General features: G+C 45.7%; 1 protein-coding gene across 1 annotated transcript; it reads right to left on the bottom strand.

Moving 5' to 3' along the window:
• Positions 1 to 33559: 33559 nt before the first annotated feature.
• Positions 33560 to 138048, bottom strand: CALY (calcyon neuron specific vesicular protein). Its single transcript, XM_085607955.1, has 5 exons — positions 137907 to 138048; positions 99413 to 99553; positions 85606 to 85725; positions 69785 to 69898; positions 33560 to 37895 (listed from the first exon to the last, which is right to left on the bottom strand). Exons 2-5 carry the CDS (start codon positions 99536 to 99538, stop codon positions 37692 to 37694), a joined length of 564 nt encoding a protein of 187 aa, XP_085464081.1. The 5' UTR covers positions 99539 to 99553; positions 137907 to 138048; the 3' UTR covers positions 33560 to 37691.
• Positions 138049 to 144179: the final 6131 nt, after the last annotated feature.

Genomic DNA, 144179 nt, shown 5'->3' with positions numbered 1-144179 from the left:
TTTTGTAGAGACAATTGTTATTCGAATTGGGCTCAAGTGGTAAAAGAACTTTCTGAGGATCAGTTTAATTCCACTATAGCCTAGGCCTTGTCCATTCCTATGGATTATTAAGAGTTTTTTTTACGTCTTTCAGAGGCCTACTTCTGTGTCACTCCCTTCACTAAGGGATTTGGATTGTGCCATCCCAACAGTACCCAGGTCCATAATTCCCTATTGCTATTGCCTATTGCAGAATGTACTCTCTTTCTCAGCACGAGAAGCAGGTCTGAGGAAGTATTTGGATGAAAACCTTCGGGTTGCCTAATAGTCAGGTCAACATCTGTCCCTGGAGCGCCTCAGTTCTTGATCCCAAAGAGGTTCAAAGAACTAAGATCTTGTATCAATTATTGCAAATAAGGTCACAATTAAGGACTACTACCCGCTTCTACTCAACAAAGTCATAAAGTTAGACCTCTGTTGAGCTTACCATCTGCTCCAGACAAAGATAGACAATGAGTAGAAGATGACTTTTCGGACACCGTTTGGCCACTATGAAAATTGGGTGATGCCCTTTGGCCTTATCAATGCTCCATCAAATTCACATAGATTCATTAATAGCAACTTCTCTGAACCAGTTTCTTGTGGTGTACCTGGACGACATCCTGATCTTTTCTGCTTCCTTTTTATTCCCTGTTTGTTCCGTTCTTCTATGTGTCAGGAAAACACATCTATCCTGTAAAGCAGAGAAGTTTGAGTTTGAAAGAACAGAAGTAGAGTATTTGGGGTTTCTCCTCTCTTAGAGTGTATTACCTATGGATCTTTGTCATCTTGGGCTGGCTGACTCCTAAGTCCATCAAGGAGACCTAGAGATTCTTAGGACTACCTAACTTTTATAGACCGTTCGTAAAGAACTTTGCTGGCATGAGTAGCAACTTTGAATAAGGGTAACTTAATTAAAGGTTTTTCTTAAACTCTTAAAGCCCAGATAGTTTATTGTGATTACTGATATTTCAAATGGTGCTCTATCAGCCATGCTACTTCAGCTCCATGGGAAGGACATACTGGAACATACAATTGTTTTCCTCTCCCATGGCAGAATTCATGTGAGAAATGGTATTCAATACTGGAATGCAAGTTTTGGTCCTCAAGCATGCTTGTATGGAGTGTGAGCATCTGTTAATGGGTGCAGTAGAACCTTTGAGGTTTGCACAGACCATTGAAACATCCAGTTTTTGCAGAAACAGCAGACAAACTTGCTAGGCCTATTTATTTTCTCAAAATTGTTTCTATATTACTCACATGCCTTGCATAAGGAACGTTCCTGCCAATGCATTGGTTACCCTGGACATTTTTGTTGAGGATTCTGAGACTCCTGTCTTTTTGCTTCCTGACAAAGTTGTCTGTCTGGCAAGGTCCATTTACAGCGTGAGAGGTGCTCATGCTGAGATCTCGCCGGAAGACCTTGATGCTCTGCAGAGTCAAGTACCCTTTGTCTACTGCCAAAACCTATATTTTATTGCAGCAGGCCTTGTTCATCTGTACTAAGGTTCTTCAAGCAAGGTTCTGGAAGTTTATCACAACACTGCAGTAGCAGGTCTTCATGGGGTTAAGTCAACCATAAAACGGGTCCTATGTTCCTTCTGGTGGCCTATAGTCCTAATGGTGTGCAATTCAAGGCAGTCCATGATAAGCCTTTTGGCTTTCTCCAATGTTTGCCTGTCCCACCTCATCAAAGGCACACGATTTCCATCAACGTTATTGTGGGCTTACCCCATTCAGCAGGAAATTGAATGCTCATGGTCACAGTAGACCTCCTTTCTAAAACAGCTCATTTGTGTTTGTTCTGGAGTTTTCCATCAGCCAGTATAATAAAGGACGTTTATGATTGTTATAATCCGACTGCAAGGGATCCCCGATACTATAATTTCAGAAATGGGCTTTCAGTACATTTCTAAGTTCTGTTGCTCAATTTGCTCTACCTTGGATATCCATCAAGCTCTGTCCTCAGGTTACCATCCAGAATCTAATGGACAGATTAAGAGTGTCAACCAGCGTCTTGAATAGTATCTGAGCTGTTTCTGCAATGTTACTCTAAACAACTGGGCAGAATTCTTACCCTTGGCAGTTCACTCTGCAGTTCACTCTGCTACCAAAGTTTCTCCATTCTATTGTATAGAGAGTTTCCATCATTGTTCCTTTCCATCTTCTCCATTGTCCACTTCTCTTGTAACTGTTCCTGCAGATTTCCTAGAGAGTTGACTCTGAAAGAAAAGTGATTTTCTGGAATTGTGTAAAATTGTAATGAAGGCTAGAACTGATGGATTAAGAAGACCAGTCTCAAACTTTAAGGTGGGAGAAAAGGATTGGCAGTCTTCCAAGTTCGTACCCACTCAAAAATTGCCAGTGTGGTTTCATGCTCAATTTTTTGGTCCCTCTGTAATAGCCATACAAATTAATCTCATTGCCTTTAGGCTTTGCCTTCCTAACTCTTAGAAGTGTCACCCCTCTTTTCATGCCTTCCAGATGAAGACTTTTTATGCCTGATCCTTTTCGTCTGAGTTCTTCTCCCCATCCTGTTATGGTAGATGGGGAACCAGAGTACACATATTTAGCGAGATCTGTGATTCTTGGCTTTTCAGGGGCCGCTAACAGTTCTTCATTCACTTGAAGGGCTATCCTGCTAGTGACTGTTCTTGGGTTCCTGCCTCTTCTGTCCAAACCCCTAGCTTGGTTCGTCAGTTTTTTCTGTCCGTCCTGACAACCCTTTGTCCTCAGGAGGGAGGTATACTGCTGTAACCGCAGTGCCTCTGCCACCGGTGCATCTGACAACTACAGTACCTTGCTTGGTTCCTTGGTTCCCCACTTCTACTCTCCTGGGGATGCCATCCCTCTTGCTCCTAGGCTTCTAGCTGCTACTCCTCCAGCTCCAAAATGGCAATCAACTGTCTGTGGGTTTGCAGATACTCTGATTCAGGTTTTTGTCCCTTTCTCGTTCCCTTTAACATCATGGCTTTTTCTTACTTGAGTCATTTCTGGTTTTCCATGTCCTTTGTATTTCCTGTAGTGTGATATTTTATGGCATTTCTTTTTCCTGTTCTTTTGCTATATAAAGGCTTCAGTCTGTTTGAAGAATGCATCACAGGGTTCCTTTGCTTGAGTACTCCACATGCTGATCCTGACTCCTTGCTCCTGAAGAATTCTACTATCGGATTACGGTCTCCTGTTTTTTTTCAACCCTCTTAGGTCTTCGTAGCACAAAGTTGTTTTTTTTACGCCTTTTGCTTTTTCCTCCTGAGAAGGTGGGAGCTTCTTAAGGGCACTTCCTACCACCTATTCGAGTGTATGATGACTTTGTGTTTTCCAGAAAGAGTTCCCATACATTGTAAGACCAGAACTAGATCACAGGTAAGCATCCAGACCTGAACAAGGCACTGCTATCATGCAGACCAATGGCCCTGTACCATCATGACATCCAAATGGCCATGCCAAACCAGCGAAGATTCATCCTTGTCCACTTTAAGCTGAACCTGTGGAGGCCCTAAAGGATGACCCACCAGAGGTATGGAGGGGCCCATCCAACAGTGCACGGGATACAAGTTTTCAAAAGTCTCCACTAATCTGAATACCCAAATCCAATGTGAAAGAAGCATAGGATATGAACATTGGGAATGAACATTACAAACAAGTACTTTGGGTTGAGGGCATATCCCAATACGTAAGTAGTAGAGAGAAAACTTCTGGGATAAAGGATATAAGAGAAAGGATAAGGCAACACACAACGGAAGTCTTTGCTTTGTCCGGAAATGAGGACGAGAAGCAGGAAGAAGATCATCTCACGAGAAGCAGACAGCAGGTCTCTTGAAGAGGAAGAATGCCTGATGAGAAGGACACATGAGGTTCTGTGATTGGATGAGGCAAAGTGTATGACGAGGATGAGGAGCAGGCTGGAGGTTCTGCATCTGGAAGAGGAAGATCATCTGACGAATACAAGAAGCAGACAGCAACTGTAATGGGAAGACCCCTTGACAAGGATGAAAATCAGATGTCAGGAGCCTGAGACACTCACCAAGAGCGAGAAACAGGCAAGTAGACAGACATTACAAAAGCAGGATATTGGAGGTGGTGGAGGGAGCGTGAGGCACAGTGAAAAATGTAGGGGCAGATTTCAGGCAGGAGAATAAAGTGATACTTAGCGGCACTCGGGTGTGTGGTGCTATGGTTTGTAATGCTACAGTCCTATGTCTGGCCATTGATTGATTGAGCAAAAATAATGGGGTGACCCGGTGTCCCTCAGAATCTGGGTGGGCGTATTATATAAATACAATGGTTCTGGCGGGAATTTCTAATTTCTTTTAGAAAGTTCAAAAAATATTCATTACATGTAACAGATATCAGATAAATGAGGAAAAAAAGGCACACACCAATGAAGTTTGCAATTTGGTAATTTAAGGGAATAAAGTATTATGGGCTGTCGTAATACATAAGTTCAAAAGAGCAAAATATTGGTGACTTGTGGTGATAAAGTGACATGTGATGATAAATAGTATATACAATATATTTCAAATGCGGTAAAAGTGAATAAGTAGAATAGAAAGGTACATTATTTCTTGATATGTCTTTATGGTTTTCCACATATGCTACAAGATCCTATGTGAATTAATCTGTGATCAGAAGCATTGTGTAGATATATAAGGGTGTGTCGACGTTTCGACCCCGTGTAATGCGCAAAATATAATAAGCGTCACGGTGGGTCTTCCTCTGGACAGTGCAGATGGGTATACAGCCCAAGCGCAGATTTTGGTTAATATCTGCGGGCGAGAAGGTATTCTCAGTCAAAGTTGTAGTCCTGGTGAATCAGGAGGAGGCCCTGAAGATTTTTGAGGTAAAAGGATGATGTCTTCAATAAACTTGGGGTTTTACTTTTAAGCCAGTCCCATCATTTACGGGATCTGTAGTTCAGCACGTCTTGTCAGCTCTCAGTCTGGTGGATAAAGTGGTGAGGGCATTGTTCTGCTGATTATAAGGGTTGAGAAAAAAGTGATTTTCACCATTGTATGGACTGAGCACTTCCTTAATAAACAGTAACATTACCTGAAAATATTCATTTTTAATGCACGTTAGGCCGTGGTATATTTAGTTTGATTTGCACTTATCCCCAACTGAGCACAGGTTTCTATAAAATGAGCACATATTAGGATAGTAATACTAGTCCTCATTGTGCTTTGAGGGAACGCCATGAAGACTCTGGAGGATAGCAGCACTCACAGCTTAATTCTGTTGTTGAGTATAAAGTCCATTCCAGCCTGATTGAAGGAGAAGACATGCTATTGATTTCTAAACTTGAGAAAAGAAACTATGAAATAATAGTAAACATGTTTCATTTGGGATTACCTACTAAGAAAGAGTAATACAAATACTAAACCCTCTCATACCAGATGCCTTGACTTTGGACCCTGTTACAATCTACACCAGAGCTGTGAGGTTAATGCTGGAACCACTGTGACCACAGGAACATCTGAAGATACCTCATCTGCCACCTGGCAGGTGACACCAACAGGATGCATTTGGCCATGAGGCTAAGCAAGCGTAAAATATTCAGTACTAAAATCCAAGCCCAAGTTTAGGAATCACTACTCATCTCCTGAATGCCCATGATCCTCTGAGGAGGAGGAAATGTCTTCATGTGGGTTGTGTCCAGTACTACCCCTAGATAGGTCATTCTCTACATAGGAGAGATGTTTGGATGCTGATGGTAAGTGTAGAGAGTTATTGCTCATTGAAAATCTTTACAGACTAACACCGCAAAATCTACTTTCACTGGCCAGTCGCCCTAATGCAGAAATACTTGAACTCCAGACACTGCATTAACGCCACCACAGATGTTAGCACTTTCATAAAAACATGTGGAGTGGTACTTAGTCCGTATAGCAGAACCATTAACTGACAGTACTAGGAACCCACATAAACCTCAGGTAACGTCTGTGGGCAGAAAGAATGGAAAGATGAAAATAGGCTTCCTGGAGATCCAGGCACACCAATCAATTTCTCACATTAAGAGCCAGTAAGGCTTGGCTTAGGGACAGTATCTCAAAGTATCCTGCAATTATTTGTCCAAGAGAAAGAAGAGCCCTAGACGTTTCGAAATACAGAGTTAGTGAAGAGTGTGGTGATGATGACACAAAGATCCACCCTTTGCCCAAAAGGAGTGGTACATGTGCTGGAATTTCTGAAATGACTGAGAAGGTTGCCTTCATCTGAACTAATGAACTCTAGGAAAGACTGGAATTATTGTTTTGCGGATGAAACTGCCTCGCCGGTGAGGCCAGCACCAGTTGTAGCTCTGTTGTTCTTTAACAGTTACAATCTTCTGAACAAAAAACATCTCACCATCAAGGGCATGTCTTTCAGAGGTGTCTGGACATCACCCAAAAAACAAAGAGGAACACACTCATGAATGGTGGCATAGTGTCACAGCTGTAACCATGTAGTGAACCACAATGTCTGCCAAATTCAGACCTCACTTTCTGATCTGCTTTGAAGCATGCATGCCATCACAGACCAAATCAGAAAAGGGGTTCTTGTGTTCCAGAAGGCTAACGACTGCTAGCCTTGCCAGTTTCCACATAGCATCGACATGGAGGTCCAGCAGAAACTTGGCATCTGAAAACCTGCCAGCTCATGCCATCCAGCTATGTAGAGTTTCTGGGCCTGTTTTACAAAGGTAACTTACATTTTTAAGTAAGCTTATACTTTTGAGTAAGTTTACTACTTATTGGTATTCACAAACTCCGAATGTATGTTTCCGCAAATTAAAACAGTGGTAGATCCAGCACTATACATAGCCAACCACTGTAACACTCTCCCATAGAACATAATGGCGATATGGTATTAAAATAAAACCCCACATGAAATCATTTTAACCTAAATTAAATCATATCATTTAAAATAGTGGAAAATCTAAATTAAATTTAAAAACAAAAATATAAAAATAGTACATATTCATTAGTTAATTATAAAGCAGTTAATTATAAAATAATTTAATAACCTGTTCTGAATTTTTAAAAAAATCAAACAATAAATGTTATTAAAAAACTAATTAAATGAATTTTAACTAATTATATACATCCCTTTTAACAATTATTAGTGAATATTAAAAAAATACTTTTTTTCTGTAGAGGGGATTTTTTTTAAATTTCATTTATTAAATTGAATTGAATTTAGCATTATTTCCTATGGGGTCTTATGCGGTTTTATTTTAGGTCCCTGCCTGCATTAGTTTCTATGGGAGGGTGTTACAGTACCAGTGTTTGGCTATTTGTAGTGTTGAACTTACTACTTTTTTTTAAGTAGTAGTAATTTATACTCAAAGTCCGATTCACAAACGTAAAGTTAGACCAAAAGTCTAACTTTACAACTTTCAGTATTCACAAAGCGACTTAGAGTAGTATCTTTACGGATGCAGTTTCCACACTTGAGTGGAATCTCTGCACTCAGGGCGGAGTAAGTGTATTTTCATACACCTGCAGACACTTAATACCATATGCAACCCCTGCACTAAAAACCACATAAAAGCAGCACACATTCTAGGCTCTGGTTTTTCCACACCTACACTTCACCAGCCTTCTCTGCATCTTGCCTTGCCATCAGCATGCAACATTTGAGGAGGAAGAAGAACTACACTAAGGTGGAGACTAATATGATTGTAACATTTGTACTGAGGGACTACAAAAACAAGCATTTTCAATGCAGTAGGTCTTGCATTTCTTAGAGTTAGACGTGTTGATGTTGTAAATGGTAACGTTTTATACGTATGTGTTTTTTTGTGTGTAGTGTCTGAGTTGTGTAGTGGAAACATGTTTATTTTTGTATTTGTTAGTAGTGTATTTGTGTGTGGTGTGTACTGTATGTGTGTAATGTAATTATGTGGTAGGTTGTTTATTGGTAAAGGATTATGGTAATAAGAGATAGTGGTAGTTAAAGAAAGTATGAGTGGCTAAAGTAAAGTGAGAGTGGGCTTAAGGAGTATGTAGCTAGATCTATCAATTTTGTGAAAGAGTGGTGTTGCGTCGAGTGGCGTGCAGCAGTGTGGAGTGCAGCGGCGTTGCGTGGAGCAAAGTGGTGCGGTGTAGAGTGGTGTTGTGTGGAGCAGAGTGTTGCTTCTTGGAGTGCCGGTGCATGGAGTGCTGTTGCATGGAGTGGTGTTGCGTGGAGTGTCCGTGCTTGGAGTGGGGTTGCGTTGACTGGCACTGTGTAGAGAGGTGTTGCATGTAGTTGGGTGCAGTGTGCAGTTGTGGGGAGTGCAATGGCGTGGAGTGGCATTGCGTGGAGCAGAGTTGCATTTTGTGGATTGGTACTGCATAGAGTTGCATTGCTGCAAGTGCCACTGCTTGGAGTGGCATTGCATGCGGTGGTGCTGTGTAGAGTGGCGTTGTATGGAGTGGTATGTGGTGTGCAAGTGTGGAGTGCAGCGGTGCTGCGTTGCGTGGAGGGGGGATGCATGGAGTAGCATTGCATAGAGTACACTGGTTTGGCATTTTGTGCAGCAGTGTGGAGCTGCGTAGAGTGACATTACATTGAGTAGAGGGGCATTGTGAGGAGTGGGGTTGTGTGGAGTGGAGTGGCATTGCATAGAGTGGCTCTACCTCGAGTGTCACTGCTTGGAGTGGAGCTGCATAGAGTAGAGTGGACTGGGTAGAGTGAAGTTGACTTGTATGGAGTACAGTTACGTAAAGTGAATTAGGTTTGCGTGGCGTGGACCTGCGTAAAATGGAGTGACGTTGGGTAGAGCAGGGTGGTGTGGCGTTGTCTGGAGTGATATTGTACTGAGTGCCGTTGCTTGGAGTGTCACTGCTTGGAGTGTTGCTGCGTAAAGTGGCACTGCGTAGAGTGGCGCTGTGTAGAATGCCAATGCTTGAAGTGGTGTTGCATGGAGTGGCGCTGTGTAGAGTGGCAATTGCTTGGAGTGGTGTGTGGTGTGCAGTTGTGTGGAGTGCCGCAGAGTGGAGTGGCGTTGAGTGGAGTGGCATTGCATGGAGTGGCGTTGCGTGGAGTGGCGTTGTGAAGCAGCATTGGGTGAATCGACGTGCGTAGAGTGGTGTTGCCCTGAGTGTCACTGCTTGGAGTGGCATTGCTTAGAGTGGAGTGGGTTGGTGTTAGATTTGGGGGTCTCTAGTTGGCACAGGTAGGTACTTGTGACAAATAGGGACCCTTGCCTCTAGTCAGGGTAAGGGGGTACACTCCTAAAATAACCCCTGCTCACCCCCTTGGTAGCTTGGCACAAGCAGACAGGCTTATCTCAGAGGCAGTGTGTAAAGCATTTGTGACCACATACAGTAATCCAGTGACAACACTACAAAAGGACAACACACGGGTTTTATATAAAAAATAAGTATACTTTATATAGATTTACCACAAGACCATAAACGACAAAAATACACAATACTATTACTTTAAGATGGTCATTTTTAGCTTAGTTCAGTTCAGTTCTTAAGATGCGACACTTTGCGTCAATGTACCTCACGATGCGTTGCGCTTCCACGACACGCAATATTGCAGCGATGGAAATGTGGCAAAGTTCTGGTGCAAAGAAATAAAGATATGAAGATCTTTCAGATGCAGCACGCTTCTCCGGGGATGAGAGAAGTTCTCGGTTCGATGCGTGGACTGCAGCGGCGACACCCTTGTTCAGAAGTGCGACGGCAACAGCTTCAGCTGCGACACTCTTCTCCCAGTTTGCGTGAAGCTTCCACACAATGCGACAACTACAGCGGCGACATCCTTGTTCAGAAATGTGACGGCAGCAGCTCCGACGGCGGCGCGCTTCTCTTGGAATGCGAGGTGCTTTCCTCGATGCGGTGCAATGCGACAGTTCCAGCGGCGACACCCTTGTTCAGAAGTGCGACGGCAGCAACAGCGACGGCGACACGCTTCTTCCTTGTTGCGAGACCCTTCTCTCGATGCGGTGCAGTGCGACAACTCCAGCGGCGACACCCTTGTTCAGAAGTGCGACGGCAGGCAGCAGCGACACCGACACGCTTCCTCTTCATTGCGAGACGCTTCTCTCAGTGCGACAACTCCAGCGGCGACACCCTTGTTCAGAAGTGCGACGGCAGCAGCAGCGACGGCGACACGCTTCGGAAGGCTCAAAACAGCAGCAGTCACTTCCAAAGAACTCTGTGGAGCTGGGGGTTGAAGTCTGTGGTCCCTGAGACTTCAGCAGGAGGCAAGCTCTGTTCCAAGCCCTTGGAGATCCTTACAAGTTGAAATAAGCACACAAAGTCTCTTCTCCTTCCTTTGGCAGTCAGGCAAACCACTGCAGGCCAATCACCCAAGCAGCACTTCAGCTTAGGGATAGTCTCTCCTCAGTTTCTTCAGGTTCCGCTCCTCAGTAAAGGTTTCTTCTTGTTCCAAAAGTGATCTAAATTCTTGGGATCAGGGTCCCACTACTTATACCCCAAAATCCTTTGTTCTCTAAGGGAAGAGGGGCCTTTGCCTGGTCCAAACCAGTTCCTGAGCACTCTGTTTACCAGACTTCTCCTTTCCTGTCAGAGTGTAGGGCAGAAACATCAGACGCCCCACAGGAGGTGGAGCCAGCATTGTGGAAGGCAAGTACAGCCCTGGAGCACTTTTTGACAGGATTCCTTCTCTTCATTCACTGTGCAGGGCAGAGACATCAGCCGCTCCCCAGGAGGTGGAGCCAGCATTGTGGAAAGCAGGCACAGCCCTATTCAAGTTTCAGGTGTAACCCCTCCCTCCCATCTAGATGCAGATCTCTCTATTCACCACTGGACTGAATCATCCTGTCTCTTGGAATCCCCCAGCCCTGTCACTCACAGAAACCAGACAAAGGAATACACAACCTAGCAGAGGCAGGCTTGAAAGGTTAGGCAAGAAAATATCTACTTTCTAAAAGTGGTATTTTCAAACACAGAATGTTAAAACCACCTTCACTAAAAGATGTATTTTATCATTCTGAGTTCAGGCATACTAAACTCGAATTTCTACCAGGTTCTCTGAGTCAGTTAAGATTATAAACATGTAATAATCTAACAACCCATTCTGGCCTATGGAGAACAGGTAGCCTTGCAATAGTGAAAAACGAAAATGGCTGTAATTCACTATTAGGAAATGCCACACACATCAGGGCATGTCCTACCTTATACTTACAATGCACCCTGCCCTTGGGCCTACCATAGGGTTGTCTGATATGAAGAAAAGGGAAGGTTTAGGGACTGGCAAGTGGGTGCTCTTGCCCAGTCAGCATGACAGTACCAGACTGCACGCAGGCTCTGCAATGGCAGACCTTCGACACATTTTACAAGGCTGCTTCTGTGGGTGGCACAACCAGTGCTGCAAGCCCACCAGCAGCATTTGGATTTACAAGCCCTGGGCACACTCAGTGCACTATACTAGGATCTGACAAGTGAACCAAATCAGTCAATTATGGAATCACCAATTCATACATCAATTTACAGTAGGGAGCACTTGCACTGTGGCACTGGACAGCAGTGGCACAGTGCCCAAAGCATCTAACACCAGAAAAAACATATGAGGCAACAGCAAAATATGGAAGGTTGACCCACGCCAATGGTGCCAGGTCTAACACATGTCCACTCCAGCTGAAATGTGGGGATAACTACCCTACCTCCTGGGAGTTCTCATCACTAAGGCGGAAACATCTGGACAGACCATCAGCGTTGTTGTGTTCTGTACCAGGGCGGTGTTCCACTGTAAAGTTCATACCCTGTAGGGATATGGACCTTCTCCACAGCTTTGGATTCTCACCCCTCATCTGCATTAACCATCTGAGGGGCCTGTGGTCTGTCTGAACCCGGAAGTGAGTCCCAAACAGGTAGGGTCTCAGCTTCTTCAGTGCCCAGACCACAGCAAATGCCTCACGCTGAATAGCACTCCACCTCTGTTCCCATGGAAGTAGCCTCCTACTGATGAAGGCTACAGGTTGATCTAGGCCCTCCTCATTCATCTGTGACAAAACAGCCCCCACACCATGCTCTGAAGCGTCTGTCTGAACGATAAACTCTTTGGAGAAGTTGGGTGCCAGGAGCAAGGGCGCCGTGCACATGGCAGCTTTCAGGGCCTCAAAAGCTTTCTGCCAGGTGTCAGTCCAAATCACTTTCTTGGGCTGCTTCCTGGAAGTCAGCTCTGTCAAGGGTGCAACAATGTTGCCATACCCCTTGACAAACCTCCTGTAGTACCCTGTGAGTCCTAAAAAGGCTCTCACCTCTGTCTGGGTTTTTGGGGGGTTCCCAAGCCAGGATGGTTTCAATCTTGGGCTGTAGGGGTGCCACCTGGCCGCTCCCAACTTGGTGTCCCAAGCACACCACGGAACCCTGCCCGATCTGGCACTTACTCGCCTTGATCGTGAGGCCTGCCTTCCGCAGCACCAACAACACTTCCCAGAGGTGGTGCAGATGTTCTTCCCAACTGGCACTGAACACTGCGATGTCATCCAGGTAGGTGGCATTGAACTCATCCAGTCCAACCAACACCTGGTTGACCAACCTCTGAAAGGTGGCAGGGGCATTCTTCATCCCAAAGGGCATAACCCGGAACTGAAAATGCCCATCTGGTGTGGAGAATGCTGACCTCTCCTTTGCCCCATCAGTCAAGGCGATCTGCCAGTACCCAATCGTTAAATCAAACATGCTGAGGTACCGGACAGCCCCTAGCCGATCAATGAGCTCATCAGCTCTGGGGACGGGGTGCGCGTCAGTCTTTGTGGCTGAATTGAGCCCTTGGTAGTCCACACAGAACCGGAGTTTGGGTGTGGCACCCAGCGCTGCAGCCTTTGGGACCAAGACCACTGGGCTGGCCCAAGGACTGCTAGAGGACTCAATCACCCCTAGCGCAAACATCTTTGAGACCTCCTCTTTGATGCAAGCCCTCACCCTGTCAGTTACCCTGTAAGTTTTGTGCTTCACAGGTAAGCTGTCTCCTATATCCACATCATGGACACACCAATGTGTGATACCAGGAACCAGGGAGAACAGGTCAGAAAACTGTCCTAGCAACTGGCGGCAGTCATTCTATTGCTCAGGGGTCAGGGTGAAAGAGAGGTTAACACCATCCACTGACCCATCTTGCTCTGTTGCAGACAGGAGGTCAGGAAGAGGCTCAGTCTCCTCCTCCATTCCAGCATCAGTTGCCAAGAGCATGCCCACTTCGGACCTCTCCAAATGGGGCTTAAGGCGGTTGACATGCAGGACCCTCAAGGGGTTCCTGGGAGACCGCAAGTCCACCAAGTAGGTAACTGGACTCTTGCGCTCCACAACCTCAAACGGTCCGGTCCACTTATCTTGGAGCATGCAGGGCTCCACTGGGGCCATGACCCACACTTTCTGACCAGGCTGAAGCTCTACCAGAGTGGCATTCTGGTCATACCATCACTTCATCTCCTCATGGCTGGCTTCCAGATTCATCGAGTTGCCTGAAACGCCCAGTCTGGTTCCTGAAGGCCAGCATGTAGCTATATACATCCTGGGGAGGTTTCCTGGGAGATTGCTCCCAGCCTTCCTTGACCAGACTCAGAGGTCCTCTGACTGGTTGTCCATAGAGAAGGTCAAAGGGACTGAACCCTAGAGATTTCTGTGGCACCTCACGGTAGGCAAAGAGTAGGCATGATAAGAGGACGTCCCACTTACGCCTCATGGGTTCTTCAAGACCCATTATCATGCCTTTCAGGGTTCGGTTAAACCTTTCAACCAACCCGTTTCCTTGGGGGTGGTAAGGAGTGGTGAACTTGTAAGTTACCCCCCACTCCTGCCACAGGGACTTCATATACTTAGAGATGAAGTTGGTTCCCCGGTCAGACACTACCTCACGAGGGAATCCCACTCGGGAGAAAATTCCCATCAGTGCTCGTCCCACAACGGGGGCCGTCACTGTCCTCAGAGGTATGGCTTCCAGGTACCGGGTGGCATGGTCTACCAAGACCAGGATGAACCTGTTGCCCATGGCTGTCTTGGGGTCCAGTTGCCCCACAATGTCAATCCCCACCCATTCAAAGGGGGTACTGACCACAGGGAATGGCTGGAGAGGAGCCTTCTGCTTACTCCCACTCTATCCACTTGCCTGGCAAGTCTGACAGGTCCAGCAATGGGTGTCTGAATGCTTGCGCATTTGGGGCCAATGAAAGTGGATGACAAGCCTTGCAAAGGTCTTGTCCTGCCCCAAATGTCCTGCTAACGGCACATCATGAGCCAGCCCCAGTAGGAAGGCTCTGAAACTCTGGGGTACCACCAGCACACGGGCTGACCCAGGTTCAGCAACCTTAGGCTCACTATACAGGAGACCATTCTCCCAGTAACTCCAATGTGATCCTGACTGATCACCTGCTGCCTGGCTTGCAGCCTGTCGCCGCAAGCCCTCAAGAGAAGGGCATTCTCTCTGATCCCTGCAGAATTCTTCCCTGGAGGGGCCTCCTTCTTGCTGCCAATGGGTCAGCTCAGGCAGGTCCCCCAGTTCAGCTACTTGCTCCCCGGTAGGCTCCAGGGCATCCCCCTCAGGGTCTACCTCCTCCTGGGCCATTGGAACTTTGGGGGCCGGTTTCCCGCGCCCCCGGCCTCTTCTCTCTAAGGCAGGTTCCTGGGCCTTCCTCTCAGGCTCCAGGTCCTCTTGAGCGCCCCTACTGGCTGCCATTGACCGGGTGGTCACACACGCCCAGTCAGGCAGACCCAACATCTCCAGGTGAGTACTCTTCCCCACCTTTCCCCAAGGTGAGCTCTCCAAATCGTTCCCCAACAAACAGTCAACAGGCATGGCGGGCCTCACAGCTACCTGAAGAGTACCAGAGACCCCCCCACTCAAACGGAACCTGAGCCATTGGCCAATGGCTCTCTGTGTTGTCGGTGGCAACAACTCGGCAAAATGCATGAGGGACAATCTGCTCTTGAGACACCAAGTGACACTTGACAGCTGTCACACTGGCTCCTGTATCTCTAAGAGCCTACACCTTGTGGCCATTGATGGTCACCCACTGCCCATATTTCTTAGTGTTCCTGGGCAGTTGGGTCCCTGGGACCACCTCACAGTCTCCTCAAGAGACAAGGAACATCTCTGCGGGACCCCACCCACCTTGGACATCAATCTCCTCCCCAAAGGCTACACTAGCCATCTGCCGGGGTGGAGCATCAGTGGGTGCTGTCTTTACAAATAGGCGGCACCTGGGATCATTCGCCTTATGACCCAGGTCCCCACATTTGTAACATTTCAGGGGCCCCTGTGGAACAGGACTACCTGTCGGGACACCCTACTTTCTCTCAGGGGGAGGCTGGAAACTTTTCCCTAGGTTCCTTTGGGGACTACTTTGGGGCCCTTTACGGAACTCCTTCTGTTTACCCTTGTCCCCCCCACTCTTCTGCTGGGGACCCTGCCCACCTTTGGCTGAGTCTCCCATGTGGCCCTTATGGACCCTGGTGCTAACCCAGTGGTCCGCCTCCTCAGCAAGCTTCCTAGGGTTAGTCAGCTTGCTATCTATCAGATTCTGGCGCAGCTCTGGAAAACAATTTTCAGACAAGTGCTCCCAAGCAATCAAATCAAAGAGACCTTGAAAATCATTAACCTTGCTGCCCTTCACCCAACCATCCAATGCTCTGCAAAAGAAAGTGACATATTCTACCCAGGTACTGTTTTCTTGCATTTCCTGAGTTCAGGGGTCAAACCATACCTAGACATTAATGCATCCTTCATGTGGCTGTATGAATTGTGGACTTCCGAAGGCAAGTCTAACAGTGTGTCCCGCCCCTCACTAAGGAACCTTCCCCACAACCCCGCTCCCCAATCTCTCTCAGGGACCCGGTGGAAAGACATGGCTACCACATAGGCTCTGAACCACTGCCCAATATCATCATTTTTATAAAATTCTTTCACCACATCTTTGGGAATGTATACTCTAGCTTCCACAGGCACTGACGGCACGCTGCCACCAGAGGGAGTAACCTCTAAATTCTTGGCTTTAAACTCCAACTCCCTCAAAACCTTTTCATGCTCAAACTGTAACATTTTTCCCTTTATGTCTAATCTCCTATTTTCTAACTCCAGTTGCCTGTTCACCTTGAACTTGGTCATCTCCATTTCGTGCCTCCTAGATCTCTCTCTGTCCTCCAGCTCCTCTGGAGAAAGACTCTTGCCAGAGGCACTGCTACCTGCGGGGGAAGGTACTTTCCTTCCTCCTTGGCCCACTGGCCCTTCCAGCTGTACATCTGCATGGTCATCCCCCTCCTCAATTTCAGGGGTTTTCCTTGCTTCTACCCAGGCCCTCAGCGCCTTGTAGAACTCTTCCTTCTTGGTGTACCCAACAGTGGGAACCTTGAAATTCTTGCAGAAGTACTTCAGCTGTCTTACTTTGCAGCTTTCTAGCTTCTCTTCTTCCCAATCACAATCAATAGAGGCTATGGATTCTGTATCTCCCATGACAACTGAATCTGGCATCTTTCAAAAATAGAAAATCCAAAAAGGAATCTACCCAAAAGTATGTGGTTGCGTTATGGTCTGTACTCACTAAGTAGTGTTCACCAATCACTGTACATAAGTCACAAATGCAAGTCCAGAATCCTCACCGCTAACCACCAATTTTAGATTTGGGGGTCTCTAGTTGGCACAGGTAGGTACATGTGACAAATAGGGACCCTTGCCTCTAGTCAGGGTAAGGGGGTACACTCCTAAAATAACCCCTCCTCACCCCCTTGGTAGCTTGGCATGAGCAGACAGGCTTATCTCAGAGGCAGTGTGTAAAGCATTTGTGACCACATACAGTAATCCAGTGACAACACTACAAATGGACACCACACAGGTTTTATATAAAAAATAAGTATACTTTATATACATTTACCACAAGACCATAAACGACAAAAATACACAATACTATTACTTTCAGATGGTAGTTTCTAGCTTAGTTCACTTCAGTTCTTAAGATGCGACACTTTGCGTCAATGTACCTTACGATGCGTTGCGCTTCCACGACAAGCAATGTCGCAGCGATGGAAATGCAGCAAAGTTCTGGTGCAAAGAAATAAAGATGTGAAGATCTTCCAGATGCAGCACGCTTCTCCGGGTAATGCGAGAAGTTTTCGGTTCGATGCATGGACTGCAGCGGCAACATCCTTGTTCAGAAGTGCGACAGCAACAGCTTCAGCTGCGACACTCTTCTCCCAGTTTGCGTGAAGCTTCAGCACAATGCGACAACTACAGCTGCGACATCCATGTTCAGAAATGCGACGGCAGCAGCTCCGACGGCGCGCTTCCCTTGGGATGCTAGGTGCATTCCTCGATGCGGTGCAATGCGACAGTTCCAGCGGCGACACCCTTGTTCAGAAGTGCGACGGCAGCAACAGCGATGGCGACATGCTTCTTCCTCATTGCGAGACCCTTCTTTCAATGTGGAGCAGTGCGACAACTCCAGCAGCGACACCCTTGTTCAGAAGTGCGACGCAGGCAGCAGCGACGGCAACACGCTTCCTCTTCGTTGTGAGAAGCTTCTCTCGATGCAGTGCAGTGCGACAACTCCAGCGGTGACACCCTTGTTCAGAAGTGCGACGGCAGCAGCAGCGACGGCGACAAGCTTCGGCTCCGTTGAGTTTCGCTTCCAGCTCCTTGCGACACGCAGTCCCTCAGAAGGCCCAAAACAGCAGCAGGCACTTCCAAAGAACTCTGGGGAGCTGGGGGTTGAAGTCTGTTGTCCCTGAGACTTCAGCAGGAGGCAAGCTCTGTTCCAAGCCCTTGGAGATCCTTACAAGTTGAAATAAGCACACAAAGTCTCTTCTCCTTCCTTTGGCAGTCAGGCAAACCACTGCAGGCCAATCCCCCAAGCAGCACTTCAGCTTAGGGATAGTCTCTCCTCAGTTTCTTCAGGTTCCGCTCCTCAGTAAAGGTTTCATCTTGTTCCAAAAGTGATCTAAATTCTTGGGATCAGGGTCCCACTAATAATACCCCCAAATCCTTTGTTCTCGGAGGGGAGAGGGGCCTTTGCCTGGTCCAAACCAGGTCCTGAGCACTCTGTTTACCAGACTTCTCCTTTCCTTTCACAGTGTAGGGCAGAAACATCAGACGCCCCACAGGAGGTGGAGCCAGCATTGTGGAAGGCAAGTACAGCCCTGGAGCACTTTGTTGACAGGATTCCTTCTCTTCATTCACTGTGCAGGGCAGAGACATCAGCCGCTCCCCAGGAGGTGGAGCCAGCAATGTGGAAGGCAGGCACAGTCCTATTCAAGGTTCAGGTGTAAACCCTCCCTCCCAGCTAGATACAGATCTCTCTATTCACCACTGGATTGACTCATCCTGTCTCTTGGAATCCCCCAGCCCTGTCACTCACAGAACCCAGACAAAAGAATACACAACCTAGCAGAGGCAGGCTTGAAAGGTTAGGCAAGAAAAGATCTACTTTCTAAAAGTGGTATTTTCAAACACAGAATGTTAAAACCACCTTCACTAAAAGATGTATTTTATCATTCTGAGTTCAGGCATACTAAACTCGAATTTCTACCAGGTTCTCTGAGTCATTTAAGATTATAAACATTTAATAATCTAACAGCCCATTCTGGCCTATGGAGAACAGGTAGCCTTGCAATAGTGAAAAACGAAAATGGCTGTAATTCACCATTAGGAAATGCCACACACATCAGGGCATGTCCTACCTTATACTTACAATGCACCCTGCCCTTGGGCCTACCATAGGGGTGTCTGATATGAAGAAAAGGGAGGTTTAGGGTCTGGCAAGTGGATGCCCAGTCAGCATGACAGTACCAGACTGCATGCAGGCTCTGCAATGGCAGACCTTAGACACATTTTACAAGGCTGCTTCTGTGGGTGGCACAACCAGTGATGCAAGCCCACCAGCAGCATTTGGATTTACAAGCCCTGGGCACACTCAGTGCACTATACTAGGGTCTGACAAGTAAACTAAATCAGTCAATTTTGGAATCACCAATTCATACATCAATTTACAGTAGGGAGCACTTGCACTCTGGCACTGGACAGCAGTGGCACAGTGCCCAAAGCATCTAACACCAGCAAAAACACATGAGGCAACAGCAAAAAATGGAAGGGAGACCAACGCCAATGGTGCCATGTCTAACAGTTGGGTAAGGTGAAGTCCAGTTGTATGAAGTACAGTTGCATAGAGTGAATTTGCGTTGCATGAAGTTACAAAAAATGGAGTGGCGTTGCGTAGAGCGGGTTGGCGTGGCGGTGTATGGAGTGGCGTTGCCTTGAGTGTTATTGCTTGGAGTGGTGCTGCGTGGAGTGGGAGTGGGAGTGGCATAGCCTGGAACGGAGTGGTTCTGTGTAGAGTGGTGTCACGTAGAGTGGGGTGCGGCGTGCAGTTGTGTGGAGTGCAGCGGTGTGGAGTGGTGTTATGTGGAGTGGTGCTGCGTGGAGTGGCGTTAAGTGGAGTAACGTTACATGGAGTGGAGTGGTGTGTGGAGTGGTGCTGTGTAGTGGTGTTGCCTTGAGTGGCGCTGTGTAGAGTGGCATTGCCTTGAGTGCCATTGCTTGAAGTGGCATTGCATAGAGCAGAGTGGTAGTGCACGGAGTGGAGCTGTGTGAAGCTGTGTGGTGTTACATGGGTGGCTTTGCATGGAGTGACGCTGTGTAGAGTGACGTTGCCTTGAATGGTGCTGTTTAGAGTGGTGCTGTTTAGAGCAGAGCTGTGCTGAGCAGCATTGCCTTGAGTGTCATTGTTTGGAGTGGCGTTGCATAGAGCGGAGTGGTACTACATGGAGTGGAGTTGCGTGGAGCGCAGTGGCACTTCGTGGAGTGGCGATGCGTGGATCAGACTGACGCTGCCTAGAATGACATTGACTTGAGTGTCACTGCTTGGAGAGGCGTTGCATAGGGTGGAGTGTGAGAACCGTCTGGCTTGATTGGGAGGGGAAAGAGGCTAGATCGAGGAGAGAGAGTGAGTGAAGAGACATCTATTGCAAACATTGGCCAGGGCATGCACCGAGGCTTCACAGAGTTGAACACAAGGACAAGGGAAACAGGAAAGAAAAGGTTAACTGCCTGTACATGCCGCAGCCACTGCTGAAGTAAACAGAGGCAGTCAGGGGGGAGTGCTGGTCCTGCAGGGGGATTCGAAGTGCGAGGTCTGTCTGCTATAAGAAACCCAAAGCTGTGTGTGTGCTTGGAGGGTGGGGGAGGGCTCCGTAAGCATGGAAGGAGGGGAAAAGCCACAAACAGGCAGACAGAATGGATTATGAATGCCTTCATGAAGCCGAGCGAAGGGAAAGGAAAAGAGAGTGCGCAGTAACAAATCTATATGTAAACCAGAGTACTGCCACAGTAACAGGGACAATCGCCTGGGAGGATCCAAAACGGCAAAAGGTAGGACTAATTTATCGTATCCACCACACAAAAGGAGGCATTGCAGAAGGGAAGTTGCAGAAGCCAATACAAAAGATGGGAGGTTCTTTACCCACACATACCAGATACACCATGCCTCGCAGAGAATTGCATGCGCGCTGCGCTAGGCCCGACCTAAAAACACATGGGCTACCTGCATACTTCCGCAGTGCAACACAGAAGGCAGCCCTGTGGCAGTAGTAGGCAACTGCAGTCAGTGCATTGGGGCAGGATGTCCAGACCGTCACTGACGTCAAAAAGAAGTGGCAGGATGAGAAGAGGTGGGTGAAGGAGATATTCACTAGGATAGAGGTGACCACAGCTTTCCATGGTGGACAAACTGGTGGGCTTCCGCTCCAACCATGCACCCCCATCTGCTTCATGGGCTGGCTGTGGATGATGGCCTTAGTGTGGTGTGGTAATATACGATGATTTAGAGAATGACTTAAAATGCTAAATGTGTACAATACACTGCTAATGTGACTATGGAAGTCACTTCATGTTTGTGTAAATATTTGTGGTGAGTTTGACTCACATGTGTCTATTGCACTGCAAGTCCCAGAATATTTTGTGATGGAAACTGTAACTTCCAATTTCTCATTCACAAACATTAGTAACCATCACAGTTGTCTTGTAAATACAATTAAATAAATATGTAAAAAGTTGTACATAATCATCAATTGTTGGTATTGTCTGTTGATTTCTCCTTTTTATTGCCACATACAGCCAAAGTAGATTCACCTACTGGAGAAGATGTTACTGCACTTGCAGGGAGGCAACGTAATCGGGCACATCAACCCATACCACCAGCACAGACTGGTACATAAATATGCTCAGAAGTGGGTCCCATTTACTACATTGTGATCAGACAACCCATATATGTTTTACGTAGAGTCCAACAATAGTCTAAAACATATGAACTCAACTAGGATACGTTGTTCATTACATGTGTCAACTAGAATGTAAACTAAATACACTCATATCATATTAGACCCTGTGCCGTTGTCCAGAGAAACACAGACTACAGTGATCCCTGCTCCATGTACGAGTGTGACATATGGTGAGGCTCCAAGCACTGGGCGGATGGTAGGCCCTGGTAAGTACACTTAATTATTACTTAATAAAGGGCTTATAGTCTTAAATATTGGATGATATGTCAGCTGTGTGTGGTGTGTGTCTAATATCCCTGTTGTCACTTATCTCCATATGCTCCGATATGGCTCATACAAGCATACTACTTCATAACATGTTGGCTAATCAAAGGATGACTCTACATTTATGTGAAATGAATACAGTTTGTACCAAATTGCCTATATTGTCACATCTAAAGAGAAGAAGCCACAACTAGGTTCAAAGTCTATACCTATTACATATACATAAAAAGTGATTCCTGTCATCCTTTGTATTGAAATATGGTTATGTATGGCACCTTATAGCTGCTATCAGGACTTACTCGGTGATCCAATATACACTACCCAGGGATTTGGGAGATATTCTGGCTGCAGCAGTCAGACCCACAACAATCCGTCCGCCAGGTAAGTGTGCCGTATAGTGTTGCAAACTATTGATCCCCAAATAGCGCACAGTAACCAAAGCCTTGTGAAAGGATATAAGCAGATATTGCAAATTTTTGGAGCATCTGAAGTTGGTGTGTGAAATGTTCCCAAACAAATCAGTGATGTCTGTGTTAATTTTGAATGTTCATATAAAATTCATGCTGAACATTAATTACGGTTTCATTTCCTTCTGAAGCTGTTGGATCGAGGACCACATCTTCCGCCACACACGCAAGGAGGCAGGTTCAGCAGCTGACATCACGGGGAGATCTCATTACCACACAGAGCTATGGCTGGAACTGGTGAGTTTAAATTTGCATTGCAAATCTGCATTGAACACCTCAGTGCTATAGTGTGAGCTGTCATGTGTAGGTTTACACAAATCAGGTCACATGTGGTACATCAGATAGTTTCAAAGATTATTTGACCCTACCCTTGTATTGTAGCACATGATATACTATGGCAAATACGTATCCTATTGCAACCTCTGTATTTCAGGTGCTGAGTACAATGAGTCACTTGAGGAATTTAAACCATCAACCAGTGGAGGGTGGTGGGCAATCCGAGCAGAGAACCCAATCCTCCTCCAAGCAGCAATGTCAGCTGCCAGCAGCACTCAAAAAGAGGAGGATGAGGAGGAAGAAGATGAGGATGAAGAAAATGACCAGGTTCTGGTTGTGGGAGTGGTCCTGGATTTCAAGAGTGCATCATTGGCCCACTGGGCAAAACACTGAAGCCTACATCAGCTCCGGCCAGCATTGTGCCACCCACTTTATCTCTGAGGTTTGCCCATTCCTTGCTCACTTTGCCACTGGATTCAAGCTAGCCTGGCTGTTGAAGGGTGTTACCCAGAAACTGGTCCCAGGATGCTTGTTTCCAGTTCAGGGATTACCTGGCTTTGTAGTTCGGGCTGGACTGTTCCCATGAGGCACAGGGTCAAGACTGATTTGCATATAGCTGGGTCTGAACTGAGGTGGCGAAGTGAGCTAAAGAATGATGATGGATTCAACCCAGATCTGTGACTGGGGGTGAGTGTCTGAAAAGTTTCAGCGCTCCGTCCATCATCTCCTTGTGTTTGCTCCATTCCCAGCAGTCAGCCAACCAGCCACAACATTCACCAACCCCAACACAACCATCAACTCCTCACAGTCCTCACGTCCATTGTAGCTGTATTGCTTTGCCTATACACTCTTCCTATGACAGTGCATCCCAGGTTTTCTCTCAAGCATCTGAGGGACCTAACACCCCTGGTGAGGAGCAGGTATCCCCTAGGCACCAATTTTCTCCCACAGCCTCTCACGTGGCGCCCCTCCCCGTGCTGGTGGACCCATCTTAATAGAGGCCAGCCCATGTGGAGGAGGCTGGCAGATTGTCATGATGGCTAGTGGGAGGATGAATTTGTGCAACAGTAGAGGCAGGGCATTTGTGCCGTAGGGACAACTCTGTCTGACATTTCAGACTCAATATAGGGAATACAGGAATCCCTCGGATCATTGGCAGACAGACTTGTGTCTTGGACAGGATTGAAAAATATTTCCAAGACATGGCAAGGAGGCAAAATTACATCATAGCAATCTATAGGGAAGAGGGTGTAAGACACCATGCTTTGGCCATCAAGATGACGGAGGGCATGTTGAAACTGTTTCAAAGTATTCCTTCACAGTTAACACATGAAGGGGACCCAACACACCTACCTGCTCCACACCCCACCCAGCCACCTGAAAAATCCCTCAGCTCCTATGAGAAAGAGAGATTAGAGAGGGGGGGGGCATTCCTCAGAAGAAGATCCTGAAGAGTGTGAGAATAATGCCCTAGTCCAAAATAATAATGATGGGGAAAAAGGGGAAGACCTTAACTCTCCACTCTTTCCCAGACCCCCTTCCCCAGTGGAAAGTGACAGGAGTCACTCTAGTAGAATCCCCAATTGTAAGGTGGTAGGAACCCTTGAAGACAAGCTTGACCTACTCTCCCTGGAGGAGAAAAGCTTGAACTTGAGGAGAGGACACTAGCCCTTGAGGAAAGAAGGGTTAAGATGAACTTCAAGCCCAAAGATGGTGGCAGCAATACTTGCAATACAGGGAGAAGGAGGAATCCTTTGAGCCTAAAATCCCCAAAGGGACCATCCCCAAGTTTAGCGATAGTGATGACATTACTAATTGGTTTGCAGCCTTTGAGAGGGCATGCAAAATGAGAGGGGTAGGTTGCCAAAACTGAGGCTGTCTATGTTGGGAGTTATCAGTAAAGGGCAGAGATAGACTGTTGACCCTTAATGAGGAGGTAGCTGGGTCCTATCAGTATATGAAGGAAACCTTGATGGAATGATTTGGACTCTCTACTGAGGAATACAGATTAAAGTTTAGGAACACCCATATAGGTCAAAACAAGGCATGGGTGTACTTTGTGGACTCTTTAATCAAAGCACTAGAAGGCTGGATAAAAGGCAATGAGGTGGACACTTATGATGGGCTGTATCATTTATTTATGAAGGTGCACATTTTAACTAACTGTGCCACAGAGAAATTGCATCACCATTTGGTGGATTCCAATTTGTCTTGTGCCAGAGAGCTGGGGAGAGTAGCAGTCAAATGGGTTAGAACAAGGGTGTCCAGGAACACCCATGATGGGAGTGACCACAAGAAGGGTTGTCAGACTTCACAGCAAAGGCCCCCAAAGTTCTTCTCAAGTGGTTAGGTCCAAGACGTCTCTCGGACTAAAAGCAAAGGGTATCAGGGTAAACACTTGGATCCGGGCAAAGGCTTCTGGGTTGTGTCATGACTGTCATCAGGAAGGTCATAGGAAAGGAGAGGCAGCATGCTCTAAAAAGTCCCCCAGTGGTGGACAATCCAAGGGATTGGCTAGCATAGGAGTAGGGATGGAAGTATACTCTAGAGATGCCAGAGGATACACTGAGGCTACTTTAGTTTCCCTAGATGGGGTGGCTATTGAAGCACTGGCAGTCTTATCTCCAAGCCTGGAGAAGTATAGACAAAGGCCTAAAATCAATGAGACTGAGGTAGAGCCTCTGAGTGATACAGATGCCAGTGACCCCATGTTAGCAGCTAGACTAGTTTCCCAAGACCAAATGATACCTGGTATTAGTCACCAAGTGACCAATGCTGACAATGAGACTAAGCTTCATCCAATGGTCTTAGTAAGCTTAGAATGGGGAGGAGTTACTGGCCCAAAGAAGGTGGTCGTGTGCCCTGCCATCCCAGTGGAGTGTCTGTTGGAAAATGATTTGGAAACTTCTGCATGGGCGGAAGTGGAAAGGAAGGCTTGTGCAGAAATGCTGTGTCTCCCTTAGTGGGTGTGTGTTACCACAAGAACACAAGCAGCATATCAGGGAAGACAGGGAAGCTTGGATTCTGAAATAGTGGATCAAGCTCCTTAAGAGTAGAGAAAGGGCAAAAAGTCTGCTAAGGCAGCTTCTAAGAGGTCACAGGACTAGGGTGAGAGTTCTCCTAGTGGAGATGCCCTGGTGCTTGAGGAAGGAACTGCAGCTGATGGAGTCTGGCCTGACCTGGAAAAACTCTTAAGTGCAGTGGGACCCTCCAGAGAGGACCTATGCCAAGGGCAAAAGCAATGCCCTACTCTTGAAGGTCTTAGGCAATAAGCTTCAAGTCAAGAGGACGGTGATGTCAATGGTACTCACAGGGTCGACTGAGAAAATGGTCTTCTATACTCTGAGACCAGGGATGCCAAACCAGGGGCAGCAAGTAGAGTGGTGGTCCCCCAAATGTACAGAGAGTTCATTCTGACCTTGGCCGCTGGCATCCCCTTAGCTGGACATCTGGCACAAACAAACACCTGAGACAGGTTGGATGCCCATTTTTATTGGCCCCAGATGTCTGAAAAAGTGAAGGGGGTTTGTCGCTCCTGTGTCACCTGTCCAGCTAGTGGCAAGACAGGCTCACCACCAAAGGCTCTCTTAATTCCACTTCCAGTGGTTGGGACTCCCTTTGAGAGGGTTTTGCGATTTATATTTACAGAACTGCATCTGGGAACAGGATTGTTCCAGTGGTAGTGGACCATCATACTACTAGATACTCTGAGGCATGTCCCTTTAGGACTGTCACTGCTCCTGCAGTTGCAAAGGCTCTCCTTGGCATCTTCACAAGGGTTGGGTTTCCTAAAGAGATGGTCTCTGATAGAGAGGCACATTTCATGTCTGCATATCTTAAGGCTATGTGGGATGAATGTGGAGTGAGCTACAAGTTCACCATCCCTATAAACCTCAGACAAATGGTTTGGTTGAAAGGTTCAACAACCCCATGAAAGGCATGATAATGGGCCTCCCTGAAAAACTCAGAAGGAGATGGGATGCCCTGTTATCTTGCCTGCTGTTTGCCTACAGAGAGGTGCCATAAAAGGGGTGGGATTCAGCCCTTTTGAAGTTTTGTTTGGCCATCTGTAAGGGATCCTCTGAGTCTATTGAGTGAAGGATGGGAGAAACCTCTCAAAGAGCCCAAACAGGACATAGTGGACTATGCACTGGGCTTGCGTTCACATATGGCTGAGTATATGAAGAAAGCAAATAAGAAACTACAGGCCAGCGAGGAGCTTCTCAAGCACTGGTATGACCGGATGTCAGCACTGGTTGAGCTCCAACCAAGTCATCTGGTGTGGGTGTTGAAGCCTGTGGTTCCTAGGGCCCTCCAGGACAAGTAGACTGGGCCCTATCCAATCTTGGAAAAGAAAGGGGAAGTCATCTACTTGGTAGACTTAGGCACCCCTAGGAGTCCTCATAGAGTTCTCCATGTCAATCGCCTAAAACCCCCCAGGACAGTGCTGACATGACCATGCTGATGGTCACTGATGGATGCCAGGAGGAGGAAAGTGAACTCCTCCCTGACTTACTGTCAAATAACCCATAGGATGAGTCAGTTGAGGGTGTTGTTATGTCTGACACTTTCACTGCCCAACAGCAATCTGACTGCAGGCAAGCCCTAGGACAGTTTGATGAGTTCTTCTTTTTGACCCCTGGTCAGACAACATTGTATACCCATGATGTGGACACTGGTGTCAGCCTCCCTGTCAAAAGCAAGATATACAGATTGTAGACCAGGTCAAAACTTGCATAAAGACTCAGGTCAGCAAGATACTAGAGCTAGGGGTGATTGAACCCTCTGACAGTCCCTGGGCTAGCCCAGTGGTACTGGTCCCCAAGCCTCTCATAAGGTGGAAAACCTGAAAGGAGGTTCTGTGTGGATTACAGGGGTTTAAATGTAGTCACTAAAACTGATGCGCACCCCATTCCAAGAGCAGATGAATTGATTGGCAAGCTGGGTGCAGCCAAATTCTTAAGTACTTTTGATTTAACATCAGGGTACTGGCAGATTGAAATCACCCAGGGAGCAAAGGAGAGGTCTGCATTTCCAACTGCAAAAGTCCTCTTCCAATTTAAAGTAATGCCCTTTGGATTTAAAAATGTACCTGCCACCTTCCAAAGGTTGGTGAATCGAGTTCTCTCAGGCCTGGATACAGTGCAGCATATCTAGATGCTATAGCTGTCCTTAGTGCCACCTGATAGGATCACCTGGTCCGCCTGAAAGAGGTTTTACAGGCCCTGCATCAGGCAGGCCTAACTATCAAGGCGAGTAAGTGCCAGAAAGGGCAGAGTTCTGTTGTGTTCTTGGGCCACCTTGTAGGTGGAGGCCAAGTCCAACCTCTCTAAGATCCAGACTATTCTGGAGTGGGAGGCTCTTAAACCCCAGACTCAAGTAAAGGCCTTCTTTGGCTTGACTGGGTACTACAGGAGGTTTGTGAATGGTTATGGAACCATTGTGACCCACTCACTGAACTTACCTCAAAAAAGCAGCCTAGGAAGGTCATCTGGACCAGAGGATGCCAACAGACCTCTGACACCCTGAAAGAGGGTATGTGCTTAACACCAGTCCTGAAGGCACTGACTATGGAAAGGAGTTCATTGTCCAAACAGACACTTCTGAACATGGGATTAGGGCAGTGTTGTCAAAAACAAATGATGAGGGTCGGGATCAACCAGTTGCCTATATCAGCAGGTGACTTTACAGTGGATCAAAGACTAGGGACTAACCATGCCAATTCATATGGCCTTTCGAGCTTAGATAATGAGAACTATCAAAGGATAGGTTCGTTGCTCATCACCTTTCATCTGGGGCAGGGAGGAGCATGTAGGAAAGTGTCCTTTTTGTATTGTCACCCGCCCCCCCTCCAATGTTGATGGTCATGACCCTGATAGTGCACTGATGTCTGCTGCCAATACCCCACTGTCAGTCCTCTCTCCCTAAAACTGAATAAGCTTGCAATCCCAATTGACAAGGGCTTTACCCCTTTAAAGTCCCTTTTTGTACCCAGGGCATGGTGGTAAGGGCATCTGCAGGGCTTGCAACACTATTTGTGTTACCCTGAGTGACCCAAACAAACTACTGACAGCAGGCCTGCCATTGCAGACTGCAGGAGCAGTGCAAACTGCTTGAACTCGACTTTACCCTCACCATGTGAGGTAAAGTCAATACACTCTCTTTGATATATGCCAGTCAACCCTAAGGATGGTCTCCTAAAGCCCAGGAGGCAGGGTGCATTACATCAAAGGTGTGGACATGTAAGTGAAAACCTATATGAACCTTATAGTGCCCTTTCCTATTAAAGGACACTATTAGTGCTAGAGGGTCCATAGGGTCCATAGGATAACATGGGCTGGCACCCGGGCAAACCCAAGATTGGCAGCTCCATTATGGTACCCCCTAAACCTGTTTGGTTTGGTATCAAACAATGTGCCTTTTTACCCCTAACATGAATCTTGTGCCGAGGGTGGCTATCTTAAGGGTTGCCCACCTAGTTGCCCCAGTTTTTCTCCGGCTGGCAACTCCACGCTTCTCGTACTTGCAGCCACCATGACAGGATTTTGACCTCCAACCAGCCAGTCTATTCACTCCCAAGAGTCAGGAACAAAGCCCTGGGCAAGAAGGAGGTCACACCTACTGTCTCCCAGGAACGCTAGAGAAGTAGCACATCAAGGTGATGAGCTTCAAAGGCTACACTGCCTCTGATATGCATCAGGGCTGGCTCCCAGACAAGGAAACTGCCGTCCCCTTTCCCCAGGCACATTTGTACCCGGGCTGGTGGGAAATTAGTTAGTCAAGAAGGTGCACACCCCCAGAAGGCTAGCCACACCTCTAGGGGTGGGCAGCCCGGTCTGTACACTGGAAGAAGGGTTCTGCCATTTTTAGAAGTGATAGAATATTGGATTCTGGGTAGAAAAGGTGACCTACACCCCCAGATGTGGTCATCTCAGGTGAGAGCCAGCTATAGGGCCTAGCAGCCCCTTGGCTACTTACTCCCACACCCCTAACTCCCCTAAATATGGGATTTAAAGGACTCCCCTGACACCAGAACCTAATTTCTGAACAACCTGCATCAAGGAGAATAGAAAAAGTAACCTGTGTCTGCAACAATAGGACTTGCACAAAACAAAGGAGGGATACCCTGCGGCAACGCTACTGTGACTGCCTGATCGAGACTCGTCCTAGACTATATCTTGGTTCCCCCAGACAGAGAGACCGCTGTGGAAGCCTGAAGCACTCTCAGACTTCCTTGAACTAGTGGGTCTAGTCCCCTGCAAACTGCAGATAAAACAATGCTCCAGAGCTGAAGAATCACTGGCTATCGGGCCCTCCGAGGGATCACCCAAATCCAGATGGCCTAGTGTTTTGCTGGTATTGTAGTCCTGCCTTCCAGGAAGTTATAGGCAGCTACCACCATACGTTGAAGTAACTTCTGCTCTATGTACCGCAGCCAAGACTTGTTGGTCGCCAGTTTGACAACCAACCACTTCACTCGATGCTGCACCTAGAGGAAACCCCATCCTACCTTCGACCGCTGTCTGTAACCACCCTGTTGTTGTGTTTTTTCATCTTTTTCCCGGCAGCACTGTTTAAGCAGTAAAAGTAGCTCTCCTGAGGCTCCCGTTCAGCACCAGGGACAGCCAGGACAAATCTGCATCCAGGCTCCACAGCCAAGGTAAAATTGAGCTGACTGTTGTGGCTTGGTCCTGGGACCTGCGTCACCTTTGCCCTGCAAGGGTACCGCCCAACTCTCCCAAGTGACCGATTGCCACTTGTGCTTCTTCCCACTGACTGTAATAATAAACATTCACTGAATTATTCTGCACTGATTTTATATTGCTTCTAAGGCTCCGGTTATGTGTATGCTATTCCGTTTATTTTGGTGTCTAAATTAAGATAAAAATACACTCTATTTTTATAAATTGGTGTCGTATTTTTCTCGTTTCGTGTCAGTTACTTATTGTCCATGTTGGTACTCTGAAATGCTTAACACTTGTTTTTCTAGTAAAGCCTGACTGCTCTTTGCAACACTACCAGGGCTCAGCAAAGGATTATTAGTGTGAATCCATGGACCATCTCTGGGGTATGTGACAGTATTGCACGGTGAAGCCTAACCAGCATCACCACATAATACTCCACCTTCCTACATCTGGTACAACTGTCTGGTCCGTAGTAAAGCCAAGTATCTTGGGAATGAAGGGGCATATCTTCAAGGCCAGGCAATAATTATCGCTCAGCGCTCTAAGCACGAGGATAATTATCGCCGGCCAACGCTAAATTTTATCGCGGAGATAGTGTGCTATCAGCAACGCTTATCTCCAAAGCGATAAAATTCAACAAGCAAGCTGCCAACTGTGCGATTATCGCTGGAAATCCAGCGATAATCGCACAACGTTTGGTGATAGCTTGCTGATAGGGCAAGGCAGACTTAGCCATGATATCCACCTTCCATAGGATATCATGGCTAAGTCAGTTGAAAAGCAGGAGTAAGGAAAGTAGCGATAACCATGGTTAGCGCTACTTTTCTTATCGCTATGTTTGTTAGCGATTCCCTTGATAATTGGAGAAATGTCGGTAAGCGACATTTCTCCAGTTATTTCAGGAAGGAACGCCCACTTTGCATCTCATTAGAGATGCAAAGCTGGAGGTTCAGAAAACAGGCGCTAAGGCAAGGATTCACGCGATAGCGTGACCTTGCTGATATAGCGATAAAATTATCGCCGCTTTTCGGCCGAAAACGGCCGCAAAAGCGGCGAACATTTTTTATCGCCGCCTTGTAGATATGCCCCCAAGTTTCTAAGAACATTTGACTGACCATGTCTAGAGCATATTATGTAAATCTAGGTGCTTCATGTCCAGCCTTTGGTCATCAAGGAGGAATGAGTATGGCCACTCCAAAATTATGTTTTATTGGCCGAGGCAAACTACTGCTGAGGAAATTATCTTCAGGTTCTGTCTTTTCAGCTGGATGTCTTGCAGGCAAAGACAGCTGTCTTTCCTGTTGCGCTAGGAATATACAGCATTTAGCCCAGTTAATGGGTGGATTGTACCGCTTTGTGTTTAATGTTACTATATTAACTTATTTGCATGGCTGATAATACTACTATCAAGACAATTCATGTTTAGGCTTCACTTAGCTGGAGAAATTCAACGCTGTTCCCACTGGCACAAAGATCAATTCTGCAGCACATATAGAAAGAGGCCTCAGATGATTGTGTTTGTGCTGGAAGGTGGCCCTTCCTGCAAAACACAACCCTGTCTGCAAAGCAGGCACCCTTGCATCATGGTGCAAGGGTGCATGTGTTGGCGTAAGGTAGCACCTTGTGCGCCACTGCAAGGAAAGGACAGGAATGCGCCGTATAATGTTAAATAGGGCACCTTCCTGCACTTTCTCTTTCACACAGTGCAGCACAGCTAGGTGGCACGCTGCACTGCTTGATAGTTTGATAAATATGCCCCAGAGCCCTTACTTTTGTGAAACATCATAGGGGCATATTATCAAGCACGGCGTTAAAATTATCGCCGCTTTAGCGGCAGAAAACTGCCGCTAAAGCGGCAATAATGGGCTTGATAATAAGCCCGTGAGAATTCCAATAGAAGCCCATGTTGACACCAGAACATGGGCTTCTATTGGAATTCTCAAGAGCATATTATCAAGCCCATTATCGCCGCTTTAGCAGCAGTTTTCTGCCGCTAAAGCGGCGATAGTTTTAACGTCATTTCTTGATAATATGCCCCTTAGTTGTTTAAGGAGATTGCCCATGTTGACTACGGACATTTGTATAGAAGCAGTTCCTAACATATGGCAACACCTACTAGGGGGCTGCAACTGTTCCGAAAATTTAATTAAATAATATTAGCAGATTAGTATAAAAATAAAGAAGCAAAATGTAAAATTGGACATTTTAAAATGCTCTGTAGATGTACAGGAGTTTGAAATTTGGTTGGTATCCTTAGCTTGATTCGTTGGAGCAGTGCAAGAAGAGCTAACAGAATATATTAAGGATGATGGATGATGGATGGCCTCAATTGAAATATGGACAAAAAGGAGCAGTATTAGTGACAAAAAAGAGAAAGTTATATGCTAGACTTTAGCATATTGCTTTGTCATTTAGAATTAAAAAACTAATTCAGAAAAGCTCCAACCTTCCAGTTAAAATTAAAATTTCAATTTTTCTATATTTGTTTGTGAATTATATAAAATATTTCATTGGTTATGTTTGTGTTTGATGGATACTTGTTTCTGTATTTTTGTCGGCTGTTTTGAAGTTTGAATCTTTGAAACTGCCAAGTCCAGGGTCCCCGGTTTCTAGCAATGGCTCAGTGGTGGACCCAGATTCCTGTAATCATTAGGTGGAGGATACACGCAAGTCAAAAAGTTAGGAACTGCTTTTGTAGAAGGTTTTTACATTTTTTTCAAGTTCTTTTTAGATCCATATCACCATTTAGCAGTTATAACAGTTTGGTTGTGCAAGTAACTTCTGCCAAACTAGGGTTTTCAAATTTCACAGAAGTCATGAGAAAGCCCCTTTAGGTGACACCTGCACTATCTGAAAGGTCTAATAATTACTCATGACTACTTTTATAGGGATTGGGCGTAGGGCAGCGCAGCAAGGTGACTTGCTGCGCTGCCCTACCCCAAACTGAAAGGGCAGGAATGCACCGTATTTATTTAATATGATGCACTGTTGTCCTTTACCCCAGCACTGATGCTGTTTCGGCAGCCTTGCACCAATGCAGGAACCCTTACACCATGGTGCAAGGGTGTCTATGTTGTTAGCAGGATTGTTTTTGTGTAGGAAGGGGCATCTTCCTGCACAAAATCAATCCTGAGAAGCATTTTCCTCTTTCTATGTGCGCTACAGAATGCGGGGGTATGGTGGTAGTTGACAGTCACGACTTGCTCACCTCCACCGCCCCCAAAAACAGTGTGGCCCGGGGCGGATCACCTCCCCCCTCCAGCTATGCCAATGACGCAGCGATTTGCGGTGCCTTACCTTACTCCATATCTAAGAGTCCATTCAAAGCCACGCAAAGTGGCTTTGCGTGTCCTCATAGATATGATTTTGTTGTTTGCGCCGTCGGAGGATCACAAAAAGTGACGCTCCGGTGGTGCAAGGGGATCATAAATATGCCCTTACGTTTTTTCACCTTTGTCTACTGTGCACGCACACGGGCTTATCCTGTAACATACACAAGCATTCATACCTTCGGGCCCCTGAGGGGTGGCCTATATCCTTTCTGTTGACAGCCTCCAACTCAGGTTATACTTGGAGTCAGATACCTGGCAGGGGTCCCTGAGAAAGGCCACAAGAGAATAAACAGAGACGGAGAAGCAGGGCCTACATTTATATGTTTTACTAACAGAAAAAATTCTCATCAGAACAATCATTTGGCACTTGAGACACATGGGTGTGCAGCTCTGTGAATGCGACAGATCACAAGTTCTATAAAAAAAAACATACAAAGTGTTGTTAGAGCAGCAACGCTTTCCAGGACAGATAGAACCCAGGCAGCGAAGGAGCTCAGAGCTGACTGCGTAAGGTCTGGGGAAGGAGAGAGTATTCGAAGCAGAGGAGAGAAGTGGGCAAAAGGGAATGACAGAGGGAAACATGGAGGTAATATATGGAGAGGGGGTCAGGCCACCCAAGTGTGAAGTAGCCAGGAAGGTAAGGGGAATGGGAAAGGAAGGGGAAGAGGAAGGAGAAGTCAGAGGAATTGTAGAGTGGGGCTGGGGTAGGAGGATGAACAAATGAGAAGTCAAAATAGGAAATTTTGAGGGGAGACAGCAAATAGGAAAAGTAATGGACAAGGAGAACAAGGGAGTGAAGAGGAATGAGAAAGAAAAGGAGAGGAAAGGAGAAGATCTAGAAATCAAAAAAAGTAGAGGGAGGTTTGAGTGGCAGGATAGAGCGTGAGAAGAGGAAAGGTGAAACAAGTGGAAGAGCAGAAGCGGTTTTGGGGTGAGACAGATAAGAGGAGTGCAGGGTATGTGGAAATGGGAGGCAGTGATTGACGTGAGGAGCAGGGGAGCAGAAGAGGCAATCCTACTCCAATGCATATAGGACTTAAGGTTCGCTGGGCAGGTAATGAGGAATCTTAACAGAAGCAATGGAGGAACATGTTCATCCAAGTCATGAATAGCGTTCAATTGGCAACAAAGATGCCACAGAGCAGCCAGTCCGAAGGGGATGACCAGGAACGAGGACATGGAGGATTTCAGAACCAGAATCCATCAATGATGATGGCTGGATTCCTGGAAGAGGTGGCAGTTCTCAGCTCCATCTTAGAATTCATAAATATTAGAGAGGAAGTCAAGAGGGCTGTTGTGGTGTCAGAAGTTGAGATCCAAGAAATGCATGACATGGGACTTATCGTTCCCAAGTGCTTCCAGCAAATGTATGAGCTGTGTTTAGTTTGGGTTTGGTTTGCCTATGCCCAACCTGCACCTTTATTATGAGCCAAATATTTATTTTGGTACATTTAATGACTCTAACATAATGCACCTTCATGCACTCCTTCATTTTTTCCTAACCTTGTTGGCAAACTATGGGGCATATTATCAAGAAACGGCGTTAAAATTATCGCCGCTTTAGCGGCAGGAAACTGCTGCTAAAGAGGCGATAATGGGCTTGATAATATGCCCTTGAGAATTCCCATAGAAGCCCATGTTCTGGTGTCAACATGGGCTTCTATTGGAATTCTCTGTGACATATTATCAAGCCCATTATCGCCGCTTTAGCGGCAGTTTTCTGCCGCTAAAGCGGCGATAATTTTAACGCCGTGCTTGATAATATGCCCCTATATATTTTTTTGCAGAACTGTTTGGGAAGGACAGCAGCACTTCTGATTCTGCAGCCCCAGCAAAGGGTGTGGTTATATAGATTCAAAATAGGACCCCAGGCATCTGCCATGCCCCGAAGCAGAGAGAAATGTCCTCCTATTGGCTGCTTTGAACCTTCTGGGTGGGGGCACACTTTCACAAGAATGAGTGGGTCTCCAAAGTGAGACCTGAGCACTGGCTAATATGTGGTGGTCCCCTCTAATTCAGGTCTCACCCTCTTCGGAGGGCTGCATTCCCACGACTAGTGAGCCCAAACAAGTTTACTGTGTCTTTGCCTTGTTGTTCACCTCTGCCCATCCTGAGCCCTTGTATGGCTTTCAGGAGTGGTGATCCTCTCTTTGCAGTTTGGGTCTGTGCCTGCTGACACCCTCAACACCTCAACGAATAAGAGGCCAGCTCAGACAGCTTCAAATCACCAGTCATGAATGTCAGCTTTGATATCGATCTATTTCACTTGTTCAAAGAAATCCATTTTTTGCTCCTGAAATATTTAATCGGAGGGAATTATAATTGCAATAAGTTACTTTCCCAAGTAGGGTTAGGTCTGATGTTTGAAAGAGTGGTCCCAATAACATCAGTGGTAGTGTAGAGTAGGTTGATCAGATGATGAAGATGATGTCAGAGATGGTGGCACCATGCAGATGAGCCTGAGGTTAGGTATGCTCACAGATAAGTCTGCTGATCAGGGCTACTGAGGTAAGATTAGTCCACAGTCAGTAGCCTGTAAATAAATGAAACTTTAACACACACAGAGCGGTAGTGACTACATTCGTGCTCGGTTATTTATTAGCTAAGGATTTCTGTACTGTCCTGGCTTGTTTGTAATGGGCTGCCACATTTGTCTGTGTACTGTAATGCGTTACTACGCTGCCACCGGGAACGGTGGATGGCAACATGCTGGCAGTAGGTGAAGCTGGCAGTGTGAGAGTGTGGTGCCCGTGGAGGCAGGGGGTGGCGCAGGCTTCCCTTAAAACAGTGGGGGGGTGGCACTAATGAATTTATTTCTATATTTTTACATATTAAGCACTGATATGGCACATTACTGACCCTTACATAGCCCTACTGGCCTTTAAGTGATGTCAGACATGTCACCTTTGGATGCAGTGGCGTAGGAAGGGGGGTGCGGTGGGTGTGGGCCGCCTCGGATGTCATCACTGAGGGGGTGACAAAATGGCAAAAATATGTGTTTTTAAAATAAATAAAAAATGGGGGGCTCACAACACTTTAAAAATATATATATATTATTTAAAACGAGTTTAATAACTGACAATTAATGAACCTCAACAAGTCAACATAATACGTATTGAAACTTTTTAGTTCAGTCAACAAATGCAACTAAACGCGGCTGAACCTGACACTGTATAGTGGAGAGCGTATTGATAAGGAAGGGGAGGGGGTGTTTCTTTCCACTGAAGTCTGTCTCTGCAGTTTGTACTTGAGCGAGATGTAAACAACCGGTGACTCATCATCACTCAACCCGCAACCAATCCTATCCGCTGCCGTGCTGGTCAGTCACCCCACGTCATTCTGTTGAGTTAGTTGTGCATTATTACTGAAGCTTATAAGTGCCGTGCTGAATTTATTTTTGTTACATTTTTTAGTTCATTGATTCATTGTGATCATCCTCTTCACTATGATATTGAGTTTGGTAAGTAACGTAAACTTTATGATGCATGCTATTTGTTTGTATTTGTACGTTAAGCCGGGGTGACAAGAAATTTTCTGCACCGGGTACCACCTGACCTTGCTAAGCCACTGTTTGGATGTGAGGACCTCCTTTGTTTAGCAGGTAGGTTGGACTGCTAATGTAGATGTGGAGGCTGTAAGCAACGGTGAGTGACAAGAAAAATAAATTAGAGAAAAATGAAATAATAGAAAGGTCAGGTTAGGAAGAAAAGCTCAGCGACTAGACATATGAAAGAGAATGTAGGGTGGAATGTCAGCTTTGAGTTACATTTCCTTTCTTGGTTTCACTGACTGTACTTAAGTGCTATGCAAAGAAACAGCCCGAACATCAAATAATACATAATTTGAAAATACTAACTCTTGTTTGCAAACATATAAAGCGGTAAAACCAAAAAGCACAAAAAACTCTGTCATTCGAGGGAGAAGCATTCCTCTGCCACAAAATGGTTTGAATCCAGGCAGAAGTTCTAAAGTCCCCCAGTCTTGGTCCTGGGGTGTCAATGTGGGAGTGGGAACACCGTGATAAACTGTGGTAGCCAAGGGGCTGTGATTTGGGGGCGAGAGATGAGGAGAGTTATAGGAACCACAGGAGGCAGCGTAGAGTGCAGGAGCAGCGGTCTGCTCTTCTACAAAACAAATACTGGAGTTTCAAAATATTACAGGTATCTCCTGGGAATGATCAATATGTAGTATTGGTGACACCTCCACCTACCCTTTGCTGCCCCTCTGATGCTCAAGGAGAGCACCTCTGTGGTCCGTGGCCTGCTTCTGGTTTAGAATTTACTTTCAAAAGCAAGTGCTGTGTGTATAATGCTTTTATACTGTCCCCCAAAGTATCTGCAGTACTCCAGTCGCACAATCCAGCCGCGCCTCTCAGGGTGGACATGCCACCTGCTGCTGAGAGGGACCAATCAAGGGCCTCGTCTCATCCGCCACCCCACCGACCTACTGCGGTGAGGCTGCTGGCTTCTCTTGCGCCTTGCCAGCCACCTTCTGGGTGCTGGGCACCGGAACCCAAGAGGATGTGAGCACAGGGGCACTCTTCTTGGCCTGGCTGAGGTGGCTGAGGGCTGTGTAGAGGCTTCCTCCAGGCCCACCATGTTCCTCGGCGTAGTACATCTCCATGGCCGCTGGGGTGCAGTGTTTATGCTAAGCAAGACAAGAGGTACACAAAAGTCTGTGTGAAGTTCAAGTTTGGGTTGATCGCTAATAAATATGCCATTTAAAAAATTTAATTTTAATTAGCAAACAAAGTACATTGAAATGACACAGTGTAGAAGGGATAAAATACTGAACAGATCTAATTAAAATGTAACAAATTAACATTTATATTGAAACATATAACTATGCACATATTTATATTTATTTTTATTAAAAAAGGGCGGAGGGGTACAAATATTCTAAATTTAAAAGGGAAAAACAGAAACCAAACATTTGAAAGGTAGAGCAGAAGGTCATTATTGGCCATGTGCCACTCCTTTGTCTTCAATGGAGCTCTTTACATTCCAATGTTTTAAGACAGATAAGAGCAACACAGTCATAACAGCAAATTATATTATTCCCAATAGTGTTACCGTTTTACAGCCCCCCATAATGATGATAAAAACCTTTTTTTCCATATTAGCCAATCTTGTGAAGTCCTTCAGCCACATTTCCTCTTGCGGCTTATGACTTGTTCATGTGTCAGATATGCACTGCCACCTTTTGTTCAGACCATACCAGAACAATGCTTTCTCAGGCCAGAAAACGGCCTTGGCTCCTAAGTGTCATGTGTCCTAGCTGAGAAAAACAACAAATGCCCCTTTGGAGCTTTTGTCTCTTCTGATCAATTCAAATTCTCACAAAGTTGGACTCCCAGATCAACCATAGACCATGCAGCACAGAAGAAGAGCAAACGCCTAGCCTTACGGTCATCACTTAAAACAAAAGAGAGAATGAAACCTCCCTAAAGAGCCCCATTTTGTGCATTCCTTCTGCCCCCTGCTTATATGGACTCTGGATGATCTCCTGCTTTTCCCTTGTGATTTTCACTACTGCTTCACACCCATGCCTATCCCAAATCGCTTTGGATTACTTTTTTTTGGTGTTGCTTTCTGCATGAAAGAGGAATTGTAATGTTACTCCAATGAGGCCGCCTGTTTTCATATTGAGGACTCTTCTGCTCAAGCTTCCTCAATTCGAAATACTACTTTGATCCTTTCTGTGACAGCCTCCTACCGTCATGGCTTACACTTGGTAATTGGTATCATTTTCCATAATACTGTCAACAGCAAATCTTACAACAATTTACCCCCAAAATAATTGTATTGTTCTTTTTTTCTTTGTCAATTTTTGTTCAAAATCAAGGGAACACAATTACTGCTTACATTTTAATATAAGCATTTCTAATGATGTGTGAGAGGACACACCTATAACTCTTTAAAAGGGCTGGCTTTCTAGGCACATTTAGACATCCTACACATTCATATATTGCATTTTCATTGTCTGAATTCTGTGGGACCAGATATGCAACCCAATAATAGATGATTGAATCTCCACTTCCAAGCTGAAATCAATACCTAGTGGCCTTCAGCCTCCCACCACAGTCTCATTTCATGACCTGTTGTTCCTACGTCCCACCACAGTGCAATATCATGATCATCCTCGGCTGGTCTTATGGTTCCTCTCTCAGGGTCCATATCACATAAAGCAAGCCATGCAAGTGCTAAATGAAGACACTCTCATTGCCTCTCTTTGGGGCTGACCCCTGTTTTAAGTAGAGGAAAATCTAGAGCAACGCTATTTTATCACTTAAGGCAATGGTAAATAGTTGTTTATCACAGGTACTTTAAAGGCATGTGCTGCTTTTGGCTGTATATGTAGAGGCATCTGTTCACATATCTAAAGTAAACAAAAGAATATAACACAATAACATACAAAAGATCCCACAACAACAATGTAAAGTAACAAAACAGTCAAAACAGGAACGCAACACACAATCCTAGAAACACAATATCACATTGCAGTAATGCTGCACAAAAATGCTGCAGCACACAAAACAAAAGAAACTATCACCACCACAACAAAATTACACACAACCAATGCACACAAACATTCTTGTCACACATTGCCACCTCCAGAGTCCTGTTTCCATAATACTGTGATAAAATGTGTTTAGAGCAAGCTCTGCCTTAGCTTACCACCAAAGACATGAAATGGAATCAGCCAGAAATGTTGTGTGATGCAGCCCCTTATCTCAAAGTTTAACCCCTTAATCCTAAACCCTCTAAAGATCCCTTTCAAACCTCATCTCACAACGTCTCCTCTCCAGGCTGATACTGTGAACTTGTGTCCAAAATGCAACTTCTTAGTTATCTCGTATATGATGTGTGATCAACATTGAAACCTATATTGATGATTGTAAGTAAAGTTCCTTGATAATGGAGAGTGGGAAGCGACTCTGAAGAGGGTCTGTGGCGACTACCTTGATCCAGCGGTTTTCATAGGGTTTGTGGAGTGGAGAGGCAATGATGCAAACTTTGCACAGTACATAATGGCATAATCAATGCTATATTGCTACTATGACAAAACCTCCATGCATTAGGATATCATGGCAAATCATAAAATGTGTAATTCTGTCCACTTGAAGGAGTAAAGTGGTGGATGCTCTTACTTGGATACCTCAGGAACTTCGAGAAACTGCTTTTGATTTTTTCTATACTTGAAATGAAAATATGGCATTTTTTTTAGCTCCCTCACAAAGGATCCTTCCTGATGATCAAGCATACTGTGCATGCTCCTCTGCCTCTGTCCAAGGCATTCTTGGAAGAAAAAAGGTTTCTAATACTAGAGGCCGCTATAAACAGAACTGAAATCAGGGGGGTATTTGATAAATGTGGAAGAGAAATAATCTAGATGCACACAATGGGATCAGTGCCTATTCTGAGCTGGTGGTTGCTGGATGCTGGTGTGTCGCACCGGCAGTCATTTTTTGGGACCTACACTTATTTTTTCCATGTCAGATAATACCCCGCGAGCAAGAGAGAGAAAAATCACACAAGCAGGTAAGAAGAAGGATGAGAAAGACAGAAAACTGTCACAAATGGGGATATCAGGGACTGCCAAGAGTGGGTTAAACGTGGTACCTGTTAGTGGATCAAAGAGGCCTGAGGTGAATTCAACACTAAGCAGTACTGGTATTTGGCACGCCATTTGTTAATAGTATTGCTGGAGCAGAACTTTGGGCACCGGCACTCATTCTTTTATAAATTAAGCACTGAATACAATCTGCTCAAAGTTAGACACCATTGTAATAACCTTAGCTCTGTAACAATCTTGCCTCTGAATAGCTGGGTGCCCACTACCAAATACTGAGAGTCTGATTTCCTATGGGCCTAATTAAAAATTGGTATTGGAAAATTCTCTGATTTCTGGAGGATCAGAGGAGACATCACCTGGCGTATTTTTGATACCATATGTTTAATATGGAGTTCCACCAGTGGACTCCGTAATATGTATCTATAGAGTGCTCTAATACCAAGGACGTGGGCTTCTAGGCTTTTGCTGTTGAATTAGCACTTTTTGCAGAAGTAAGTGTAATTTCCATTGCCATCCAGCTCTGAATAAGGCCCTCAGTTGATGATTAGAGGGATTCAAGACCATTTTGCCTGAAAGATAATCCTGAAGGAAGGAAACCCCAGGCACATGGAGGCTGCACTCTGGTCATTTTTTCCATTTGTTAGATTCTGTTGTAGTTCACTAAACATAATAGAAGACTATAATTCCTTTAGCTGAATCAGGTGTCAGTTAATAATGACACTATATTGTGCTAAGTGGAAAACTTTTTAGTGATTGAAAAGCATGTATCCTCTTATGAGATTAGGAGACACTTGAAGGAGGAGAGTGTAAAAGACCTGAAGGAAAACTCCATGGCAAATAGCTTTAGGCTCCAGAGATAATCAGTTTAAGGGACCTGGAGAGGAAAATGGAAGAGCTACATCTTACAATGAACACATCTGCTTTACAACAAATGCCAGTGTCACAGAGAGGGATTTGTGTATATGGACAGAAGGTGGAGCACAACATCAGCTAGATTGAGCAAGAGGGATGAAGCTGCGAAGATGGTTGCATATACACTGGGGATGCGGTGCATGTCTCCAGTGGGCAGAAGGTACATAATTCTTTTACTTACTAAGACAGACAGCTGTATGGATCCAGGACAAATAAATAGGACTGTCTCCAGGACATCCATTTGAAATCTCTTTCAACAGATGATTGCAGAAGACTAGAAAAGGCTATTACAACCCCAAAGAATAAGGCAGTTGTAGAGAGAACTCAATACAGGAATAGTCTAAAGTCTCATACAATATATCTTAACACTGTCAATGTTACAAAAATGAAGTTGTCTTTCTGACCCCCGATGTGAGGCATTCAACAGTGACCATGATAAGCAAAAGGATGGATCTTTAGATAGAGGTTTCTCTTACCAGCCCATTTCGCTACTCAGTGTAAACTGAAATACATTGGTCAAGATACCAACCAGTACAGGTTTTGGGTGGTGAAGTGGTTGGAGCACCCAGATTAATGTGCCTTTACACTAAACACATTGACAAAGCAAAACCTGTACAGGTTGCTGTAACACCACTTAAAGATAACAAAAAAACGTTCACCACCCCCCTTAAGTTGCCCTACATTTTCTCGCTTCTAGCACCAATAAACTTGGGGAATAAAGTGTATTGCCTGTACCAGACTCTTGTATAGTTTAACCTAGAGTACAGACCACAGTAAAAGGGCAATTGTAGGAAAAGCAGTGCAGCCTTACTATATTATCTCTTGAAAATAACAAAACATTTGACCTCTCTAAGTTGTCCTATGTTTTCTGTGTTCTAGTACAGATAAACTCTAGGAAAATGTTGCTTGCCTGTGTCAGTCTCTCGTTTAGTATAACCTAGGGTACAGGTCAGAATAAATGGACTATTATAGGAAAAAGTTGTGCTGGAAAGAAGTACCAGGCAGGAATCATCCTGGCCACCTTTGCTCTCTTTCCTGGCTTTGGAATCTTTCTTAGACAAGATCAAACATAATCACATATTAATCAATTTCAGGGCCCCCGAAAGGTTGGGAGAAGTAAGTCAGCAGACTAGGGTTTGCTCTTTGCTTATGGGATAGCTTTTTTCTTGGGATATCCTAGGGTTTCAAGACCAAGGCTGATGAGCGTGATCACATAATTTGGAAGACAGTGTGAAATGGAAATTATCTTGCAGATGTCAATCCTTTTGATTGCAAAGGTGTAAATGTCACATAAATTTAGTCTGCATTCTGAAAGAAGAATGAAGATCTTTCAAACACCTAGGGATACATAATACAAGGCTTCAGGACAAGTTCCTAATGTTTAATTTCAAAGCCTTCAAAGTGTGAAATGATGAGGGAAATTTCCACAGTACTATCTAAAGTAAAAACTACCAAAATGTGTGTATGCCTTACAAAATGTGACTTTTGAATGCTATTTCCGCCTCTAAGAAGGAAGATAGAGAGAGACGAGAAAACTACATTGGGGCCAGGTCAACCTTGATTCACACAGATGGTGCTGCACAGTTAGGTCTATGTGGAAGGATATGGTTTAAAAACACATCTTGAAGTTCAGTAAGTACTTTGAATTGCCAATTGCCAATCTGTGGATGTGGGTGCCCTGGCATAGGTAAGACATTGCTACTCCAAGAAAGAGGCAGATAGTGGAAGATTACTTTCAAACTCTGACATTTGGTTCACAAATGTTTGTCTCCACTAATTTCCCTTACACCGCAATAGCAATAGAAGATCACAAGGATGAATGAATGGGTGGTAGTGCAACTGCACAATTCTAAGTTCTGTTTCTAAACTGAACTAATTGAAGGGGTCTGTCAGATGGAATGATGAACTATGCGGGCATCCTATAGCTAAAATCTCTGATAGGAAATCTGAATTAACAGAAAGGAATTTTAAAAGCATCAGCAGTTCCACAATGCATTAAAAACATACACATGGTTTATAGTCCGCATTAGAGTTTTACTTCCTGGGATAAACATATGAACCTAAAACTATTGCATATTATTTGGTGCACTGCTGACTCTAATGTCAGATACACTACATAAATTAAAATAATTTAGGTCAGATGGAGAAGTGGCGATGGTGGGAAGTTCTTCTGGGGCACAGAGAAGTGAAATTCTAAACAAGATTGTGGTTGGGGCGGTTAAAATGTATCCAAAGAATTAGCAACTGCAGATCTTGACCAACTCAGATACACTGAACCCCTGTTTATATTGGCCTTTGTGCTTTAATTGACATAGGACCTGATTACAAGTTTGGCAGATGGGATACTCCATCACAGACGTGACGGATATCCCGTCCGCCGTATTCCAAGTTCCATAGGATAAAATGGAATTGTAATTTTGTGGGTGGGATATCCTTCACGTTTGTGACAGGGAAACCCTGTCCACAAAAGTCGTAATCAGGTCCATAGATATTAAATTGAGGAATAGACGTATCCAGCATGGAAAGTTTAATTAATAGCATTGATATAATTGTAAACTTTGAAAAAATGACCTACTTGAACATTAATCCCCTACAAATAGGAGAAAACCTCTGGCTCACATATGTCCTGTTACCACTCTTAAGTTGGAAAGAATCGAGCTCCTCTGAGGATTGGAATTTGAATCAGAGATCCGCACTGAGGCTCAGTGCGCATAAGAGTGAAAGAAGGTACAAGCCTGCAGTGTATTTTTGGCTGTATCTTCCTGAATAGAAGAGTTTAAACGAATTATTATCAGCCTAGACATCTGGCAGAAAGAGAATGTTCTGAGTTTTTTTGTGAAGTTTCTTTAAAAAAAGTATTTTTATTCCTCTCTTTCACGCAACACATTGGATTGGATGGTATACCTAGATATGTTTTGCTGAGGTGTCTGGAGTATGGCTATTGTAAGCATTTACAGGTTTTCTTGGTGCTCCTGTAGTTGTTCCTCAGAGAATGGTCTTGCCCAATTAAACAAAATCAAATATGTTGTTCTGTTGCACATCCTAAGTTGTTGCAAATCTCCCTCCAGCTGATTGGTGGCCAAAGGATAGCACATAAAATTACCTTTTCAATTTGACTCAAGAATTTCCCTAAATGATGCCATGCCATTTCTCTTCTGCCTGCCTTAGAAAAGAAGGCATTAGGAGTCACACTTACATTCTATGGTATACAAAAGGTGATGGATTGAATGCCTGAATTAATCTCACCCAATGGTAATTACTTGGAGATGCATCCCAGTCCACTGTTATCCCCCACGCTGTCTCCCCCAAGCTCCCTCCCCCGTGGTGGCTCACCACTTTAATGCCACAGCAGCTGCCACTGCAAAAGGTGGTATGGAGACGACTTGTATGGTTTATGTTTCTGCTTGGAATTCTCATTGGTCTCATGAGGGTGTTTAGGATATATCAAATAAATGATCGTGTTTTTAACTGTTATAACTAGCCTAACATTCTTTTTTTTCTTGTGGAAAATTAGGTTGTCTTGTGTTATGCTCAAAAATATAAGACATTAGATAACACAATACTTTCTCCCTTATAAGAGAAGAGGTAGTTTTTGTCTGGGAGCTGAATTTGCAACTCCCTGAAATATAGCTGAGTGGCATATGCTCTTGGCTTTCACTGCCAGACTATCAGTACAGAGCAATGGGTTTTTCCCCAGGAGGCTGGAAGGGTGGGGACGGTTTTGTTGCTAGGTGCCAATTTTGCAGCAGTGTTGCAAAATTGGCCCCAGTAAAAAAAAAATCAGCAGGTCACACTCACTGAGGAATAGGCCACGTTACAACACATGCGAATACATCGCATGCCATTACATTGCATGCCATTACAACGACCGCGCTGTTACATTGCATACCATTACAATGCAAGTCGTTACAACAACTTGCTGTAGCGGGCATGCTGGATTTCTGAATAGTATAATTTACTATTCCAACTCTAGTCTGTGCAACATTAGGGAAGGTGTTAGATTTTAAATCCAAAACCTTCTGCCCCCTACAGCAAGTTGTTGTACCGACTTGCGTTGTAATTGTTTGCAATATAACAACACGGTCATTGTAATGACCGCGTTGTAATGGTATGTGATGTATCGCATGCGTTGTAAGCGATGTTTCTCTCACGGAGTCACTTTCCAGCTCAGTTGCCTGTTTTTGTTTCCACGAAGACTAATGTCATGAAAATAAAAGATGGACAGTGCTGCACACAGCCACAGATGGTTATGTATGGCGGCAGAGAAAGGAATCACTGCACAGGCAGGCCTAGTCCAGACCCCGAGCAAGGAGGCCAGTAAGCAGCCAAGATAAGTGAATGCAGAGCTGCCAACAACTGAAAGTGTAGACATTGTACTCTTATGTGAACTGACAACTTGCCATTGCCAAGTTGTCAACTTACATAAGAATGACATATCTATACCCTGTGTTCCAATGCGTCACATTTCATGTCTTGTACATCTTGCCTGCAGCAGAGTGTTCATGATGGATATATGCAATCCATGTGAACTTTCCCATTCTCAGTCATTTAACAGGTATAAGGGCCAGTTATGCCCTGGCTCTCATTACAATGGTTGTGAGGTGGAATTGCTTCAAAGCCACAATAGAGAGGCAGCTAATGTACCTCTTCCGCAGTATCTGAGTTACCGACAGGTCACAATAGCCAGCCTTAAATGATCCTTGGTGGTCCATGTTGTCCATAATAAGGGTTCCCTTCTTGCGCACATGATCCCGTTTGTGATGGCTTCTACCTCATGCTAATATCCCTGAAACACCCATATTCTCCACCCTATCAATCCTACTTTTCAGGATGGCTACCTTTTAGCTTCTGCATTTAACAACTTTAATAGTAGTATGTTTTTTTGCCTTCTGAATGAATGCTCAGCACTATTGCTTGTACATCGTTTCACCACCACTACATGATAGACACAAATCTGCAACCAGATAAAAAATACTATTTAAAATGGGGTCTTCTCCTTTACAAGCACAAATATTTATTCAATTTATCTTTTCTTAAAAAACCTCAAACTCTAAAGAGATCCCTAATTTAAAAAGAGTCGCCCCAGTACAGTGCTTTTCATTGTTCATGTATAACAGAGGACAAGAGGTTTTATCAAGGAGACCTGTCTGTTCAGTTTTGTGCAGTACCTAGACTGCAGCTAAATACAGTTCCAAATGGTTTAAAAATAGGAAGCATTAACAAATAGGCTCTAATATATTAAATAAAGCAGAGTTTAGTGGGTATCCTGGTGCACTTTAAGGGCACCGTTTACTATGCTGTAAAAGTTAATGTATATGAATATACAATGAACACTGTGTGTTACACACCATTTGTTTCCAAACTTTTCTTGGGGGAGAACCCACCAACCCCCCTTGCAGTGGTCTGGATCTGACACTGTGCTCTGTATGGGGACAGGTCTGTCTTTTTTTGGGTTCTCTATAAGAATGTCTGTGGGCATGACTGGGTATCTTCGTGCATTGTAACATTATCATTTAATATGCTTTAAAAGTTAATACATTTAAAAATATAATGAAAAATGTGTTGTAGAATGCACAATTTTTGCACCTTTTTTTGAGGGGCGAACTCTCCCCTTCAAACATTCCTTGAACTGGTCAGGCTCGCTCGCTGCACTTGCTCTCTACGCACCATATGGGGGCTGGTCTGACCAATTTGTCAGGGCTGCTTTGGGTTCAATCTAGATGTAGGGATACCAATTATGGATGGGCATACACGCGTAGTCTGGTCTCTAACTGCATTCCTTTGCCTGTTCTATTGTCTATTGTTTTGGAAAACTACCCCAGGCAATAAGATAATATACTTTCAAATTCTGCCCACTCTAAGGTTTTTATTGATGGGAGATGAACTTCACTGTCCATGGTCGAGGAGCCAGTTGGTTTTGGGAGTTTTGCTTCTCTGTCTTTTTGCAAGCAATTTTTAAAAAGATGGCATTTCACATCTAAGGCTGTACCACAGAGACCCATCAGTAGGGAAGGTGGACTAGATATGTATTTCTGATGCTAACCGTATTACATGGCCTGTAAGGATTTTTGTCCAGTTATTTCCACTTTTTTTTTAGCAATCCTTTTGAAGCAAGTTTTGTCAAACGCAATTGCTTGGCACTCACATTAGGAAAGGAAGACCTATTGACATATCTAATTCTTGACTTTTATTTAAAAGGCATAGCTCTTTTTAGACAAAATGTTTATTTTTATTTTGTAATTTTGTATTACCTGCATCTGAGTTTCTAAATCTACCTCACTCTTCTACGGTAAACCTTGACTGTTTAATATTGTTTCTCTTGGAAGTAAAAGCCTAAAAAGGTGGCACTTTGGCCTTCACTGATCTTGCAGTAGTACCCAGTTCATGGGGATCCAAAAGCAACAGTTGTTTTACATATCCCACTGTTGTTCCTAAATTGACAAGGCCCTGAGAATTGGCTTGGCAGCAACCCTTTGTTAAGCTGCTTTCTGTCCAAAAAACTAGATTAAACCCAAGCTACCAAGTGTCCAAGGCTAGAGCCTAGAATCCGTCTGTAATGCCTGTAGAAAGTGATCGATACACTGCACATAGTATGGGTCATCTGAGGTGCCTGATTTGAGCCCCTGCAGGCAATCTTCCTCCTCACTGCTTACTGGAATTCAAGAAGGCTACCTGAAACCTTCAGCTCAAAGGGTGTGCAACAAGAGGAAGTACTTAGCTCACTTATAGCCTTGGCCATTGCAACCGACTCTAGGAAGAGGGCCTATGAGGAAGGGAAGGACTCAAGAATGAGAAAGAGGATATTTGTCGGAAGGAAGTGGAGACACCGGAAAAGAAATGTTTAATTTGCTCATGCACTCTCCAGAAGTCACAACAAAACTAGAAAAGCCTTACTGCCAGAGAGCTGGTCATTGCAAAATGAGAAGCAGAGTTCCAAGTCTATGAAAGAAAAACATGCTGGCCCCAACTTCCCATGAAAGTTGTCACCAGTTATGCCACTGTCGACAATGTAAATATATGCTTTTCACTGATCAAACCAAAGGTTACAGGGTCGTTAAAGTTATGCTGCTTTTTACCCATAAAAAGCTATAGAAATTGAGCAGTTATAGTTATACTTATAGTTATACTTATGTTAAGAAACAATGACTCGTTGCCTTAAGTTACTTAATGGCACAAGTTATTGTTTCTTCAGATAAGTATAACTATAACTATAACTGCTGAATTTCTATGGTTTTGTATGGGCAAAAAGGCAGCGTAACTATAATGATCCTGTAACCTTTGGTTTTATCAGCAAATTTCAATGTTTTTTTTCTGCTGGGGCCAAAGTTCACAGAGGATTTGCGGATAGAAAAATGCAGCGATAATCCCCCCACAATTTTAGAGTGGGAAGGGTCCCTCAGGGACCCCTCTAGGTGTCCTTTGGGGTCATGATACCTGTATCCTGCCCCTTCTATCTGTTTTACAGTGTATTTTCACCGCACTGAGCCAATGTGTGGAAACATAATGTCAGCTGCAACTTTTCTTTCAACCTACGGCCAGCCAATCAGGGTCTTCCTTTCACCTCCAGATTTGTGGATAATTTGTAGGTAGATCTGAGAATTATCACGTCTCCAGACATACAAATTTGTTTTCCACTTAATATCTTCCAAACTACTGGACAGATTTACACCAAATCACAAAATACACGGTCGTCATACAAAGACCTAGCTTCCTGCCAAATTTGTTGTAATTCTGTCCAGCGGTTCGGGCTGTAGGCTTGTTCAAAGGTCCTATGTGAATTAACAAGGGAAAAACGTGTTTGGGACCCCCCCCCCACACTTTTTTCCCATTCCGAAACTTTACAGACTCCATCTGAAGTAGGCAGCTGAAAATGAGCTCTTCCCATGGAAACTAGGTTGCAATTAAAACTACCTACCAGCAACTGCCAGTAGGGAATATATATTTATTCACTGAAAAAAACAAAGATTACAGGAACGTTATATTTAGGTTCACCTTTTAGTGACACAAAACCATAGAAATTCAGCAGTTATAGTTATACTTCTTATGGTAAGAAACTATAACTCGTGGCCTAAAGTTACTTAACAGCACAAGTTATGGTTTCCTCAAATTAGTATAAGTATAACTATAACTGCTGGATTTATATGGTTTTTTGTGTGTAAAACGTGAACCTAACTATAACTTTCCTGTAACCTTTGTATTTTTCAGTGAATTTCTATGGTTAATATATATTTACAGTACGTTAATTCAACCACTGCCATGCATGCCTAGATATATACATTTGTTTTCCTTTAATAACTCCGTAACTACTGAACAGATTTACACCAAATTACAAATAGGGCTCTTTGTAGACCAACAACTACCTTTCTGCCAAATTTGGAATAATTCAGTTCAGCAGTTTGGGCTGTAGCCGTGCTTAAAGATTGCAAAATACCCATAGACATTGCATGGGCAAAAATTGTTTTGGGACCCCCCCCCTTTTTCTGTGCCCCCACTTCATGAATCACCCCAAAACTTTCTAGACAGCAGCTGAACAAACCTGTGTGCTAGTTTAGAAAATTTCATGAAGATTCATTAAATGGCACCAAAGTTATTAGCGAAACAAAAAATGCTTCATCTATGGGAAAAGTTTGTCCTAACTATAACTACCTTCTCCCATGCAATGTAAAATTCCCACATGCTCTCACTTCATTCTGTCAGTGCTGGGAAGCTCACATATGGGCAGGTGTGTGCTCTATAAATATTTATTATTAATGATAATAATAATAATAATAATACCTACTGGCTATTGCCAATAGATGATATATATATATATTTTTAATTATTTACATTTTTATAAAGCGCATCACTCATCCCATTGGGATATTACAGCACTAGCATAGCTCCCTAGCATTTCTTGAGGCATACAGTAGTGGTGGCACCAACATCATTATGTCCTTAAAAAATATGTTTTAAACTTTTTTCTGAACCCAGATGATCTTTGATGAGACGTAAGTCTATAGGTAGTTTGTTCCACTGTACAGCTGCCTGATATAAAAATGAGCAGCCTCCTTCTCTGACTTTCTTTAGTCATCTTGTGTTTGCTAATGTAAGATTATGGGATCTCAGCTCACGTGAAGGCTAATAGAATTATTCTCTGTCTTGCAGAATAATAGGGCCATTTTTAAGCTAACTTTGCTCTTTGACACATCAGCAGCCAATGTAAAGTCTCCACACAGGCAGATGTCGAACTGAATCTCACCTTACTGCAGACCAATAGGCCGCTGCATTCTGAGTAACTTACAATCGTGAAAACAGATAGTCTGCCATGCCTACATATAAGGTGTTCCCATAGCCCAGTCTACTTGTTATGAAAGCCTGAAATATGGTTTTTCTCCAGTTGTCAGGAATCCGCTTAAAAAGTCTCCTTTGCAATTTTAAAATGGCAAAACATTTGCTAAAAGGGGCCTTTACTTGTTCTAGTATAGATAATGAATTATGTGCAAGGACTCCTAGACTTTTCGCTACCTTCTTGGACTCTGGTGTGATTCCCAGTGGGGTAGGCCACCATGAGGAGTCCCAGAACAGATTGGCCCACCCAAAAAGTAGACTCTCTGACTTCTCAGCGTTCAGTTTTAGACAACGCTTGGTCATCTAGTTTGTGGTCTCTAATTAACAATTAACCAGTTTGTCCTCATATCTTTCTTTATTTCTATAGCTATCATCAACTGTGAATTATCCCCTTAAGCTCAGATGTCGAATCTCAATTTTTTTCACAATCCTAGCCAGGGGGGCAAACATATACATTAAAAAGTGTTGGACTCCACATTTGACTGTTTTTGGACATGATGTAAAAGGGCCTTGCTGTACTGTCTGAGTTCTGTTTCGTAGGAAAGAGCTAAATCATTGCAGAGTTTTAGAGTGAAGTCCACTTTTCATCAGAAGTCCATGTGATACAGTATCAAATGCCACTGACAAGTCTGTTAGGATCAGGGAAGCAGCTTTGTCCAGATCCACTAATTATTTGATGTTGTCACTCACAGCTAAGAGTGTGGCCTCAGTACTGTTTTTAGCTCTGAAGCCTGTTTGAGAGGGGGCGTAAGAGATTGTTACTCTCCAGATAAGTGATCAGTTGTCTGTTGACCAATTTCTCCAAAATGTTAGACATATAAGGAAGCTGAGAGATTGGCCATTAATTAGAAAGAATGGAAACATCCATGCCAGCTTTTTTTGTCAGGAGGAATACCAATGCTTGTTTCCAGAACTCCTGATACACTTCTTCGTCTAATGATAGATTGAATATCTTTGCTAGGTATGGGCATAGTATAGTTGTTAAACGAGAATAAATAAAATGTACACATGGGTCCCGAGGAGATCCAGAGTTTTTCTCTCTTATTAATTTCTAAACTTGTTCTTCCGTAATAGTTTCAAATAATTATAAATGCGAGGTTACATTCGGATGAGTTCCCAGAGATTCCCAATTTAACTCCTATCATGCTGGTTGTGTTTTAAATGTTGAAAAGATTTTAGAAATGTTATAGTTAAATACGTCACTGACTTCTGCACAGTGGACTCCAGAGGAGGTTAGCACTTTGGAAAGAACGGTCAGATTGGCAAGTTCTTTCACTATTTAAAAAGTTCCTTAGAAGAACTACTATTTTCTTCAATCCATTTCACATGGTATTCTTTGTTCGTTTGTTTGAGCGCTTTGTGATATTTATTTAGTTTAGTATTTATTGATCTGTCTAATGCATTTTTGGAACGTCTCCACCTATAGTCCAGAGATTTACACTTTCTCTTCATTGTTCTGAGTTCAGGCGAGTACCATATTTCTGAAGGTGGGTCTCTGGTTGGCTTTTTGGGTTTTCCGTGGAGCACAATGGTCTAACCCGTTTATAATTGCTATGTTTAAATTATCTACACGATTGGCAAGTGACCACTCTTGAGCATAAACTGGTTGCAAGAACTGACTTGCAAATGAGTCTGAATTTATAAGGCTCCAAGGTCTTTTCATACATCTATCACAGGCATTTCTGTTTAAAGACTTGTTGTGGGGGAAGATAACGAATACAGTTGGCTATAATTTGAGCAGCATACAAACATGTGACGAGGTGATTAATAATACAAGAAATATTACAATTTTGCCACAAAAATGTCAAAAAGCATAGGGAAGAAGAAGCAACAAGAAGCAACTTCAAATTTGTTTGACGAATCAGATAAACCTGAGGTAAACTGTAACCCTAGAGGCACAACCAGCACACAAGTGAATCTTACCCAAAACCCTAAAAGGCTAGAAAAGTTAAGCAAGTTTAAAATGACCAAATAGTGGAAAAGTATTATTTTGCTTAGGAAGGAATCACCCATGGATTCTGAATAGTGTTAATCCCGAAATGCTAAGGGGATGGGAACACAACAATGCGACAACCTCTATTGGAAATGCTAAATATTTTGGAGTAATACAGATAGAGAAAAAGTATTGAAACAAATAACTGTTTTGAATAATGAATTATCACAAGAAAAGGGCAGTGTTCTAGTGGAGTATTTTAAAAACGAGATGGAATCTAGACCAGCAAAAATTGAAGATAATAGAAAGAAAAAAATGATATTTTTAAATGTATTCATAAATAGAAATTGAACCAACACTACAACCAGAATGAGATAAAAACAGATAGGTTACTTCTACCAACAGGATCAATCTTGATGAAAATTTACAAATTAGAGACTTGGATTTGATGCAAGTACTTGACAGTTTAGAAAGAGACGATACCAATGAACAGAGGACACCAGTAGACACGTGGGCTACAGGGCTGGATATATGTGGCTGTGATCAAACTAATTTTAAACCCAAGTTGAAATAGATACCTCGAATTTCACTGGACTCTATAGATATTTTTTATGAACTCATATTAAATGACTTACAAGTATACCATCAGAATCTGATAAACATAACAATCACCACAAACAATATATTGATATAGTAAATAAGCTCAAATGAATGTGAAACCTACAGATAAGTGTGAGAACTGTGTGCTATTTGCCAATGACCTTTATTAAGGGAGGCAGAAAGACAATAGAGTGATCAAACATTTTATCAGAAAATAGATCATGACAAGTATCTACAGCAGAAATTAAAAGTGGGCTGAAATCTGCAAGACTGGCATGACCAAGGTTTAATCATGTATAAAAAGTGTAATCACTTGAAAAATGATTACCCCATGGTTCCTGTGTTATATTTGTTTCCTTGAAGTACTCAAAATAGGGCTCTTTCCCAAGGGAGACCTACAATTTCACCCAAAAGTAGCATCTTGGAGAACGTTTCAAAATATACTGATGACATTTTAGGAACCTTTGTTTAACTTTATCATCCTATTTGAAAGATACTACTGACTTCATCAAATGTATATATAACATCCAATGGGAGCAAACGTCACTTCTGATCACTATTGTATAAGAGTATATATCTTGATGACGGATTACGTGGAACTGAGCATTTTCTGAAATCAAGACCTATGATTCTGTAAAGGCACAATCCTATGCTATTGAAAATGATGCATCTATGTTTAACAGAGTGTTTTGTTATTTGATAATCAGTAGTACAGGCAACTACAATGTACTGCTCGGGGCACTTGTTTCACGCCAGCTATTCAAATTTTCACATAGGCTGGTAGGAAGAACAGGTGCTCCATAATGAGTATCAGAAGATCATGAAGGAAAAGATATTATGGGTTTGATTCATAGATGGAATGGCACGGAACCTAAGACCAAATTGTTTATTGAAAAAAATAAACAATATGAATTTGAATTTCACAGCCACTGTAAGCAGGATGGAAGTTGTCTTTCTAGAATATTAAGCCGGAAACTGGGTGGGATGGAATTGAAACACCAGGGCACACAAAGGAAATACCAGAAAAAAAAACATTCTACATGCTGATCGCATCCGTTCCCATTAATTGAAACAGCATATAAGTTACTGCAAACAGCTTAGGGCTAAACACATGTTTAATAATCCTGTAGCCTTTATGATGGATTAAAATAATGTCTACAACAAACTAGTTAATAGAGGCTATAAGGAAAACACAATACAAAGCGCAACATACATAGCGCATTCAGTAAACAGAGAGACACTAATATTTTGCCGGAAGAGAAGGATACAATGATCAGGGACCATTAATAGTAATTACCCACAACACAAACCAAAATATGGTAAAAGTAAATGGAAAATGATCACAAGCGATCTGGGTATAGGAAGCTTAGTACCTAACTGACTGTTCATTGGCCCCAGAAAGTGGAGATCTATGAGAGGTCAGCTAAGACAGCACGGAGGCCCCAAATAAAGAATGGTTCCCCTGTAAAAGGGGATGATTTAAGGGGTGCAATAAATGCCGTGCCTGTTAATACAGCCAGGATTATGTGGAATTGTTCATCTCCAATCAGAAGCAACCAAGAAAGATCATGCGAAATCTGGCCTGCCAAACAAAATATGTGGTGTGCATGTTGGTATGTCCATGTCCAAAAAAAGAATATTGGCAGCACAATTTACAAGCACACAAACACATTCTCCAACATGTTAGTGCCATCACACATGCTGATAAAAACACAATCCCATAGACACTTCCAGAAACACCACCATGAAGGGAATGGTGAACTTCTGTGATATTCAGTAATTGATTGTGTGCCTAGAATAAGCAAGGGGGATGCAAAGAACCCCACCTGAGAAGACTGAGTGGACTAATGCATCCACTGTAGGGGCCTGGGTTTGACCTCATTGACAGAGGTTCAAATCCTGGTGGATGCACTCAGCCTTTCATCCTTCTGAGTCCATAAAATAAGTACCTTTGAGTTGGGTAACAATAAACATCTGTAATTCAGCACCAAGATACCCTTCAGGGTGAACGTGTGCTTTACAAATACACCTGTTATGTTAAGACCGGAATCTAGGTGCATAGTCTTAATGAACAGTACAGAGCCCAACAGCTTAAAGATTGACTAAGCATCATCTTCGAGAAGGTTTTTATAGCCTACTCTAAAAGCAATATTAATAGTTTATTCCATTTTTCTTTTTTCTGACTTTTTTTTTTGATAACGGTGTAACTCTAAAAAAACTAAAAATATTGCAAGCCATGTCCCGTTGAATTAGTAGCTAGTAAGGACCTTTCTTATTTCTAGTTATGCATATGAACTACCTACTTACAACTTTGGAGCCCCCATGGGGACAATCTTGTTAAAATGGAAGAAAAGGAATTATATGAGTTACTTTAAGCTGTGTGATCAAATGTTTTAACACAAATTGCCCTACTTGGGCATACCAGAAAAAGAAAATCTGGTTAATATATTATGTGCATTAGGGTACAATGAAAATTAAGAGAGTGCGCACGGTTGGTACACTTATCACAACAATGTGTTTATATTTGAACAATGTTGTTTAAAGTATTCAATACCACCTGAAGGAGTTAATATGCCCTTATTCACAGAATATGAATTACGAATTTGAATCGTAAGGATGTTGATCTTGTTGATGTACGGCTTCTAGCATTGAGCACGATACACAAAGATGTTTATGATCGAGGTAATCAATTGCACTGTGTAAAATGCTATGTGCAATTAATCTAATTGGGAATCTGACAAGATCATAATATACGTATGTATATAAATTACGATATTGATGGAAAATGTATTTTAAAGTTTGAAAAAGAATGATTTAATATGTTGATGATCTATTTAATGTCAGTTTCATCGGACACTGTGCCTGCCCCACTCTCACCCAACAGGGGTGTGTTGCACAGTTTGAAATGTATTGCTTTAAATGGTCCAGAATGCAAGCAGGCAAGAGAATGTTGTTGCTGTGATGGAGTGAAAATTCAAAGGTCTAAGCAGGGAGGAGATCAGGTGTTCTCACTGTTCTTCGAACAGAAGCATTTGGGACTCATACCAGACTTACTGATCACACACCTTGAAAAGAATTATCTAGTACAGAACACAGGTCTAGAACTTCTACAACTTTTTAGAAGGGATCATCTTGCACCAATAAAGCAGAGATGACGTGGGGTCTAATATGGCCGTTGCAGATATTACGGCGATCCTGGAGAGGGGTAATGGAGTCTATTTGAAGGGGTTTGTCTACAGCAAAGCCCACCACAATCAATCTGGTGCAAGTGTCTTATGGGGAAATTCCAGACAGAGATAAAGTAGGAAAAGGGAAGACGGGAAAACAGCATGTCTGGGTGGGGTGTCAGGGTACCAGAACAAGGGTTGAATATGTCCCTGGCCCTAGAACATGAGGTTTGCCAGACTAGGAAGTTTGAATATTAAAAACTGACTATGAAATTGTAAGAAGTAGTTGTGATGTTAATGAGGCCAAGCTGATTTGTTTATGGAAAGGTGAGAGATAAATTACTACTCAGTTGCAGTTTGAGGTTTAGTGAAATGATTTAGTGTAAGGCTTACAGGCAGATGATATGATATAACATGATATTTGAGTTCCTCAAATTAAAATCTGCCTTTTATCAAATAAATCAAGTTTCTGTGGGTCAGCCATGTTTTTCTACCAAAGCAGATAAGGAGAAATCCAGGAACAGTGTAACCCCATCAAGACAGGAAGATTCCTTACTTTGCCACATTTTTAGGTTTGACTTGACAGCGTAGCTGTCGCCAGACCTTATGCGAATAACAAAAAAGAGTTTTTAGAGTACTACTAAGAGAGGGGAGTATGCTCCACCCACATTTTGGGTGCCCTGAGTACTGGATTTGATTGGACCAAGGTTGTGTGTTACCACTGAAAATAATACTTGTACTGCACTTTTTGGCTTGTAGCAAAGTTAATACTCATTACAGAAAGACTAGGTTGGTTATGCTGGCAAGCCAAAGATCATGACATTACGCCTGGTCTGTTTATTATGAAATGTTACAATAAAGGCAGTCAGCATGTCATATTTATTGTCAAAAGCATAGGTTTGCATCAATACATGTATGAGTGGATCGTTATTACTATGTATGAAAGCCTCCAAAGAATGATTTTGTTACATTGAATACTCACAGATTACTGTAGTGGGAAAGGCTTTTGGTGGTGGCTACACCCGGTGACAAACTGTGGATATAGATTTGCTCTGTGATAATTCTTGTTAGACCCTCTTAGGTGAGATAGTATTTTGCCTTAGCTTTAGCTTGTTTATTGTGAAAAGCATTTGTTAAAGCCAGCCAGCTGTAAACAGTGGGTTGCTATCACATTGTATTACAGGCTGCAGACAAGTATTTTGTTTCATGTAATCTCAAAGATTACCATAGTAGGCAAGGGTTTTGGTGTTAGCCACCCACTATGACAGACCCTAAGGCTTTTCTCTGTGATGATTCTTGTTATGCCTTGACAGTATACATACCAGTATATGTGCTCTTGACTAGGCCCATGCTGGTCACAGTGTCAGTCTGATGGTAAAGGCTGTAGGCCTTATTGATTCACTGGCAAAAATGTATGTATGATTCCTTAGGTGTGATATTGTTTATAATAAAAACAAAGACAGCAAGCCTGAATAACCTATTGTGAAAAGCATGGGTTAAAGGCATTAGGCTTTTATGGGTGGATTGTTATTTCACTGTACTAAAGCCTATGGGCAGGCTTGTTACATGGAATCTCACGGATTACCATATTAGGCAAGGGATGTGGTACTGGTGACCCACCCCAACAAACCACAGGGACAGAAGAATGCTTTTTAGGCTCTGTTAAGAGGAATTTCATATTGTTTTGGCAATTGTAATTTTGTACATATTTGTAATTGTATTATGGTATACCTGATAGTTGCCTTGTGGAAAATCTCATGCACAACACAATAGGCATGAGCTGGTTATGGTGGCAAGCCAGTGATAAAGATTAAAGGCCTGTTTGTTTATCATAAAACATATCGATTTTTGGAAAGCATATGTAAAGCCAATAGGCATTCACGAGTGGATTGTTATTACTCTGTATAGGCAATTTGTGGCATGGAATATCACTGATTGTCATAGTAGACTAAGGTTTTGTGTTGTTTACCCATCTGACAAACTGTGGGTACAAAAGATTTGTTCTGCAATAATCCTTGTTAAACCCTCAAAGGTAAGATAGTACTTTACTTTGCCAACTGTCATTTTGTATACTTTTGTAATTTTATGACTGTATGTCTAAAGGTTGCAGTGTGGGAAAGCGCACGCTCAGTTCAGTAGGCTTGAGTTGACCTAAGTTGGTTATGGTGACAAGCCAATTATAACAGCTATATGCTTGATTGATTTACTAGGCAAATGTATTTCAGATGCCAGTGTCTGACCTGCTTGTTATTACAAGTTATGAAACAGGAAATAGGCATTATTTATTTGCTATGTAACACATGCTAAAGGTTAGGGATAGAAGGCTTGAACTGCTATGATTCTTGCTAGAATCTCTTTGGAAGGTCTGACAGGCATAGCTGTCTGACAGAATATGAAAGTAAAATAAATAAATAATACATACACACATTTATATAAATATATATATCCATTTACACAAATATAGGAACTTTGGGTCAGGCTTCTCCTGACATTTGTATGTCTGAGTGTCATTTACGCTCTGCTTCCATCCATGACAGCATACTTCATGGGGTAATGGTTCAGACTATATCAGTCATTGGCTCTCTTACTCTGGGAATGATGGAATTTTCTGATCATGAGTGCATATCCACCTAAAAATAAGTGTGCTTCAGGGTCTTGAGTTTTCAGTTTTCTACTTATTTAGATTTACTTTCATTTTGTTGCCTCTCCACTTTTTATTTAATTTTTTCTAAAAAGAATATTACAGCTCCCCACTCAATGCAACAGGTTGATTGCTTACCGCTCATTTTGTCTCTAGTTCAGCATCCCATGTGGTTACTTACTCTAAACAAGGCAACCATTATGGAATGCTGTTGCCCATAGTGAAACATTGTTTCAGCATTCCAAGTCGTTGGTTCTAAATGTTGCGGCCATCCTGAACATTTAAAACAATGATAGACTCTGTATAATACATCTACAAGATGGGCACACGTTGGTATGTTTAGTTTCATTATTGCACTTTATGTGCACCTTATTTAGGCTGTAGTATGTTTTCTTTTATTACTGGTATTTTTAATGTATCCTACCTATGCTGTTTTGTTTGTGTATGTTTTACTGTGGTTGTGTCAGAGGGCGAATGCAAGAATGAATCAGTGGATGGATGAATAAATACCTAAGTGCAAGGATGAGTAACTGTGCATATATGACGACTTTATTGAGTGCTTAAATAAAACAAAAGGCCCTTTATTCATAAGCCAGACTTAGTGAAATTGCCATTGCATGTTTTCTGATGAAGAGGTGGCTTTATAGTGTAAATTACACCTCGTCCTGTGTGGTCTCCTGCCCTAGTCATCATGGAGAGGTGGATGCCAGCACAGAAGAAGTGGGACGAATAGGGCAGAGGGGGAATTCCTGTTTTCCCTTGGTTTTGCTTATGATGATGTGACTGATGTGCACAGGTCACATTGGAGGCAGAAAACAGATGTGATGTGGCCTTAAATAGATGGCCTTTGAAGTTATGACCCTATGTAAAATTACTACTGTAATGACGTACTGTGTGTCATGGATATGGAAGGAGGATGTAGAATGCATAGGTGCAAGAAGCATGGATTACTGGTGAGTGGTACACTTTGGTGGCTTACCACAGGGAGTATGAAAAATGTTGCTGATATGGTGCCCCAATACTGGTTGATATGGTTGGTTCCTGTACAATTGGCAGCCAGCATTGGCTACCAATATGAGACAGAATCACGATAAAGATTCCCTTCTTCACATAGGAATGCATTGAAGGTGTAGCCCCCAAAGTCCTTCTAGAAAAGATTTTACAATACACCCCAAAATGAAGCCTCCCTCTTGCAGTTGATCATCTCCTGGTTCCCACCAAAACCAGATGCAAACATAGAGGCAGCTGCAGTGTCTCTTTGCAGCCCCCTGCCTCTGGAAAAACCTGCCCAGGGCAATCCACCACAGGCAATCATTGATGCAGTTCACTGTTCTAACCTTGCTGCAAACAGCTATACTACTACATCTCGCCTTAGTTGTACATTAGGCACACCATGCATCTCTTGGATTTCCCTGCCAGATCCGACAACAACTTTTCCAGATCCTTTTGCCTTGCTGTTACCAGTTTCTTTCTCTCTTTGTACCCATTACCAACCTCTTCAACTGTAGCTAAGGAGGCAATGTGTGCATTTCACATTTGGAAGGAATTGCAAGCAAAATACACTTAATCTTAAAATCCAAAAGAGAATAACCTCAGCACTAGGCCTGGGAGATATTTTTATAACAAAGGTGGAAACTTTCAAAATGTACAAATTAGATGAATTTCGTTGCCATTTCACAGATGTGCAATTTCTTGCCATTTTTGCCTGTGAGAAACTGGTTTGAGTAAAAATAGTCCCATGGGAACAGTAAAACTGTAGCTTACAGACTTTTTCTCATACACACTTTGTATGGAAATATCTCTTTTTGTATGATTAGCTTCCAAACTGCTGTTATTTCAACTCTGTGGATCATTAGGCTCGACTGACCAGGCCCCAGTGCATGTGCTCTGACCTCTAAAATACATGTGCAATTGGCTAATACCTGATTGGCATACTTAACTCACCTCAAAGTCTCTAGCATATGGTACTCTTGGTACTCGGGCCTGTAGGTTAAGTGTCACTAGTGGACTGCAACACTTACTGTGACACTACTAGAATGACAGGGTGAATAAAGGACTCTATGCCTGCCACTGTAGTTTTTAAACTGCTAACTTGACTGGCCTAAATAACCCTGTGCCAAGTCCAAAACTTTCTTTTTGATATTCATTAGTCACTTCTAAGGTAGGCCTTAAATGCCCTGCCTTATGGGCTTCGTATGTTTTAATAGATGTCTATCTTATATTTTACAAGTCCTGACTGTGAAATTCACCATTGTCGTTTTCCCTTCAGCAATGCTGGTATTCACATTGACTAACATGGAGTTTACACAACTGTTAAGTGCTAACCTTCAATTGCCAGCATCAAAAATAGCACTTCAAGATATCAAATTAATAGTTAGATTAAATCTGAAATATTGCCAAAGCCGTATTTAAAGTAACTATTAAAGTAAAGATGACTTTAGAATGTCACCAACTTCTGGCTTAAAGTTTCTAGTAACAATTTCTGATTAACTCCAGCATCTTCACCTGAGACAGTCTGCTGTCATCCTGACAGGAGGTGTAAATGGCTCGCACAGAAGGAGAACAAGGGCTTGTTAGTGGGAGGAGGTGTGATCTCCTCCTGACAGGATGGCTGAAGGACTGTGCCCCCGCAAATGGCCATGGCTTCAGAGGGACAACTGCATGTCACACCTTTGCCTGCCCTCACCTGTGTACCAGTAGAGAGGCAGGTATCTCTCCCTTTGACCCAGGGAAGAAAGGGTCTGACATTTTGGATTTGGGCAGATAGGTGCACTGTGGGATCGTTTAGTGCCGAACCCACAGGAACCCACAGGAAGTGATGGAGGAGTGGGTATGGCTGCCTGTGGGAATTGTACTCCTTTTGGTCCTCCACACCCATAAAATAGAGGCTAGCAAAAAAATGGCACTCCTGGATATGCTCTTCAGAGCACTACTGGACCTGAGGAAGTCAGAAGAAGGACTGTGCCTGCTGAACTCCTGTCGGACACTAGCAAAGAGGACTGCACCTGCTGTAAAACTGGTGGAGAAAAACCCCAAGGGCTGGACCTATTCTCACTGGTGCCCATGACAGAAGGCTGGATTCCAAAGGCTAGTTGGCTACCCCTGTTAAGCTCTAGGAACACAAAAGCTAAAGGTTCCCTGCATCTGTAAGAGCCTAGCTGAACAGTTTCAACTGGATTTGCCCTAGACCCTGACAATGCATTCTTGGAGTTCGAGTCAATCTCCTAAGAGGAGCCCACAAGGTACTGGCCCTTTAGCTGGTGCTAAAGTATACTCTTTTCCCTAGAAGAACTGCAATGGAGGAGCCTAAAACTCAAACTATAACGTTTTTTGCTAAAGAACCTGAGGCAACCAGACAGCCGCTATTCAGTACCCTGCACACGTCAATGCCTCCCCGGGCTCCAGTCTTGACATTAGATTTCCATGCTGAAAGTTTTGCCAGTTTGTGGGTAGCCTCGAACACCCCACTGAGAACCGAGGTTTTCAATGGACCGCTAGACCATACTTGTCTGCTCACAGAGGGCCCAGCATCGGACTCTGTTGCAGAAGACCCCGTCGGCTAACTACATTGGCAGGAAAATAATCTCAGACAATTTCTAAGTGCGAAGGTAAAACTCTCACCGGGAACAACCAGACCTCTGTATCCAACAGGTGCTTCATCACAAAAGCTCTGAAACTTTGACTTCGTCCCAGACAATAGTTCGAGGCTCAAAGAGAACCGCTCACCGAGAGTAAAATACGGTCATTACTTTAAAAAATCATAACTCCATTCCCTACATTAGACGTTTGACGTGATGGTGTCTACTGTTAAATGCTTTACACTTGTTTCCTTTGAGTTAAGCTTGACTGCGCTATACCACAATTACCAGGACTAAGCTACGGTTTACATTAAAGAAACCTAAATAGACATGATACAGAATAGTGGCATTATCATTTGGGGAAGTCTCACAAACACCACAGCTATTAATCCACTTTCCCACATACCTATGTTAAATCTTCATGCAAGATGCCTTCCAATTACATTTTGCACAAATTGCATAATTTCCATGAAAATGACGTATGTGATTAAAAAAAAATCACAATTTCGCCCACTCAACTTGGTACAATTAAGTGTATTTTTGGGGCTTTGATTTCATAGAGCTCAGGACCAATATGAATCTGGAGTAGGACAGATATTTAAGTACTCCCTGTTGCTAACAAAAAGAAAAGGATTTCGAAAAGGCCTACTACATGTTAATATGTGAGAATATCACGTACCACAAGTTGGGCATGCAGGAAGGTCATGCAGGAATATCGACTGCAGAATACGGAGTGGTATTTACTATTCTGAACACCACATCTACATACCTTAGAGATATAGGGGGATATTCTCAAGAAAGAGTGATAATCATCGCAAAATTAGCTTAACGCAACTTTGCATATCGCAGTCTATCACAGGAAAATAACACCGTGTTAACGTTGTATTCTCAACACGGCGGCACCATGCGATAGTCCCACGATAATGCGTCAAATGACTGCGCTAAAATCAACGCGACGCCGCAAAAATGCGAACACCAATGCAAAAAAAGTTGCGATGAGGCCAATCGCAATACAAAAATCAGTGATAACCAGCGATAGGCCTGCAATTCCCACGCGTCATGCGGGAAAATGCACCAAAAAAGCAGAACGAGAAAAACACACTAAAAACAAAATTAACTGCGTAGCAACATGGATGCACCCGGACTGAGTGCCCAGGTGAACGCGAACCCAGCAAGGAACCTCGGGGTCGGGGAAGGCCAAGGAGAAGAGGAGTACGCGGTTCAGTCCGCATGACAACCGGATCGTCGTCACGGAGGTGACAGAACACCAACAACAACTGTCCGTCACCTCCACCGTGTCATTGGAAAAACACAGACGGAAAAATGGCATTCCATCGTGGATGCAGTCGGAGTGTCGAGGAGGCCAAGATGCGCTGGCATGATGTGAAAAGCCAAACAAAGCAGAAACCCGCTGCCAACAGGAAGGCAGCAATGGCGAATGGGGAGCTGGAGCATATGGTGGCCACAGTCATCAGTGTGGAGACGGTGGCAGGAGTTGGAGGACCGGACACTGCACAACATGACCTGACACAACAGCAACAGGGTGAGTAACGACCAGGGACTGGGGGGACGGGGAGATATGGTCACAATGGCACACATGCACAATTAAGTATAGCACAGTGCGCACCCACAATGACTCTGGATAATGTCCCTGATCCCCGTGGCACACTGCAGCACACATACAAACATCAAGTAGGCCCATGTCCACCATGTGCCCAAAGGGGTCCCACCCCACACATCACCAATTCCACAACACACACATGCCCCATGCGAAACACAGCAAAGATGCATATTTGTGAGTCACACTGACAATGCAAGTGACACTACATGACGTGCAGCATGGCTGGAGTACAATCACCATGACACCGTGCACGCCACAACACTGAGGTGGCTGAGCATGGAACACATCCGCAAAGGAGCAAGTCGCACTCTGACACATCCATGTGCACAAACAACCACTGACGTCAACAATACATCTGCAGACAAACAATGCACAAGAGTACAAAAACCGTCCAAGAGCACAAATTACCCAAGTCGCCAAAACCACAGCACCTTAAAAGCACAAAAGTCAAAGGCACACCGACTCCAAGGGATAAGGGGCAGCAAAATCACAGCTGCAGGGGCGACCCTCCAACAATGCAGCACACACACATAGCAATGACAGCACATCCACATGGACGACAATGTGGTACACAGTGCAACACTTACACTGCAGAACAGAGGACACAACTGAGTCCGCATGTGCGTAGAAAATGGCCAATCACATCTGACATAGCAGGAAACTGTGAGATGAACATGTACGTTTACAACCTCACCTACGTCATGAAGTCTACATGTCCACTGTCCCACATCAAATAGTCCACTCCTCCCAAACAGTCACAATGTACACTGTCTTCAAGTCTGTATGTAAACTTGAACAATGTGTCAACATACATGCCAACACAATGTCAACAAGCATCTCCCCTTCACATTGCAGAGGGACAAACAACACCTCCAGCAGAGCAGACCAGACAACTCATCAGTGATGCTGAAGAGGACCTCCACACTTACGACACCGATGCCCTACAACAGTACATGGACATCTTAGGCAATTGACCTCCAGGAGCAGGGCAGCCCAGCAGCATGGAGGATACCCCACCCCCAGCACAGACCACACAGCTGGACGCACCCACCACCATGGCTGGCTCCCAGCAGCACACCAAGGCCAGGTGTCAGACTGCCAGAAGGGTGTGGCCGAACAGGTGCGGGTGGTGTTTGACCTCATGGAAGCCGAACTAGATCACATACATGGGTTTCTAAGTCCCACCAGGGACCACCTACACTCCCCAACAGAGGCCACACTGCGACAGTGACGCATGCCTTTGCACATTTCCAGTACTGAACCACACCCAGAGCCACAGGATAATCATCCACCCCCCACGCTGGACTGGCGTACGTCGGCCAAGTTCACTCCTCTTACGTATTGAGTGGGGGACGACACAGCTACATGTGCAAGGTCTCCCCCGCTGCCTGCGGTGACATGGCTGTGTCCGCTGTTCACGGCACAAGGTAATTTTGTAGGGCCCTAATGCATACATCATGAGCACACGGACACACTCAGATAGTTCGTTGAACTGGCTACAGGCACGTGCGCTCGACACCTTTATTGCCAGGGTCACATGTACAGTGACGCCTGTGCTGGATGTATGTGGGGTGAGTGTAAGCCAGCCCTCATGGAGTCGTTGGTGCTGGCAACAACTTGAACAGTGATCACAATTAAAGTGGAAACAGAAAACACCAGCAAAACATAAACAACTGTGAAGCATCATGGTGGTAGCCGAAGAAAGTACAGTGTTCGCCCAATATGCAACCAGAATGGTCCATGAGTTGTGGTGCACTGAGTTAGTGGCACTTGAAGAGCTGAGCAGGGTATCAAGCTGATGATGGCACCCACGATAGGTGTGAGCAACTCTGATAGTCTGGCAGTAAGACACCTCCGACTCTGGCACCTGATGTTTGGAGTTGGTCCTGGCGGTGGGGGCATGTGCATCCTACGGTGATGCGACGTCCGGGCAGGTCAGGACTCGATTTGATGTGTGAGCCCAGGTGGACCTCAGTTGAGGCCGGAGGCAGCGGACAGCGCAGGGCCACAGACACATGGCGTTGATGACCCCCAGTCCATCGAGCCAGAGGCCATCCAATATTCTATCAGACTGGGTCCATGACTTGAGCTGCACAGAGTTAGTGGCCCCGGATGCACTGCGGCCGGCACAGGCACACTGCCACGGGACGGTGACTTGCGGTGCAGTGAGATAGGGCCACGTGAGCTGAGCGGGTCCTCATCAATGTTGAAGGTGCATGTAGCGGAGGGTTGCGGGGGACAGAGGAAGGTGTCCTCCAGGGTATGATGCAGCCATTCGGAAGCGCCAAATGGAGGAGTGGAATGCTACAGCCTTGTTTTTGCCACAAAGTCAGTATCACCGACATGATGATGAAGACAACCCCCAGTCCATAGACTCAGTTGCCACCAAAGTTCAACCAGAAAGTGTTCATGGATGTTGGGGAACAGACTTAGTGGCACCGGAGCGGAAAGCAGATGCAGTCTGCGATGAGGCCTGTACAATTATATAAAATCTGCCATAAATAAATCAAGACTGAGATCCCAATGTGTGTCCTACTCAACCGCAGTGTAGGCCCGAGGCAGCGGTCAGCAGGGGCCCACAGCCACGTTTCATTGGCTCGCGATGCACAGAGTTAGTGACACCAGAGCAGTTGTTGGCAGTGTTCGATCACCTCCCTAACGATGAACCTTTTTTCCTCCAGACCCAACTGCGTCTTCCACTTACACCTCTCCTTGCATGCAATGATATGAACTCGGCCATACACAAATCAAGACTCAGATCCACATGTGTGACCTACTTGACCACTGTGTAGGCCGGAGGCAGCGGTCAGCACGGGCCAACCGCTGTTCAGCAAGCCCCTCCTGGAACTCTAACACGACAATGGCATGTGGGGATGACTTGTGGTTGAGGGAGGTAGAAGCACCAGAGCTGAGCGGGTGTTCAGCCAGCGGCGATGCCATGTCCTGTCTGGTACGGACTGGATTAGATTGGTGTGAGGCCTGCTGGACCGCAGTATAGGCCGAAGGCGTAGTCATCAAGGGCCCACAGACACGTGTGTTTGGGATGCTATGCACAGACTTGGTGTCACCACATCAATGGGAGTATAGTGATTTAAACTCTGCATTGATATGTGTACTCGGCCATTGTATAATCAAGACTCAGTTCCAAATGTGTGACCTACTTGACCGTAGTGTAGGCCGGAGGCAGCGGTAGAGTACGTCAACAAGAAAGGAGTACAGTGGGCCTTTGTCACGGAGGCCGTGATGGTCTGAGGAGGCTGCCAAGGTCGCGGGCCTCAGGCTTGGAGCTTGCGCCGGCACGTGGTGGGCCCTCGTTGACACACGCCGCTGTCAACAGGTGAGCAGTGAGGCCAGGCTGCGCAGGGGAGGGCAAGACAGGTTCGGGGACCAGCAGCCCGGGGTGCAGCAGGCACACAAGATCGCAGGCAACACCGCTCACGGCGACGATGTCAGCCTCATGGCGGGGTGGTAGGCGCCGCCCTGGCAGTCACGTTGGGCATTTCGGAAAAGAACCACACCCAGAGCTATGTGCTTTTTATTCACACTCCTACACTGGCCTGGCATACGCCGGGCCGGCCCACTACGAACACGCTTCCAGGGGGGTACGTCACAAGCTATATTTCTGCAATCTTCCCCACTGGCTGGGGTGACATGGTTGCGTCCACTGTCCACTACACTCCAAACACCAGCAGTGCATGTAGACATGGATATGTCTGTGGTATGCATACTGCAGTCTGCCAGCACATCTCCGCCAAACTTGGAATTCTGTACTTTCTCATTCATGGGTCACTTGCCTCCTTCGCACATTCCTGGTTCCCACCTCTCCCCACATTCCGCTATTGTGTGGCTGAGGTGCCATGCCGTTGAAGGCTCATTTACATGGCTAGCCCAGGTTGCCACAGTAAGTTTTGCTGTCGTGTCTGGTGGGTGGGCATGTTGTTTGGCATGTTGTATGTGATTTTGTAACATGTGCATTGCCAGAGTTGTGAGTTGCATGATTGTGGAGTTGAGGTGTGTGGTGTGTTCATTTTGTACTTCCCAACGAGCAGTGCATTCCCATAGGTGCCATCCTGTAAGCGCTGGTAGATGATGGACTGTCGGAAGATGAAGGAATCATGCACATTGCCTGGCTAGTTGGCGACGACATGGGTGAAGAGTCCCCGGTGGTCCACTATTGCCTGCACATTGATGGAATGCGTGTGCTTTCTGTTGCGGTGGTTGTGTGCAGTGTCGGCAGGGGGCACCAGTAGGACATGTGTGCTGTTGATTGCTACCAACATGTGCGGAAATCAAGCTATGGCGTATAGTCCTTGCTTGGTCTCACGCTGTTCCTGCGCATTGTGGGGGACGTATAGGTACTGGGTTACCAGGCTGATGATGGCATCCAGGACAGGTGTGAGGAACTTGGATGGGGCTGGCTGTGAAACTCATTCGACTCTGGTGGTTGTTGGTTGGGAGGTACTAGAGGCCAACAGGTGCAGTACAGCCAGCAGCTTTGTCTGAGGTGGGATGTTGGTTGTCCGCTGTGTTGGTACCGTCAGCCTGTGGGCAATGATGGTCAGGATGCGTAGGATGGTTGTCCTTTTGGGCCTGTAGTGGGCAATGACACTGTCTGGTGTTAGGTCTATGAGGCTGGTGCGTTCCCTGAAGGTCCGCTGTCTTTGCTCGGGAACGCCCAATCTGCATCTCATTAGCGATAGTTGCCGGGGTCATCTGTGGCAATGTTTTTTGCGGATGCTATTGCAGGTAAACTGGTGGTATCGGCTGTTTGCACCAGTTTCTGAATGGGGTGATAAATTTATCGCAACTTTGGCTGCGATAAAATGCCCATAACTCGACGATAAGTCCTTGAGAATATGCCCCATAGATGTTTCATCAAGGGTAGCTGATGTGGAGTTAAGAATAGTTAATCTATGCTCACCTAGATATACTTACCTTAGAAAATGTAGTGGGACTGGATATCCTGCAGTTGATATCCTCGCAGGACGATATTAAAACCTTGATATTCTGGTAGTTGACTCATGACTACAACCTTCGTCTATAATTTTACATTGTTACATTGTTACAAGATCAGTACAAAGCAGAATCAGCATCCATGCAGATAGGTCACTGTATTATTAATTTCCGCATATCTCACTTGTGCTAGTTTTGCAGTGCTGTGGTGCAAAAATGTATGTCTTACCTTAAAGACAAAGCCTTCGGGACAGCTCGATTGATCGTACCACAGGGCCTTGTACATGACCAACATCAGCAGACATGCCAGGAAGGCCACGGTGATGAGTATCAGGCCTGTAAGCTGAAGGGTAGAAAAGGAAAGAAGAGTAGAAACAAATTTGCACCAAGCCTGAGGAAAGGATGAAGACACACACAATATAAGGCAACAGGACCTCCAGGACTAAGGCACCATACAAAGACTGTATCTTATATCATTACTGTGTGCCATTCATCCATGAGTGGCATGCACAAGTTATGCCTAGTCTTTTTAGTGTAAGGATACCTTTAGGTGGACAAAAGAGAAATAAAGTGGCCAGGGGTTCCTATATGTATACCTGTGCCCCACTGAAATTCCTACACATTCCAGCACAAATATTAGCTAGATCGATGTATTTAGAGACACAATTGTATCTCTAAACAGATCGATGTATATAAGTCTGGGCTGTCTGTCCCAGGCTGCCCAGCCCGCCTCGCTCAGAAGCAGGAGACAGAAGCCAGGCAGTAAATCAACTTTCTGCACTGTGACGCACAACGCAGGGCTTACCGTTCCATAGCCCTTCATTGCCATTGTAGTCTATGGTAGTATCCACTATAGGCCGATGAGGCTTTCAGCATCACAGCTTCGGATGTCAGAGTCTTCTTCTTTGCATGAGGGCAGCGTCAGTCATTCAGAGGAATAGATCCCACCTTTTCCCCCACATAGATGGGGATGCAAACACTCCGTAATGGTAAGTGTTATAATGTTAATCTCGTGTTATGTATTGTGCTGAAACCCCTGGTCACGCTAACCTCCTCCACTGTGACACCCCAGCCCTGCCTGTACATCGATGGCCTCTTCAGAAGTAGAACTGCTGCATTTGTTCCCCTGTGAAATTGATCCAAAAGACAAGCAAGGTTTTTGTTCCCTGCGAAGTTGATCCAAAAATCCAAGTCAAGGGCAAAGGGAAAAATATGTGCTCATAGTAAAGACATTTATCTGCTGTATGGTGATAAACCTTGCCCTATTTTCATGCCTTTAAAATTAATGCCAAAAACACGGATTGATTTACGAACAATGAATGTTAAAAGCGTTAAGGCAATGCATGTCAGTGACTTAGTTCCTCTCTTATTTCACATGTTTTTACTTAATCTTGCATTCCCCAAAATTGTAAGCTATTTTATCACGTTGAGTTTCTGTATTTTTTTCCATGCATCTTTTTACTCTTGCATAGTACATACTCTGAGCTGTGCCAGATGTTTTTGAGGGGATTTGATTGAGAGCTCTGATGCTAAGGCTGAAGCCAAAGCAAAGTGCCTGTCAGTGGGTTGGCCTCTGTGGAAATGTGTGTGAAGGGAATACACGGATGTCAAAATATTTACAAGGAAAACGGAAATAAATTGCTTAAATATGAGTGAGTGCAGTGTATGTTTGAAGTGGTAAAGTGAGAGAGATGCTAGGAAGTGCATTCGGCGAAGAGTGAAAAGAGGGTGTTGAGGAGAAAAGAGAGGCGATTGAAGATATGCCTACGGACAAGATATTCAGAGTCAAAGGGCATACATATCTAACATAAAGTGCATATAACTGAAGGCCAAAACTCCTTCTACAGGCCTTAATAATATTTAATTCACAGACTCAAAATTTCAGTAACTGTTGAACATATCAATGCAGTAAGCTATGGGGCAATTTTGTATGTGTTTAATGTTTCAAAAACACATACCCACTGCTTTATAAGTCTTGCTTTATCACTGAATTAATTTGCTTTAGAACACCCCATTTGCCAATCTTTTTTCAATTTTTCTCAAGAGGAGGACCCACCCAGGACTCCACATTTGTCCATTAGGCTTGCTCCTGTCGCTCGTTACATAAAAGTAATTCCCAACTTTTACACCCCACCACGTTCAAATGCCACCAGCTGCCGCTGAGAGTGACAGAGAAATAGAAAATAATTTGAAAGAGAGAAGAAGAGAAAGAAGCAAGAGAGATTAAATGGAGAAAGAAAGTCAGACAGCACATAGTGTAAGAGAGAGCTAGACAAGAGAGCGAGAGAAAATGAGAGCGGCAGAAAGAAATGGAGCAAATTATAGGAAAATAATACGTTCCAAAATTAGAGAAAAAGAGCAAGGAAAGAAGAACAAGAGGGAGAGAGGATAAAAAGTGGAAACACATTGCAAATGATAGAGACATATGGGAAAGAAAAAATACAGAGTTGAAGTCATAAATAGTTAAAAGAGGCAATGGGATAGAGGGAGAGAGACAGAGTCACTCACTAGTCAGGACCTTCTAAAAATCCTTTTGCCAATCAGAACACAGTGGATCTGTTTTCAAGAAACTCCCTAAGCTGTGTTTACCCCCTCTGATGAACCCACTCTGGTAGGCCAGAAAAGCAAAGTACCAGCTGCCAACCTATCAGGCATCATAAATTGGAGAAGGGACCTTTAAGTGCAAGCAACTATGAGAATGGACTGTAATCAAATCCTTTCCCTCAAATTGAACCCTACATGTCAGTATGTATTACTTCAGGGTGGGTGTAGTGGGTCGATGAGAGTTATCTGTCTCACTACTGCCACATGCACATATATCCCCAGGCCTAGCTCATCAAATCACACACTTTGAGTTTCAGATACATGCAGATAACATTAGACCTTAGAGTGGGTAATGGATGAGGGAGTTAGTTCAACATCTCTGAATGCGTGGAACATATCCGCGCCTGAACGATGGAGAACTGCAAGTTTCCCTATGAAGGTAAGATGGAGGAGCCTATAATGGGCAAATGGACCAACCTTTCTCACCTTTAGCTGGTCATGGATGTTGGAAGAAGCTTCCCTGTCAGTGGAGAAGAACATGTGGCTCTTATTCAAAATGCAGCATCATTCAACACTCGTTATGGTGTATTCCATTCACTGTTCTAGGGAAAGAGCACACTATTCATGCAAGCACTGGGTCATCCCTAATCTCCCATTGGTAACTTGTGCAAAGTCTCCCCAACCCGCTTGAAGCGATTCAAGAAAAAGAAATATGGTGAAAGGTCTCTTGCGTTGTTGTGCATTGGGCTGTGCAATAGCGTGGATGTGTCTAAACCGGTTCAGCAAGGGGTTAAAGCTTTCCTGCTAAAACAATCCTCAAATGCAAGGAAGTTAAAGTTTGAATGTGGTAGACCTCTCCCACTATTCACAAAGCGATTTGGATCTGGCACTTGCTCTTTCTGCTTACTCCAGACCAACTTAGCATATGAGCCACCTAGACATCCCATTCATAAATGTCCTCCTAACTAGCCTCACGAGTAACATCTACTGGGTGTCTGGCAAGAACGATTCACCTGCCTCTGCTGCACTACGCCTCCAACAACCAGCACTTAAAACACACTGAGGTAACAGCAAGGCTGCACTCTGTTCTACCAAACACCCAAGTTAGCAAATAGCACAGCAGCGCGAAGTAAATTGATGTAGAGACCTCACTTCATGTGGTTAAGGGCAGAGTACTTTTAGCAGATCAGGTTGGATGTAATCATCCAGTTCAGTGAGATCAGTAGCATTGTGGGTAATGGATGAGCTAAAGAAAATGGCATCATGTTAAAAGGGCAGTAAAATCAATTACGAATCAATTACTAAGCAGGTGGAAATACATAGCACACACTCATATTTACAAGGTGGGTGCCTCAAAGTGGAGAGTATCCGCACTTGGTGGGTTTTCCTGTCAAGGTGCTTAGGGGGTTGAGACCTTCCCAAGTGTAAGTGCAGATCCTGTGACTAGTCTTTGGATGAGGAGTTCCAGATAGAACACAGTAGGAAGCGCTGGGTTAGAAGGGGCGGGGGGCAGTAATATAATATTGTGGAAGAAAAATTACTTCAGCTTGGTTGAGGTATTAGAGCAAATCGAATAAGTGGAAGCCATAAAAAAGGGCGATAGAGAGAACTAAACTGAGTAACATTCAGTAGGAGCAAATAGAGATGGCTGCGAAGCAGATTCATCAGGAAGGACTTGAGAAGATAAGAGTAGAGGTTAATGTGATAAAGCAGCCGTAGTAGGGGCATGTATTCTGAGATATCAGCTTTGAGTATTTGACCGTGGTGGAGTGAAGAAGCGATGCGGCCATGAGAGTTGTGCAAGGTGGTTTGATCAAGAAGTGTGGACAAGCCTTCAACAATATTTGAGGGCTATGAGATAGGCTGGCAAGACATGCCCAAAGGGCAGTATGTTATGTTATGTGAATTTGTAAAGTGTGGCTAATCAACTGCGAGGGTATCCAGGCGTTGAGTAGGGTGAGGACCGGCGTAGTGATACACATGTGAAGAAAAGTAAACGGAGAAAGCCGTGGTCCGTGCAGGTAACAGCGGTGTGGCGGTGGGGCAGAGTCAAGGGGCATTTCGAGGGACGATGCGGAGGAAAAATTAAATAAATAATTAATTATCCCTTGGCATCATCCCTCGAAATTCCCCTTTACTCCGCCCCACCGCTGTTACCTACACGGACCGCGGCTGAGTATTCCATTATATATTAGAAGTGCTATTGCCCTTTAGCTAATTGGGAAAGTATTATTGTTATCAAAGAAGCTGATAAAAAGATATTCGAGTGTTCCTTTGCCAGTGGGACTATCATCGTAGCAAACAAGTGCAAGACTGGCTTACATTTCCCTGAACACAGTTTGGCACACAATGATTCACTGGAGAATACCAGCAAGAAGAATTGATGGGTCTGAAGTACTGGGCACACTAAGCCTCACACTCTTAAAGCTCATTGAACTGATTTATTTCTTAAAGAGCGCAGTCCTTGGCTCCAGGATGCTTATTATTTACACTATACATAGGTTAGTTATGCATTGTTAAGGGTTAATCTGCATACAAGATGGGGGGAAAGGTCAAATGTGATAATTTCAGTAAAAACGGGGGTGACATGTGTCAAGCTTTTTTTTATATATATATTTTACATATGTTCAGATAATATAACTTAAAACCGTGCTGAATGTCAACATAGTAACTGTGCATTAAGTGCATTGGAACGCAGGATGAGGTTTCAGGGCTTCCAACTCAGGCCTCCATTAAAAGAGGGTTTTTAGCTCTCTGCAACAAATTGCATATGTTCAACGGCCACATATTTTTCTGTTGCGCACATTAATAGCCAGAGAATACATTTTCCCATTCTCTGTATCTTTTTAGTCTTCTTTGTATCTAGGGCTCTGATGCAAGAGGAGTGGCCTTGTGTAGTTCTGTAGCAGATGAACTAAAAAGATACAACAGCAATGTTTCTGTGCGCATTCTGAATTGAAAAGAAGCATTGTTTACTGCCCTGTGTAACAAGTGTAGATTAATAATAATGGGGCTTGTAGAGCGCGACAGCTACCCCAAACAGGGGTGTCCCGGCGCTAACAGTAGAGGGAGCTAGGAGGCATGTAAAGGTGAAAAAGAAAAGGCCGGAATCCAGGAGACCAGATTAAGCTGAGTCAAAGAGCCACGTTTTCAGACCTTTCCGAAAGCAGGATTCTGAAGTTGCCTTACGTAGATAATTGGGCAGGTGGTTCCAGAGGGAGGTTGTATTGACCGTGAAGGATCTACCCCCTCGTCGTGATTTTCTAAACCGATATGGGTGAAGTAGGTTGAGTGAGCTAGAACGTAGCGACCGCTCCTGCTTGTAGGGACATAATCTGTCCTTCAGATAGCGTGGGCAGTTTCCATGCAAGGCCCTGTAAGCCAGAGTCAGGGCCTTAAAGATAATGTGTAGCCTACGGAGGTGCGGAGAGACATGGTGCCGGAAAGGAACGAATAGTTTCTTACCTGTCGGTGTAGTTTTGCAGCTTGAAGATCTTTCTGGATTCACTATGCTGTGCATTATTCCGCGATCTTGTGGTTGGGTCCGGATTCGTAGTCTTTTCTTTGTTTTTTTTTTTTGTTTTTTTGTAGCCCAGGTGGGCGTCGACGCCCACCATTTGGTGCACCTCCCGTGACGTCGTCGTGCTTCCTGCGGAAGTCCCACCTTTGGGGCGCCATCTTCGGGTTCTTTTTTCCTTTCCTCTTTTTTTTTTAATTTTTTTTTTAACCCTAGGCGATTGATTAATCCTTCTTGTCCCTTTATCTGTATGTTTTCATTTCTTTGATCTTTTCCTTTTTACCCCCTCTTCCTCCAGCCTCATCTTCCTGGCGGAGGTGGGTGGGTTCGCTAGTGAATCCAGAAAGATCTTCAAGCTGCAAAACTACACCGACAGGTAAGAAACTATTCGTTTTGCAGCATGAATCTTTCTGGATTCACTATGCTGTGCACAGACTTTGTAGCGGTTTTCCTAATTCTGTGGCGGCTGGGTGGTAGATGAGCGCTGGTCGTTGAAAATGTGCTGAAGCACCTTCTGTCCAACCTGTGCTTCCTTGTTCATCTGAATGTCCACGCAGTAGTGTTTCGTGAACGTGTGCACAGATGCCCAAGTTGCCGCGAGGCATATGTCCTGGATGGGCGTGTTCGCCAGGAAGGCCACGGTGGCCCCTTTCTTCCTTGTGGAGTGAGCCTGCGGCCCCTCCGCTAGCTCCTGTCCAGCCTGTTTGTGGCAGAATTGAATAGTGAGGGCAATCCACCTTGCGATGGTGCCCTTAGTCACTGGCCTACCCATGAAGCTAGTAGCAAAGGACACAAACAGCTGTTTCGACTTCCTGAGTTCCTTGGTTCTCTCAATGTAGTGCATCACCGCTCTTCTGGCATCGAGGGTGTGCAGTGCCTTTTCTGCGTTTGTAGTCGGGTTTTGGAAGAAACTTGGTATCTGGATAGTCTGATTCATGTGGAACGCCGACACTACCTTGGGCATGAAGTGTGGGTCCATTCTCAGGACTATTCTATCTTTGTGAATCTGAATGTAGGGTTCCTGCAGCGTTAGTGCTTGAAGCTCGCTCACCCTGCGTAGTGAGGTTATGGCCACCAGAAAGGCTGTTTTCATAGTCAACATCTGCAGTGTGGCCTTGTGAATGGGTTCAAACGGTGCCTTCATGAGCTCCGTCAGGACCACATTCAGATTCCATGCCGGCGGCGGCAACCTTTTCGGGGGGGCCATCCTTTTGGCTCCTTCCATGAATCTCCTCACCACCTGCGAGCTGAAGAAACTTCCACCTTTTTCACCTCTGGTGTAGGCCACGATGGCCGCTAGGTGTACCCTTAGTGAGCTCGAGCAGAGGTTACTCTTTAGAAGGTGTGTGAGGTACCTCAGTACTGTTGAGTCTCTTGTCATTCTGTTTTGCAGGCCCTTTTTCCGGCACCACACAGTGAACCTCTTCCATTTTGCGCTGTAGCATTTTCGTGTAGTTGGTTTCCTCGCCTCCCGTAGCACTCGCATCGTGCTCGGCGGCAATCTTAGGTGTGCGAACTCTAGGTCTTCAGGAGCCATGCCGCCAGGTTGAGGGTCTCTGGCTCTGGGTGCAGGACCTCTCCGTTTTGCATTGAGAGCAGGTCCTTCCTCCTCTCGAACCTGTATGGGTCGCCTTGTGCCATTTCTTGAATTTGTGAGAACCATGTCTGCCTCGCCCACTGCGGAGCCACCAGGATCAGGGTCATGTTGCTGGTTCTGCACTTGTCGAGCACTCTGTGCAACAGGGGTATCATCGGTGGAAAGGCGTAGGCAAATGTCCTCGACCAGCTTATCCATAGGGCATTTCCCTTGGATTGCTGATCTGGTTGCCTGGACGCGAAGCTTTGGCATTTTGCATTGTGGCGTGTTGCAAAAAGGTCTATTGTGGGAGTCCCCCATCTCCGGAAGAGTTTCTCCGTTTCCTGGCCATTGAGCTCCCACTCGTGTGATGCTGAGGTCTGCCTGCTTAGCCAGTCTGCCTCCACATTGTCCTTCCCCGGTAGGTGAATTGCCAGTAGATCTATCCTGAGAGGTATGGCCCATCTCCAAATCTCCTGAGCTAGGGATGAGAGCGGGAACGACTGTGTTCCCCCTTGTTTGTTGATGTAGAACATCGCCGTGGTGTTGTCTGTTTGGACCAACACCCTCTTGTTGAACAGGTGCCTCTGGAATGCCTTCAGGGCTAGCAGGATTGTTTTCAACTCGAGGTAGTTGATATGGCGGACCGCATCTGCTGGGGCCCATAGACCCCTCACTCTGAGGTTGTCCATGTGCGCTCCCCATCCCTTCTGCGACGCGTCCGTGGTAATGGTCACTGTTGGGATTGGTGGTGTCAGGCTTCTCCCTGCTGTTATGTTGTCTCTGTTCCACCAAGTTATCTCCTCCTGCACTGCGTGCGTAACAACCACTAGATCCTCCCAACTTCCGTTTGCTTGTGACCATTGTTGTTGTAGCCATTCCTGGAATGGTCTCATGTGCAGGCGTACATTCGGCACCAGCTGGATACAGGGCGCCATCATCCCCATCATCTTGCTCACAGCCCTCACTGTCAGAGCTCGCCCCTTCTGGTAGAGCTTCGCCTCCTTCAGTAGAGCCTCTGTCCTCCTGTCGCTGGGCACTACTGTACTGTTGCGGGAGTTGATCTTTGCCCCCAGGAAAATCTTCACCTGCTCCGGTTCCATCGATGATTTTCCCCAGTGGATCGAGAATCCCAGATTCGTGAGGGTGTCTGTTACGCGTTTTGCGTGCCTCTCGCACTTTCCGCGTGAGTTTGCCTTGACCAGCCAGTCGTCCAAGTAGGGGTAGACATGTATTCCCTGCCTTCGTAGGTGCGCCGCTACCACCGACAGGCATTTTGTAAAGACCCTTGGTGCTGATTTTAATCCGAAGGCCAGGGTCGTGAACTGGTAGTGTTCTTGTTCGATGTTGAATCTTAGAAGGCCCTTGTGCCTTCTGTTTATTGGGATGTGAAGATAGGCATCCTTGAGGTCCACGGTGACCATGAAGTCCCCTTCTCTTATCTGTGGCAGAACCTCCTGCAGTGAAGTCATTTTGAACCTTTGCGTTCTGATGAACTTGTTTAGGTAACGGAGGTCTAGTATGGGTCTGAGGTCTCCGTCTACCTTCGGAACCACGAAGTAGTTTGAGTAGACCCCTTTGTTGCGTTCTCTGAACGGCACTGTCTCTATGGCTCCCTTTTGCAGGAGTTTCCGCGTTTCTTCTCTGAGTATTGCCAGTTCTTGGGCCGATCTCAGTCTTCCCTTTGGTTTTCTGTTTGGAGGTCTTTTCTCCAAATCTACGCAGTATCCGTACTGCACAACGTTCCGTATCCACTTGTCTGTGGTTATACGCCGCCACTCCTGAAGGTAGAACCTCAGTCTTCCGCCTACTGGTGTCGTATGCTCGTAGGCTCTTGAATTTTCTCTTCCCCCTGATGACACTTTTTTGCGCCTCACCCTTGGGGTCCTGACGAGGGTAGGCGTCCTCTTTTGTGCTGAGTCACTTCGTCGAGGGCTGTTCGCCCCCTCTCCTCCTTTGGCCACGTCCGTTCCCTCTCCCGCGAAAGGACTGGCCCCGAGGTTGATATTGCCAGTTTTGCTTCTGCTGACCTTGTCCGTGACCTTCACCCTGCTGACTTTGTTGGAACGCCTGGTGCGACGTCCCCTGCTGGCTTCCTCCCCTACCGTAGGGTCTCCTCGAGGGATTTCCTCGCCTCATTCCCCTCAGCTGTAGGGCCCCCATGGACCTCGCCGTCTCGTTTTCTTTTTTCAGCTGGGTGAGCTTGTCGTCCACTGTTGCTCCGAACAGTGTCTCTCCATTGAAGGGGGTGCCAAGGATGTTGTTCTGCACTTCCGGTTTGAATCCCGAGATTCTTAGCCATGCATGCCTCCTCTCTGTGACCCCTATGGCCATGAGTCTTGCTGAAGTCTCTGCCCCATCCAACGCCGTCTTTATACAGGAGTTGGCGATGTTCTTGCCTTCGTCTATCAGGTGAGAGGCTCTCTGGCGGTATTCTTCGGGGAGGTGCTTTACTAGTTCCCCCATCTCATCCCAGTGCTGGTATTGGTGTCTATTGAGGAGTGCATTTGAATTCGCCATGCGCCAGTGCATTGCGGCGTTCCTCTCGACCTTTCTTCCTGTGAGGTCAATCCTCCTGCTCTCCTTATCCGGAGGTGGGCCCGAAGTTGCTGGTACGTTGGCCCTTCTCCTGGCCGTGGAGGCTATGATGGAGTCCGCAGTCACGCTACCCTTGATGTAAGGGGGGTCCAGGGAGGAGTGCTTATATTTCTTCTCTGTCCTGGGCGTGATCGACCGGCAGGTCGCAGGTTCCTTGAAGGCTTCTCTCCCCTGATTCATCACGCTTTGTAGCATGGGTAGGAACTGGCTCCTTGTCTGGATGGGGAGCAGTGTTTCGACGAGGAAATCGGCTTTCGGTTTCTCCTCGTCGAGTTTGACGCCGAAGGCCATTGCTGCGCTCCTGACCACCATATTGTAGACCCCGATGTCGTCGGGTGGCGAAGGCCTCGAAGGGTACGTGTCCACGGGCTCCTCCGGGTTTTCGGTGTCGAGATCGTGCCATTCGACGTCGTTGCTGGTAGATGCCGCCGATTCGTAGAACGACCGTTGGTCTTCTTCCTCGGCTTCTCCCTCATAATAGGGCTCTTCTTCCTCTTCGAGATCCCTTGTCAGCCCTTCGGCGTCGAACTCGTCTTCGCCCTCACCGACGTCCGCCGATGAAACCGTTGGAATCTTGAACTCCTTCATCCTGGCGTCGAACTCCTTCTTCCTTTGAAGGATGTTCTCCATTTCGGCCTCGAGCCGCCTCTTCTTTTTCTCCATCTCGGAGATGCTTTCGGCGTCGACCGCGGGTCTTTTCGATGAAACTTGCGTCGACGTCGAACGTTCTTTCTGCGTCGATCGGCCCGTTTCATGGGATGCTTTCGACGACCCTTGCCTTTCGGCGTCTTTCGGCACCAGGGAGTCCTTTTCTAAGGATCCGCTCGGCCTCTTGACGGTGGTTCCCCCTTTGGACGTCGAAGTTTTCGGCGCCGGGGCTCCCTTCGTGGACTTTGACTCAGATTTTCTCGAGTCACCCTCGTGTTGTCGAGGTACTTTCTGTTTTGTGCTCGACGATTCTCTTACCTCGTCTTCTTTTTTCTTGTCGGTCTCTACGACCGTGAAGTTTTCGGCTGTCTCGGCGACGTTGTCCTCGTCGTCCGTGGAGAGGCCCAGATCGTAGAACGTCGGGGGCTTCCCTTTGCCATCCATGTTGGCGTTGGCTCTTCTCTGCCGCTCTCTCACCCTGAGTGTCTTCGGCGCGAAGGCTGAGCAGGCGTTGCAGTCGATACTCTGGTGATCGACCGGTAGGCAGAGGTTGCAGACCGGATGCTGGTCTTTCTGCGCGAACTTGTGGTGGCAGTTTGGGCAGAACTTGAATGGCGTCTTGTCCATTGCGCTCAGGGTCTCTGAGCGTGCATTCTCCAAGGCCGTCGAAGAAAAGGGGCGCTGGTCCTCCTTTCTTCGCGCTCCTGATGAAATCTCTTCCTTTCCTGATATCTTCTAGTGATTCTATCGACGAAACTCGCTTTTCTTCCTTCTTCCTTCGAGTGTAATTCTGGAGCTTCCCGATGACGATCCAGACCCAACGGCGGAAAAAAGAATCTGAAGATGGCGCCCCAAAGGTGGGACTTCCGCAGGAAGCACGACGACGTCATGGGAGGTGCACCAAATGGTGGACGTCGACGCCCACCTGGGCTACAAAAAACAAAAAAAACAAAACAAAGAAAAGACTACGAATCCGGACCCAACCACAAGATCGCGGAATAATGCACAGCATAGTGAATCCAGAAAGATTCACGCTGCAAAATGCGCCGAACCAGTCTCGCAGCCGCATTCTGAACCAGCTGCAGGCGCTGGATGGCATATTTGGGGAGGCCCAAGTAAAGGCCATTAGCATAGTCCAGTCTGGATGTGACTGTAGCATGGACAACAGTTTTCCTACAATCTTCTGGGAGCAGGTGCAAAATTTTCCGTAAGTTTTTTAAATATCTAAAACAGGTGGCAGAAACCTGCTGAATTTGAGCCAGAAGAGAGAGATCCGGATCCCATCTTACGCCCAGGTTACGAATATAGTTGGCAGGGGAGGGAGGCGGGCCCATCTCCTCCGGCCACCATAAATCTGCCTCAGGGATAAGGTTCGTACCGAAAAACATAACTTCGGTCTTTCCTGCGTTAAGCTTTAATTTGTTGGAGTTCATCCAGATAGCTATATCACGCAGGCAGCTTTTAAAATTTTTGAAGGCCTCAGCGGACTGCTCATTAAAGGAAAAAAACAGCTGGGTGTCGTCTGCGTAAGAAATCGCCTTCACACCCCAGTTGTTGATTAAAGAAAAGAGCGGGGCCAGATAGAGATTAAAAAGTAGTGGGCTCAAGGCCGAGCCCTGGGGGACTCCGCACCACAGCGGGAGAGGTGCCGACTCAAAAGGCCTGAGGGAGACCTTCTGTGTATGACCACTCAGGAAAGAAGAAACACAGGCCAGCGCCTCTCCATCAAAACCTGCACCCTGTAATCTCTTGACCATAATGGAGTGGTCCACCGTATCAAAGGCCGCTGACAGATCTAGGAGCACCAATACGGAGGAGGCTCCTGAATCCAATGACCATCTTATTGATTCAGCTACTTCAAGGAGGGCCGTCTCCGTGCTGAAACCTGCCCTGAAGCCTGATTGTGTATCGTGTAGAGCTCGCTTTGCTCAATAAAAGTGGACATTTGCCGCTGAACGAATTTTTCAAGCATTTTGCCCGGAGCAGGGAGGAGGGAGATGGGTCTTAAGTTGCCAAGATCATCCGGGTCCCCGTTGGGTTTCTTTTTTAAGGGAAGAAGTGTGGCATGTTTCCAAAGATCGGGGAAAGTGCCTGAGGACAGTGAGGAATTCCATAGCTGAAGAAATATTTCAGCAAGAGGGGCCGAGATGCTTTTCCATAATGTGGGCGGGCATGGGTCATCAGGAGCACCGGAATGGCAGTTCTGAATCGTAACTAGAGCTTCCTTAGGAGTTATAGGCAAAAAACGGCTAAAGGTAGGAGTCATGAGCTTGGAGCGGGGGGAGTCTGATTTAATTGTTGATGTCTGCGGAACAAAAGAATCATACACCTTTAAAATGTTATTGTCAAAGTGGTGGGCTATAGAGTTACAGAGTATAGGAGAGGGAGATAGTTTGGACTCTAATGCCGTGGGGTTGAAAAAAGACTTCACCACCTTAAACAGCTCGGTGCCTGAATGGTCAGCATTCAGAATCCGGGTTGTGAAGTAGTTTCTCTTAGCTATTTTGATGTCCTTATGAAAAGCTTTTAAGGCCTTTTTGTATGAAGTCTTAGCTTGGTCAACATAGCTAGCTCGCCACGCTCGTTCGAGCTTCTTGCATTCACGCTTGGATATTTTCAGGGAAGGTGAGAACCAGGGGGCCGAGGGAGATGGTCTTGTAGATTTAACAATTCTAGCCGGAGCTGCGGAGTCCACAGCCGTTGCAATCCAATTGTGCACAGAAATAGCATCGGTATTTGGATCTGAAATCAGGCTAGGAAGGGTGGCCTGGAGGGTGTCACATAAATCTGCCACGTTTAGATTTTTCAAATTTCTCTTAGTAATAAAATGGGGGCCTTCAGTTTGTTTGGGAGCCGGCAGAGGAAAAGTAAGGGGATCAGATAATGATCGGACCAGGTTAAAGGGGAGGGAGGCGCAATAGCAACCTCAGCAAGAGTGGTGAAAACAAGATCCAGTGTATGGCCAGCTGTGTGTGTGGGAGCAGACACCAGTTGGAAAAGGTTGGCGCCCTCTAAGGAGGATACCAAATGACTGGCTTGTGAACAGCTAGCAACATCCACATGTAGGTTAAAATCACCTAACACCATAAAGTTCGTGTATTTAACGGACAGTTGAACAATAAGGCTGCATAAATTCTGGAGGGCCGTCACCGAGCAGTCTGGGGGTCTGTAGATAAGGGTGCCTGCCAATGAAAAAGAGGGATTAAAGTGAATGCAAAAGAACAGACCTTCAATGCCGTCCTCGAACGATGGAGAGGAGGACACCATATTCCAAGTGTCTCTCAAGATGATGGCCACACCACCCCCCCTCTTGCCCCCCTCGCGATCAGCGTGGCACATCTTAAAGCCAGGTGGGATTGCAAGAGCGATGGATGTCGTTGTGTCCAGGGTGAGCCAGGTCTCAGTAAGAAACATGGCGTCCCAGGTGCCGTCGCTTAAAAGGGACCAAATATCCGTGGCGTGCTTGACCAATGATCTGCAGTTTAAGAGGCACGCATTGAAGTAGGTCTGAGATTGCTTCCGCTGACTCCGATTGCAAAGAGGTAAATAACCACATGTCTTACAGCACGGAGGGTCTGGGCCTTTAGCGAAATCAAGCCGTTGCGTACTGGTGCAGGGAGGACAGCGAAGAGTTAGCAATGCCTCCCGCGACCAGCGCAATGATTGGGACTGGGGGGTACTAACAGTATGGCCAGCGCCGGTCGCGGTCTGGGCGCTGACGGGCGCAGACGGGCTTGCCTTTGGTGCGCCTTAGGCGCGCCTTAGGCGCGCCCACTGCGCGCGTCTGCTGCGCGGCCGGTATGGCATCGCCCTAAAGTACCCCCGTGACCGGAACCGAGGTCATGAGTGGGTGGGGTCGCAGGGCGTCCCTCCGTGCAATCGGCACTTAATTGCCGCGACGGACCGGGGACTGCGACCTAGCAGCTAAGGTACACCGCAATACGGTAGGTGAAGCATATACAAAAGTGAGCACAGATAAAAATTGCATGTGTTGCCAACGTTGAAATTAAAAAGGACTTAATTCCCAGTTTAAAAGCAGTGCGTCAGGCGAGCAAAGGTGCAAAATAACAATGTGCAAAATTTCACAGTACACAACAATAACGTTTTTCTAGTTAAGAGAAAGGAGGGCTGGCCTCACCGCGCGATCTAGCATCTACTGTTGCGTGGCCGGTATGGCATCGCCCTAAAGTACCCCGTGACCGGAACTGAGGTCATGAGTGGGTGGGGTCGCAGGTGCCAAGTATGAGGAGTCCCTCATTTCTTAATAGGCCATAATATACAAAGACGGTTTAGCATTGGTGTGTGGTGAGGCAGATGGACCACTTACAGACGGGGATGTCGAAAGATAGAACTCCCATTTGAGACATACAGGCATAAAGGTATGCAGGAGCTATACTTGTCTTGGCAAAGTGTTTTAAAATAATAATACTTAAATAAAGCTCTAAACCAGCTAAATATAACACAGGGATATAGATTTAATTGGTTAGAGGTGTATGATGAACAATGATTGGGGTGTACCTGTTGTTCACCCTTCTCTCCATTTTATTTGTAAGTTGCTTATAATTATGAGAACAATCACTCATAATAAATATTAGTTTATCCAAGACACTTGGGTCCCGTGTCTCCATGCCACTGGAGTCAAGCTAGCCTGGCTGATGAGGGGATCCTTGTTTCCGGTCCAGGGAGGACCTGGCCTGGTAGTTTGGGCTTGACTGTTCCCATGGGGAGCAGGGTCAAGTCGGATTTCCATATAGCTGGGTTTTAACTGGAATTGGCATGGTGAGCAAAACAACGATGGATTTAGGCCCAGATCTCTGTACTGGGTTGAATGTTTAACATTGTTCAACATTCTGTTCATCAGTTGTTCTTTTTGCATTCATTTCCTTCCTGTCACCTTATTTATTTCATCTTAAGTGTAATTTAACATCTTAATTCATTTTTTTTATCTTTCATTTGTATGTATAAAAAGGTATCCTTACAATCTAATTACTATGTACTAAAATACATTTTACTAACCCCTTTAAGGTCGATGGAGGTTCTTGAATTGTAAGGATTTTTCATACCACCTCTATTATCTGTACACTTGCCCAGCCCCATGGTGAGATATCACACAACAAAGACACTCGTCGGTGGTGTAGTCTGAGTTCTTGAGTGGGATTAGCATTACCTTGACTTTCTCAGACACCTCGTCATACAGGTTGATGTTGAGCCTTTTAATGCCGGGCACCTGTAGGCGCCTCTTCTTCTTCTGCTGCAGCTGGTATTCTGTCCTGGTCTTTACTATCACCTGTAGAAGGAAAGGGTTCAGCCAGTCAGTGTCGCTTATTTCACACAAAGCAGATAGAGCTGTGGCCTCTCTTAGAGACAGACTCTGGAAGGCAGAATTGTGACTGTAAACATTGCGGCAAAACATCTCTTTTTCCAGGTAAGAGATTAAGACAAAAATGTATCACCAAATTCCCAGGAATAATTATTTCATGAGAGGTCGGCGGAGAGGCACTTTCCCCAACCACCTCTTACGAAATTAAAAAGCAGCAGTTTATTTGTGCTTACATAGTTATAGACAACGGAAGCACAGAAATCCTCTCTGCAATAGAGCCCATCTCAACACGAAAACCCTAAATTTGTTTGTTTGAGGGATGAACAAAACACTAGTCAAATACTCACCCAACATGGGGGCTTCAGAACTATTCCTAAACATTCTTACATCATAATTCAGCTAAACCAGTGGTCGAAGTGGGCGGGATCGGCAGGGCAAAGCGTGCCCCTACTTCTTTAATTTCATAGATTCCATTCCCCTACTTTCTTATTTTAAACATGCCTCCCGGAGGTCAGAAGTTGCCAAGGCCAATAGTTAAGGCTCGGCTTTCGGGGACGGGCGGAACGGACATAGAAGGAAAAGGACTCTGGGGCAGATTTACAAGCCGCTTGCGACACATTTACGCCACCGTTGCGTCACTTCTGTGACGTAGCGGCGGCGTAAACCATGCGCCATGTTGTGCCTTATTTACAACGTGACGCATCTAGGGAGATGCGTCACGTTGTAAAGCCCTGCGGGTGGGCGTTCCGTCGGAAAAAGCCTCGGAAAAGTGACGCAGTGAAATCTACAAGATTTCACTGAGTCACTTTTCCGACGCTGCTGCGTTAAAACCATGCGCCTGCCTGAAGCAGGCGTAAGGCATGACGCAGCATGTTAGGTATGGGCAGCCCCTGAGTATTGCTGGAGTTGCGTCGCGCTTGCGACACGACTCCAGCATTGCGCCACCCTTACGCCATCAGATGCGTCACACATCTGTTTATCCTTGCGCCACGATGCGCCACGATGCGCCGCATTGTGGTGGCGCAAGGGTAAACTTGCGTGACGCATGTTACCTGGCGCATCCCTGCTGATATGCAGGGATGCGCCAGTCCTTGTAAATCTGCCCCTCTGTCTTTTCCTTCGTGCCCGGAGAAGACAAGGACAGTGTCCAGTTCTCCTGCAGCTGGCAGCTGCCCCCTCTCTTTATTCCCGCTCTTCCCTCTCTTTCTGTCTCGCTCGTCCTCATTTAGTGAAAACCGAGACTTCAAGAAACAGGTATTACCTTCTATTTCCACCTTTCGTTTATTTGCTCCCCTGTACAATGGATCCAAAAAAGAAATACACTTTTGCTGGAAACATCATCTTTTTCTGACATTTTTCAATTTCTAAGTGCAGCCTCTGGGAGGACAGAAATAAAACATTCAATATATGAAAAATAACCAACTAACTAAAGCAACACAGAGTGGTTGCAAGGTGGTCAGATTGATTTATTCACACCTAATACATTACATTTACAGTGTTTGCCAGTGAAGCGCTACTTTTGTTTTCTCATGGTTCTTTGAACAACATTGTTTTCCATGGGTGGGAAAGTGCACTATTCCTGGAGGTACTGAAATACCTGCTTGATGGGTGAATTGGAAAACAAAATGTGTACAGCGGCTGTGTGTTCACGAATGTGGTCTTTTTAAACCATACTGCTTATGTTTTGTAAGGATATAAGCAAAGGGCATTGAAACGGGTCCCTTCTGGGCCCTGTAGTCACGGCCTTAACCTTTCAGGCAAAAGCACTCACTATTTTCTGAATAATGAGAGTAAAAAGAAAAAGGTAACCATGTTGTTCCTGCTTACATTTACTTAATCTTGCATTCCCTATGAGTGTTTGCTTTTTCTAGGATGTTGTTAATGTTTTTTTTACGCAGCATATTGCTCTTGTCTAGTTCGTAATTTGAAATGAGTCACATCCAGGTGTTTATAGCGGGTCAGTGCAGTGCAAGTTTCTCTCAGTGGGGCAGTATGGTGTTCAGTCGGGGAGAGCATGTGGCACTATGGTCAGAGCTGCTGAATGTGGACCTGGGGAACCAGGTTCAGCCTTCATGGCCAGTCCACCAGACCACTCCCGCTGAGGGAGCACATTCCCATGCTAGACCTTAGAAGGACCTGCAAGATCTTAAAAGTCCTGGTGTCTTAGCACCAGCAGGCGGACCCTAGAAGTGGCAAGTATGGGTTAACCTTGAAGGCCTGTCCGCCACAATTCATTCTGAAGTTCGCCTCCAGTCTTGCAGGCAGGCCTATGAAGCTGCAAACCATAAAGTGACAGTGACTCTGTCACTGAGGTCACAGGACCCTTGAGCAGGGTGGCTCTAGGGCAGTGCGACTGCACCAGGGGCTGACCAGCCGCGGTCCGTGCAGGTAACATCGGTGGGGCAGAGGGGCCGGGTAAGGGGAGATTTCAAGGGACACTGCAGAGGGAAAATTAAATAAATAATTATGTTTCCCTCTGCATCGTCCCTCAAAATACCCCCTTACCCTGCCCCACCGCCCCACCGCTGTTAACTGCATGGACTGCGGCTGGCGCTGACTACAGGTGGGGGGCGTCATGTTTGCAAGTATAATATGGTTTTAAAACCACTTGCTGCCTCCTTCCTGGCCTCCAACAATTTTCAGCACACCTCTGACTCCGCCCACTGACCCAATCCACAGGTTATTCCCGCCCTCTGAGTCTCCGCCCACAGTTCATCTACTTTTTCCCCCCACTTCGACCACTGAGCTAAACTGATCTTAGTTGTGTGACACAACGGATCAAAACTATCCCTATGGATTCTTCAGCTTGACAGAGGGGCCCCTCATATAATGTCCTCTTTTCTTGGGGATGCTGGGTCATGCTACATGGTCTATCTGCACTACGCCACAGACTGTGCACACAAGATCAGTGTTAGCAGCCGGCGCTCTTCAGTAGGTGCAGCAGCAACAGAACTGCTACTGTGGCAAAGATAGTGGGATTAGCATGGTGGGAATTGGTGGCCTGAAGGAAGGGACTCAGAAGAAGCTGAAGCTTCCACCATAAAGGGGAGGGGTGGAGCGAAGGACTTTGACAAACTGTATGAGGCTTAGGGTATTGAAAGTTGATAAATAGCCAGGTGTGAGTTGTCAGGGTTAATATGTGTCAAATATATGTTAAAAAGAACAATGATTTGTAGACAGTCTCTGGGAGGGAGAAGAAGGCTGAGAAGACATTGGCTGCCTCTTTGTTCTCTCACCAGTAGTTGTTGCCTCCACTCATGGCAAGCATGGATTAGTCATCAAAGTAGACCTGACACACATTAAGGGAGCAGCCAGGACAGACATATTGGACCCCTAGGGACCTCTCTGGTAGGTTTAGCGGAGAAATGGGTTAACACCTTCAAAGATCAATGGCTTCAATAGAAGCACACACATAATGCCACCCCTGCCGACTAAGTGATAAAGACCTCTATAAGGATCAGGGAGTCGCAAAATAGGCTAAGAAAAGATGTGTTACAGGAAAAAAGGCTTTATTTCGGATGAAACAGGCACGTCAGACATAACCAGTCAGCTATTGGGTGCCAGAGTTAGTAGTTAACATTTTATGAGGGTTAGTAGAAGGAAATCCCGGGCACCTTTGGGGAGGGTATCTCTATTGCAACAACATGCACAAGGAGTCAGCTGGAGATAACAGTGGTGGTAGTGAGGAGCACATGTTGATTTGTCACCATGGGAAAGAGCTAGTAGAAAGGTCACCTGGGCCATGGGGGGAAGAGATTTTCTTTGTAGGTCAAAGTGCACCGCAGAACTTCACGTTAATGCTCTCGTCCCATCATCAAGGAGAAAAGTTGAGCAGAAGTCTACTGGCTTGTCAAGCAGAAGCATGTCTTAGCTGATGCCTTCAGGAGGTACAGCAAGTGGGCATGAGGATAGCAGTAGAAGCTGAGGATGGAATATCAAGAAGGGAAAACCTGGGAGTCAATGGGATGGTGGAGAAAAGACAAAGATGAGAATGGACTGTTTGGATGCACAGGAACCTGACATCATCACAGCAGAATAATCATAGAGGCACATGGGCCTGGGGAGGGGTTGGGCAGAGCTCAAAGTGGCCGGTGAAAGGGATAGAAAGAAGGGACCGTAAAAGTGGGGAAAAAGACTCCTCTGTGTCGGGTGCCAGGAAAGTGGTGATGAGTTCATCAAAAAGCGGAACAGGCCATAATGCCTGGAGCAGATTTCAGCTGAGAAGGAAGGTCACAGGTTTGGCCACTCTGCAAGCAAGAGGGTGGCTCCTGCTGGGCGACGCTGAGAAAGGTGCGCGTTATTAACTTGAAAGTATGACTAGGCAACAAGAAGAAATGATTGGGAAAATGGCTGAATGGCAAGAAAATAAATGGGCAGGAGAGTGTGAAAGGTGTGGACAGAGGTGGGCAGTTAAGGAGACAGCATTGAGGTGAAAGAATGTGGGGAGTTCATTCAAGGTGAAAGGACACTTTGACTGAGACTGACAGGGAAAAACAGACTGAGATAGGCGGGTGGCCCGGCAGGGCAGCACCTGCAGCATGTACAGCACCTGTTTAAAGCAAGATGGATCACTGTGGTGTTACAGGTGCTCCGCCTAAAGCAAACTAACTTCTAGACAAAGGATGGGTTATGGAAGAGAGTTTTCCTAAGGAGTGTTAATGTTAGCCTATTAGCAGTGAGATGCTATTTTCAGCATTTTAAAGGCTACTTCTGCCGTCTCACCCTCTGGGTTGTTTAACCCTTACAACAAAAAGACAGAAAGAAAGGAACTACATTTTATTTTGCATTTCACAAGTCTACCACGTGACACTATGACAAATAATCCCATCAACTATTTCTAGTTTTTCAGCACACAGCATATTACATTGGGGGGGCATGCGATTTTTGCTTTTAACTATGCTCAAAAAACCAACATGCAAAGTGCTGTTAGTTAAAATGACAAAATTGACTGAAGGTGTTACTCATGACATGGAGCCACCTTTCAGCTATTGTTTAACATTTTATCATGTTGTCTAGTCTATTTTAATACACTGATTGTTTCACAAGTAAACCTAACACTATACTTATCTCTCTAGATGTTGTACAAGTTCATTCTTTCGTTCACATCATACATTCATACAAGCATTGGCAATGTGAAATGCTTTGTCTTTTGGGTAATGTAAAGTTTTTTATCAACCTCCACAACACAATAAAAGTATACCATGTGCAACAGCGGAGCAGCCTTACCCAACACAAACAATAAGTAAACGACAGGTGGCTGTACCCAGAGGAGCATCACATGGTTCTCTCACGCATATAGAACTAGTACAATACAACGTGCTAACACAACCAAGATAATTAGGGAAGTCCAAGGACTGTTGAAAGCTTACATGAAAAGAATTAAAGGCAGAAGAAGTACAGCATTCTGGGAAGAAACATCCAAATCTCTTATGGAATACATTCTTATGCTCATGATGAACTCTCACCTGCCTAGTGTGGTATGCTTCATTAACGGGTTCCTCATCTAGCACTTAGAAGCATCTGATGTTACTGCTGTTCACTGGTTCCTAGTTATTGGTTCCCTACTTTAAGTGAGGTAATGTCCATCATGCAAGGTCATTCAATATATCCGTTCTTTTTTCATAACATGGGGCAACAGCATCAAAACATTACTTTTTTATAGAACAGGTACATCTTGGGTATTCATAGTGCAAACTCTCATCCTTCAGAGAACATGTACAGATATGGTAGTAGCTAATGCAGGTTTTCCCCATCCCAGGACATGCAGTGGCGTAGCAAGGGGGTGCAGGGGGGTGGTCCACCCTGGCCGGCACGAGTTTTGGGGGCAGCGGCCTCCTCCCTTCATACCTGGCATCTAGGGTGCGGCAATTGCCCTCCGCGGTCGTCGCGGAGTGACAACCGGCACTGAATCTCGCCAGCACCCCCCACGCTTTTTATTGCAGCCACCGTGGGGCAGCAAACGCAGTGGCTGCCATGGGAGGCCATAGGGCTAGCTACGCCACTGAGGACATGTACAAATCAGGAAGCAGCAATGCAAGCTTTGTTTCCCCCCAAAACAGGTAGAACATGGCAGTAGCAAAGCAAGTTTCTCTCTCCTACAAGGGCAGAAAGTGCAGTGGTCCATACCGGACAGAACAGATTTAGCAGGACAGACTAGTACATGCTGTCATACCTCAGAGAACATGTAGAGTTAAAGCATAAGTGGCATGTAGGTTACAGACAGAATTCTCAAGCGGGTACTTAACTCACAGTGAAATGTATAGGTAGATAAGTAAGTGAATATGCGAGTTCTGACACCATTCTCACTTAGATGATATTCCATGTCAGCATCCTGAAAGTTCTGCTACTGTCACTTTGAGATCTGCTGTCATTGCTGTAACTCCTGTTGTCATAGCAGTATTGCTGCTGTCACTTCTGGTTAGATCCAACCACTGCCATTCACATGCACATTGGTCAACTAACCTTAGATTGCAAAGACTGGGACCTTGCTGTACCAATACAGATACCTTCTCTTCTCTTGGTTTAAAAGAGGACTTGGGAAAAGGGACGTGCCAGGTACAGTCATTAAAATAAAAAATGACAAAAAAAAAACGAAATACGCCTAACTCTATGCTGCGAATTTGTTTTTCCTTCCATTGTGTGTCTTAATATTCTGTGTCTCATTATTAGATATACCTCTTTTTCTCTCTCTATCAAGTCTCTACTTCTATGTATTCTCTTCCTTTTCTCTCGTCCTCTCTCTATCTTTAACTCGCTGTCTCATAATGGCTTCTTCGGATTACATCTATTTCACATTTCAGCCTCTTCTCATTTTCCTTTTATTTCAAATTCATTTGCGTTTTATCATTTTCTTTAACCACCAGCTCCCTCACACTCATCATTCACACCTGCTTTTCACTAGCCTTCTTCTATCCTAATCCAATCTATTATACATATATTGCGACACTCTTCCCTATTACCAACTCTCACAACAACCCCCTCTCTTACTTCCTCTCTACCACTTCGATCTTCCTCAGCACAACCTAAAGCCAGCACGAGGATTTTTGCCATTCTAGTTCAAGGCACAGTTTTCTGTGTCACCCTATAGCAACAGTGCCAGTGGCGGACGGCATGGATCGGAGGTGGCGAGGCGGGGGAGGAGAGGGGTGATAAAAAAGAAAAAAAAAACCCTATCTCCCCGCTGTGTCTCTCCTCTGTTGTCGCCACGTCTCTCCTCTGTCTTCTTGCCGTGTCTCTCCCAGCCAGGAACAGGAAGCACCCAGGCTTCCCTGACCTATCACCACTCTGCAATGCAGCATTGTGATTGGTCTGTGCACAATGATTCGGCACTTAGCCAGGAAATGGGAGCATGGGCATGTTCTCCACCCAAGCTGTAATGCAGCCTGGGTGGAGAACATGCAAAGTGCATGACTGTTTGGCCGGCCCGAGATTTACAGTGTGCCCACCACTCCTACCCCTCTGTGAGCAGAGCAGCCCCACCCCGTACCACAAAACTGCCGCAGCAGGAACAAATAAAATGATAATAACACAATTTAATTTTTCCTTTATTTCACTGCTACAAAGCTGTGGGGTGAGGCTCCTCTGCCATAGTGGAGGAGCCGCCACTGAACAGTGCCACATTTTCTGCTTGTGTTCATAATATGAAACCATCTGTTTTGGCCGTGCACAGCAGGGATTGGTTGCAGGCCTGCCTTTGTACCTATCCTTCCTCTGCTAGACTATCCCACTCAGTGCATGCCTTCGGCCATGCACAGCTGGGGTTGGCTGCAAGGCATGGCCTCTAACCAGGCCCTTCACCCAACCCTCTACAGATAGCCAACCCCTTTGCACATGGCCTGCGCAATAGTGATTGGCTGAAGGGTCTTATCTATGATCCAAAATGGCATCCACATGCCTTGATCCCACTGACCCATTCAAACTTCATTTGCTTGGTGCCAGATCTGCAGATATGGGTTTGGCCAGGCCATGTGCCCAATCCACTGTGGGCAGCCAGTCCCCAGAGGGCATGGCTGTGGCTGTGGGCAGCAAGGGCTTGCCACGGAACTCACCTCTGGTCAAGCCCTGCCCCCAAACCTCAGCTGGCGCCCCGTTGCTTGACTGCAGAAAATGCACATGCGGTAGTCTGTAAGCGGTAGTCTGTAAGCATCACTATGCTCTCAAAAACATAACTGTGCTCTCTAATTTGATAACCTTAGCCCTGAAAAAAATCAACCTCCTTTGTATTGAGGTACATTGACATGAAATGTGGCTTTGGCACTGAGGACAGATATTTGTTGTTTTATTGTGAAAAAGGGGTGTACCACAAGAATTACGGAAGGTATGGAACTCCTGTATGATTGTGAATGGGCCACTGTTGATGCGAGAAATGATGATGACTTGGCCAAATTTATTCTGACATATAACAGTTCTAGACCTTATTGTAGGTGATCAGTACTCCCACCAAAATTAGAGTAATGTATATTCCTGTTCACGTTAATGAGTTAATTTTCAACCATATTATAGTGACACTACAATTTTTACTAGATCATATGCACAATAATCATGACAGTAAATTACCAGAGAAGCAAAATTATGTGGTTTGGCAGCTTCAACAGAAAATCCAATTGGTGTAATAAGTTTAAAGAGTTGAACTAGTCAGAGAGCACATCTACCTGGGCCACACAATTAATAATCTGGAAAACACAGCTACCACCTTAAAAGACCATGATGAAAACTATCATAAGACGGATGCCCGCAAGTTGGAGCTTCAACGTCTGCAACGCTTATTAATATAGCCTTAGAGCCTGCCATAGCGGTCTCTATCGGCCATTAAAGGCCCCTCCGGACCTTTAACAAGGGAGAGGGGCTATAATGACTGGTAGTGCCCGCTACGGAGGGCTCTATGGCTATTAGAACATTCCCTAGATGGCAGAATGCTCTAATTTGCAAAACAAAGGCCTCATGGAGCCCGATGAACTCCTTGAGGCCTTTTGGCTGTGAACAAACATTGGAATGTTGGAGCTCTGGGCTTCTACCGGCCATTAGAAGCCCGGAGCACAGTTGCGGCCGGCATGACTCGTGGGAGGGGGGTCATGCGGGGGAGGGGATTCATTTAAAAAATAAAATAAACTTACCTTCCTGGGTCCTGCGTCGTTTCTGCTCGTGACCTGCTCTCCTGCTGTCCTGCCTCTGGCAGGAACAGGAAGCAGGCAGCCTCCTTCCCCTCCCCTAGGCCAATCACAACGATGCAATGGCTGCGTTGTGATTGGTCGGGACTACGCCCAGCCAGGCGCCTATGGGGAGGCCATTTTCTCCACGTAGGCTGCAAGGGTAGAGTGCACATGACTGGTTTGGGTGGCCCCAGAGGGCCGACCTAACTGTCAGCGCCCTCAACAGTGGGCAAGCCACTCCTCCCCTGCCCTAGAGCAGATCCCCCAACCAAACCCTTCTGCTTTCTTGCAGTGTGAGAAGCAGAAACATAAAATGGTAGTTATTACCATTTTATGTTTCTGCTTCTCGTACTTCGAGAAAGCAGTGGGGCGATACTTCTCCGCCCTAGTGGAGGAGCCGCCCTGCTGGAGCACTCCATTGTTTTCAATGGAGTTCCCAACATTACAATGTTCTAATGGTGTATAAGGCAAATGTGCTGATATTTTTGGCGTACGGGCTCTATGTGAGTCTATAACAAGGATGAGACGCTGGATAAAGTGGAAGGATGGCTATTACATTGGGCTCTCGGCCTTCTAAATTCTATAACATTTCAAGCCATACGTATTAGCGCTGCACTCTACTGCAGCAAAAGCATTATAGTCATCTGTCGTTTTTGGATAGTATGTTAAGGGCAAATATAAACAAATCTGGTTTCCGTTTATAGAAAAGCGTTGTAAAATATCCCCGGACTAGAGGTGGAAATGTCAAGAGCCAAGTAATGTGGATTGTGGCCGATATAAGAAAACTGCTTAAACTTTAAACCTTCTTTTATATTTAAAACAGCATTATTGTGTTCTACTCATGAAGATATGAGGTATTTGATTTTCTTTATTGTGAAGCATAACATGATGCCATCCTATTATTTTTTGTACCTGGATCGTGAACTAAAGACACTTTTAATGATGCTTCGCACGAATCAGTTTCTTTTTATGCAGATGGTGGGGTTCTTGGCACACCAAAAGGGTCATTCAGAAGTGCCCAAGAGACATAGGGGCATATTTATAAGGGAAGGGCGAAGCAGGACATTAAGCAAACATTGCTAACGCCACGTACCGCCATTCTCAAAACGCAAGGGTGCGCTGTATTCACAAAAATGCGGCACACCCCTGCGTTTTCCTAAGCGCTGGCGCTAAATCTAGCTGCCCAGCACCAACTCAGGCACCCTTGCACCATAGTGCAAGGCTGCACAATGCAGCACACATAGAAACAGCAAACACAAGGAGAAATTAAACATTTCTAATCTTTTCACATGTTAAGACCAGGTTTTCCCTGGTCTTAATTTTGGCGCTGCCTCCTATTTAAGCCACTCTTGTAAATAGGGGGCAGCATCAAAATCAATGGGTGCTTCTGGGTAACGCCCACCGCAACACTCATTGAGCACACCTTTCATGCTAAGTGTAGCAGGAACGGGGGCCATATTCACAAGGCGGCGTTAAGCCACGTTAAATGGCTTAACGCTGCCTCATAAATAAGGTGATGGGTTTATTGCCACAGGAACATCATAAAAAGTGACGTTCCAGTGACGATAGGGCTTGTACATATGCCTTATAGAATCTCCTAATCATATACTATTTTCTTGCAAAGCATTAAACGAAGAATGAAAGCAGTTTACATTTACTATATTATAAAATGTACATGAAGATGAGCAATTTAGCGCTTTGAAACTTTTGAAAACATTAGAATTCAGGCAAGATGTTTGTAATTTTGAAACTGCAATATTCTCATAAAACTAATATTTGTCCTGTGCTTAACAATTGATCTTGATTTTAAACTATCATCTTTCTGTCTAAAGGTTGTCACAATATCTTGTGTTTTGCTGTCTGGTGGTGTTAAAGCTATTTTTTTCCTCCTATAGATTTGATACACATTTACTGCTCTGACATTTTCAGGCTACCTTGGTTTGTAAGCCTATGGCTGTCTTGCTACTTCACTCTGGGTTCGCTTTGTTACATTTTTGTGGTCCGGAGCTTGCTATGTTTTCTTGTTTTCTGATCTGGGGTTGTCCGGTTACCTTGATTTCTACTGAGGGTTTGTCATGTGTCCTTGCTTTGTTTTCTAAGGGTTGACAAGTTACTTTGCTTTGCATTCTTGGATTGCGACGTAACATGCTGTCTGCCTCATGGGTTGGCACATTATTTTGTTGTATACTGTTCACTCAGCAAGTTCTTAATGTGTACTGCTTCTGGCATTCACTGCTGTGGTTCAAATGAGTGTTTTTTCACTGTAGTGACATCACAGCACTGAGAGGAGTTACACAGGCAACATCTCTGTTCTTCCCCTGCCTCTCTCTGAGTCTCCAGAGAGGCAGTGGTCTCAGTGGAGGTGTAGAAGAGTGTATGAAGATGACGACGCATGACCTCCACAGAATTAACACATACGACGGAAGCAGTGGGCTGATTGATCTGGGGTCTCTCTTACTATCTCCTTTGTGTTTGTAGTACCATGAGGAGTGGAAAAATGTATTTACAGCCCTTTATCTTCCTTGCTTCCTGAGGACCAGTCAAGACCTATGGTAGACAACAAATTGGAGCCAAGTTCGGCAGGGCTCTGAGTAGCATTGATATTTCCAAACAAGGTGCGTGCTCCCCAGTTTCTGACAGCAAAGAGGCTGTGGCGTAACGCAAGCCCCTGCGGTGCAGGGGGACCTCCAACCATTCAACACCACTGGACACAAGACCAATGAATACATGTGAGATACATGAATCTGAGGGGCCCTCATATTTTCCAGGGAGTCCTCTTCATTTTGCGTTACACCACTGCAAACAGGAGTGCTCTGTCTATAAGAACACCACAGGGATTTGAGTTGGCATGAGTGATGTCAGATATGTTTGAATATATCAGAAACTTGAGTGCAGTTACGCCTGTGGGAGAACAGCTTACAATGTCCCGAATAATTGAATTATTTAACACCTCAGCACTTAGATTTCAAGGGCAGAGGTTCTGATCAAAGTGCAGGGATGTGTTGTGATGGGTACCATGACACTACAATTTTTTGAGGGATAGATATATTTTGGATGGATCTGCTATGAAACTTACCAGCAATAGGTGGACCATCCTAGGAGGCCATCAGAGGACCCTAGACATATTACTGTAAATAGGTAGCTATCTAGATATGTTTTTTCCACCTTGAGGAGACTCCACAAACAACCTGAGTGCCAGTCTCATTGTCCATGGTGTCACATGGAACCCCTTCGTGGATAACATCTCCTTGGTGAAACCTACCTTTCAACAATACTGAGCTTTCAGTTCTGTGAATGCCAAATCATCAGCTCCGAGCCTGTCAGCTTTGATATATGTGTTCTGGTTATTACAGTACCATGTTTTCGGCACTCAAGGGACTGTTTGTATTCCTGTAATTTCTGCTGTATGTGGTTTGTCACATTTCCCTCCTTTCTGACATGAGGGGTGACATATCACCTTTTTTTCTCTTCAGTGTAGTTGCTTGATATATTTATAATGGTTTCTACTTTCTATGGGTTGCCCCAAAACTACAGAAATCATTCCTTAAATTACAGTCACAATTTCACGTTGCCTTTTGTTATTTTCTTTGGGAGTTGCCACCTGGTCTTGTTTTATGAGCACTGTGCTTGTTACATTAATTTATATGCTGCTCTAGGGAGGTTCTACATTTGCTAGTGCTATTGAGGTAAATGTGTGATGTTACAACGCGGTCGTTAGACCGCGGTATTTTACATCGCAGTTTTTACAACGCAAGTCATTACAACGACTTGCGCTGGAGGGTGCAGGACTTAGGAATAGTATGATATACTATTCCAACTCCAGCCTACGTAACAGTAGGGAAGGTGTTGGAATAGGAAATCATACTATTCCTTAGTGTATAGCGCCATCCAGCGCAAGTCATTGTAACGACTTGTGCTGTGATGACCGCGATGTAAACATACCGCAATGTAAACATACCGCGGTGTAACAACCGTGTTGTAAAGGTCGTTCACCATTGAGGCGAAATGTTTCATTGCTATGAGTGTGTCACATTTGCTCCCTGATTTCTTTGCCCACTGCTCTCTGGTAGTTGCAGCATGACATAGATGTCTTCTCTCTATTTGTTTTTACTTTGATTTCTGTTCTCTAGTGATTTGTTGTTACTTTGATTTCCGTTCTCTAGTGGTTGTCTCCTCATCTTATTGCCTTATGGTTTATTTTCTGATATGGGGTTGTTACATTACCTTGGTTTCTGTGTCAGGGGTTTGATAAATTACTTTTTGTCTGCTTTCTGAATGTGTGGAACTACCTTATTTTCCACTGCTGTGGTTCGTACATCCCCTCATGTCTTGTTTGGAGTTTCGTACAATAACCATCTATTGTGTTTGCTGATGATTTTTCCTCTGTGACTAGATATTATTCAGCTACTTTATTTTCCGCTGTGTGATTTGTCACACTACCATGTCTTCAGCCCTTGAATTGTCTTTTTCTCTACATTTTTCCGCTTTGGGTATCATAGTATTACCTTGTCGGGGTATGGCTGCTGTAATTGGCTGACATCCAGAGGTGCAATCAGAGGGATATTGTCAAAAGCTTCCTCTGATCCAGGCTCCTTCTCCCCTTTTTCCAGGTTCATGCTGAGCTTTACCATGGTGAACAGGAAGAGCTGGAGGAAATAAGAACACATTATTAACTTTGTCCTAGCCTCAGAGTAATTCCTCGACTTACTTTCTCTGGCGTTGCAAAGGGATCATATGATTGCTAGGCATAAGCTATTCCGAACTCAATCCAACTGTAAAGGTAAAACTAAAGTATCCAGCGGTGGCTCCTCCGTAATGGCTGAGAAGCATTGCCCCACTGCGACCCAGGAAAAATAAAATGATAATAAAAGACTTTTCTTATCATTTTATTTTACTCACTGAGCCGATGCCAGTCTAGGGCAGCGCGGGCTTGGCCATGTGAGGGAAGAGCAGTGGTGGGCACTGTAAGTGCGCATGTCAGTTTGGCCGGCCGTCTTAGGATGACCAAAGTTACATGTGCACTTTGGTCATCCTAAGACGGCCTTAGATTTTTCCAACCCAGCTATATTCCACAGCCGAAAGGAGTAATGGCACAGACTCCATGTGCCTGAGCGAGTGTCAGACCAGCCCACTCAGACCAATCCCGGTGCTTCTCTCATGCTTGGTATAGCATGAGAGCAGTGTCAGGATTGGGTGAAGGAGTCTGGGAGCCTGTTTGTGTACTGCGTGCTGTTTCAGGGAAGCACCAAGAAGGCCGGCAGAGTCAGGTAAGTCTTTTTAATTGAATTTGTATTATTTCCCGCCCCCCCCCCCACTTTATATAGCAGCAGCCACCACTGAAAGTTTCCCCAAGCCTATCCCTCCCTGTGAGCCTTCTTCCCTACCTCCATCTGTCTAAGATTGCACTAAGGGATAAGGATAACCCTAATACTATCTTGACATTAGCCTGAATACTAAACCTTAGCATGTTGCATTGCTATCTCCAGCCCTGCTTCAGAGCAATCCCACTGCCCGCAACCGTCCAATATGAGCTTCAGTAATCACTATAAGCAAACCGTATGTTGCTAATACACGTATCGACCATTGACCCAACCTTATTGCTAACAAACACATTCGCTAACATGTGCTGTGACCCATCCTCACTACTTCCTGTAGGATTAGACAGTGTGTGTTACCTGATGCCTGGCAATACTCAGAGGCAACTCTGCTCCCTACTGTTGTTTCAAAAGATAGCGATCATGGATATAGTGGTGTTTGCAACCAGAGGGATAGCTCTTCTCACCAGGTTCATCCCTTTGCCGCAATTGATAGCATTGATTTCCAAGATTATTTGTGTTCAGTTGCCTCATAGATAGCTCCCATGCCTAAGGTTATCTATGTACACAGAAGGGTAGCTATGCTGCGTAACGTGAAACATGGGATTCACTCAGGATCTATTTTAGTCCTAGTGGCAACAATTATAGTTGGTTTTCTTGGAGAAAAAGTAGCTTATGCAATGCCAATAAGTGTATGGTCTTTGGCTCTATTTCTTCTCAATATTTATTTGTGCCACTATGATTTTACTAGATTTCTCCTAATCTGTGTGCTCACTGAATGACAGACAAACGAATCAGGAAACAAAAGCAATAGGAAGCATATGCTGCATGACCCTGCTTTCCCACCATTTCCAGGCAACACTCCGAACCATTGTTCGCCAATCGTGAGGTCCATGTAGTAGTGGGAGCTGACAAATAGTGGCAATTCTTGCCTACAGGTTTATGCAAGGGCTTCCTAGGTGCCAATCATGTAGATTCCTATGGCGTCACTGCTCCTGAGAGGGGCTTGCAGTTCTCAAAGTCCCATAAATCATTACACTAGACATTTAAACTTTAAATAAATAACAACTCAGGATTTCTGATTCTGGATTATATAACTAGATATAAGGATTTTAAAAGGCGTAACCAAACCTACAAAGAGGAACAAGGCTTCTTTACAAAGAAAGAGCAAGAACCTTTGTCTAAATTGCAGGTCAGATAAGCCCAGTTCCACTTGGAAGGAAGGACCACCATCTGTATGAGCTGAAATGTGTGTAAACATCTCTGCTTTACATGTGATGGAGCGGGTAGTACAACATTTTGTATACCTCCCCCATTCTGCATGAAAATACTAATTGAATAATCTATTAATTATAATATTATTAAATGATTTTGCATGTATATTAAACCAGCATTACTAATAACCAAATTACACGTGGGTTGCATATTGCATGGCTAAATAACCTATATGATTAAAATATGTACGCATACTAACAGTAGTATATGTAATAAATAGAATACTGCATGATATATGTTGCTTTTGCGATGTCTTTGTAATGTTGCTCGAGAGGAGGACCATTGAATTATTATATCTATGCATTAATTACTCTTTTGTGTTTGTTTCACTTAAGTTGGCGTTTGGGCCAAAATTCCAAAATGGCCACCGACGCGACACGATGAAGTGGCCACTGTCCCACGAGGCATGGAGTGAAGTGCGCAGAAGCGACAAAGTCTTCCAGACCTCATTCTGAACCCTGATCTTCGTGTTCCAAAGCAAGGACACTGTGGGACGACAGCCAAGACGAAAGACAATAGACTTCCACAGTAAACCAGTACGGACCGACTTTAAATGAACTTGTGACATCACCCCTTGAACTATCCCAAAAAGACTCTATCGGACGATCCCAACCAACCAATCATGTATTAAAATAACTAAATGTATCTTCTTGCTTTGATTCGATTATAAAAATGCACAGTAGAATAGATAGGAAGGCTATACAATCGTTCTTTCCGATGACAACGACGACGACGGTGATGCTACGCGAACTCTACTACTTAGGGTGACTGCTGCGTTTTCCTGAATTCTAGATGGTCCGGACGCTGCCCAATTATCTGATGATTGCGAACTTTTCCTAAATTCTATGGGCACTGACAGATGCTTGCATGTCTTTGGTCTTTACCGATCCTTTGAGACTGTAGCGTGCCGAGCAAAGAACTTTGAACATTTAGACGAACGACGACAGATTTAAGGATGCAGACCCAAGGACTTAGAGGACTCCAAATAGCCAGATTAGGTAAATATGTTGTTCTGCGCTATAATTGAAATTTGATATAATTTTCCAAATGCGAATCTAACTCTTTAAGAAATTTAGATAAACAGATATTGATTAACAAGATCTAAATCTTGAATGTGTTTTTGCTGGTTCTAAATCACCATCAACCAATCCAACTATTTGGTCCATTGACCACGTGGGAGGAGTGCCTTGATGTTTAGGATTTGAGATCTGTAGGGGAAAGGGGTATTGATATATATTTTGTAAATTAATTTTTCTTTCCCTATAGGTTATAAGGTGTTCCCCCACATGTCAAGCGCTCGAACTGCTCATCCCTCCAACTGCGTGCAGACCGGTGAATGGTTAGTGTGATTGTTGGTGTTATGGGCCCCACCAATAAATGCATGTGTGAATGAGTTAGTGTGATGTCGGGTCTGTGACGCAGGGAAGGATACCAGTACGGGTTTTACTTACCCCGTTACCAGGGTTTTTGCGCTCCATCACATGCAAAGAGGAAATTAAACCAAGAGCTGTTGAAATAAAGTCAAAAGGCAGCCCTCATTCTCCCAGAACTCCAGGAGACATGAAGACGCAAACCCTTCATTGACAATGTCCCTTGGACAACCCTCCAAAGGCCCTGGTAGGGAGCATAATGGATTCCCCATGCTCTGAGCATTTGCTCTTAGATTTGGTTGGTGAGACACAGACACAGACAACCTGACTCCCTCATGCTACCAACTGCAAGAAGGTGACTTCAGACAGTAACAACGCATTGATGACCACAGAGACACAGTGAGGAAGTAAAAAAGGCTTATTAAGGGAAGGTATCCATAAACTGATGTCCCACAGGCCAGCCACCTTGTATCTGAGTCTCATGGAATCCTCCCCCAGGGCTGCGGTGACATAGGTAAGAATTCTGTGAGGTTCTTACATTCCATAAAGCTACAAAAGCTTCACCTTTTGGGTTTGAGAAGATTAGGGGTCAATGCAGCTTCAGTGACCATCCCTGCATGTCTAGACCAGAACAGTTGTCCCCACATGTCTTGGTGAGGTTAACTGTCACCACACATAATCACTCAATTTAGAGAAAGCTCTCCATATTCTACCTCGGTCAGTTCTCACCTGTTCAGGACTCACTCAAATCTCTCCCTGAATTCCAAAAAACCGAGGTGAGATTATGGTGGATTCTTAGGGCATATGTACAAGGAGTTAACGCCACGAGAATGTCACTTATTTTGATGTTCTTGTGATGTTAACTCCTTTGCCTTATTTACAAGGGGCGTTAAGCCACTTTTTCTGGCTTAACGCTGCTTTGTAAATAATGCCCCTATTCACGCAGCCCTTTGCATGAAAGGGGAGTGCAAAGGGTGTTGCAGTGGATGTTCAGCCGCAACACCCATTGCTTTTTGGCGCTGCCCCATATTTACAAGGTATGGCATAGCACCAAAAATAAGACCAGGTCTTAAACAGGCGAAATGAGGAGAAATGTTTTATTTCTCCTCGTATATTGCTCTTTCCATGAATGCTGCATTCTGCAGCACACATGTGTAAGCAAATCGCCTGTTAAGATTGTTTATGTGCAGGAAGATCTCCCCTCCTGCACATAAAGAATCGCCCCTGCAGCACAGGCACTTTAGCAAAATAGCACTAGGATGCCTGTTGAGCCACCTGTCAGAGTTGCCACAAAGAAGAGTGAAATTTAACTTTCCTCCTAAAAAACAAGCAGAAGATGCAAAATAGTGGATTGTACACAGTTGCCGAACAAAGCAATTCAGGGATATGCTCCAATATACATTCCAGAATTCCGGTAAGAAGATATTATATGGGCCTAGAAAATACTAGGGCTCTGATAAACGTATAGCAATAAATGAGAACAAAAAACAAAAAAAACGTTATTGCATTATATTAATTCACCAAAATTTTAAGGAACCCAAACATGGAATTTGAAATGAGTAGGAACTCCTTCAAATGTTCTATTGACTTTAGGCTAAAATGTCTTTGTCTCAAGGGATAAAGAAAAGTGAGCATTTGCTATACAAAATGCAGATGTCTGTGAACAAGTATCATGCCTATGATTAATGGAAATTCTTTTGAGACTCTGGCAAAATGCAAAGAACTCTAAAGCCTAACTGTCCTCCATAAAAAACACTACAAACAATCATTACAAATCTCACCATGGAGGTCTGTGAATTCTTGATGATAGGATGTCTTTCCACTGCAACTATTACGTATTCCTTCCTGTTATTATATAGACAACCACACGCAAGTGCCACTTTAAATGATGTCCTATTTAATACAGTAACCAACACCAATCTGGATCATCCAAACCCATTCCTTCTAGGAGACCTCAACACATGGTTTGAAAAAAGAAATCTAACCACAGCTGTCGCAACCAACCTCGAAGCTTTCAACCTACAACCTGTTGTTTCTTGCCCAAATCACTGTGCAGGGCACATGCTAGATGTCATATTTGCACCTTAGGACAAACCACAGTTTCAGACAACTCTCCCATAAGCTGGAGCAACTACAACATCAGCACCTTCAAGATCCACACGCCTACTAATAACAAATCTTCGAATACAACAAAAACAAACGTTTTTACAAACAATGAAAAAAACTCCAATAAACATGAAGCCAAAAGACATACACACCTTCTACAACTGGATCACCGCTGCACTGGACAAACAGATACCAACAAAAACCACATCCAGATTTGACCACAAAAAGAACACCATGAAAACAACATGAAGAGAATGAAAACATAACTCAACATATTGGAGAAAATCAGGAGATGAAATAGACAAAGGCATGCTACAGCACTTTAATGCAGAAGATACAATTGATAGACAGAATAATGGACAATGCAAACATTCAACCCCAGTCACAAGGATCTGGGTTAAATCCATCATTCTTCTGCTCACCACCACCCCAGTTTAGACCCAGCCATATGCAAATCAGTCTTGACCCTGTTCCTTTTGGGAACAGTCAAGCCCGAACTGCCAAGCCAGGTCCTCCCTGGACGCAAGGTCAAGACTGATTTGCATAGTGGAAGAGGTGTGGCGCAGCAGCCAGGACGACTGACTACGGATCCCAGGGGCTCAAGGTTCGATCCCCGGCACCGGCGGCAGATCAACCCAGCACCATGCGACTCTGGGCAATAGCTCTCCTAATCCTCCTGTTGGCCCCCACCGCTGTGACATCTTCGGGGAAATTGTTTGCGCTTCACAAATATTGGACATTTACATACGGCTGGGTTCAAACTGGAATGGCATGGTGAGCAAAAAAATAATGGATTTAGGCCCAGATCTCTGTACTGGGGTGAATTTATGACAGTGTTCTGCATTCTGTCCACCAATTGTTCTTTTTGCATTTTTCACCCCAAGTGGGACGGTAATGCCTAGACTTGGGTCCCATTCTCTCCATGCCACTGGAGTCAAGCTATCCTGGCTGATGAGGGGTGAAATCCCAAAACTGGTCCTAGGATGCTTGTTTCCAGTCCAGGGAGGACCCGGCCTGGCAGTTCGGGCTGGACTGTTCCCATTGGGCGCAGGGTCAAGACTGATTTGCATATGGCTGGGTTCAAACTGGAATGGCATGGTGAGCAAAAAAACAATGGATTTAGGCCCAGATCTCTGTACTGGGATGAATGTATGACATTGTTCTGCATTCTGTCCAACCATTGTTATTTTTGCATTTTTCACCCCGAGGGGGACAGGTATGCCTAGACGTGGGCCTCGTGCTCGCCATGCCACTGGAGTCAAGCTATCCTGGCTGATGAGGGGTTAAACCCTGAAACCGGTCCTAGGATGCTAGTTTCCAGTCCAGGGAGGACCTGGCCTGTCAGTTCGGCTGGACTGTTCCCATTGGGCTCAGGGTCAAGACTAATTTGGTTATGGCTGGGTTCAAACTGGAATGGCGAGCAAAAAAACGATGGATTTAGGCCCAGATCTCTGTACTGGTGCGAATGTATGACATTGTTCTGCATTCTGTCCATCAATTGTTCTTTTTGCATAGCACTTTAACAGAGCCTACAAAAAAGCCATCAGTACGACAAAAAAGACACCACTATGACACTCATATGCCTGAAGCAGACAGCCCTTCCAACAGAATTCTGAAATCCAGAGTGCCTAAACATCGAAACATCATAATCACAAGACTTCTGTGACAAAATCTCCAATTAACTGATCTAAACAATCACAAGGATTGGAAATAATAAGTAGAAGGCAGATAACATCGTAACCAGAATTTAAATAGCTTAAGTACATACAATATGTATGTGAAACTTGAACCTGTTATTCCCCATTTGTGCGCTACAGACTCTTAAGGGACCATAGTGCTTTAGCATAGTGATAGTGCAGTTGAGTAGTCTTTTGTTTTGTGCCAGTAAACTATTACGATGCTGTGTATTATTGAGTTATTGTAAAAATAACATTCTTTTTTAATTCCAAGTATTGCCTGGACACTGTCATTATTTGCAGGTTGTGTGCATTGTTGAATTCTGAGTCTCTAACCCCACACCACCTCCCTGGAAGCCTTGAACTGCTCAGGCACAAGTGAAGTGCTAAAGGAGAGTACCTGATGCTCGATTTGCAGGGTCATCGTAAGTAAGGCACTGGGATAGCAGTGGTAAATGCCCATAGTCCTCCCTATTTGTCACCTAGTAGCCTGGGTCTGACAGATGTATTTAAATCCATCTGCCTTGTAGGAACATTCAGCTCTTTTAAAAGGGTACTTTGTGAAATACCTTATGGTCCTGAAGCAGACTGTCTTCTAAAAACTGGGGCACCTATAAGAAGCAATGATATTCAAACCCTTCACTGAAAATTAGCAATACAAATGGTGTCTAGAAGTGTTTTTTCAAATACCTGCATACACAGGAGTTTTGATGTAGTTAAAGCATATTACTTGCAGAAGTCAAGGTAGTTCAGCAACTAAAAAATCTTTATTACTTGAGCATGTGACATACTTAGCGAGCTCTCCACAACAATCTAACACAAATATTCATCCTCAAAGTGGTCTACAATTGAACTCTAGGAAGCGTACCAGATAAGGCAATGTAGGACCATATTACACTTATTAGCTGTTATGTATTTCTTATTTATTTTGGGACAGTCAGCAAGACAAAGGTGCAGAATGTTTATTGAAAAAAGTGAGTGAAATACTATCTTCACTTGGGTGTTTGAAGTACAAATCAGACAAAAATAATCATGTAGTTAAGAATGTCGAGTTTTTTTAACAAAAAAAACATGCTTTGCTTTGGCAAAACAAACAGCATGTGAATGCCACCTGTTTGTGTGTTTGCACTGTGCATGTGTGTGTGTGTGTGTGCGTGCCCTCTTTATGTGTCTATCCTTTGTTGCGTGTGTATGTCTGCCCTGTGTAAGTTTCAGCCGTTTGACCATATAGCCAATAATTTGATGTTGTGAACAGGATATCTAGAATTGTGTCAATATAACCTTTCACCCAAGATAGGAATAATCCTTACACTGATGCTGCCCTTGATCGACAGTTCTCAGGGATAATGTTTTTACGACAGGGTGGCGTTACATTTATAATCAGTAAACTGTAAAATGTTAACTATTTGACTTTGCCTTATGAATGTCATTTAGGGAAGGTATGTAGATAACCTTTGACTCCTGCAAATGCTAATTAGTGTACCAGCTAACTATGCCTGACTGTTTGTTCAAAGGACAAGGTATATAAATGGGTTTGCCTGCTCCTACTGACTCACATTAAATCTCATGAGTTAGGTCATTTGTTTTTACACCTCACCTTCTGATTTTGTCTCTTGTCTTTAAAGTAATTGATAATTACAAGTGCAAGGTTTTGCTATCATCCCAATCAAAACTCCAAACAGGGATTTATTATAATTTAATGTTAAATAATGCAAATCAGCTGCACATTACCAAACTGCTGGATTTTGACTGTCTTCCAGCTGGTTAATATGTCCCCAGGAGATTCCTAGCTAATACTTGAAGACTGATTAAAGCATCAATACACATATCCCTACACATTTTACCCTAGTACCCGCCAATAAAGATCATACAGGGCTTAATTTAGTGTCTGGCAAGCAGTCCATCGTCTTTCTGGATGGTGGAGAACATTATGTCCATCACCGTGACAGTCTACGACCTGCCAAATTTAGAGATCACCGCCGGCCCAACAGTGATCTCTGGGCCATCAGAGAAATCACAGTCATAGCAGTTCCTCTGAAGGTACCATACGTTTGGTGGATGGCCATTGTTGGTCTTGATGGCTGTCCACCAAACATTTTCTTTTTCATAAACAAACTACCAAGATACAATTATTGTTGGTAATATCAGGAGGCACATTAACTAATGATTAGGTCTGAGTTTATTAAAAGTGTCCACATGTATTTGAATAAAGGGATCAAAGGTGCAAGTATTGGAAATTTGAGATATTAAATTATTTTATTTATTTTGTGGAAAAATCCATGCCAGGGACCATTTCCTACACTTTTAAGCCCAGAATGCTCTAGTTTAGAATAATAGACTATATCTTGGAAAATAGCATAGTAATTCTGGAATAAGCTACCGGAGAGTTTACGTGGAGAATCTACGCTACTTCCTTTTAGGAGGAAGCTAAAGACCATCCTATTTATTGAGGCATTTGGGTAAGCTTCCCCACCTTTGTCTGATCAGCTGGCAGTAGGGGGCGTTTGGGTTCTGGGTCAATGTTTCAGTGCTTAGAGACCGTTGGTGATTTGGCGCTTTATAAGTATATATTAACATAACATAACATAATATAACATATAATGTCCCAGACTAGAGCATACTTGCGTATTGGATAACTATAGTTCCTTTACACTACATTCCACCATGTTTTTTAGAAACTATGTAAATTTCAATATTTTTCCAGTTTTTCCTAAATATATGTATATTTTATCAATATAAAAATATGCATATCAAGTGTGTGTATGTATATATATATTCATATATATATATATATATATATATATATATATATATATTTTTTTTTTTTCACTGAAAAAACCATAGGTTTCAGGGACGTTATAGTTAGTTGGACATTTGACTCATATAAAACCAGAGAAATTCGCCCGTTATAGTTAGTTGAGCTAACTATAACTCGCGCGCCCGCAATGCACTGGTGATGACGTCACATATTACATCACTCATGACATGGTCAGTGACATCACTGATGACATCACTGATGACATCTCAAATAACATCACTGATGACATCACTGATGACATCATCCAGTGAATGTGTGTTTCTGTAAAGTTTAAATATTTTTCATATATATCTATGCCAAGGTGTATTGAAGAAAGAGTGAATTTACAAGTCCCTGAATGGATTATTTAGTAGGTGCATGACTGATTGTATAACTGAGTGATTGAACATGTGTTACTGAATGTATGAGTTAGTGACTAAACTGTGTGAAAGTCTGTATTAGTGTCTCAGTTGGTGTATAAGCGGCTGCATGGGTTGGTGAATAGCTACATGAGTGTCTATATGGGTTATTGATTTGTTGTCTGAGTATCTGTGTGGGTGGGTGGGGGGTGTGTGACTCTGTGCATCCATCTCTGAGTGGGTGATTCACTGGTTGTATGGATTCAAAAGTACATCTGGGAAGGGCTCTATGGGTGAGTTAGTGTATGGGTGTGTTGGTGGGTGAATGAATGTCTCACTGGTATATGTGTGAGTAACTATATATGTTTTAAGGCAGTTTATGTGAGTTTTGGAGTATATAAATGACTATAAGTGATAGCAAGTTATTTGAAGGAGTGGGTGTATAAAAGTGTCTGCTTGTATCAGTGATTGTATAAGATATAAGACATGAGATATAAGAAAAGTATGTGTTAGTATTAGTGTTAGTATCTGCATAAATAAGTGATGTGGTGTGGGTATAAATAACGCAGTTGGTGTATATAACTGTATACATGAGTAAATGGGTATGTGATTGATCCTTTGCATGACTTACTAGGTGTGTGAGTAACTCTATGGATGAGTGGCGGACTGTGACTGTATGTATAGGTGTATGAGTGCATATTATAGTACTGTATTGATGAGAAACTGCACGCATAAGTGAGTGGATGTGAGTGTAGACCTAGGAAATAGTGGGTGGTATGTAGTATCTGGCACTGTTGTGTGTATGGTTTCAAAAATAGTAGTCAGTATTGTAGAGTGCCTGTATCAAAGTTTATATTAAGCCATCAGTATGTGCATCAGATTATCCGGTGGATGATGTCATCGGTGATGTCATCAGTAATGTCATTTGAGATGTCATCAGTGATGTCACTGACCATGTCATGAGTGATGTAATATGTGACGTCATCACCAGTGCATTGCGGGCGCGCGAGTTATAGTTAGCTCAACTACCTATAACGGGCGAATTTCTCTGGTTTTATGAGTCAAATGTCCAACTAACTACAACGTCCCTGAAACCTATGGATTTTTCAGTGAATTTCGAAAGGTTTTTTAAATGCTAATTCCTAACTATAACGTCTGTAAAACCTATGGTTTTTTCAGTGAATTTCAAAGGTTTTTTAAATGTTAATTTCATATTTTAATATTTATAAAACCTATATTTTTCTATTTTTTTGGTAATATTTTGGAACGCTATTATCCTTTTTTATTTTTTATTTGAAAAATATGTAATGTTTTATATCTTCAAAAAAAGTATGTATATCTTTTTTTTTGTTTTTTTTTAGAAAACTGAAGTCCCGTACCGGTAGTGTACCAAGCTCTATCACCATGCGAATCCTATCCGACATATTGCTAAACTCGTAAAGAATGTGCATTTCGTATCCGACGGGTTCGTGGCACTGCGTCCCGCGTAACATCATATACATATGTGGTCGCGCCAGCTGCTACTTTGGTATGTGACGGGTATGCAGTACCAAGCCGTGCCTTACATCATGTACATATGGGGTCACGCCCGCTGTGTATTACGTATGTGATGAGTGCACGCTGCCAGGCCCTGTGTTACATCATAGACGTATGGTGTCGCACAGGGAACGCAATTCCCTCATTTTTTTTCGGCTCAAAACTATATCTAAATAAGTTTAAAGTGTATATGAGAACAAGCGATAATCTAAAATATTTTAAACATTAATATATATTTCTAACTGTAATAAACTTATATTATGGTAATATTTTCTCAAAATCGTGTCGGGTGAGGCCTCCTTGTGCGCTCGCTGCACGATTCCCATGTGACCTTAAAGAAAAGCATTTGATTGGTTCATAACATTTCCCATTGTAACAGTTGGAGGACCCCACACATTTTCGCCATTCTCTCTACAGCGTTTGATGAGAGACTCCTCTTCTGCTTACAGAGCTTTTTTGAAAACTTTTTCCTATGTACACATATCTGACACTACACACAACATGCAACCATCATCTTCACCAATATTCATGCTCTGTAAAGTAGCCTTCCACCTGTGATAGCCATGCACCTAAAAGTTACATACCCGAAGTTTTCCCCACTGCCAGAGGTAACATGGTTGCATACGCTGTCCACAGCACAATGTAATGTGGTATGGCCCAGGGGCAGTATCATGCATAGATAATGAACATACAGACACAGATAGATAGTGGAAATGGGTACGGGCACGTGGGCGTGACTCCTTTTTATTACCAGGGTCACATATCCAGTGACGTCTGTGCTGGATGCGTGTGGGGTGAGTGTAACCCAGCCCTCAGGGAATGGTTGCTGCTAGCATCAACTACAACAGTAATCATTGGATCACATACAGAGATTCAATAATAAAAGGGTCAATAGTTTGTGCTGCAGTAAGGTAGGGACACTAGATGTGAAATAATACAAAAAAGATTCTATCGTAAAAGAACCATAACTTGTGGCATACTAAGATACAGGCAGTAGATCTGAAATAATACACAAAAAGATTGTATCATAAAGGGTCCATCAGTTCTAGTGCACTTGAATAGCCACATCAAAAGCATTCAGCATGTGCACAGCTAGCGATGATACGTGCTTCGGGCGGGCCGTACTAGGAGCAATGTCTGTTGCCTACAACACTACATCATCTGTAATAGCGACTCGATCTGAATTGTAAACACTGCTGTCTGCAGTGTAGGCCAGAGAGCGGTCAGCAAGGCTCCACAGCCACGTGGCGTTGACTTGAGCTGTCCTATTTGCCGTACGCGAAGCAACAAAAACTGTGTGCGGACACTGTGATGATGCGTATGCATGGTGCGGACAGAGCGCACTGGAGCAATGTCTTTTGCCTACAGGACTGCGTCATCCACAATAGCGACTCGATCTGAATTGTGAACACTGGTGTCTCCAGTGTAAATTGAAGACAGTAGTGAGCACAGTCTTCCAGGAATACTTTTTCTCACGTCCTCTTCACAAAATACAACAACAATAAATTACACAAAACTCTTCAATAAATAAATCAAAACAATTCAAATTGCGATCTCTGCTGTCCACAGTGTAGACTGTTATTCAGTGTTCTTTACCACTACCAAGAAGAATTTGGTCATTGTACTAGACCTATAAGTCATCTTAAAAAACTTCTTCAAGCAAGTATACTAAAAGGCTATTGTGTATATTTCAATAGACATTGTAGTTAGTTGCATACTGGATTCTGTAATTAAACAATCACCACTCCATCTGAATTGTGAGCCCTGCTAACCGCACTGTAGGCCAGAGGCAGTTGTCATTAACGCCTCACAGCCACGTGCCGTTGGTTTTGGAAGCACGCATTTGGTTGCACCTGATCGGAGTGGGTACACAGAAATCATCACAAACTTTAACTTCTGACATCCTCAATCACAGAATCAAGATCCCGTTTCACTGTTCCCACCTGCTGTACCACGGTGTACTCCACCGACTGCAGTCAACCAAGCCCAATAATCATGTGCAGCAGTTAGCTACGGAAGCACAGAGTCTGATGCACCTCAACGGAGGGAGTTCTGTCAAAACCAAGCAGCAAGTAATATCAGACAACGTCCATTTTGGGATCAAGACACCGTTCCACTGTTATCTTATGTTATGTTATAGTAATTTTATAAAGCGCACAGCTACCCAACAAGGGATTCCCAGTGCTGAGACTGACAGGGAAACTAGAGCAGTCAGACAATAAATGGAATTACGGAAACTGATTATTGGTCAAATAACCAGGTCTTGAGAAATTTTCGGAAGACCAGAAAAGACGGCTCAATGCGGAGTGCTATTGGGAGGGAATTCCAAAGATAGGCACTCTCATTCTGGGATCAAGACACCGTTCCACTGTTGGGACCTAGAGTTGGTTACACCTGGTCGAAGGGAGTACCTTCATCTGCACTCTCAGATGCAGTCCTAACATCGTCCATTTTCGGATCAAGACCCCGTTCCACTGTTCAGTTCTGCTGTACCACGGTGTAATCCACCAACTGGTGTCAACCAAGCACAAGAATCATGTGCAGCACTTAGCTACGGAAGCACAGGGTCTGATGCACGTCAACACAGGGCCTTCTGTGAAAATTCACAAGCAGAAGCTAATATCGGACATCGTCCATTGTGGGATCAAGACACTGTTCCACTGTTGGGACCTAGAGTTGCTTGCACCTGCTCGAAGCGAGTAACTTCATCTCCATTCTCAGATGTAGTTCTAACATCATCCATTATGGGATCAAGACACCGTTCCACTGTTGGGACCTAGAGTTGGTTACAGCTGGTCGAAAGGAGTACCTTCATCTGGACTCTCAGATGCAGTTCTAACATTGTCCATTGTGGGATCAAGACACCGTTCCACTGCTGGTACCTCTTCGACTACTGTGTTAGTAGTATACAGAGCACTTCACAGTGCTGGGCCTCAGGCTGGGCGCTGTCTGCCTGTGTCGCGGTAGCCAGCGTTGATCTCAGGAGCCTTCCCAGCTCGCAGACCTCGGCCCAAAAGCTTCCGCCAGCACGTGGGGGGCCCTCTTTCACATACGACGGTATCGAAAGGTAAACTGTGGGGTATATGTGCATTGCAGCGGCCATGACAGTTTCTGGGTAGCAGCAGGCTGAGAGTATTATTCCCGCAGCCACCCTCGCTCACGGCGTCAGCCTGGTGGTGGTGTAAGCTGTGCAGACCTGACAGACATGTTCGCCATTCCGGAAGAGAACCACATCCTGAGAAACGTGCCTTTTATTCATACCCCTACGCTAGCTTTGCGTACGCCGAGCACACTACGCTAAAGATTTGGGGGGGGGGCACGTACGCGCTATGTTTTCGTAATCTTCCCTACTGACTGTACTATCATGGTTGCGTCCACTGTCGACTTCACTCAATAGACCATCAGTATATGTTGATATGTAAATGTCTGTGCTCTGCATACTCAAGTCTCTCCGGCACATCCCCTCAACACTTTGCATTGTATACTTTTATAATCGAGAATCACTTGCCACCTTCGCACATACTTTACTCCCATCTCTCCCCGCATTCTGCATTATGTAGCAGAGGTGCCATGCCATGTTTGGTTTGTGTACATGGCTAGCCACAGTATGTAGTGTCGTTGTATCTTCTAGGTGTATATGTTGTTTGTCATGTTGTATGTGATTATATAAGGTAGCACATTTATTTACGAGCAGTGGTTTCTCCCATTTACATATCGCTGTCTTAAAGAGGATACAGAAGTTTTTCTCACAGGTGAAAAGTGCCACCACAATGGCAGTCATTCATAACTATGCAAGAATGTCCAACTGCACGACGCTTCTAAGCTTACAGCCCCCAATCTTGCGTGCTTTCTTAAAAGCACGCCTACTCCAACAATCAGACCAACATTCACACAGCTTTCTAACGGCAGTTATCTGCTTGTTAATAACATGGACTGCTATGCAATGTGAGCTGACATACCGTATGTCCTTACTGTTTCAAACCGGATACCTTCCTCTGGCAATCTCTATTCCCACCCACACAAAGTAACTCTCAAACTTCAACTTGGCCTTCAATACCTACTTTGAAAACAGATTTTATTAAACGGAGCAAACTGAAAGCGCTTTTGTTTCAAACAGAAGTGTTCCTCACTTCTCCAAAAGTAATTTATCGACTGCAGATAGCATGAACTTCAAGTAAAATACACTCCCTTTTAAATACGAATCTCCCATTACACTTTGTGAATTGTTACACAATTTTTAACACATCTGACATTTAAGGTCTGACACACTTTTTTAACATTGTCTCCTCCGGCCTTCTCACAGGCTTTCAAACAGTTTTTAATACCAGACTTCATTCATTCGATTATCTCTGGAATAACAGCAACAGTGCCCATAATTATCGCTCTGTTTGCGGCCATCCTACTACTATTTTAGCTTGTTAAAGATCCTCCCCCACCTTCTTGCGAGGAAAAACAAGCCACTCCAGTAGTAGATGCAAATAAATCTGATTAATTGGGCACAAAGACTCGTTTCGACTCCTCTTAGGTCTTGGTCACAAGAAGGTGGGTGAGGATCCTTGTGTGTGTGTGTGTGTGTGTGTGTGTGTGTGCGTGTGTGTGTGTGTGTGTGTGTGTGTGTGTGTGTGTGTGTGTGTGTATATATATATATATATATATATATATATATATCCTACTGGCGGTCGCCAGTTAGTAGTTATAGTTAGGACCTTGTTTCCACAGCGTTTTTTGGTTTGCCAATATCTTTGGCACCGTTTGACGAATCTTTGCGAAATTTTCAAAACCGGACCGGTCAGCTTCTGCCTTGGAAGTTTCGGGGTGATTCATCAAGTGGGGGCCGAGAAAAAAGGGGGTCCCAAAACACATTTTCCCCATGTTAATTTCCATAGGAATTTTGAAACAGGTTACAGCCCGAACTGCTGAACGGAATTACACCAATTAGGCAAAAAGGTAGGTCAGTAGTTTCTAAGAAATTCAAAAATAAAAAAATATCGATATCTGGGCAGAGCCTAACCACACATCTCAGCGTGAGATCTGATTGGCTGTCAGCACTCCAAACCAGGAAGTGTTGGCAGCCATCTTGTGACTCGGTAACCGAGTCACAAGAAAACAGTAAAAAAAAAGGTGAAAGACAAGAAAAGGGGGCAGGGTAGAAACACCCTGACCCCCTAGGCATGTTCAGGGGGTCCCACAAGGACCCCCAGGCCCACAAAAAGGATTTTGTTTTTTTAAAGAAATCGGCAAGAATTTGCTATGGGTGCGTGAATCCGGCCGAAAACAAAACAAAAAAACAAAGAGCGGGTTCCCGCTCTTCGTTATCCTTAAGCTCCCGGGTGGGCCAGGTCCCAGAGGCAATATTCATTATGTATGCAGGGCCTGTGGGGGCCCCCATACACCTGGGGACCACCACCTCCCCGGGGCTATATAATTAATGGGGGGCCTCGGGGGCCCCCCCAGGCCCCGGGGACCACCACCTCCCTGGGGCTTCTTTAAATAATGAGGTGGGGGCCTCGCGGCCCCCCCTAATCCCCAGGGACCACCACCTCCCTGGGGCTTCTTTGAATAATGAGGGGGGCTCGTGGGCCCCCCCAGTCCCGGAGACCATCACTTCCCTGGGGCTTTCCAAATGATGGAAGGGGGCCTCCAGGAGACCTTGATGGCCCTGGGGACCGCCACCCCCCACGGCCCGCTCTTGCAATGTCCTGATGTGCCCACCTCCGAAACATTGCTGTTTGCCCTGCCAGAGCAAACTCTGCTTTGATTTTTGGATAAGAGAGCAGTAAACCTGCCCTCACTGCCAAAAACCAAAGCAGATTGCTTTTGCACAAGGGGTGCTGCATGTCAGCAGCTCCCTGTGTGCAAAAGCAAAGCCGGCTCCTGCAGGAGGCGGGGAGCCAGCATGACCGTGGGGGCATTGGGGCTCCTCCCACGGTCCCCAACGTGGGGGCCAGCTCCGGGAGATGGGGTCCCCGGGCCAGAGGTGGCCAAAGAAAGGTGGGGCCACCCGGCCCCACTCCCATACTATTTTTTTTTTAAATGAGGCAATGCCCCGGGGGATGGGGTCCCTGGGGCCATTATAGGCCTCAGGAGGGGGCCACGTGGCCTCCATCCCAATTTTTGTTTTTTAAATGCTGGCTAGGCCTCGGAGGATGGGTTCCCCGGGGTCAATATAGGCCCAGGGAAAAGAGGCCATGCGGCCCCCTTCCCTTTTTTTAAAATGCTCAGGCCCTGGGGGATGGGGTCCCCAGGGCCCAAAAATAGTTAAAGAAGGGGGGCCACACAGTCCCCCTTCTACAAATATTAAAAACAAAGAAAAGCCGGCATCTCCCCGGAGGCCCCGCCCCCTCCCTGCACCACTCTGCAAACACGCTCCCTGGCGCGTTCTAAGTTGGGGAATTTAGTCCCCTTGAATACTGAGGGTCCCTGGGGGCCAACTAGCCCACCAGGTACCTCCAGTAAGCGCCACACAGCTGGATTGCAGAGAGGTACTCCGAGGCCACGCCTCTTTTTATATCACTCTGTAAACGCAACTCGTTGCGAGCTGCTGGTGGGTCGATAAGGTCCTCTTGTGTCCTGAGGACCTAAGGTCACAAGTGGACTTCATCCCCCGAGCAGCAGTGCGCCAAGAGGAGCGTTTGCAGAGTGGTGTAAAAAGGGGGCGTGACCTCGGATCACCTCTCTGCAAACAAGCAGTGTGGCGCTTACTGGAGGTGCCTGGTGGGCTAGTTGGCCCCAAGGGATTCTCAGAATTCAAAGGGACTTAATCCTCCAACTTAGAATGCGTCAGGAGGCATGTTTGCTGAGTGGTGGGGAAAGGGGGCCTAGCCTGTGTCCACCTCTCAGCAATCCCACTGTGTGGGGCTTACTTGAGGTAAGAGATAGGCTAGTTGGTCCCTAAAGGACTCCCAGCAGTGAAAAGGACTTCAATTCCCATCGAAGAGCATGCCAGGGAGCACGTCTGCAGAGTGGTGGTCAAAGGGGGCGTGGCCTGTTATGAGAAATTAGAAATCTTGCTGTGTGGGACTTATTGGAGGTAATGGGAGGGGTAGTTGGCCCCCAAGGATGTCATTGGGGGCAAAGTACCCCTCTTGTTACCTCCAGTAAGTCCCACGCAGTAGGATTGCTAAGACGCCTTCGGAGGCCATGCCCCCTTTCTCCACCACTCTGCAAACACGCCTCCTGGCTGACTATGGGATGGGGATGAAGTCCACTTTACTCCAGAGGGACTTTAGGGGACCAAGAAGCCCATCTGGTACCTCCTGTAAATCCTACGCAGTGGAATTCCTGAGCGCTGGTCAGAGGCCCAACACCCTTTCTCCACCACTCTGCAAACGTGACTACTAGTTAAAGAAGTGTTTACAATTTTGCAAGAGTTAGAGCTATTGGCGTTGTAAATGTAAACTTTTTTACTAATGTTTTTTAGAGTGGAGTGGATCTATATTGTGTGTAGTGGAATTATGTGATATGTTGTGCAGTGAAATTATGTGGCTAAAAAGTATGTGTTATTTAGTGTATATGAATTATGTAGCGTGGGATTATGTATTATGGAGAGTAATTATGTGGTATTGTAGTCCGTGTTGTGGAGTGGTAACGTCAGGTTTAGTCTTCCTCGTTTCTATAGAAGCTCAACTATGAACTCAGTGAGACAAAAAAAGAAGAAATCACTGAGGAGCACTTGTGGACCTAGTCAGAGTTATGAGCATGGCCACTGCAATTGTGCGACTGTTTGGCTGCACCGAGTTTCGCACAATTATACATTTTCCGCATTAGCCACATATTCCATCATCTGCTCCCTAATCTGCAGGTTTGAACAAAAAAAATCCTTGTTTCTAGCTCAAACGGCTCAAACATTACCAAAAATGCAGCGACAAGTTTTACAGCGTGGTGGAACGCCCTTTGCAAACCTAGAATGGTCACTTGTTACTTATTGCTAAATGTGGGTGTTAAATTGGTACTAATGGTGTGCAAGCCACTCTTGCATCATTCTGTGCCTCTCTTGCCTCCTTCTGCATTTCTGTTGCTTCTTTCTGCACACTTCTTTCTTTTTCTGCACTTCTCTTGCCCCTTTCTGCATATCTCTTCTACTTCCTGCACCTCTTTTCCCTATTTTTGCATCTCATTTTCTTCTTTCTGTATCCCTCTTGCCTCTTTCTGCACCCTTCTTCCCTCTTTCTGCACTTCTCTTGCCTTTTTCTGTATCCCTCTTTCGTCTTTCTGCACCCTTTTTGCCTGTTTCTGCACCTCTGTTACTTCTTTCTGCACTTCTCGTCCTTCTTTCTGCACCTCTGTTGCTACTTTTTGCACTTCTCCTGCTCTTTCTGCACCCTTTGTGCCTCTTTCAGCACCTCTGTTGGTTCTGTCTGCACAGCTCTTGCTTTGTTCTGCACCTCACTTGCATCTTCTGCACTTCTCTTGCTTCTTTCTATACCTCTTTTACTTCTTTCCGCAATTCTTTTGCCTCTTTCTGCACTTTTCTTCCTTCTTTCTGCACCCATCTGACCTCTTTTTGTACCTCTCTTGCCTCTTTGTGTACCCCTCATACCTTTTTCTGCACCCTTCTTGACTCTTTTTGCAACTCTGGTGGTTCTTCCTGCACTGCTCTTGCTTCTTTCTGCACCTCTTGTCTCTTTCTGCACTTCTCGTGCTTCTTTCTACACCTTTTTTGCTTCTTTCAGCAATTCTCTTGTCTCTTCCTTCTTTTTTCACCTTTGTTGCTTTTTTCTGCACCTCTCCTACCTCTTTCTGTACCCCCTTCCCTCTTTTTGCACCTCTGTTGGTTCTTTCTGCACTGCTCTTGCTTCTTTTTACACCTCACTTGCCTCTTTCTGCACTTCTCTTGCTTCTTTCTAAACCTCTGTTGCTTCTTTCAGTTGTTCTCTTAGCTCTTTCTGCACTTCTCTTGCTTGTTTCTGCACCTGTCTTTCATCTTTCTGCACCTCTGTTGCCTCTTTCTGCCCTTCAATTTCTTCTTTCTGCACCCCTCCTGCCTCTTTCTGCACCCCTCTTCCCTTTTTGTGCAACTCTCTTGCCTCTTTCTACACCTCTCTTCCCTCTTTCTGCACCGCTCTTGAATCTTTCTCTACCTCTGTTGCTTCTTTCTGCACTTCTCTTGCCTCTTTCTGCACCCTTCGTGCCTCTTTCAGTACCTCTGTTGCTTCTTTCTGCACTTCTCTTCCTTCTTTCTGCACCCCTCGTGCCTCTTTCAGCACCTCTGTTGCTTCTTTCTGCACTCTTCTTCCTTCTTTCTGCACCCCTCGTGCCTCCTTCTGCACCTCTGTTGCCTCTTTCAGCACCTCTGTTGGTACTTTCTGCACTGCTCTTACATTTTTCTGCTCCTCGCTTGCCTCTGCCTGCACTTCTCTTGCTTCTTTCTACACCTCTATGCTTTTTTCAGCAATTCACTTGCCTCTTTCTACACTTCTCTTCTTTCTTTTTGCACACCTCCTGCCTCTTTCTGTACCTCTCTTGCCTCGTTGTGCACCTCCCCCTACCTCTTTCTGCACCCCTCTTGGTTCTTTTTGCACCTGTGTTAGTTCTTTCTGCACTGCTCTTACTTCTGTCTGCACGTCACTTGCCTCTTTCTGCACTACTCTTGCGTCTTTCTAAACCTCTGTTGCTTCTTTCAGCAATTGTCTTGCCTCTTTCTGCACTTCTCTTGCTTGTTTCTGCACCTCTCTTGCATCTTTCTGCATCTCTGTTGCCTCTTTCTGCACTTCACTTGCTTCTTTCTGCACTCCTCTTGCCTCTTTCAGAACCGCTGTTGCTTCTTTCTGCACCCCTCCTGCCTCTTTCTGCACCCCCTTCCCTATTTGTGCAACTCTCTTGCCTATTTCTACACCTCTCTTCCCTCTTTCTGTACCACTCTTGCCTCTTTCAGCACTTCTGTTGCTTCTTTCTGCACTTATCTTCCTTCTTTCTGCACACCTCGTGCCTCCTTTGCACCTCTGTTGCTTCTTTCTGCACTTCTCTTGGTTCTTTTTGCCCTGCTCTTGCCTCTTTCTGCATCCCTCTTGCCTCTTTGAGCACCTCTTTTGCTACTTTCTGCACTTCTATTGCCTCTGTCTGCACCTCTCTTGCTTCTTTTTGCACCTCACTTGCCTCTTTCAGCACATCTGCTGCTTTTGTCTGCTGATCTCTTGTCTTTTTCTGCACCTAACTTGTGTCTTGCAGCACTTCTGTTGCTTTTTTCTGCAGATCTCTTGCCCCTTTCTGCACCCCTCTTTTTTCTTTCTGCACCTCTCTTGCCTGTTTCTGCACACCTATTCCCTGTTGCTGCACCTTTCCTGTCTGTTTCTGCACATCTCTTACCTCGTTCTGTACCTCTGTTACCTCTTTCTGCAGTTTTCTTGCTCTTTCTGCACCCTTTGTGCCTCTTTCAGCACTTGTTAGTTCTTTATGCACTGCTCTTGCTTTTTTATGCACCTCACTTGCCTCTTTCTGCACTTCTCTTGCTTCTTTCTGAACCCCTCCTACCTTTTTCTACACCCCTCTTGCCTCTTTTTGCACCTCTATTGGTTCTTTCTGCACTGCTCTTGCATATTTTTCTGCACTTCACTTGTCTCTTTCTGCACTTCTCTTGCTTCTTTCTACACCACTGCTGCTTCATTCAGCAAATCTCTTGCCTCTTTCTGCACTTCTCTTCCTTCGTTTTGTACTCCTCCTGCCTCTCTGTACCTCTCTTGCCTCTTTGTGGACCTCTCCTACCTCTTTCTGCACCCCTCTTGCCTCTTTTTGCACCTCTGTTGGTTCTTTCTGCACTGCTCTTGCTTCTTTCTGCACCTCACTTGCCTCTTTCTGCACTTCTCTTGCTTCTTTCTGAACCTCTGTTGCTTATTTCAGCAATTCTCTTAGCTCTTTGTGCACTTCTCTTGCTTGTTTCTGTACCTCTCTTATGTCTTTCTGCACCCCTGTTGCCTCTTTCTGAATTTCACTTGCTTCTTTCTGCACCTCTCTTGCCTCTTTCGGCACCTCTGTTAATTCTTTCTGTACCTTTTCTGCCTCTTTGTGCACCCCTCTTCCCTATTTGTGCAACTATCCTGCCTCTCTCTACAACTCTCTTCCCTCTTTCTGCACCACTATTGCCTCTTTCTGTACCTCTGTTGCCTCTTTCTCTACTTCCCTTGCTCTTTCTGCACGCTTCATGCCTGTTTCAGCACCTCTGTTGGTTCTTTCTGCACTGCTCTTGCTTTTTTCTGCACCCCTACTGCCTTTTTCTGTAACACTCTTGCCTCTTTGTACACTCCTCCTACCTTTTTCTCCACCCCTCTTGCCTCTTTTTGCACATCTGTTGGTTCTTTCTGCACTGCTCTTACTTCTTTATGCTCCTAACTTGCCTTTTTCTGCACCCCTGTTCCCTGTTTCTGCACATTTCCTACCTGTTTATTGACTTCTCTTGCCTCTTTCTGCACCTCTGAGTTAGAGGTATTTTTAACCCCCCTGCCCTATTATGTACTTGGGCCTTACAGGGGAGGTCATGCTAATCACAGGGATACCCCAACCCATAGTGTACCCTAGTGTATGTAGGTGTTTTCACTGTATTCTAAGTGTCTTTCAGCATAGCACTGGCTTCAGGCCTTGTTAGTTGGAGTCAGTTACCACCAGTACCAGTCAGTAAAATGTTGGGGGCACAGGATTACTTGGAAACAAGGCCTCTTTCTGTACCTCTATTGGTTCTTTCTGCATATCTCTTACTTCTTTCTGCAGTCTTTCTAGACTTCTGTTGCCTCTTTCTGCATTTCTCTTGCTTCTTTCTGCGCCTTTCTTTGTATTTCTTCATGTCATACCTCTGTAGGCATAGTTATAAATTAGCATTGAAAAAAACTTAGAAATTCAATGAAAAAAACACTGGTTTTAGGGAAGTTATAGTTAGTTGGCCATTTCACTCATTCAAAACCAGAGAAATTTGGCTGTTATAGTTATTGAGCTAACTATAACTCGTGCCCCCGCAATGCACTGCTGATGATGTCACATATTACATCATTCATGACATAGTCAGTGACATGACTGATGACATCTCAAATGACATCACTGATGACATCACTGATGACATCATCCAGTGACTGTGTGTTTCTGTAAAGATTAAATATGTTTTATATATATATATATATATATATATTTATTTTTCACTGAAAAAATCATAGGTTTCAGGGACGTTATAGTTGGAAATTAGCATTTAAAAAACCTTAGAAATTCACCAAAAAACCATAGGTTTCCGGGACGTTATAGTTAGTTGGACATTTCACTCGTACAAAACCAGAGAAATTCGCCTGTTATAGTTAGTTCAGCTAACTATAACTTGCGTCCCCGCAATGCACTGCTGATGACGTCACATATTACATCATTCATGACATGGTCAGTGACATCACTGATGACATCTCAAATGGCATCAATGATGATATCATCCAGTGACTGTGTGTTTCTGTAAAGTTTAAATATGTTTTATATATATATATATATATATATAGGCCAAGGTGTATTGAAGAATGAGTGGGTGTATAAGTGTCTGAATGAATGATTTAGGAGGTGCGTGACTGACTGTATAAGTGAGTGATTAAATGTGTCTTACTGAATGCATGGGTTAGTAACTGATACAGACATTCACACAGTTTAGTTTATCAGTTGGTGTGTAAGCGGCTGCATGGGTTGGTGAGTAGCTAAGTTAGGGTCTATATGGGTTATTGATTGGTTGTCTGAGTATTTGTATGGTTGCCTCAATGTCTGTGTGTTGTGACTCTGTGCATAGATGTGAGAGTTGGTGATTAACTGGGTGTATGCGTTCAAGAGTGCATCTGTGAAGGGCTGTATGGGTGGGTGAGGGTGTGTATGAGTGTGTTGTTGAGTGAATGGATGCCTCAGTGGTACATGTGTGAGTAACTGCATATGTGAAAGGCAGTATATGTGAGTGTTGGAGTATATAAATGACTATATGTGAGAGTGAGTGATTATGAGAGTGGCTGTATGGATGAGTGTGTGCTTGTATTAGTTAATGTATAAGAGTGTAAGTATGTGTTAGTATATGTTTGAATAAGTGAGGTGGTGTGTGTATAAGTTTATATGTGAGTAAATGGGAGTATGATTGATTCTTTGCATGAATGACTAGGTGTGTGAGTAACTCTATGGATGAGTGGCGGTGTGTGAGTGTCTGTATAGATATGTGAGTACATATGATAGTGCCGTATTGATAGTTGACTGCATGTATGAGTGACTGTTTGGGTGAATGAGTGGGTGTGTGTGTAGACCTAGGAATTAGTGAGTGGGTTTGTACTAACTGGTATTGGTGTGTCTATGATTTCGAAAATGGTAGTCTGTATTTTAGAGTAGGTGTATCAAAAGTTATATTAGGGTATGAGGAGGTGCATCAGATTATCATGTGGATTATGTCATCAGTGATGTAATTTGAGATGTCATCAGTGATGTCACTGATCATGTCATGAATGATGTAATATGTGACATCATCAGCAGTGCATTGCGGTGGCGCGAGCTATAGTTACGGCCGAATTTCTCTGGTTTTGTACGAGTGAAATGTCCAACTAACTATAACGTCCCTGAAACCTGTGTTTTTTTCAGTGAATTTCTAAGGTTTTTTAAATGTTAATTTCTAACTATAACGTCCCTGAAACCTATGGTTTTTTCAGTGAATTTCAAAGGTTTTTTAAATGCTAATTTCTAACTATAACGTCCCTGAATTTTTAGTACATTTCAAAGGTTTTTTAAATGCTCATTTCTAACTATGCCTACAAAGGTAGGACATGTGCAGAAAGAGGAAGAAAGGTGCAGAAAAAAGCAAGACAAATGCAGAAAGAGGCAACAGAAGTCCAGAAAGTCGAAGAAAGGTGCAGAAAGAAGCAAGAGATGTACACAAAGAACCAACAGAGGGGCAGAAAGAGGCCTTGATGCAAAATCATCCTTTGCCCCCAACTTTTTGCTGACAGGTACTGGTGGTAACTGACTCTGATTAACCAGGCCCGGAGCCAGTGCTATGCTGAAAGATACTTAGAATACAGTGAAAACACCTACATACACTAGGGTACACTATGGGTTGGGGTACCTCTGTGATTGGCATGACCTTCTCTGTATGGCCCTAGTACATAATAGGGCAGGTGGATTAAAACTACCTCTAACTAATAGGTGCAGAAGGAGGCAAGAAAAGTACTGAAAGAAGCAAAACAGGTGCCGAAAGAGGCAAGAGAGGTGCAGAAAAAAGCAAGTGAAGTGCAGAAAGAGGTAAGTGAGGTGCAGAAAGAAGCGAGAGCAGTGCAGAAAGATCCAACAGAGGTGTAAAAAGAGGCAAAAGGTGTGCAGAAAGGGGTAGGAGAGGTGCAGAAAGAAGCAAGAGAAGTACAGAAAGAGGCAAGAGGGATGCAGAAAGAAGGATGAGAAGTGCAGAAACAGGCAAGATAATTGTTGAAAGAAGCAACAGAGGTATAGAAAGAAGCAAGAGAAGTTCAGAAAGAGGCAAGTACAGTGCTGATAGAAGCAAGAGCAGTGCAGAAAAAGCCAACAGAGGTGCAGAAAGAGGGAAGAGGGGTGGAGAGAGAAGTAAGAGGGGTGCAGAAAAAGGTAGGATGGGTGCACAAAGGCAGTAGGGTTGCAGAAAGAAGGAAGAGAAGTGCAGAAAAAGCCAAGAAAAGTGCATAAAGAGGCAAAAGAGGTACATAAAGAGACAGCAGGGTTGCAGAAAGGAGCAAATGGGGTGCAGAAAGAGCCAACAGAGGTGCAAAAAGAAGCAAGAGAATTGCAGAAACAGGCAAGAGAAGTGCAGAGAGAGGCAAGAGAATTGCTGAAAGAAGCAACAGAGGTGTAAAAAGAAGCAAAACAAGTGCAGAAAGAGGCAAGTGAGATGCAAAAACATGCAGGAAAGGTACAGAAAGAGGGAAGACGAGTGCATAAAGAGACAACAGGGGTGCAGAAAGAAGCAAATGAAGTGCAGAAAGAGGCAACAGACGTGCAGAAAGAGGAAAGAGAACTGCAGAAAAAGGCAAGAAAAGTGCACAAAGAGGCAAAAGAGGTACATAAAGAGACAACAGAGGTGCAGAAAGAAGCAAGACAGGTGCAGAAAGAAGCATGCAAAGTGCAGAATTAAGCAATGGGTGCAGAAAGAGGCAAGAGAAGTGCAGAAACAGGCAAGAGAAGTGCCAGAAGAGGCAAGAGAATTGCTGAAACAAGCAACAGAGGTGTAGAAAGAAGCAAGAGAAGTGCAGAAAGAGGCAAGTGAGAGGCAAAAACAGGCAGGAAAGGTACAGAAAGAGAGAAGACGAGTGCAGAAAGAGACAACAGGGGTGCAGAAAGGAGCAAATGAGGTGCAGAAAGAGGCAACAGACATGCAGAAAGAGGGAAGAGAAGTGCAGAAAAAGCCAAGAAAGCTGCAGAAATAGGCAAAAGAGGTACATAAAGAGACAACAGGGGTGCAGAAAGAAGCAAGGCAGGTGCGGAAAGAAGCATGGAAAGTGCAGAATGAAGCAACAGGGGTGCAGAAAGAGGCAAGAGAAGTGCAGAAACAGGCAAGAGAAGTGCACAAAAAGGCAAGAGAATTGCTGAAAGAAGCAACAGAGGTGTAGAAAGAAGCAAGAAAAGTGCAGAAAGAGGCAAGATGCAAAAACAGGCAGGAAAGGTACAGAAAGAGGGAAGACGAGTGCTGAAAGAGACAACAGGGGTGCAGAAAGAAGCAAGACAGGTGCAGAAAGAAGCATGGAAAGTGCAGAATGAAGCAACAGGGGTGCAGAAAGAGGCAAGAGAAGTGCAGAAACAGGCAAGAAAAGTGCACAAAGAGGCAAGAGAATTGCTGAAAGAAGCATCAGAGGTGTAGAAAGAAGCAAAAAAAGTACAGAAAGAGGCAAGTGAGATGCAAAAACAGGCAGGAAAGGTACAGAAAGAGGGAAGACGAGTGGATAAAGAGACAACAGGGGTGCAGAAATAAGCGAATGAGGTGCAGAAAGAGGCAACAGACATGCAGAAAGAGGGAAGAGAACTGCAGAAAAAGGCAAGAAAAGTGCAGAAAGAGGCAAAAGAGGTACATAAACAGACAACACAGGTGCAGAAAGAAGCAAGACAGGTGCAGAAGGAAGCATGGAAAGTATAGAATGAAGCAACAGGAGTGCAGAAAGAGGCAAGAGAAGTGTAGAGAGGAGCAAGTGAGGTGCAGAAAGAGCCAACAGAGGTGCAAAAAGAGGCAAGAGAGGTGCAGAAACAGGCAAAAGAAGTGCACAAAGAGGCAAGACAATTGCTGAAAGAAGCAACAGAGGTGTAAAAAGAGGCAAAAGGTGTGCAGAAAGGGGTAGGAGAGGTACAGAAAGAGGCAAGAGAAGTACAGAAAAAGCCGAGAGAAGTACAGAAAGAGGCAAGAGGGATGCAGAAAGAAGGATGAGAAGTGCAGAAACAGGCAATATAATTGCTGAAAGAAGCAACAGAGGTATAGAAAGAAGCAAGAGAATTTCAGAAAGAGGCAAGTAAGGTGCTGATAGAAGCAAGAGCAGTGCAGAAAGAGCCAACAGAGGTGCAGAAAGAGGGAAGAGGGGTGGAGAGAGAAGTAAGAGGGGTGCAGAAAAAGGTAGGATGGGTGCACAAAGAGGCAAGAGAGGTACAGAAAAAGGCAGGAGGGGTGCAGAAAGAAGGAAGAGAAGTGCAGAAAAAGCCAAGCAAATTGCATAAAGAGGCAAAAGAGGTACATAAAGAGACAGCAGGGTTGCAGAAAGGAGCAAATGGGGTGCAGAAAGAGCCAACAGAGGTGCAAAAAGAAGCAAGAGAGGTGCAGAAACAGGCAAGAGAAGTGCAGAGAGAGGCAAGAGAATTGCTGAAAGAAGCAACAGAGGTGTAGAAAGAAGCAAACAAAGTGCAGAAAGAGGCAAGTGAGATGCAAAAACAGGCAGGAAAGGTACAGAAAGAGGGAAGACGAGTGCATAAAGAGACAACAGGGGTGCAGAAAGAAGCATGCAAAGTGCAGAATGAAGCAATGGGTGCAGAAAGAGGCAAGAGAACTGCAGAAACAGGCAAGAGAAGTGCCAGAAGAGGCATGAGAATTGCTGTAACAAGCAACAGAGGTGTAGAAAGAAGCAAGAGAAGTGCAGAAAGAGGCAAGTGAGATGCATAAACAGGCAGGAAAGGTACAGAAAGAGAGAAGACGAGTGCAGAAAGAGACAACATGGGTGCAGAAAGAAGCAAATGAGGTGCAGAAAGAGGCAAAAGAGGTATATAAAGAGACAACAGGGGTGCAGAAAGAAGCAAGGCAGGTGCGGAAAGAAGCATGGAAAGTGCAAAATGAAGCAACAGGGGTGCAGAAAGAGGCAAGAGAAGTGCAGAAACAGGCAAGAGAAGTGCACACAAAGGCAAGAGAATTGCTGAAAGAAGCAACAGAGGTGTAGAAAGAAGCAAGAAAAGAGCAGAAAGAGGCAAGATGCAAAAACAGGCAGGAAAGGTACAGAAAGAGGGAAGACGAGTGCTGAAAGAGACAACAGGGGTGCAGAAAGAAGCAAGACAGGTGCAGAAAGAAGCATGGAAAGTGCAGAATGAAGCAACAGGGGTGCAGAAAGAGGCAAGAGAAGTGCAGAAACAGGCATGAAAAGTGCACAAAGAGGCAAGAGAATTGCTGAAAGAAGCATCAGAGGTGTAGAAAGAAGCAAAAAAAGTACAGAAAGAGGCAAGTGAGATGCAAAAACAGGCATGAAAGGTACAGAAAGAGGGAAGACGAGTGGATAAAGAGACAACAGGGGTGCAGAAATAAGCGAATGAGGTGCTGAAAGAGGCAACAGACATGCAGAAAGAGGGAAGAGAACTGCAGTAAAAGGCATGAAAAGTGCAGAAAGAGGCAAAAGAGGTACATAAACAGACAACACAGGTGCAGAAAGAAGCAAGACAGGTGCAGAAGGAAGCATGGAAAGTATAGAATGAAGCAACAGGAGTGCAGAAAGAGGCAAGAGAAGTGTAGAGAGGAGCAAGTGAGGTGCAGAAAGAGCCAACAGAGGTGCAAAAAGAGGCAAGAGAGGTGCAGAAACAGGCACGAGAAGTGCACAAAGAGGCAAGACAATTGCTGAAAGAAGCAACAGAGGTGTAAAAAGAGGCAAAAGGTGTGCAGAAAGGGGTAGGAGAGGTGCAGAAAGAGGCAAGAGAAGTACAGAAAAAGCCGAGAGAAGTACAGAAAGAGGCAAGAGGGATGCAGAAAGAAGGATGAGAAGTGCAGAAACAGGCAATATAATTGCTGAAAGTAGCAACAGAGGTATAGAAAGAAGCAAGAGAATTTCAGAAAGAGGCAAGTAAGGTGCTGATAGAAGCAAGAGCAGTGCAGAAAGAGCCAACAGAGGTGCAAAAAGAGGCAAGAGAGGTGCAGAAACAGGCAAGAGAAGTGCACAAAGAGGCAAGACAATTGCTGAAAGAAGCAACAGAGGTGTAGAAAGAAGCAAGAAAAGTGCAGAAAGAGGAGAGTGAGATGCAAAAACAGGCAGGAAAGGTACAGAAAGAGGGAAGATGTGTACTGAAAGAGACAACAGGGGTGCACAAAGAAGCAAATGAGGTGCAGCAAAAAACACCAGACATGCAGAATGAGGGAAGAGAGGTGCAGAAAAAGGCAAGAATGTGCAACAAGAGGCAAAAGAGGTACATAAAGAGACAACAGGGGTGCAGAAAAAAGCAAGACAGGTGCAGAAAGAAGTATGGAAAGTGCAGAATGAAGCAACAGGAGTGCAGAAAGAGGCATGAGAAGTGCAGAAACAGGCAATAGAAGTGCACAAAGAGGCAAGAGAATTGTTGAAAGAAGCAACAGAGGTGTAGAAAGAAGCAAAAAAAAGTGCAGAAAGAGGCAAGTGAGATGCAAAAACAGGCAGGAAAGGTACTGAAAAAGGGAAGACAAGTGCATAAAGAGACAATAGGGGGCAGAAAGAAGCAAATGAGGTGCAGAAAGAGGCAACAGACATGCAGAAAGAGGGAAGAGAGGTGCAGAAAAAGGCAAGAAAGTGCAGAAAGAGTCAAAAGAGGTACATAAAAAGACAACAGGGGTGCAGAAATAAGCAAGACAGGTGCAGAAAGAAGCATAGAAAGTGCAGTGCAGAATGAGGGAAGAGAACTGCAGAAAAAGGCAAGAAAAGTGCAGAAAGAGGCAAAAGAGGTACTTATAGAGACAACATGGGTGCAGAAAGAAGCAAGACAGGTGCAGAAAAAAGCATGTAAAGTGCAGAATGAAGCAACAGGCATGCAGAAAAAGGCAAGAGAAGTGTAGAAAGGAACAAGTGAGGTGCAGAAAGAGCCAACAGAAGTGCACAAAGAGGCAAGAGAATTGCTGAAAAAAGCAAGAGGTGTAGAAAACAGCAAATAAAGTGCAGAAAGAGGCAAGTGAGATGCAAAAACAGGCAAAAGGTACAGAAAGAGGAAAACAGAGTGCAGAAAGAAACAACAGAGGTGCAGAAAGAAGCAAATGAGGGGCAGAAAGAGGCAACAGACATGCAGAAAGAGGGAAGAGAGGTGCAGAAGAAGGCAAGAAAAGTGCAGAAAGAGTCAAAAGAGGTACATAAAAAGACAACAGGGGTGCAGAAATAAGCAAGACAGGTGCAGAAAGAAGCATAGAAAGTGCAGAATGAAGCAACAGGGGTGCAAAAAGAGGCAAGAGAAGTACAGAAACAGGCAAGAGATGTGTACAAAGAGGCAAGAGAATTGGTAAAAGAAGCAACAGAGGTGTAGAAAGAAGCAAGAAAAGTGCAGACAGAGGCAAGTGAGATGCAAAAACAGGCAGAAAAGTTACAGAAAGAGGGAAGACGAGTGCATAAAGAGAGAACAGGGGTGCAGAAAGAAGCAAATGAGGGGCAGAAAGAGGCAACAGACATGCAGAAAGAGGGAAGAGAGGTGCAGAAAAAGGCAAGAAAGTGCAGAAAGAGTCAAAAGAGGTACATAAAAAGACAACAGGGTTGCAGAAATAAGCAAGACATGTGCAGAAAGAAGCATAGAAAGTGCAGAATGAAGCAACAGGGGTGCAAAAAGAGGCAAGAGAAGTACAGAAACAGGCAAGAGATGTGTACAAAGAGGCAAGAGAATTGGTAAAAGAAGCGACAGAGGTGTAGAAAGAAGCAAGAAAAGTGCAGACAGAGGCAAGTGAGATGCAAAAACAGGCAGGAAAGGTACAGAAAGAGGGAAGACGAGTGCATAAAGATACAACAGGGGTGTAGAAAAAAGCAAATGAGGTACAGAAAGGCAACAGACGTGCAGAAAGAGGGAAGAGATGTGCAGAAAAAGGCAAGAAAATGCGGAAAGAGGCAAAAGAGGTTCATAAAGAGACAACAGGGGTGCAGAAAGAAGCAAGACAGGTGCAGAAAGAAGCATGGAAAATGCAGAATGAAGCAACGGGGTGAAGAAGAGGCAAGAGAAGTGTAGAAAGTAGCAAGTGAGGTGCAGAAAGAGACAACAGAAGTGCAAAAACATGCAAGAGAGGTGCAGAAGGAGAATTGCTGAAAGAAGCAACAGAGGTGTAGAAAGAAGCAAGAAAAGTGCACAAAGAGGCAAGTGAGATGCAAAAACAGGCAGGAAAGGTACAGAAAGAGGGAAGATGAATGCTGAAAGAGACAATAGGGGTGCACAAAGAAGCAAATGAGGTGCAAAAACAGGCAACAGACGTGCAGAAAGAGGGAAGAGAGGTGCAGAAAAACGCAAGAAAAGTGCAAAAAGAGGCAAAAGAGATACATAAAGAGACAACAGGGGTGCAGAAAGAAGCAAGACAGGTGCAGAAAGAAGCATGGAAAGTGCATAATGAAGCAACAGGGGTGCAGAAAGAGGCAAGAGAAGTGCAGAAGGAGGCAAGAGAAGTGCACAAAGAGGCAAGAGAATTGCTGAAAGAAGCAACAGAGGTGTAGAAAGAAGCAAAAAAGGTGCAGAAAGAGGCAAGTGAGATGCAAAAACAGGCAGGAAAGGTACAGAAAGAGGGAAGACAAGTGCATTAAGAGACAACAGGGGTGCAGAAAGAATCGAATGAGGTGCAGAAAGAGGTAAGAGACGTGCAGAAAGAGGGAAGAGAGGTGCAGAAAGTACATGAGACTTGCAGAATGAGATCAAGAGAAGTGCAGAAAAAGAAAGCAACATGCAGAAAGAAGCAACAGAAATGGAGAAAGAGGCAAGAGAGGCACAGAGGGAAGCAAAAGTGGCTTGCACACCATTAGGACCAATTTAACACCCACGTTTAGCAATAAGTAACACGTGACCATTCTAGGTTTGCAAAGGGCCTTCCACCACGCTGTAACACTTGTCGCTGCATTTTTGGTAACGTTTGACCCGTTTCAGATAGAAACAAGGCTTTTTTTGTTCAAATCTGCAGATTAGGGTGCAGATGATGAATTATGTGGCTAATGTAGAAAATGTTTAATTGTGCGAAAGTCGGTGCAGCCAAACAGTCACATAATTCCAGTGGCCCTGCTCATACCTCTGACTTGGTCCACAAGTGCTCCTCAGTGATTCCATCTTTTTTATTCTCACTGAGTTCATAGTTGAGCTTCTATGGAAACAAGGAAAACTAAACCTGAGGTTACCACTCCACAGCACAGACTACCATACCACATAATTACTCTTCATAACACATAATCCCACTCTACATAATTCCTATACACTAAATACCACATAGTTTCTATCCACATAATTTCACTGCACAACATGCCACATAATTCCACTACACACAACGTACATCCACTCCACTCCAAAAAACAGTGGTAAAAACTTTTGCATTTACAACGCCAATAGCTCTAATTCTCGCAAATGCGAAACCTATTACAATGCAAATACTTCTTTAACTAGTAGTCGTGTTTGCAGATTGGTGGAGAAAGGGTGCTGGGCCTCCGACCAGCGCTCAGGAATTCTGGTGCGTAGGGCTTACAGGAGGTACCAGTAGGGCTTCTTGGCCCCCAAAGTCCCTCAGGAGTAAATTGGACTTCATCCCCCATCCCGTAGTCTGCCAGGAGGCGCGTTTGCAGAATGGTGGAGAAAGTGGGGCCTGGCCTCCAAAGACGTTTTAGCAATCCCACTGTGGGACTTACTGGAGGTAACTCGAAGGATGACGTCCACTTGTGTCCTGAGGTCCTCAGGACACAAGAGGACCTCATCACCCCACAAGCAGTGCAGCAGAAGCTGCGTTTGCAGAGTGGTGTAAAAAGGGGCATGGCCTCGGACCACCTATCTGCAACGCAGCTCTGTGGCACTCACTGGAGGCATCCCCCAGGGCCTGACCCCTTTTTCTAAAAAAATTAAAAAGTTTAAATCGGGAAGTGGGCCGTGTGGCCCACCTCCCGAGGCAACTTATGGACCCCATCCCCCGGGGCCGGCCTTTCAGGTTTCTTTTCAATTTAATTAACGGGGAGGGGAGCCACATGGCCCCTGTTGTGTCCTATTGGACATAGTTGAATGTTTGGATAGCCACTCCCTCGAGGGTTGGCCTATACACTCACCTACACCCATCCAACACAGGTGTTACCAATTAGGTGCCCTGCTAATAACGGAGCCCGAGTGCTCGTACTCGTGGCCATTACTAGTAACTACGGTCACGGTGTTGGTGTCTGTTCATTTCCTCAGCATGTGGGCCTAGAGCCCAAGGATATCACAGCCCCCTCCCGGGCCACTTCTGACCCCAGGGACCCCATCCCCTGGGGCCTGGCCTCTCCGTTGGGGACCGTGGGGGGAGACCCAATGCCCCCACGGTCCCGCCGCCTCCCCGCGTCCTGCAGGAGCCGGCATTGCTTTTGCACAAGGGGAGCTGCAGACATGCAGCTCCCCTTGTGCAAAATCAATCTGCTTTGCTTCATTGAAGCGAGAACAGGTTTCCCTGCTCTTGCTTCAATGAACCAAAGCAGAGTTTGCTATGGCAGGGCGGGAGCGGTGCTTCCGCCCTGCCATAGCAAACAGCAATGTCCCGGGGGTGGGCACCCTGGGACATTGCAGGATCCGGCCCTGGGGGGTGGCGGTCCCCAGGGCCATCAAGGGCTCACTCCCAACATTTGCAAAGCCCTGGGGAGGTGGTAGTCCCCGAGGCACGGCGGTAAATGCAAAGTGCCCCGGGGAGGTGGTGGTCCCCGGGGCAGTGTGGGGGTCCTAAGCCCCCCACACTAATTAAGTATGACAGCCCTGGGGAGGTGGGGTTCCCCGGGGCTTTGGGGGGCCCACAAGTCCTCACCACCCTTATTAAAATTAAGCCCCGGGGAGGTGGCAGCCCTGGGGCTTGGGGGAGCCTGCGAGGCCCCCCACTCTATAATCAATAAAGCCCCAGGGAGGTGGTGGTCCCCAAGGCTGCGGGGGCCCCCCACGGGCCCCTGCTACATAAATAAATTGCCTGTCCTCGAATAAATTATCAAGCCCTGGGGAGGTGGAGGTCCCTGCTACATAAATAAATTGCCTGTCCTCGAATAAATTATCAAGCCCTGGGGAGGTGTAGCGGGGCCCCCGTGGGCCCCCGCTACATAAATAAATTTCCCCCAGGACTTGGCCCACTCAGCAGCTTTGAAAACAAAGCACGGGAGACTGCGCTTCGTTTTTAAAAAAATTCGGATGGATTTGCGCATGCGCTGCGACCCCACCCAAAATGTCCCTGTGGGACCCCCTGAGCAGGCCTGGGGGGTCAGGGTGTTTTACCCTGTTTACCCTGCCCCCTTTTTTTTTTTTATCTTTCTCTTACCTTTTTCTTTCTCCCTCATCCGAGGCACAAGATGGCTGCCAACAGTTCCTGGTTTTAAGTGTTGGCAGCCAATCAGAGGCAAGCTCGTGTTCGGGAGGAGATGTGTGGTTAGGCTCCACCCAGATATGAAAAGGTTTTTTTTATTTCTCATGAACTACTGAACTGATTTACACCATTTAAAAAAAAGGTCTCTTTCTGAACCAAGCGCTATCTTTTTGCCAAATTTGGTGTAATTCCGTTCAGCAGTTCAGGCTGTAGCTTTGTCTAAAGCTTCCTATGGAAATTAATATGGGGAAAATGCTTTTGTGGGATCCCCCTTTTTTCTCGGCCCCTGCTTGATGAATCACCCCAAAACTTGCAAGACAGGAGCGCTCCACTAGTTTTGAAAATTTCGTGAAGATTCGTCAACCGGCGCCAAAGTTATTCGGAAAAGAAAAAACACTTTTTGAATAGAAACAAGGTCCAAACTATAACTACTTACACAGCCTGAAGGGTATCTATATAGCTGCAGGCTGCTAGGATACCAGATGAAATGCTCATGAATGGTTTTGCTAGTGGGGAATGATGCTTTAAGGTGGAGTGATATCCATCACCTGACAGATCTGTTACAATCTTCAGGCATTAGGGAGTCCTGTTTAGCTGGAGAATGCCAGGATTGATCACGTAAGTGGGAATAAGCATGCCCAAGGGAGGTAGGACTTTGTTAGCTTACCACCCTGTACCTGACATTCCCATCTGTGCAGCCGCAGGCTGTGCATGTAACAGCGGCGGGGCGGTGTGTGGGGGGATTTCGAGGGACAATGCTGAGGGAAAATTAAATAAAAAATGAATTGTCCCCCTGCATTGTCCCTCAAAATTTCCCCCCGTACGGCCCCACCACCCCACCGCTGTTAGCTGCACAGACCGCGGCTGCATCTGTGCTACCTCAAAAACATAAAAGGTGATGGGATTAATCCTTGCAATAAGTAAATCAATAGCAATCACTTGGGGTAGCATTCCAAACCATTGTTCCTTTTCCCAGCATACCACCTCAGTTTGGACCCATCCATATGCAAATCAGTCTGAAGCCAGCTCCAGTAGGCACAGTCCAGCTCAACGACAGGCCACGTCCTCCCTGAACTGGACCACAAGCAACCCAAGACCGCTTTCACCCCGATTAGGGCTCGGCAGTCGGGCAGAGCTTGGTTCCAGTGGCACAGTGAGCATTGGACCCATGTCTGGCCATATCTGCTCTTCTTTTGCCCACCATGCCGCCACAGTTTGGACCCAGAAATATGGAAATGAGTCCAGACCTTGCTGTGATAAGAACTGTTTAGCCTGCTCTGCCAGGCTAGGTCCTCCCCGAACCAGAACACAAGCAACACAGGACCAGTTTCACCCTTATTGTGGCTCATCAGTTGGGTGTAGTTTGGTTCCAGTGGCACAATGTGCACAGGACACATGTCTAGACATATCCTCCCACTTAGGGCTTCACATCAAACATGCAAAAGGTGATCTGAGAAATGCTTGCAATAAATGTAACCACTGGCAATCATTCCGCATAGCATTCCAGCCTATTGTTATTAGTCTACCATGCCACCCCAGTTTGGACCCAGCCATATGCAAATCAATCTTGACCCTGTTCCAAAAAGTAACAGTCCTGCCCGAACTGCCATACCAGGTCCTCCCTGAACCGAAACAGAGGCAACTCAAGACAAGTTTTGCCCTGATTGGGGCTTGGCAGTCGGGCATAGTTTGGTTCCAGTGGCACAGGAACCATGTTGCATCAAACACACAAAAGGTGATGGGAGGAATGCTTGCAATAAGTCTAACTACTGGCAATCGCTCGGAGTATCATTCCAACCCATCGGTTTTTGCTCACTATGTCACCTCAGTTTGGACCCAGCCATATGCATTCAGTCTTGGCCCTGCTCCAATAAGAACAGTCCAGCCCGAACTAACAGGCCAGGTCCTCCTTGAACCGGAACACAAGTACCCCAAGACCCCTTTGGCTCTGATTGGCTCAGCAGTCGGGTGCAGCTTGGTTCCAGTGGCACAGTGAGCATGGGACACACGTCTGGACATGCCCTTGCAACTTAGGGCATAACATCAGACACACAAAAGGAGATGGGAGGAATGCTTGCAATTAGACTAACCACTGGCAATCACACTGGGCAGCATTCCAACCCATTGTTCTTTTGCCCACCATGCACCTCAGTACTTTGGACCCAGCCATATGCAAACTGGTGTACAGCAGGTAGGGCACATTAATGGCATTCACACGGATGTGCAGCAGTGAACTAAAGATGGCTCTTACGCCTTCGATGCAAAGAACGCAAGTGCCCAGAAATTTCGGGTAGTGTATATTTAAAACCCATGAAAAAATACTTACTGGTTATTTAGTATGCACAACAAAACTAACGCCCTACTCGCTTAATATGCCTTTTTTGTACCCAACACATTCGAAATCATATGACCGAATACAAAAGAAGAAAAGCAGCGTGTACCTGCTTGGACTCCGTCGTGTAACCTGCAGGTTAAGGTCAGGTGTCTGTAAGAGGCGCTGAACCCACCGAGTTACCCTCCCGGCTATTAAAGTCACATTAACATCGGACAGACAATTAATCATTCAGGATATTCGACGAAATTCGTTAACGTTCGAAAACATCAGTCTGATGCTCCCCCGCCCCACTCCCCCCCCCCCCCCCCCGCACCCAAACAAGATGTCTTCGCTGCTGAGAAACTGCAGAAGGTTGCCCCATGAGCCCCAATCAATGAGAAAGCGGCCTGGCCTTAGACAGGCTCCCATAGCCCGATGAAGGGGGCGAAATCCCGTCCGACCCTGTGACGCCAAGTGCCACCGTGCCTGAAACCTTAGCCGGTAGACAAAGGGCTTGGCAATCGCTAGTGGGCCTCAAGGCGCTGACGGGCACGCCTCGCTTACAATAAGAACTGAGATAACTTACGGGGGTCTTCAATGGCGCAGAAAGGCTGGGTGCTGCGGGGTCTCTGTGTACAGGATGCTGGACCGCTGCTGCTGCTGTGCAGAGGAGGAGCAGGGTTGCCTGGCAACAGTTTCCAAGGTGACGGATCCAAAGGATGTGCAGAAGGGATTCAATGAGTGAGGGGGAGCGGAGCGTCTGGGGGACGTTGTCCCTCTAACAGAATCTCTGCTGGCGGTGTCTGTGGTGCAGCATTGCTACAGTGTCATAAAAAGACAAATGAAAACATAAAAATAAGCTAGCTGAGACGCCACCGGTTCATGTCCCTCAGTGATCATTCTTCTGTGAGATAAAGCTCCTGGCAGAAGTATCATCATGGGGCGCTTGTTTGCTTTGAGACACGTGCTCTCACGTGTTTTTTTCCTCCACGGCATCCCACAGAGGATGCTGCGCAAACTGTGCCTAATCAGCCGTGCCATGAAGGCGAGCGTAGATGGTAGGGCGACTGGCCTGCAGGGGTATCTGAAGTGTACCCTCAGGCCAGTCCCTCCGAATGTCCACCCAGACTCATGTGAGGTATGCCCTGGAAAGGCCTGCGGGGCTGCGAGCCAATTCGAGAGAGTAACTACCAATAGTGCAGCAGGTGCAGTGTCACCGGGGCTAACTGCCCCCTGTGGTAACGGAGCCACCCGGCCCGTTCCAGCACGCTACTCACGTACCCACGCACCCGGAGGGCGGGCACGCCCGACGGTATAAATAAAAGGGCGCGAGACCGCTCGAGGTCTTCGGCCCACTCCAGTAACCCCTGCTGTTGTGTCCTTTTGTGTCCTGCCCCCATAGGCCTCACCACCCCTTGGTCTGCCACCCCCAAACACCACATTGGCGACGAGGGCGGAGCCTACCCGCGCCTCGCCTCTCCGGCGCTCATCACACTTGCCTGGGGGTGCCCGGCGCTCTCCGCAGAGGCGGAACAGGGAGGACCTCGCCGCGCGCGCGTCCTCGCGCTAGAAGACTCGAAGCCGGTCCTTGGCAGGTGAGCTCCGTCGGAGGGGGATATCGACCCTCGTGAGCTGCCTGGGCGTCTGGGGGTTTTAGCTGGCTTGGATTCTGCCGGTGAAGGCCCCGACAGCCGGTTGCTGCAGGGGGCGTCCTCAGCAGTGCCTGAGGGAAAGAAACGGACAATAAAGAGTTAAAAAAAAAAAAAAACACAGATCGGTGGGGAAGCAGGTCTCGCCTACGCGTATGAGCAGCACCATCAGCAGGTCTCGCCCACGCGCAGCTCCAGCAGGTCTCGCCTACGGGCAACACTATCAGCAGCACAGGTCTCGCCCACGCGCAGCACCAGCAGAGGGAAAGTAGGTCTCGCCTGGATACCAGCCAAGCAGCCACGGTCGGGGAACGTGCACAGTGAGAGGTGCCGAACATGTCGGGCCCTGCCGCCAGCGGAAGTGGCACGGCGCAACCGCCTCAGCAGGCAGCCGCGCTGCCCGCGGCCGCCGCGCAGCCCGCGGCCGCCGCGCCTGGACACGGGGCGGTGGCCCCGCTGCCGCCGTTCAGCGAACTGTCAGACCCCTCCACGGCGGCGGTGCGGTGGCGCTCATGGATCGGACAGCTGGAGCACTACTTTGTCGGAGTGCGGGAGACGGACAACACGGTCAAGAGATCTCTCCTCATGTGCTACGGGGGCGAAGAACTGTATGACCTTTTCGAAACTCTACCGGACAGGGGGAACGACGACGACTATGCGGGCGCCATAAGGGCCCTGAACCGCCACTTTGATCCCCAAACGAACCCCGATTTCGAGTGGTTTAAGCTGCGCCAGGCGCGACAGGAAGAAAATGAAAGCATTGACGTCTTCTATGCACGCCTGCGGAAACTCTCCCTGTCCTGTGAGCTGCCAGACCAAAGGGCGGAGATCCGGGCTCAGCTCATTCAAGGGTGCAGATCGGTCCCGCTGCGGCGTCTCATCCTGCGGGAGCCAGGCATCTCCCTCAACAACATCCTGGTCCTAGGCCGGTCTCACGAGCTGTCCAATGGTCGAGCGGATGCAATGGAGGCGGCCCTCAACCGGCCTGCGGCTGCCCAGAAACCGCCAGCGATCAAGGAAGAGAGAGTGGACACGCTGCAGAAGCGACCGACCAATCAGCGAGGAGCCGCAAGGGCTCCGCAGGGCAGCACATGTGGCAACTGCGGCCTAGGTCACCCACCTGGCGGCCGGTGCGTCGCCATGGGACAAACATGTCTGAAGTGCGGCCGAGCGAACCACTTTGCGAAGGTCTGCAGGAGCAGCCGCAGGGGGCGCGGAGGCGCTTCCGGCCCACGTGGGGCTCCGGCGCGCGTACACCAACTGACGGTGGAAGAATCCGCCGCCCTGCGCGAAAACTCCACGCCACAGTTCGAGGGAGATGGGGAAGAAGAAGAGGAAGTGTTCTTCGTGTCGTTTGTAGGCCGGGAAGGCACGAAGAGAAGACCGCCGCCCATGTGTGACATCCTGGTGGCCGGGTCCCCGGTGAGTGCTCTCATCGACACGGGGGCGTCGGTGAACGTCATGGACAGCTGCCAGTATGAGAGGTTGTCGCCACGGCCACCCCTGAGACCCTCCAAAGCCCTCATCTACACGTACGACAGTGACCGGCCACTGTCCCTGCGAGGGGTGATTGACGTTGAAGTCGTCAGCGAAGGCCGGAAGTTGGCCACGACCTTCCACGTGGCGGAAGGTAAGAGGGGCACCCTGCTGAGCTGCCACACCGCCGAAGATCTGGCGCTGGTATTCTTCGCAAATCAGGTGCACGAGCTGCATGCAAGGGAGATACTGAAGGACTTTCCGATGCTGTTTCAAGGTCTAGGATGCCTACGCGGAAAGCAGTTCAGACTACACGTGGACCCGACGGTCCGGCCCATGGCGCTGCGTCACCGGAGAATACCATTCCTCCTGCGACCACAGGTAGAAGAGGAGTTGCAAAAATTGGAAGACTTGGGGGTGATTGAGAAGGTATCGGGTCCGACCCCGTGGGTGTCCCCCCTGGTCGTGGCGCCCAAACCCAAGCAGCCCGGCGCCATCCGACTGTGCGTAGACATGCGCCTCCCAAACAAGGCAGTCAAGCGCGAAAGACACCTCACGCCCACCATGGACGATATTGTGGCCGACCTCAACGGCGCGCAGTGGTTCACGAAATTGGACCTCAACGCGGGGTACCACCAGCTTGAACTCCACCCCGACAGCCGCAACATAACCACCTTCTCCACCCACGTTGGCCTGCGGAGGTATAAGCGGCTGAGCTTCGGGATCTCGTCAGCGGCCGAAGTTTTCCAAAACGCCATACGGGAGACTCTCTCGGGTCTCCAGGGAGTCATCAACCTAAGTGACGACATTCTGGTGTTCTCACGAACTCTGGAAGAACACCATCGGCATCTGCGTGACACGCTGCAGCGGCTAGCGGATAGTGGACTCACCCTGCACGAGGCCAAGTGCTCCTTCTACCAGGAGTCGGTCGAATTCTTCGGCTACATCTTCTCGAGGGAAGGCCTGAGAGTGGATCCGAAGAAAGCGGTAGCGATCCGCGCTGCCCCGAGGCCCACATCGGCCACCGAGGTCAGGAGCTTCCTGGGGATGGCAACCTACTGCGGGCGGTTCATTCCCAATCTGGCGTCCCTGTCGGAGCCGCTCCGGCTTCTCACGAAGAGTGGTCACCCGTGGACCTGGACGGCCAAGGAAGATATGGCGTTCCAAGCGGTCAAGGACGCGCTGATCGATGACAAGGTGATGGCGTACTTCAGGCCCCACCGGCGGACAGAGGTGGTGGTGGACGCGAGCCCCGTGGGGCTGGGCGCGGTCCTGATGCAGGAGACGGAGGCGAAAGAATGGGTCCCGACCGCGTATGCCAGCAGGGCTCTGACGGCTACGGAGATGAGGTACGCGCAGATCGAGCGGGAGGCGCTGGCCATCAAGTGGGCCTGCCAACATTTCCATCTCTACCTGTATGGGCACGACTTCCGGGTGGTCACCGACCACAAGCCCCTGGTTCCGCTCTTCGCTGGCACGGCGAGGCTAGGGCCCCCGAGGATCGAGAGATGGGCAGTCCAGTTACAAGCGTACCGATTTGAGGTCGTGTTCCGACCCGGGGCCAGCAACCCAGCGGACTTCCTGTCCCGCCACCCGGAGCCGGTGCGCCCTGATCAGGCGGATGAGGCGGAGACGGAGGAGTTCGTCCGACTAGTGTCGCAAGCTGCATGCCCGGTGGCACTCACGTTGGAAGACATCGGCAAAGCCACGGAACTGGACGACTGCCTCGTGAAGGTGAAGCGCACGCTGGCGACCCACCACTGGCGGAACTTCCTGGATGGAGTGCAGGCCCTCACCGAAGAGGAGAAAGTGTATCGACAGCAGGTGTGGAACGCGCGGAGTGAACTCAGCGAGGGGCCGCACGGCGTGGTCCTGCGAGGAGCAACCCTCGTCATCCCGATGAGTCTCCAAGGAGAGGTGGTCAGGTTGGCACACCAAGGGCATCAAGGCATCTCCAAGACCAAGGCAAGGCTGCGGAGCAAGGTGTGGTTCCCGCGGATGGACGCGCTGGTTGAGGAAGCCATCCGCAGCTGTCACTCGTGCAACATCACGGGGGGGGAGCCGACGCCTCACCCAGTGATCACGGAGGAGCCCTGTCTGGAACCCTGGTCCAAGCTGAGTATAGACTTTGGTTCGTTCCCGGATGGGCGACACACCTTAGTGGTGGTGGACTCACACTCCAAGTTCCCGGTGGTGGAAGTAGTGTCATCAACGGCGTTCAGCCAGGTGCGAGCGGCGCTAGATCGCATATTTGCCATGATGGGCCTGCCGGAGGAAGTCCGATCGGACAACGGGCCCCCGTTCCAAGGGCGAGAGTTCCAGGAATACCTTGCGGCTCGAGGAGTCAGACACAGGAAGATTACCCCGCAGTGGCCCCAGGCGAATGGGGAGGTGGAGCGTTTCATGCGCACGATGAACCGGGCGCTGAGAATTGGAGTCGAGCAAGGAGAAGATGCGGATCAGTGCCTCTCGCAGTTCCTAAGTGCCTACCGGCGGACCCCCCACTGTACCACCAGGTGTGCGCCAGCGCACCTTCTGTTCAAGAAGGCCCCCAGGGACAATATCCCGGCGAGTCATGTGTGGCTGCCCACGCCGCTAGACCAAGAGGCGGCGCAAGGGAGAAGGCGGACCTCCAACGAGAAAGCCAGTCTGAAGAGGAGAGCCCGGGGGAGGAGTCTCCAGGTGGGAGACGGGGTCATCCTGAAGGACCGGTACCCGAATTGGAAGTATCGTACCCCGTTCGAACCGGAGGTGTGGGAAGTGACCGGAGTGCGGGGCACCATGGTGTCCGCCAGGAGAGGGACGCGGACAGTAACGCGAAATGCGTCTTGGTTCAAACGAATAACATCTGGCGTCCCCGAGACCGACCAGGAGGAGGAAGAGTTGGAAGCCCCGGAGGGGTGCGGCTCACCAGGAACGCCGGCGAGCCCATCGCAGAGCGCAACCCCACTGCCCGGGGCGGGCGATCGAGAAAGCGGGCCCTCCGCCGAGACAGAGGTGCCCAGTGTCTGTGGGGCAGGAGGTACAGGCCGAGGAGACGCTCCCAGGAGCCGGCCGTATGGACTTCGGCCAAACCCGGCCCCAAGTAAGAGACTGAGAGACTTTGCGTGGTGTGCACAAGAACTGAATGGTTTGGCGATAAATGATCTCTGTATCTGAAAGATTGGAGGGATGTGGTAACGGAGCCACCCGGCCCGTTCCAGCACGCTGCTCACGCACCCACGCACCCGGAGGGCGGGCACGCCCGACGGTATAAATAAAAGGGCGCGAGACCGCTCGAGGTCTTCGGCCCACTCCAGTAACCCCTGCTGTTGTGTCCTTTTGTGTCCTGCCCCCATAGGCCTCACCACCCCTTGGTCTGCCACCCCCAAACACCACACCCCCTAATTAAAACGTTTTGCTGCCAAACCAAGGTTACGGGAGTGGGGTGGCATAACCTGATACGTCACTTAGCCAGTGTGATGGCTGACTCGAGCCCCAGGGTGGTCGGAACTGATTACAGCAGAGCCGATTGCATGTTAAGTTCATATTTGAAACACTTCCGCTTGCCAGGCCGCCATTTAAGATACTGGTAGGGAGGGGCAGTCAGTCACATCCGGTCACATCAGCATCTGAAGGGGAGCTAGGGATTGTTAGGCAAACGCCAACCTTGTGGCTGGAATGTCGAGAGTGCTGAGTATAGTTAAGATACCGACGCAGCAGCAGGGTGGAAGGCAGGGCCCTCATCAGGTGGC

The sequence above is a fragment of the Triturus cristatus genome, chromosome 1_2 (assembly GCF_964204655.1).
Source record: "Triturus cristatus chromosome 1_2, aTriCri1.1, whole genome shotgun sequence".
In the NCBI taxonomy this organism is placed as follows: Eukaryota; Metazoa; Chordata; class Amphibia; order Caudata; family Salamandridae; genus Triturus; species Triturus cristatus.
Note: the sequence above shows the minus strand (reverse complement) of the source record. Positions and strands in the feature narration are given on the sequence as shown.

What these genes read in the sequence shown, in the direction of transcription:
- CALY (XM_085607955.1), bottom strand. Translation starts at nt 99,538, where the DNA reads ATGGTAAAGCTCAGCATGAACCTGGAAAAAGGGGAGAAGGAGCCTGGA. An exon ending in AGCAGCCATACCCCGACAAG is followed by an intron (nt 85,726 to 99,412) that starts GTAATACTATGA and finishes TTCCTTCTACAG; the next exon opens with GTGATAGTAAAGACCAGGAC. An exon ending in CCGAAGGCTTTGTCTTTAAG is followed by an intron (nt 37,896 to 69,784) that starts GTAAGACATACA and finishes TGTCTTGCTTAG; the next exon opens with CATAAACACTGCACCCCAGC.